This window comes from Brassica rapa, chromosome A09, assembly GCF_000309985.2.
Source record: "Brassica rapa cultivar Chiifu-401-42 chromosome A09, CAAS_Brap_v3.01, whole genome shotgun sequence".
NCBI lineage: Eukaryota > Viridiplantae > Streptophyta > Magnoliopsida > Brassicales > Brassicaceae > Brassica > Brassica rapa.
Genome location: NC_024803.2, coordinates 22,184,346 through 22,328,524, shown reverse-complemented (window position 1 = coordinate 22,328,524; position 144,179 = coordinate 22,184,346). Strand labels below are relative to the sequence as shown.

The 144,179-nt window shown below is 38.8% G+C and overlaps 1 protein-coding gene, 4 long non-coding RNA genes and 1 other non-coding gene across 7 annotated transcripts; 4 read left to right on the top strand and 2 right to left on the bottom strand.

Annotated features, from left to right (window-relative positions):
• Window positions 1-18,688: 18,688 nt before the first annotated feature.
• On the top strand, window positions 18,689-22,749 carry LOC117128162. Its single transcript, XR_004451359.1, has 2 exons — window positions 18,689-20,727; window positions 20,830-22,749. It is a non-coding gene; the product is annotated as an uncharacterized LOC117128162 (long non-coding RNA).
• A 12,199-nt stretch (window positions 22,750-34,948) lies between these two features.
• Window positions 34,949-35,055, bottom strand: LOC117128700. Its single transcript, XR_004452094.1, has one exon. It is a non-coding gene; the product is annotated as a small nucleolar RNA R71 (small nucleolar RNA).
• Window positions 35,056-55,544: 20,489 nt separating this feature from the next.
• On the top strand, window positions 55,545-70,844 carry LOC117128165. The gene is made up of 3 exons (XR_004451363.1): window positions 55,545-56,355; window positions 67,730-67,733; window positions 70,828-70,844. It is a non-coding gene; the product is annotated as an uncharacterized LOC117128165 (long non-coding RNA).
• A 2,919-nt stretch (window positions 70,845-73,763) lies between these two features.
• On the top strand, window positions 73,764-75,974 carry LOC103848721 (annexin D1). 2 transcript variants are annotated; one of them, XM_018655938.2, is made up of 6 exons: window positions 73,764-73,994; window positions 74,489-74,634; window positions 74,717-74,935; window positions 75,028-75,240; window positions 75,326-75,588; window positions 75,652-75,974. In XM_018655938.2, exons 1-5 carry the CDS (start codon window positions 73,919-73,921, stop codon window positions 75,566-75,568), a joined length of 897 nt encoding a protein of 298 aa, XP_018511454.2. In that variant the 5' UTR covers window positions 73,764-73,918; the 3' UTR covers window positions 75,569-75,588; window positions 75,652-75,974. The 2 variants fall into 2 exon arrangements, with proteins under 2 accessions (XP_018511454.2, XP_033135853.1); XM_033279962.1 differs by having other exon boundaries at window positions 75,326-75,563; window positions 75,652-75,917.
• Window positions 75,975-92,535: 16,561 nt separating this feature from the next.
• On the bottom strand, window positions 92,536-108,426 carry LOC117128161. The gene is made up of 2 exons (XR_004451358.1): window positions 94,625-108,426; window positions 92,536-93,987 (listed from the first exon to the last, which is right to left on the bottom strand). It is a non-coding gene; the product is annotated as an uncharacterized LOC117128161 (long non-coding RNA).
• On the top strand, window positions 96,072-113,082 carry LOC117128164. Its single transcript, XR_004451362.1, has 3 exons — window positions 96,072-96,085; window positions 98,348-98,350; window positions 112,368-113,082. It is a non-coding gene; the product is annotated as an uncharacterized LOC117128164 (long non-coding RNA).
• Window positions 113,083-144,179: the final 31,097 nt, after the last annotated feature.

Genomic DNA, 144,179 nt, shown 5'->3' with positions numbered 1-144,179 from the left:
CGGGGTCAAGGCCACGGTCAACCAAAAACTGTGAGTTATAATCAATTGATTGCTGAGTTGTTTTTATGCAGGGTCCCGTTACTTGGAAGTTGGATCATGGCAGGAGGCCAGGTCTAACTGAGTAACGGTTTGAGTAGTTAATAATTGAGGTTATGTTGTTTAAGTTGATAGCATGCTTAGTTATTGCTTGAGAACCGTAGTAGCATGCTAATGGTTAGGTTGATTGGTTAGTTAGCGAATGCAGAATGCTTAGATGATATCGCTAAGTTGTGGATAGTTAGGTATTCTGGAATTAGTCTTTATGCTAGATTCTGGAATGTGGTTGATTGTGTTGTGATTATTACTTGAAACCTTGTGTTATTTTTACCGGGTTTAGTATTAATCGTATATTGGCCGATAGCATTTGTGTAACCCACAATGCTAGGCATATTGGGGTGAGTTAGTGTTCCTTCAGACCTCGTACCCGGCGGGTTCAAGGAAACCCCTTATTCGCTGGATCGGGAAGACTCAGACGAACGGTGTCATGTACTATGGCTGAGTATTACACGACGGTGTAATGGGACAGTGACCCGAAGGACTGTGGGCTGTCGCGCGGTGACCCGAAGGACTGTGGGCCGCGGTCGGTTGAAAGTTCCTTCTTCCGGCCTTTGTGGTAGGGAGATAGGATATTGCCGATAGTGAAGGAGGAACCTAACGTCACCAGGGCCCGAGTTTGTTATATATATTATATCGTTTTTGGGTTGTTAAACCCTGGTTTAAATCGAGTTTGAGTTTGGTGATAAGCTAGTAATTAGCGTAATGCTAGTTATCTTGCTATGGTTTACCGCTGCGTATTTTGAATATTGCTTATGGTTATTAAATTGTGTTGTTAGGTGAACCTCTCGCTTTAGATTGTTTGGGGTGGGATAGCGAGGGGTTGTATTTGTTAGTGGGGGATTGTAACTCGCTGAGTAATGCTAGATTACTCACTCCTCACTCGTTGTTGTTTTCAGGTGACCAGTAGTGAGCTCGTAGAAAGCGCGGGAGGCTAGGCTGGCTGGTGTAGATTTGCATCTTTTTGCTTAAGACGCTTTCAGACTATAAGTATGTACTTTCGCTTTCTTGGCATGCCACCACTTGTATAATATTTTGTGTATTGTAAACCAGATATTATATAAGATAAATAAAGCGAATGTTTTGTGAAACTGCCTTGTTGTTCTGATATTAGCTTGTCCGAGCTAACACAACGTCAGATTGGAGTACGGGTTGAGAAGCCTTAGGCTTTGGTCTGACGGGACGTGTTAGTGGGCGGCCTGGCCTAGTTACAAATTGCACTTTTTGTAACTTTGGCTGGATTGCCCGTTAACCCGTCTTGTAGCGCTCCTGAGCCTTGGTAGACGGTCGGGCCGTCGGTCATGTTCTTGTTTGATTGTTGGCCGGTGGTTTGACCTATGCCTAGAACGGTTCGGGGGGTGTTACACGTGGTACCTGGTTTCGGCATCGACCAACGATCTACTTACATAGTATATCGGTTTTTGTTCTCTGCTTTCTTTGCGGATTAGCACTCCACTCACTGCGTGTTCGGAGGTTGCTACGTATAGAAAGAGGTCATATGACTGGTTTTGACAGTACAGGCGGCTTGCTGATATATGCCTTAAGTTCTTTTAGGGCGGAGTCGCATTCGGTGTTCCACTCGAACCTCTGGTTTCCTTTCAATAGCTTGTAGAAAGGAAGGCATATGTGTAGAAAGGAAGGCATATGTCGGTTGACCTGGAGATAAAACGGTTCAATGCAGCTATTTTGCTGGTGAGGCACTGTACCTCTCGGATTGATCTCGGAGGTAAGGTATCGATGAGTGCCGTGATCTGTTTCGGGTTGGCTTCGATTCCCCTTTCGGTCAGGAGGTATCCAAGGAACTCTCCGGAGGCTACTCGAAAGTGCACTTTGTAAGGTTCAGTTTCATCCTGAACTTGTTGAGAATTTTGAAACGCTCTTAGAGTTGTAGAACGCGGTCATTGGCTTTTGATGATTTAACTAGCATATCGTCTATGTAAACGTCCATCGTTCTTCCGATTTGCGTGGAGAACATCTTATTTACTAATCTTTGATAAGTAGCTCTGGCGTTGTTTAATCCGAACGGCATCACTTTGTAGCAATAGGTTCCCCACTCGGTGATGAAGCTCGTTTTTTCCGTGTCGTCGGGATTCATGAGGATCTGATTGTAACAGGAAAATGCATCCATGAACGAAAGTAGTTCGTGTCCGGCTGTGGCTTCTACCAATCGGTCGATGTGTGTTAACGGGAAGCTATCTGAAATCGATGCACACTTTACATTTTCCATATTTCTTTTTTACTACGACTGGGTTTGCGAGCCAGTCAGGGTATTGGACTTCACGAATGGAACCGATTTTGAGGAGCTTGTCCACTTCGTCGTTTACTTCCTTGGCTCGTTCGGATCCTAGCTTTCTAATAGAAAATCTCCCAAGAAATGCACTCGAAAGTTGGTGAAAGGATAAGCTTTGACCCAAAGATGGATCAAAGGAAAGGTGGATCGATGTATCTTCAGCATAAGGCTGCGGAAGGCCAGATACTTGCTGGGTTGGTCTTAGTCCGTGAGAGGCAGCCCCACTAGTAAACAAGACCGTGCTTACGGAGATCACTCTCGTAGAATTACGATGTTCCAAAGAACCAAGGATTCAACAAATTTAAAAAGTAGATTTTTATTAAAAGGGTTGAATGAATAAAAACAATACAAAGCAAGCCTTTATATAATAGACAATCTGTAGAATTAAATAATCTAGTCAATCCTTGAAACTATAAAGCTCTTAAAACTATGAAGACTTGACTAGGAATATTGACTTGACCAAAAACCGAGACTGTTGACCGAATTCGAGAAATTGTGTTCGCAGAATTCCTTGGCTGGTCGCATCCTTTTGCATGATCGAGGTCTCTGAATTGCCGTCAGATTGATATATTATACGACATTGGCTTGTATTTTCTTGGTGGGCCTTTCTTCTTTGGACTTCTTTTGATTTGATTGTTGCTGAACAAGGTCACATCATCCCCTCTTCCTTCAAAAGGATTTGCCCGCAAATCCGACTTAATGTTTAGAACCTGTGACCGTGAGAGGCAGCCCACTAGTGATCAAAACAGGTTGCTTTCGGAGAAGCAATCTCCTAGAGCCATTACGAGAGATGGAGGAGCAGTCTCGGTTTAACTTCAGATGGAATAATCTCTTGTTTTCTCGTGGATCTTTTTTTTTTTGTAGAAGATGGAAAGACGAGAATGATGAATGACAGAAGTGAACACCGAACCCTCAAGTGTGCTCTGATACCAAATAATAGAAAATCTCCCAAGAAATGCACTCGAAGGTTGGTAAAAAGGATAAGCTGACACAAAGATGGATCAAAGGAAAGGTGGATCGATGGTTCTCCAGTATAAGGCTGCGGAAGGCCAGATACTTGCTGGGTTGGTCTTAGTCCGTGAGAGGCAGCCCCACTAGTGAACAAGACCGTGCTTACGGAGATCACTCTCATAGCATTACAATATTCCAAAGAACAAAGGATTCAACAAATTTAAAAAGTAGATTTTTATTAAAAGGGTTCAATGAATAAAAACAATACAAAGAAAACCTTTATATAATAGGCAATCTGTAGAATTAAATAATCTAGTCAATCCTTGAAACTATAAAGCTCTTAAAACTATGAAGACTTGACTAGGAATATTGACTTGACCAAAGACCAAGACTGTTGACCGAATTTGGGAAATTGTGTTCGCAGAATTCCTTGGCTGGTCGCATCCTTTTGCATGATCGACGGTCTCTGAATTGCCGTCAGATTGATATATTATACGACATTGGCTTGTATTTTCTTGGTGGGCCTTTCTTCTTTTGACTTCTTTTGATTTGCTTGTTGCTGAACAAGGTCACATCACTTTTTTCGTTTCTGTTTGACACGTTTAAACGTAGGGTCGACGTCCAGGTCGTGGGAGGTGATACTGATGTCAATTTCGGGCATGTCTTCTGCGAACAATGCGAATGTTAATATTTTGTTTGAAGAAAGATAAGAGGTCGTTCCTGACTTCAGGAGGGAGGTCATTCCCGATGTTGACACCTTTTTCAAGGGAGCTTTCGTCTAGAGCGACGACGCTCGATAGGTGATACCACTCAAATTACCCTAAGGAGTGATTTATACTATCTCAAATAAGAGGTCGAGTTGTAGTACTTAGAAATCGAATTCACATGGAGCTAGGGAACCTAGGGATTCTAATATGATTTGTTAAGCAAAGATGTTTTAAGAGTTTTAAAAGTAAATTGCAGTTTTATATTGAACAAGTGTTTGTTCAATAGTAGGTTTCTTTGGGTTTTGGTGCTTAAAAAGGAAATAGCTAGACTTAAGGTTTTTATTCAGGAAAGTTAGAATTATAATCCTATAGATGCCTAATGAGTTGCATGCATGATAATGTAAAGCTCAACTCTTTGATCAACAAGTCTTTCGGCTCTTGCGGGCATTGACTTGTTGTCTATTAATTAGATCTATGATCTCAACTCTCGTTATATTGATCTATAGGAAGTGTCTATCGATATTCCAATGGGCGTATCGATCGATACACCTTCTGCACCGTCGATCGATCATTCAAGTGTGATATCGATCGACGCGCTCTAGTGAAGCTTTATGCGCATGTTGAATGAATGCTTACTAAGCTCACTAGACTAGCTCTCGCCTTGCTCACAGCGAGAAACATAGATGTATTAGAATGTTTTCAGGATGAGAATTAAGCTATGGCTTTTATCAATCAAGTCACCAAGTCACTTCTTTTCGACCTATATCGTAGGATTATTTGTGAAGCAAGCCTTAATGGTTGTAGCCACCAAGTCATGTTCGAATTTCTTCCTAATAAATCTCTAATATAATAAAAAATATATATATATATATATTTGTTTTTCGAAAATAGAGAGAGAAAGGGTGATAAATCTATATACACAAGGCTTTACCTTCCAGACTTGTTTGAAGAATCCGATCCCATGTATACCAAGCCCCAAGACAAGCAGTTGTGTCAGGTTTAGTGTTGGAGGTCAGCTTTGGTTCCATCAAAACAATCTTAGCAAGAGTGGATAGTTGACATGTTTGATCCACTTTAGTATCTTCAGTACTATCTGCAATCAGTAAGTCTAGAACGGTGCTAAAGAGTGGTTAGATATCTAGCAAAATCTATAAGTTCATAATCCCTTTCTTGACTTAATAATAACTTTGTTTGAAAACATTTTTTTAAATAAGTCTAATAAGTAAATAAGAATCAGTAAACCTCCCCCCCGACTTAAACTACACTGTCCCTAGTGTAAATTCAGTCGAAAGCCAACGACAAGTGACCAAATATATGCGGAAATCATGAAAAGATAACAAACGAGTTTAGAGAAAACAGTAGATCTTATTTCGAGTCCGCGTAAGAGCGTTGCGATCATTACAAGAGATCATGAAAGCTTTGGCCGCAAAGGCTGTCAGCGAGTTACTTACTTCTAGCGGCCAAATAGCTTAAACCTAGTTGAGTCGCAGCTCGATAACAAAAGACGAAATAGATACAGAAAAGGTTTTTGATTGATTTCGGACTGAACCTTGTTAAAGGCTGCCTACGTACCCCTTTCTAGGATCAAGCCGGACGTAGTTCAATTGATAGAGCTGGACAAGAGATCGAACTGCCTGGACAAGTCCGTCTAGTAATTGAGTGCCAGACATAGAAACCGAACTTTTCGAGAATAAAGCCTAAAGTTTCTAAGTGCAAAGAATTCCGAGTCTAAAAAGTTCTCCCTTATGCCTCTCGCCTAGGACTCTTTATATACTAGCTCCAAGGTTGGTTTACGCTTTTACGCTTTTACTCTTCTGCCCTTAAGCCGTCATAGCATAAAATAAAGATATTCCATTTTTTCCGACCTTCGTAATTATCCTCAAAATTTCGTATTTATCCGCGGAAACTTGACATTTATCCTTCCTTGCGCGCCAAGCGTAAACCGCGCTACGGTTTACGAGCTTTTGGTTAAGGAGTCGTAGGATGGGCCTCGAATCGTGTTTTAGGTCCCTTTGGGCCGTCTTCCGACTCGAAGCGTTTAGTGCGACTTCTTTCGATGAAAAACGAACTTTCCGCGGTTTTATCCGCAAAGTTTGATCGATGATTTAGAATGGCGGAAAACATGAACTGAGTTTGCTACGGTCTTCGGGAGATAGCATCGAAGGATAGACGAGAGTGCATAGACTGGTGTCGAATCGATGTTTCGGAAGAACTCGGTCGTTACGTAGTGACCAAGCTTTGGCTCGAGCTCGGTCGCTACGTAGCGACCGAGCTGTGTGCATGCTTGGTCACCGCGTATCGATCGAGCTTAGCTTGTCTGCGGTCCGATTGCCATACTCGAGCTTGTCCGCGGCCGATTTGGATACATGTCCGTTGCCTTCGGACAATCGTATTTAGTGGTTCGATTGAGATTTGAACAAGATTTTACCGCAAGGCTCTTCGTAAAGATATCTTTACGAGGATTACTTTTCGTAAAAATGTTCATGCTGATTTTTAAGGACTTTCAGACATTGATTTCGTCGTGACCGATTTTGACCCCTACAGTTAGCCCCCCAGCTCGTTAGAACCATGAGCTTCTAGCGTGAGGTTCTAGCGAGTGGCTTGGCAAGTTAGGTAAGTAAGGTGAGTTAGGCGGAATTAATGGTTGAAAAGGTCACTGAAAAGTGGTCTTCTCGCTCTTCTAAAAGTAGAAAGCGATAAGATTGGGGCTGCGCCTTATGATGGCTGCCTACGTACCCTTGTTGAAGGGATCAAGCCTTTCGTAGTTCGTCTTGGAGTTAAAATTCTTATGACTAGTTTTCCAGCGAGACCTTTACAGTCTAGTTTTTATGTAGTGGTTATTAGGAGTGTTGCTGCCGATGGCATTTTGTATGGGTGTAGAAGGAAGACTACGAGTTGTCATCTCGTAGTCTAACTCTGTGTGAACTGCTATATCCGTAATCTGTTTCGAGAGTTTTCCGCAGTGTGTAAACTTGCGGGATTTTCTGAAGACGTTCGAATATTGGCACAGAGATAAATTTTGGGATCTCGTATCAGGGTGTTTGATACTATGCCTAGAGATGTTAGAGACCAGTGCGCTGGGTTTAGGGCAAGACCTAGGTTTACTCCTGGTTTTAGAGGGTGCGATGACTAATTTGACTTACGTATCCCGTTTCAGTTTCATCCTGATTCCATACCGATTTAAAGTCCGCGATAGGTTCTCGGCTTATACGACTTGTATGGTTGGAACCGAGCATCTCTCCAAGGACAATTTTTAAGCCTCCTGGAAGTGCTGACCAAAAATTTTGGGTTTCTTTTATAGCGCTATTATCTTTGTATCGGATGTACGAGAGTCATCTCTACGAGATGGCTAAGCCTGTTTAGGACGTTGAGAGTTTGTTGTGATCAGCAACAAACTTAATGGTAAAAAATACTGTTTCGAGTCTTCGCGAAGGATATGTTTTGAGAAGATGTTAGTGCGTATGACTGTCTGGTCTTCCAAGAAAATGTTTTTATCGAGGAAGGAAATTTCGTCGAAGAACGGATCTTCAGGCGTCTGCGACGTCTCGCGATGCTGAAGATTTGTTACTCTTTCGTATACCGCGTTTCGTGCTTGAAATGTTAGCGGGCTTGAAGATGTTTCGCGATTTTGCAAGGGTTTAGTCTTAGCCCTACATTTGAGAAACGTTCTTGTTTGACTACGGATGTTCGCAGCAAAAATTGTTGTTCCTGTTTGGATGCTAATAATTTGATTTTCGATCGAGGAATTAGGATTGAGGTGTAGCGTAAATTTATCCATGGGAAGAAGCGTTTTCCTTTATAATGTTTTTTGAAGTGTTGGCCTTCCGAGATCTATTTCGCGCATTTTTTAGGATGTTTCGTATAGCTATAGAAGCTTTGTTATGAATTTTTTTTCCTTACATGCCGCGTATTATAGGTAAAACGTTGCGGGCTTAAAGTGAATTGTGGGGCGTATTGAACTTGGTCAATTTTCGAAAAGTTTAGATTTTCCGTTAACCATTTGATTGTTAGGAATTTGTTTCGTTACGAAGAATTTATCATATGCTTTCCGACTGTGGGCTATACGATAATTTATCATATCATATAACCGGTTTTACGAAGGTTGTAAATCAGTGATATGTATACATATGTCAAAGTAGCGTTGTTTCTACGGGTTTTACGAGAAACGTTTCTGCTGTGATTTTGAGAGGATTCTCATGACACATTCGTTTCTTGAACGAATTGGTCAACCAGAGGTGGATCTAGCTAACCATCGGGAGGAAAATGCTCCTTTTAATGTGCACGATGCTACATCTATTCTCGAGTTTGCTTCGTCGGAAATGTTTTCGATGCTTTTCCGTGACTTACTTGGTACAACGGAAACTGAAAGAAATGCTTTGGTGATTGAAAATTTCTCGTAGAAATTTTTAAAACAAAACTGGCTTTCTGAAGCCGGAAAAGGCTTCAATACTTTGGCTAATCGTCGAGTTTCAGTTTGATATTGGTACAAGTTTTCTGTACGCATGATTGCGACAAGAAATGATGTATAGTTTTTGAGATTTTGTTCATGATCGTTTGGATATGTTGCTAGCATTTAGACGAATATTAAGATTGTCGTTTGACTATTCTTGACGATTTGCAGAAGTTTTTGAAGTTTGGGAGTATACGAGTATAGTATACGTACCTACTCCCCCATTTTTTTTACGAAAGAAAACGGTTGAACCGATACTTTGAAGGGTTGTGTACGTTTCTTCTTCTGATGTTTGGAATGATCGATAATTCGGGACGATTTATAGACGACGCTTGGACTGTGATTTGGTTGTTACCACGTTGACGACTTGGGATATGTCGGTTCCGAGAAAATTGCCAGAAACGAATCGGTTTTAAGACAACGTTCATGTCTCTAACTTTTTCTCTCTTTAGGAAGCGAGCTTGATATGTGTGGCGATCGTTTCTCGACTTTCGGAGAGTTTAGATCGGTTTGCAAGATCTGGATGAACAATTATGGGACAATATATCGAGACAGGAAAAATCGCTTAAAACTTAGTTCGCTAGACTATCCGCCTAGGTTTTACGTTCCCTAAAGTTCTATGGCAGCCTCAAAGAAATTTCCTACAAAAATTGCAAGTCTGATTTCAAAATCTAGAGAGAGAAAATGTGATACATGATCTAAACCAGGCGTTACCTTCCAGACTTGTCTGAAAAATCCGATCCCATGTATACCAAGCCCCAAGACAAGCAGTGAAGTCAGGTTAGTATTGGAGGTTAGCTTCGGTTCTTTCTAACAATCTAGCAAGTGTGCATAGTTGACTAGTTGATCCACTTTAGCATCTTTAGTATTATCTGCAGTTAGTAAATCTAGAATGGTGCTAGAAAGTGGTTAGACATTCAAGTGGAAATCATTAGTTCATAATCCCCTTCTTGACTCAATAAAATCATTTTTGAAAAGTTTTTTGACAAAAACTCAAGAAAATGGTGTTAGTAACTACTTCCCCCAGACTTAAATTGCACCGACTCGGTGCAAAATGTCCAAGGGTAGTTTAAAATCAAGTTAGATGTTTGAGAATGTTAGAGTAAGAATGAAGTACCTATCCGTACTACACATCGATCGATGTAATCCTCTCCATATCGATCGATGTAACTCGCCTAGAATCGATCGATGTAATCCTCTTCATATCGATCGATGGCGAAACACATATATGTTCGCATGTGCTTGGAGTCAAACTCGATGTTCCTTGCCTAATGTTAGCTCTGTTTAGACAATCAAGCATAAGAAATAATAAGCATCCTCAAACATAAAATATAAGTTTAAAAACATAAATCCTACAACTTCGGAAAATAAATAAACAAGTTCATAATAAGAGGAGAAGAGATAGAAATGGGAGGACTAATCGGTGTCCTCATCAGTCGCCTCAGCGTCCTCTGGGGGTGGGTCCCTGCGAGCTGTTGGTGCCTGCGCTCCTGTGGCTCTCCTACTCCGACAAGACACTCTAGCCCAGATGGCCTGAAGAGCGTCAACCACGAACCTCTGAAAATCTCCCTGGTCCTGCATAGGGATGTCCGGGATGTTCGGGAAGTCGGGGAGGGGAGGTGCCTGTGCGTCCTGAGGTCTGGTACGGTGAATGCTGGGAGGTCGGCGTGACATGTTCCGCGGGTTGCGGAGGAATGCCTCGTCTGGCATGCATCGAAGCTGCTCCACGTTGTTGCTGAAGTCAGTGATCCTCCTATCCGGTAGGGGTAGAAGGCGATGCTCGTCGCGGATCCTGAGGCGCCAGAGCTTCCCTTCCTCGAGCCATAGCGAGTGCATCAAGTGCTGCTCGTCGAGGAAGGCGTGGTCACGGTCGGCGGTGCGAGAGTCGAGGTGGATGCCGAGATACTGGAAAATCGGGGTCAGGAGGCTCCCAACTGTCTCCTTCTTGTTCTTGCCCTTGCTGGTGAAGGGCTTCTTCTTCAGCTCCACCAAATGCGCGGCAAAGACAGCTCCGAGGTTCGGCGGGCTTACCTCGCCATCCTCGTCCAACTCAACCAAGTCCACTACGCCGTTTACTACGCAGAAAAGTAGTGTGAGCTCCTTTATCCTGACCTTGTTGGGCTACATCTTGCAAACAAGTGTGTTTGCAAGGAGCCGTAGGAAGTAGCGAAGTGCAGGATGGCGGATGTCTGATAGCACGGCCTTGTTCGTGTCCCAAACTCCTATGCCGACGATTTCCCAGAATTCCTCAATGTGTAAGAAAGGTGGGACCGTGTAAGAAGCGATGCTCTCATCGAAAGCGTAGATGCGGCAGAGCTCGGATATCCTGATCCTGTAGCGTGTCCCTCTGGCGAAGAAGGTCAAGGTGCCATCTCCCGCTACTCTCGCAGCTGAAGTCCTGTAGATGACCTCGACAGTGGCCATGAACTGGCGGACGAGATCGGGGTAGAGGTCGTAAGCGCGAGAGGGCATGGTACCGAGTCCTAGCTGTGTAATCATGTCCTTAACATCTCCCTCGATCCCGAGTTTCTTCAGGATGGGTCGGTCAAGGAACTTGGTGGGCTCGATAGAGATTCCTAGCCAGGCATTGTAGAAGAGGCTGTCGTAGTCGTCCCAGTCATCAGACAGAGGAAGCTGACCGCACTCGTTGCTATTGATCGCTGCCTTAGGATCAGCATAGCCCGGGACATCGAATGGTGTGTTTTCGGGGCGAGGCCATGGATAACGCTGTGGGTCGGAGGAACTGCTAGTCTCGTCAAACCTCCTTTTCGACCTGAGTTCTCTGTTTCGTGCGTTTGTCTCTGAACTGCTCATCTGAAACCAAGAAGAAAAGAACGTTAGCATTGTCGATAAAATGTAATATCGATCGATGGGTTATACTGAACATCGATCGATATCGTCGTGTCGGAACAATCGGACAAGCGAGCATTGGTCGATGCGAACAAGTTTATATCGACCGATGTCGAATCGTGAAACCTGCAAAATCACTCAACTCCAAATCGCGTTTATACAAATCTAAATGCATAGAAATCACAAACCGAACTCTAGATAAGCAATATGAACTACAAAAACATCTCTCAATCACACTAAATCAAGTGTTCTAGTCCAACTCAAAATGAAAACCCTAATTTTTCGAAAAATTGAAAATTTCGGGTGCATACCTTGAATGTTGATTTCGGGAGTGGATTTAACAGTTACAGAGTGAAAAATCGAGTGGATTTAGGCGAAGAACGGACGAAATCCGTCGAGAATCGAGAGAGAAAATGGGTGTTTTCGTTTTCGGTTGTGTTTGTGATTTTGGAAGAGGAAGTGGGTTGATATCGATTGAAGTTAATGTTAAAACCGTCCATATGCCCGCATCGATCGATGGCAGTAATGCCGCGTCGATCGATGTCCTTTTATTTGACAGATTCTAATCTCTAATTTTTTTTAAATAATGCTAATATTAAGAAATACGGAAATTACTTTTAATTACTAGTAAATATAATTTATGAATTTATAATTAATGTTTCTAAAAAAAAACAAAATAAATGGGTTGCCTCCCATTCAGCGCTTAATTTTTTAAGTATTTAGCTCGACTTCCTGATTAAACTAATTATCAGGTTCATATAGGACCATGGGCACTTTCGCTGGTGGTTTTGCCCAATAATGCTTAACTCGTTGGCCATTCACCGTAAATTCCTGGCCTTTCTCATTTTGTAAGGTGATAGCTCCGGAGGGTTGAACGTTCGTTACGGTGAAGGGTCCAGACCAATGGGATTTTAGCTTTCCAGGAAATAAAGTCAATCGAGAGTTATAAAGGAGGACTTGATCATATGGCTCGAAGTGCCGGGATATGATCGTTCTATCGTGATAAGCTTTAGTCCTTTCTTTATAGATTTTTGAATTTTCGAAAGCTAAATGACTGATTTCATCAAGCTCGTTAAGCTGGATGAGTCTCCTTTCTGCAGCTGGTTTGATATCAAAATTCAAAAGTTTGGTAGTCCATGCTGCTTTATGTTCCAGTTCGACTGGTAGATGACATGATTTGCCATAAAGGAGGTGGAATGGTGTTGTCCCTAACGGTGTTTTGCAGGCGGTCCTGTAGGCCCAAAGTGCATTATCTAGTTTCCTAGACAAATATTTTCTGGAGGTTCCTACGGTTTTCTCTAAGATTTCTTTAATTTACCGGTTAGAGACTTCTACTTGTCCACTAGTTTGTGGGTGGTAAGGTGTAGCTACTCTATGATGAACACCATTCTTTTTAAGCAATATATCAAAGATTTTGTTAATGAAATGAGTTCCACCGTCACTAATGACTACTCTTGGAACTCCAAATCTTGGAAAGATTATACTCTTGAAGAGTTTAATAACCACAGATGCATCATTGGTAGGGGAAGCTATTGCTTCGACCCATTTGGATAGGTAGTCTACAGCGACTAGTATATATTTGTTTCCATATGAAGACGGGAAAGGTCCCATAAAATCGATACCCCAGCAATCAAAGACTTCAACTTCTAGAATGAACTTTTGTTTCATTTCGTGTCTTTTGCTGATTTTTCCACGTCTTTGGCATCTGTCACATTGGGTTATAAATGCATGGACATCGCGAAAAATGGTTGGCCACCAATATCCTGCTTGGAGAATTTTCGAAACCGTCTTAAAGGTAGCGAAATGTCCTGCATACTCAGCTCCGTGACATTGGTAAATAATGTCTGGAATTTCAGCTTCGGATACGCATCGTCTGTATATGCCATCAGAACAATGCTTATAGAGGTAGGGTTCATCCCAATGATAGCGTCTTACTTCTCTGAAAAATTTCTTCCTCATATATCCCTTGAGTTCGTCTGGCTCGACCTCAGCTGCCAAATAGTTAACTATGTCGGCATACCAGGGTCGGTTATCCGAGTTTCTACCAATCGCATTTACCTCCTGTTGTGATTGTTCCTCAGGTGTGAGATTAATCTCATCACCGGAAACATTTACTTGTAAACCGAAGTTGATCTTGATAAATGGGGGTTCGTGACTTTGGTTATCTGAGAGATGAGAAATTACATCAGTCTCGTTATCGATCGATGTAGCACTACGTGAATCGACCGATATGACATCTCCCTCATCGATCGATAGATCTTCAGATGTGAGAGATATTTGACCGACGAAGGATGTATCTATGTGTGCAACATTCTCTGTGGGAAAGAAATCGTCTATAGGGACATCATCCTCTATCCTTATCCTAGAAAGATGGTCAGCGACTCCATTGTCTACTCCTCTCTTATCCTTAATCTCAATGTCAAACTCTTGGAGTAGTAGAATCCAGCGTATGAGTCGAGGTTTAGCATCTTTCTTTTGCATTACATATTTGATGGCAGCGTGATCAGTGTGAACTATCACTCGAGAGCCAATCAAGTATTGACGGAATTCTTCAAAAGCGTAAACTACAGCTAATAGTTCTTTTTCTGTTGTTGCATAATTCCGTTGTGCTTCATCAAGCGTGCGGCTGGCGTAGTAAATGGCATGTAGCTTTTTATCTTTCCTCTGGCCTAGAACTGCTCCAATTGCGAAATCACTCGCATCGCACATGATTTCGAAAGGAAGATTCCAGTCGGGGGCTTGTACGACAGGGGCAGTGATAAGGGATTTCTTTAAATTTTCAAAAGCTTTCATGCATTCGGGGGTAAAATCGAATTTAATATCCTTGCATATTAGGTTATTTAAAGGTCTAGCGATTTTGCTGAAGTCCAGTATAAATCTCCTGTAAAATCCGGCGTGGCCGAGGAAACTTCGCACGTTCTTAACAGTTTTGGGTGGGGGTAAACTGGTCATTACTTCAATCTTAGCTCTATCGACCTCTATTCCAGCAGCGGAAACCATATCTCCTAACACTATTCCATCGTTTACCATGAAATGGCATTTTTCCCAGTTTAAGACAAGGTTCTTTTCTTCGCATCTTTCCAATACTTTGCATAAATTGTCGAGGCAACTCTTAAAATCTGATCCATAGACTGATAAATCATCCATTAATACTTCCATGAAATCCTCGATCATATCCGTAAAGATTGACATCATACAACGTTGGAAAGTAGCGGGGGCGTTACATAGACCAAATGGCATTCTGCGATATGCGAAAGTTCCATAGGGGCATGTAAACGTTGTCTTTTCTTGATCATCCGGGTGTATGGGAATTTGAAAAAATCTGGAATATCCATAAAGAAAACAGTCATACTGGTGATTAGCTAATCTCTCCAGCATCTGATCAATAAAGGGAAGGGGAAAATGGTCATTCCTAGTAGCGGCATTCAGTTTCCTATAATCAATGCACATCCGATGACCAGTAACGGTACGAGTCGGAATGAGTTCGTCTTTTTCATTCTTCACTACAATGATAACTCCCTTTTTGGGTATAACATGTACAGGGCTTACCCATTTGCTATCCGAAATGGGGTAAATAACTCCAGCATCAAGGAGTTTTATAATTTCCTTCTTAACTACTTCTTTCAGATTCGGATTCAATCTCCTTTGCTGTTCTATTGATGTTTTAGCGTCGTATTCCAAGTTAATCCGATGCATGCAAAGATCAGGAGAGATTCCAGGAATGTCATCGAGAGAATACCCTATTGCTTTCCTGTACTTGCGTAATTTATTCAGCAATAAAGCAAGTTCTCAGCTAGTGAGATTGGCGTTGACGATAACAGGGTAGGATTGGTCATAAAGGTAAGCGTACTTAAGACCGCTGGGTAGAGGTTTTAATTCCACCTTTGGTGCTTTATCTTTAGATCAATTTGATTGTGAGGGAGGTTGTCGATCGACGGTATCTTGAAGGTATCGATCGATGACAACTTCGGAATCGTCATTTTCTTCTATGTTTGCAACGTCGATGCTAGCGTCCATTAGTTGCATGTAATCGTCTGTCCTATCTGATATGATGAACACTTCATTTTCCACGTGGTTAAGGGTGTCTCCTAAGGGGTTGTCTGAACACATGTTTATGAAAGAGTCTCTTTCATCCTCAGAAACCTTTTCCACGTAGAAGGCCTGGTCATCTATTAGGGGTCGCTTAATCAGTTTCTCCATATCAAAGGTCATCGAGATATCCCCTATGTTCAAATTAATTCGTCCTTCTTTGACGTCAATGATTGCTCCAGCTGTAGCTAGGAATGGCCGACCCAGAATGAGGGGGTCTTTTGGTTCTTGTCTGTATTTCAACACAACAAAATGAGTAGGCACGATGCAATCGTTAATCTTTATGGGAACATCATTGAGAATTCCTTCGGGTACCCTAATAGATCTATCAGCTAAAACCAGGGTGATCGGAGTTGGCATAAACTCTTTGTATCCTAACGTCACTGCAACAGAGTAAGACATAAGGTTCACGCTAGAGCCGAGGTCACATAATGATCTAGGGACACGCGTGTTTTCTATTTTACAATCTAGGACGAAACTACCAGGATCTGATTTCTTCATTGGAGTTTCTCCTTTAGTCATAGCACTTACTTCTTCTGAAATCGTCATCACGCTATGTTCTGCGATTGGATAGTTTGGAGATGACATATCCTTTATATACTTCTTAATTGAAGGTGCTTTCTTTATAGCATCACTAAGAGACATTTCGACAGAAATCCTATCTAAGGCTTTCTTGCAGATTGCGTTTTCTAATGATTTCTAAGTTTGCGTTTTAGGAGGAAAAGGGGGTAAAGTTCTATTGACTCTTTCAATTATGGGCGCGGGTTGAGTAGACCGTCGATCGATGGGTTTCTCCGGTTGTCGATCGATGGTGGGTGTTTTGGGTCGATCGACGTCAGTTCCGTACTGTCGATCGATTTCATCCTCAATCTCCGTATCTTCTTCTAGTTCTAAGTCTATTGCCTTTTCCTTAGCCTTTTCAGCAGTATTTTTCCGGTTGTTTTGAGATGGATTTGGGTCAAGTTCGTCAAGAAAAATAGGATGAGAGTTTCTTTTCCCGGTCTTATCGGCATCGTCAGGCTTTCCAACATCTGAATTATTCCTCGTGTCTGCTGCGAGGTTTTTCCCGCTGCGCAGCATTACGGCACTGAATTGACGTCTTGGGTTTAGATCAGTCCTTTCGGGAAGACATCCAGCATCTCTCTTTATTGCAGTTGCAATCTCAGCTACTTGACCTTCTAATTTTCGGATTAGTTCTCCTAAAGAATCTGCTTTCTCCATCAATTCTCCGTAAACCATATTTATCTTTCCGTAAAACTCCGATTTTGTCTTACGGTTGCCAGTAAGAGCTTGTGTGATATTGAACCTTTCCCTTCCGGTACGTGATTTTAAAGCAGTGTCATAAGCTTGGGTAAAGCTCTCGACATGAAACACATAGTAAGGATCAGAGCAGTTTGTTTCTTCATCCGAATAATCATCGGTGTCAGACAAAGCGTTGTCATCGATCTGGGCTATATCAGATCGGTGTTTATTTTGAAGAAAGGAATGAAGGGATTTAAGGGAATTCTTAATTTCTAATAAATCAGAATTGTCCTTTGGATTTATAGTTTTTTCTATTTCTTCATCCATTTTTTCATAGGATCTCCCCGTTGTCATATTCTTGATAAGGTGTAGCTCCTTCGGGATTCCTAGTGATGAAATTTCCATCACTCGCTGTATCGAGTGTGGTTTTATAGCTCAAATTAACAACTCCATAAAAGATGTTAAGAAGTTGTGGTTCTGAATAACCATGATGGGGACACTCAAGTTCATAGCCTCTGAACCTTCCCCAAGCGTTTCTAAATGATTCGCGTGGACCCTGGCGAAATGTAGAAATTTGTTTTCTTACTTCCCAGTAGCGTTCATCAGTGAAAAATTCTCTAAGGAAAGCTCTTCTAATCTCTTCCCAACAAGTGAGTGATCCTGTTGCTAAACAGTTCAACCACCTGAGGGCTTCTCCTTCTAGGGAGAATGAGAATAGTTTACAACGATCATATTCATCTGGTATTAATTCTTCCAAAGTCTCAATATGATCTTGTGGGTGTTCTGGGAGGGATCCACGGAATGGATTTTGACGAACCATACGGTAGTAATCTGCGTTAAACTTCGATTTCTTGGTATCGTCTCCTGGTATTTTAATAGCGGACCTATTGGAATAGGTCCTACCAGGATCAAGGTAGTCTTGTATGGACAATTTTATATCTTCACCTTTAGTTAAGGTGGAATTTTCCTTAACAGGGATTTCAGTCTCCTGTTTAGTTTGGCTAGTTTCATAGCTCGTTTGACCATTTAGTTCAGTTTGGTCTACTTTCTCATTAGCGGGCTTGGTAAGAGAAAACTTACCTGCTTCCGGCTGGGCGGTATCGATCAATGCTGGTGACTCCGTATCGGTCGATTCCTCTGACTCATCGTCGCTCGATGGAAACGTGTTTCCGTCGATCGATGGTTGGTCGCGCTCTATGTTCTCCATTCTTTGTGTCTGAATAACAGATTAAGAAAGAAAACTTTAGCAAGATTTTCGTAACAAGTCTATACTAAATTCCAAATTAAATCTAATGGTAATAAGAAAGAGTCCCCGGCAACGGCGCCATATTTGATATCACTCAAATTACCCTAAAGAGTGTTACTCTCATCAAAAGAGGTTCAGATGTAGTACTTAGGGATCGAATCCACAGAGACTCTAGGATTACTCAATAGGCTTAAATAATTAGAAATGAATATAGACTAAAAGGTTTTAATAGTTTTAAAAGCAGTAAATGATAAATCGAAAACAACAGTGATTCAATAGATTGAATTGAAGTGGTTTCAAGATTGGCAAAGTAGCTAGGTTTAGTTAATTCTCAGGTATAAAATGTATGCACTTAGTTTAGACTAAAGGGTTTAATGGTTCTTGAACTAAACGTTGATTTAACCGGATAGGTTATCTTCACTAGATCTCGGATCTCAACTGTCGTATTTTGATCTCGAGAGAGTGTCGATCGATGCGACTTGATGTACATCGACCGATACACCTTTGTAACGATCGACCGACAGAACGATAGTTGCGTCGATCGACTGTTATTCTAGCGAGCTTTGCGAACGGGTATAACTTGTTCTCTAACCTTCTCAGACCAACTGTCGTTGCGCCTGAGTTAGTTATATCACGCAAATGGGTTCAGGTATTGAGGAGAAACGGTTAGTTGGACTCAATTAATCCTAAGATCTAAAATGAAGGTGATCAATCTCAATTTTAGCATTAAGTCCATAAGCAATGAAAGAACAATCAAAATACCTTTTTAACAGTCATATTAGCAGTACATAATTTCAACCATAATGAGAAACCTAAATCTAACAATTGGTTTACCCAAACATATTCATGAGAGACAAAGTCATGATGGTGTGAAATAAACTCAAATGAAACATAAAACACAAATAGATAGAGTAATAGAAATAAAGGAGTTCAAGATCTTCTCTGTTTTGCAGTGTCAGATCTATCTCTCCAATCCTAAGCTCTCCAAATGGTAGTCAAAATGCTCATTTTCCAGAACTAGGTCTTTTGCAAGTGTCTGCCTAGAAATGATACAAAACCCTAGTACATATAGCCTAACAGGCGGCCAGGGACTTAAGTTGTAAATAATAAATCTTCTGGGAAATGAAATCTTTTAATTTGCGATTTCATCCGTGTGACTGCGTATCGATCGATGCACATATATGTATGTCGATCGATGGTAAGTGATTACGATCGACCGATGTGCTCTTCAAGCGTCGATCGATTTTCCTTGCGCAAAAACATTCCAAAATGTCCCAAAAGTATCATTTCCTTCCATCAGGTGAATAAACCTGTATTTGCTTTGAAAAGACTCTAAAACATGATTAATACATCTTAAAACCTTTATATACCATGTATAAAAACGGGTGAAAATCATGGTATATCAGCTGGTAAGACAACCCCAGCCACCACTGCGCCTATGGCCAACGCATAAGCAAACGCTATAGTGCCTGAAAAAATTAAAAAACCTAGCCGCGACTTTTCGCCACAGGAAGTGCTACTAAACGAGCTCGCGATTTCTTTGTCTAAACATAAAGTAAAACGATAAATTTTATCAAATCCCGTAAGTTTGGCTCAATTTCAAGCTAAAGAAGTCTCCAATCGTAAGGTTTTTACCAAAACACGTTTTCCGAAAACTTTTCGGAAAGGTAAAACTTGTTCTCCTAAAAACCACAGAAAACCCCTAAGTTAATCGCAGAAAAAGAAAGCGCAGCAAATCGATTACACAGCTCGATCGTTACGTAGCCACTGAGCACGCACACGTAGCGACCGAGCACGCACACATAACGACCGAGCTCAAGCCAAGCTCTGTCTCTACGTAGCGGCCGAGCACGCACACAGCTCAGTCGCTACGTAGCCACCGAGCACGCACACGGCTTGGTCGCTACGTAGCGACTAAGCTCAAGCCAAACTCGGTCGCTACTTAGCAACCGAGCTCAAGCCAATTTTGGTCGCTACGTAGCGACCAAGCACGCACACAGCTCGATCGGTACGTAGCGACCTAACACGCACACGGCTCGGTCTACGTAGCGACCGAGCTCAAGCCAACTCTCCACTCGCTACATAGCAACCTGTCAGACCTCCAACTCGCTATGTAGCGACCTGTCAGGCCTCAAAAAGATTCTCCTATGCATTCTCTTTTGAATCCCAATCGAATCACTTTTTCGTTTCGTCTTATTTGGAATTTCCATTGAGATTTTACGACGAAAACAAGTTAGACTCGTCTAAACTTCTTGGCTTGCTCCTACTCGCTACATAGCGACCTGTCAGACCTCCAACTCACTACGTAGCGACCTGTCAGGCCTCAAAAGGGTCCTCCTTTGGGTTCTCTTTTGAATCCTCATCGAAACGCTTTTCGTTTCGTCTCAATTGGAATTTCTGGTGAGATTTTACGACAAAAACAAGTTAGACTCGTCTAAACTCCTTGGCTTGCTCGCCCTTACCTCCATCTTTGCGTTCTCCTACGAATCTAGATCGAAACTAATGTGTCATGAGAATCCTCTGAATAAACCTATGAAAAACGTTTTGCGACTAGATCGTAATGAAATAAACTTCGGTAAAACTCCATGAGTAACTCCAAGCAACTTTCACCTAAGATCGAAATCACAATAGAAAAGTTATTCGTAAAACCCGCAGAAACAACGCTACTTTGACATATATATATACATATCACCGATTTACAACCTTTGTAAAACCGGTACCCATTACTTACGCAAAAAATCCTTCGTACAATTAGACCAAGTCTTACGTAGAAACTTTCTAAAGTTAACATAACAGGCTTTATGAAGAAGTATGTTTTGTATAGCAAACGCAAACCTGTAAGATCTGATTTTTGATGATCAATCTAAACTTTATCTCTTTGCATTACGATCTAATAGATCTCATTTGTTAGCCCTGCGGCTCACTGGCTTCTGCCTTTCTTTTCCCTGGGTCACATCCGAGAAGGCAGTCATCCCGCCGCTGACTCCACACTGGTTATGTAGCAAACCTCTTGGGCTTCGTCTTCCTCAGACAAAAAAGACTCGATTTTCATAAGACTATAGGTCACATTATACGAAATATTCGTCGTATAACTGAAACCTAGAGCGGAGAATCGTTTTCTACGACTATCAGCCATATTAGCATGGATAACCCTGGAAAACTTGGCCTATCAATCTCGACAAGCGCTCTTTGGCCCTCGGTTAATTACGCCTTGCAGTTAAAATCCGAACCAGAATTTGACTTCCCCTTAAGACAATCGTAAACTAACACGACCTTAATGTTAACACGAAAGTACCATGGTCGGATGCATGACCTACAATGTCTTTGGCTATCTGAGTGAAAACATCCTTCACGCCAAGCCAAAGTATTTGAGAAACCTTCGCTCCATCACTTAACGGCTAAACGACTATCCGCGATTTGGCTAAAAAAGTCATGTGACTATCAAGAAAATAATTATCGTATAACCCATAGTCGGAATTCATATGATAAATCCTTCATAACAAAACTCAGTCCTAACAACCAAACAATTAACGGAAAACCAAAACTTGTCGACAATCGACCAAGTTCAATAAGTTCCACCGATAACTTTATAGCCCGCTATGTTTTACCCGTAAAGTGCGGCATGCAAGGAAAACTCGTAACAGAGCTCCTAGAGCTATACGAAACATCCTCAAATGCACGAAATAAAATCTCGGAGGGCCGACTCTTCACAAAGCACAGTAAAGAAAAACGCTTCTTCCCAGGGACAAATCTACGCGACCCCTTGATCCTAATCCCTCAATCATAAATCAGACTACTTAACATCAAAAGTGGAACAGCAATTTTGGCTGCGAACATCCGCAGATAAACCAAGACGTTTCACCAACGCAGGGTTAAGACCAAACCTTTGCAACACCGGAACACCTTCAAGCCCGCAAATATTTCAAGCACGAAACGCGGCGTACAAAATAATAACAAATCTTCAGCAACGCGAGATGTCGCAGATGCCTGAAGATTCGTTCTTCGACGAAATATTCTTCCTCGATAAAAACACCTTCTTGGAAGACCAGAAAGTCATACACACTAACATCTTCTCAAAACGTATCCTTCGCGAAGGATAATAGCGCTATAAAAGAAACCCAAAATTTTTGGTCAGCACTTCCAGGAGGCTTAAAAATTATCCTTGGAGAGATGCTCGGTTCCAACCATACAAGTCGTATAAGCCGAGAACCTATCGCGGACTTTAAATCGGTATGGAATCAGGATGAAACTGAAACGGGATACGTAAGTCGAATTAGTCATTGCAGTTCTAAAACGAGGAGTAAACCTAGGTCTTGCCCTAAACCCAACATGCTGGTCTCTAACATCTCAACGCATGATATCCAAAAGTGATAACGAGATCTTAAATCATGTCCCTTCGTCAATAATCTAATTCTCTCGAAAATATTTGAAACATCAAATTCTTCGAACAATGCCATCTAGAATGAGCAGAAAATACGACGATTCAACAAAAGAGTTAGATACGAGCTGACAACTCGTATTGTTCCCTCTACATTCGCACAAATACAAACTTGATCTTCAAAAAAAAAAACCGCAAAGCGACATGGATTTGAAGCCGCATGGCTCAGTCCTGAAAACGTAAATACGGCCAAACTCGGCCAAAGCAAATAGCCTTCAAGACTAATCTCGTGGCCGACAAAGATCCACTACAAAATGCCATCAACGATGACATAGCTAAACCGTAAATGTCTCACTGGAAAACAGATTGTAAGCATCTTAACTCCAAAACGAACTACGAAAGGCTTGATCCCTTCGACAAGGGTAAGTAGGCAGCCTTCATAAGGCGTAGCCCAATAAAAAAAAACTTTTCTTTCTATGCACAAGTTTTTCTTCGTCAATGTTTGTCTACAAAACTTCGGATACGAACTTCGTCCAACATGCCTATCTTTCCTAACTCGCCTAACCGCACGCTAGAATCTCATCAACGATCCACGGTTTTAACGGGCTGGGGGGGGGGGATTAACTGTTGGGGTCAAAAACGGTCACGACGAAGTTAACATCCAAATCACCGTAAAAATAAGCAAGAACATTTTTACGAAAAATAAATCTTCGAAAAAGATTTGTTTTTACAAAGAATCTTGCGGAGAAAACACGTTCACGAAACATGATATACCTTGGATTTGACCCATTTTTATCCATGGTATACAAGTATTTTACTATATATATTTATATATATATATATATCTATGTTTTCTACTCTTCTAGGTATATTTTCAGGTTCAGGTGCATTTCGGAGTAAAGCTATGACTTTGGAGCATTTTGGAGCTTAAAGGACATTTCACCCGAGCTGACCACTTAGAGGTCGACGAGAGGAAAAACAATCGATCGATGCGTATCAGTGCTGACGATCGATATCAGGAAATGCCTCGACAGATGAAGATTAATATCGATCGATGTACACACGTACCATCGATCGATGTCGAGACACCAGACGCGACATTTTGGATTCAGCAGACTTAAAAACCAAGGCCGAGCCAAATTACCAAAATGCCCTGACGAGTTTTTAACCTAGTAGAATATATACTGCCTAAGTGTTTTGACGGCAGAAGAACAGAGCTTCCTAGTTTTGTTACAAGTTTCATTTGGGAGAGAAGGTCACTTGTGATTGGAACTCCTTGTTTCTATTTCTTTTCATCTATACTATGAGTTTCTATTCCTTTATTGTTATGAATTGCTTTGCTATGTCTGAGTAGTTCAACTGTTAGATCCAGGGTTCAGATAGGTTTGTGGGATTAGCCCCAAACTATAGATCTGCCTTGTTGTGATATTCATGATAGATTTGTATTCATTGCTTGTTTTAGCCTTGCTCACTAGAACTTGATCATAGGATTGCATACTCAAGCACCCTTGTTATCCCATCCTGACATCTATGTATCATATTAGGATTGCTAGAGAGGGCTAATCGCCAATATAGCATCTTAGTAGGGCAATTCATACTCGCGCATAGGCCTGGCTAGAACCCGTCGATCGATGTCCTCAACTGACAATCGATCGACGTTGGCAAAGGTGTATCGGTCGACGTCTTAATAGACAATCGATCGACACTCTCTCGTTGTCTGCATACTAACCGTTGAGACACGAGATCTAGTCTGTTAACCAGTGGTACATGCGACAGCTGATCACTGAGTTAAGCGAATGAGCTCTAATATATCATGCATGCAACAGTTAGGCATGTATAGGTATTATAATCTCCAACACCTGAATAGTGGCCCTGTGATACCACTCAAATTATCCTAAGGAGTGTTACTCTCATCAAAAGAGGTTCAGATGTAGTACTTAAGGATCGAATCCACAAGGCGCTAGAGAACAATTAAATCTAGTGTTTATTAATTCTAAAGGTTGTAATGTTTTAAATAAAATAGCAATAGTAACTAGCGAGTAAATGATAAATGTAACTTAGGTTGGAAACAATATTAGATGCAGGGCCACTATTCAGGTGTTGGAGATTATAATTCCTATAGATGCCTAATTGTTGCATGCATGATATATTAGAGCTCATTCGCTTAACTCGGTGATCAGCTGTCGCATGTACCACTGGTTAACATACTAGATCTTGTGTCTCACCGGTTAGATGCAGACACACGAGAGTGTCGATCGATAGTCTATTAAGACGTCGACCGATACACGTTTGCCAACATCGATCGATTGTCAGTTGAGGACATCGATCGATGGGTTCTAGCCAGGCCTATGCGCGAGTATGAAAATGCTCTACTAAGATTCTAAATTGGCGGTTAGCCCTCTCTAGCAATCCTAATATGATAGATAGATGTCAGGATGAGATAACAAGGGTGCTTGAATATGCAATCCTATGATCATGTTCTAGTTAGCTAGGCTAAAACAAGAAATAAGTACAAATCTATCATGAATATCACAACAAGGCAGATCTATAGTTTGGGGCTAATCCCACAAACCTATCTGAACCCTGGATCTAACAGTTGAACTACTCAGACATAGCAAAGCAATTCATATCAATGGATAAATAGAAACTCATAGAATAAATGATAAAGAAATGAAACAAGGAGTTCCAATCACAAGTGATCTTTTCTCCCCAAATGAAACTTGTAACAAAACTAGGTCTAGAAAAGAAAAGCTTTCCCTGCCGTCAAAAACTTAGGCAGTATATATTCTACTAGGTTAAAAACTCGTCAGGGCATTTTGGTAATTTGGCTTGGCCTTGGTTTTTAAGTCTGCTGAATCCAAAATGTCGCGTCTGGTGTCTCGACATCGATCGACGGTATATGTGTACATCGATCGATATTGATCTTCATCTGTCGAGGCATTTTCTGATATCGATCGTCAGCACTGATGCGTATCGATTGATTATTCTTCCTCTCGTCGACCTCTAAGTGGTCAGCTCAGGTGAAATGTCCTTTATGCTCCAAAGTGCTCCAAAGTCATAGCTTTACTCCAAAATGCACGTGAACCTGAAAACATACCTAGAAGAGTAGAAAACATAGATATATATATAGTAAAATAGTAATATACCATGGATAAAAATGGGTCAAATCCAGGGTATATCAACTCCCCCAGACTTACCCTTTTGCTTGTCCTCAAGCAAAACATACAGGCAGTCTCTCTGAAAGAGGTTTGAAAATATTTGGGAACTTAAGATTTTAAAAACATAGAAATCTTTCCTCAACAATTTTGCAACCACATTTAAACAGTCCTAATCACAGAAGTACACTATGCAATATCCTACCTTAGCAACCATTTCTAACATAACACAACTCATCAATTCACGTCTGACATCCCCTCTACTGATTTCATTTCTTAGCATAAATATAAAGTGAATGCTTTACCTTGGGAGTATCGATCACAGGATGCAAGGATTTCAGACAGGTTTCTGGAGCTGCAGGTAAAAGTTAGTTCCTAGTTTCTCTCTCTCTAAATTTCTCTCTTGAGTCAAAGTCTGCTTCCATTGCAGGATCAGTGACCAAGATTGGACATGCTTCCATGAATCAAAACTTAATGGTGGTTGCCACCAAGTTCTGTTCACTTCATTTTGACCTATATCCAAGAGTTCTTTGCGAAAGCGAGCCTTGAAGATTGTCGCCTCCAAGTCCCGTTTCGAACTCTTTTATTTGAGTCTTTTATTAATCAAGCCTTAATGGTTTTAGCCACCAAGTCATGTTCAGACTCATCCTCAACAATAGATCTTTCTTATATTTTTTTTTTATTTTTATTTATATTTATTTTTTTTATTTTTTTTATTTTTTTTATTTTTTATTTTTTTATTTTTTTATTTTTTTTAAATAACTAATCTAGGGTCGAAATCTAGAGAGAGAAAATGTGATAATAATCTAAAACCAGGCGTTACCTTCCAGACCTATCTGAAGAATCCGATCCCATGTAAACCAAGCCCCAAGCCAAGCAGTTATGTCAGGTTTAGTGTTGGAAATCAGCTTTGGTTACTTCATACGGTTCAAGGCAAGTATGTAGTTGATAGGTTGATCTGCTTTAGCATCTTTAGTGCTATCTACAATCAGTAAATCTAAAATGGTGCTAAAGATTGGTTAGATATTCATGTTTAAACCAGTATAAGAATATAGTCCCTATTTTCGATAGCTAAGCATAATTTTTTTGAAATTCCTTTTTACGTAAGAATAAAATAAATTATATCAGTAAATCTCCCCCCAGACTTAAATTACACTGTCCCAGTGTAACTCAGCCGGAGTTATGATGAAAAGTGTATAATGTACGAAATGTAACAAGTAGGTAGGATACATCTTACTGTGTTAGATATCGATCGATGGGTAAGTGTTACATCGATCGTCGTGTGGTTGCCTATATCGAACGATGTCGACGTCTCGTCGTCGGTCGATATAAAGGTTTTCCTACTTGGGTCTCTTAAATCTGAAAGAAATAAAACGAAAGAAATTAAATGCTAGATAATAAAACCAAAGTAAAATACCTAATAGTGGGTTGCCTCCCACTCAGCGCTTGGTTATAGTCATTTAGCTTGACTGTGGTAGTGATTGGCTATTGGGTGGAGAAGCAGCTGCTTGTTGGAAAACAAGCATCCACGTCATCTCTGCGCATTCTGGAGCAAGATGCAATGAAACTTCTTGTGGCCTCATCATTTCTTGTCCATTTGTCATCCATCTTCCCAAGTACATTGGAGATGTTCTGTAGCCTTTCTTGAATGTTGTCAATGCTGACCTGGTGCCAGCCTATGTTGTCATAGGCGTAAGCTGAAAGATCTGACAGTTCCTTTTGCATTGACTCCACTGTCTTGTGTATCAGCTGCTCGCCGATTGTTGTAGACTCGGCGTCGATCGATGCGATTATGTGCTCGTTGGTCGATCTCAGTGAGTTGCCGTCGATCGACTTTGCCTTTGTCCTGTCGATCGATGCTGATATTTGATGTTGAGCTGCGAGTTGCCTCTGAATGGCTTTGACTTCTTTCTGTAGCCATTCTACGTGGTTGTCTAGTCCACTGATTTTGTTGTCAAATGGAAAGTAGATGTCATCGCAGCGTTTGTCAAGTCGTTCCTCTATGTTGTCTAGAGCAGTGTAGATCTTGGCTGTGATCTTGTCAACTTCTGCTTCTGTGTAAGGAAGTAACTCCACAGGTTTCCTGCCATCGATCCAGGGTCCTCTTAGCCTGTCGATCGATGTTGATTTTTCCTGCAAAAAACTTTGATTAGTAATGTTCTCAATATCCTTTTGGGCATCAAGTAGTTGAGTAGACAATTTGTTTAAATCTATCATGACTGGTGATATAAAACGGTCATGCATATCCTCGTAAGTCCTCAGCCTCTCATTCATTGCTGAGACTTTGGCGTCGAGCGATGTGAAGGTGCACATGCCGATCGATGTGGCTGGATGTTGGTCCTTCTTGCGAATGGTGTCCAGGTCTTGCTGTAGTAGCTCGATTTTGGTGCTTAGCCAGTCCACGTTGTTGTTGAGAGGGCAGTAAACGTTATTTATCCTTGTGTCGATGTATGAGACTTCCCATTCATCCCTGTGTTGTGTTGAGCAATGCGGTTCTGCAAGGGTTTGAGTTGTAGGAAGACTGACGTCGATCGATTTTGCACATGGTGCGTCGATCGATGCTGAGGTCGTAGCTTCCTTCTCAAATTGCTGACGTAAACTATCAATTTCTGTCCTCATTTCTGCCATACATCTGAAAAGCTCATTGTAGCCTCTATCCAAAGGCTGATGTGTTTCATCTACCAGTGTTTTGAGCTCCTCTCCCAGTTTCTCCTGAGCTCCACAAATACCAAACACCATTTCATCGATTTCTTCTTTGGTGTAGAGTTCTGGTGCCAGTCTTGTGAGTGTGAAGGAAGTGGCATGTTCTGGAAGACAGATGTGGCTCTCTTCAAAAAGAGATGCTCTTTTGAGTATTTTCCTGATGTTGTCCTTTGTGACAGGTATCATCTCACCAGCTGCGCTTCGTGCGTGTCCACGCCCATCTCTGTAGACTCCATATTCGTCCCTTTGTTCCCAAGTGAACTTTCTGGCTCCATACATGTCGAAAGCGCGCCTCCCACATTCATAGCGTCTGTCGATCGACGTCGGATTATCCATATCGATCGACGTTGGTGTTACCCTGTCGATCGATGTCTCCATGATACCGTCGATCGATGCTTGCCCTTTTTGTTGGCGTGATAGATCTGGGTTGGTTTCTGTTGTGGTGACTCCTGCGTGGTTGTTGGGATCTGTTAGAATGACGTCTGGAGTGCCACGTTGCTGTGAGAATAGGTTGTCGGGTCCATTGGTTACTTGAAGGATGTCTGCTATGTCCTCTCTGGACACTTGTAAAATCCTTCCATCCATTGCACGTGCGTTGCCATCTGGATCCCTGAAAATACGAAATTCATCAGGTGTTAGAAAACCGTAATCAATGTTTGCATAATTATTCTTTTTAGAAATAGAGAGATTAGGGTTTAGAGTAGTAACGATCGACGTAGATACAGATACATCGATCGATGGCAGAGTAATTTCTGCAGAATTTGTGTTCTTGAGATGATTGCTCTTCATGGATTTTTCTGTTGATGTAGAAGGAAGAGTGTTCATCTTATTTGCTTGTGTGTTTGCTCTAATGTGCGTAGGTGGTTTCGGGGGTGCAAAACGATTTATATAGGTATCTGTAAACCTAGTTAGGGAGGGAATATTCTCCTGCTTCTGAGGTTTCGCTGCGGCGCGAATATCGATCGATGTTCCTTTACTGGTGTCGATCGATGTGAGCGGTTGTTTTGCTGGACGAGGGTGGGGATCGACCGATGTGGATTGCACAGCGTCGAACGATGTTGGAAACGTGTTGGTGAAATTGTGTGTTTCAAGTCTTTCATCCTGCAAAGACATTTCTATTGCACGTTCTTTCCAGTAATCCTCATCGTATTCCTCGGTATGTTCCTCATGAGGTGAAGTAATTACAGTGTCAACTACAAAACTTTCATGGAAACCACTGTCTGCCCAACTGCCTATGGAATAATCATCATGTCCTCTCCTGGTTGGAGGTTGGAAGGCAAAATGTTGGTAGCAATGATTAGGTGAAGCGAAATGGTCAACTGGGTGCATTACGTCGAGTGACGTATTGTTGTGGTCATCGGTCACCATTGACACATTGGAATCGATCGATGGAAAGGTTGTGGTGTCGATCGATTCCGAGTACTCTGTTTCGTACTCCGATTCATACTCTGCTCCACAATGGCATGCGCCAATGAAGCCTAGTTCTTTCCCATAATCCATAGAATTAATTACCTTTCTCTTAGGTCGGATTGGATCGTAGTGGATGTTTGGGTTTATGAGCATTAGACACAATTTGTTTTTGTTCATGTCACATACAGCTCCTACTGTAGCTAGGAAGGATCTTCCAAGCAGAAGTGAAGAATTCCAGTTAAGCTCGATGTCTAAGACATGAAAATCTACAGGGACAAGGGCATTACCAATCAGTACCTCCAGATCTCTTATGATGCCTCCGGATCGTTACTCAGAAAGATCCACGAAGGTGAAGGATTCTGTTGCGGGTTCGATGGTCAAACCAAGCTGGTCTGCCATGATCCGAGGGAGGATACTAACCGATGCTTCTGCACATATTGAATGGGGAAATTCAACACCCTTGACTATGCATGGTATTGCAAACTTCCCAGGATCACTCTTCTTCGTCAATGTGATCCTGTGTTTCATCTTCTCTTTGACTTGATGAAACATTCTCCTAATGTCCTCCTCAGTTACCTTTGTTTCTCTGAAGAACATCCACAACCGGTGTGTGAAGTAAGCTTCATCAAAAGGTTTTTCTATTGGGATTCTGAGGACTCGTTTAGTGAAACCATCCATCTCCTTATCGTTAGCTTTCCTCTTAAGGTTTTTAGGAATCTTCTCCTTCCTTTTCCTTAACCTTCTCCCTTCAGATTCTTATTCCTCTTGAACAGGTTCTGTTGAACTATTTAAAGGGTTGGGTGTTGGTTCGGGTGGGTTTGCTAATGGTTTAGGTGGTGGTCTGAGTGCATTGATGTAATCATTATCGATTGAGGATAACCGCACTCGGTATGTCAGAGGTGCCTGTCGATCGATGGGAGGTGTGTTGTGACGATTGACGTCGGACTCACTCTGTCAATCGATGGTTGAGTAAACCGATCGATCGATTTTTTCATAGAAAGGGGAGGGTGGGTGAGGATGCTTAGCTGCGAATTCTTCATGAGTTAGAATTTGAACCGCATTGCATTCAGTCGAATCGGCAGACAACGTCGATCGATGTCTGGAGTAATCCGTCCATCGATCTTCATCATGGTCTGTCGATCGATGTGAGTTCATCGACATCGGTCGACACCATTGGGATCCGCCGAGACTCATGGAGCTTTCGACTTCGAAATCCCCTTCCTCAAGGTTTTCATTTCTCACCACTTGCCAGAATTCATCATCTACGATGGCATTTACGTGGTTTTTTCCTTTGTCGGCTCCTGCTTCTCTAGCAAAAGCTTCTTGCCTTTTAATAGTCTCGCCCGTCTGAATTACTTGGGGTTTCAAGTTTTCTCACCTAAGTCCCTAAGGTCTTGATTTTGGTGTTCAGATTGTTGTAGGCAGAGTCTATCTTACCGTTGAAATCCACGGTGATTTGTTGTTGTCCCAACAATACTCGATCAAGCATTTCTTCGATCTTGCTTTCCTGAGTTTGGGGTGGTGGATTTTGATAGTAAGAGTTCGAGTAGCTCTTGCTGTTGTTGAAGGGTTTTTGAAATTGTGAACTTTGGTTACTTCTTTGGCCATTTCCAAAGAACTTTATGTTTCCGCCCTAGTTTCCAAATTTTTGAAATCCGGTACCTCCGATGTAGTTCACATCTTCTTCTCCTTCGGTATCTGCTACTTCTCCTTCAGCTGAACATACTTGCTTCCTAAGAAGTTCGTGCACCACATCTAACTTAGCTCTTACTTCATCCATCTGTTCCTTCCCGATAGAGGCTACAGACTTCTTCCGTTCAGAGTCAGTGTTTTTGGTGCTGCTGCTGTTAGCAAGGTTTTCGATAAGTCTCACAGCTTCCAACGGGTTCCGAGTAGTAAAGTTTCCTTCACTCGCCGTATCAATAGCCATTTGATACTGTAAGGCGAGACCTCGGAAGAAAGTGTTTAGCAGATGCACTTCATTAAATCCGTGGTGTGGACAGTCTCGCCGGAAAAACCTAAATCTAATCTACGCATCTTTGAAGGACTCTCCAGCCATCTGCGAGAATGTGAAAATTTTGTTCCGAAGTTCTTCAGCGCGCGCCTCATCGAAGAAGTTTCGTAAGAAAGCATTCTTGATGTCGCTCCAGGATATTAAAGATCCTGTGGGTTGCTGCCTAAGCCAGTGCATCGCTTCTCCATTCAGCGTGTATCTGAAGAGCTTGCACAGTAGGTAATCTTCGGGGACTCCTTCCATTCGAATGGCAGCGATTAGATCCTCGAACCGTTCCAAATGGTCCATAAGATGCTCGTACGGTAACCCAGAGTAGGGTATCTGCGACACGAGAGTGTAGTATTGAGGCTTCAGCTCGAAATTCTGCTTCTGGATCTCCGGAAGTCGAATCGCTGATCTGTTGGAATAGTACTCATCTGGGCGATTATAGTCGGCCAATGGTTTCGATCGAGCCTCCTCATCTACAGGTTGAGCAGCTCCTGTAGCATCAGCATCAGGGATTACAGTTCCCTGAGCATCTATTTTCTTACCTGTTGCATTACGCAGATGACCGGCCTGGTCATACAGGTTTCCGTTCTCATCCTGAGTTAGAATAATAATGTTTACCATTTTTGACGACACGTTATCGATCGACGTACACGGTGTAGTATCGATCGTTGTCGGACGAGTGGGATCGATCGACGATGACGGTCTGGTGTCGGTCGACGGTTGGTTGTGCGTATCGATCGACGACGAATTGGTTGCGTCGAGCGATGTGGAACGTTGACCTCTACGGATGGTGCATTCCAAATGAGCAGGATCGTCTGAGAACATCAAGTCTTTCTCCTTGTTGCTTTTGGTACCGCTGGGCATGCACCTGAAAAGACAAGAAAAGAAAGATTATTAGAAAAGGGGGTAAAGAAAAGAAATAGAACTAATAAAACAAATCTAATGGCGATCAAATCTCCCCGGCAACGACGCCAAATTTGATACCACTCAAATTACCCTAAGGAGTGTTACTCTCATCAAAAGAGGTTCAGATGTAGTACTTAGGGATCGAATCCATAAGGAGCTAGGGAACAATTAAATCTAGTATTTATTAATTCTAAAGGTTGTAATGTTTTAAATAAAATAGCAATTGTAACTAGCGAGTAAATGATAAATGTAACTTAGGTTGGAAATAATATTAGATGCAGGGCCACTATTCAGGTGTTGGAGATTATAATTCCTATAGATGCCTAAATGTTGCATGCATGATATATTAGAGCTCATTCGCTTAACTCAGTGATCAGCTGTCGCATGTACCACTGGTTAACAGACTAGATCTTGTGTCTCACCTGTTAGATGCAGACACAAGAGAGTGTCGATCAATAGTCTATTAAGACGTCGACCGATACACGTTTGCCAACATCGATCGATTGTCAGTTGAGGACATCGATCGATGGGTTCTAGCCAGGCCTATGCGCGAGTATGAAAATGCTCTACTAAGATTCTAAATTGGCGGTTAGCCCTCTCTAGCAATCCTAATATGATAGATAGATGTCAGGATGGGATAACAAGGGTGCTTGAATATGCAATCGTATGATCATGTTCTAGTTAGCTAGGCTAAAACAAGCAATAAGTACAAATCTATCATGAATATCACAACAAGGCAGATCTATAGTTTGGGGTTAATCCCACAAACCTATCTGAACCCTGGATCTAATAGTTGAACTACTCAGACATAGCAAAGCAATTCATATCAATGGATAAATAGAAACTCATAGAATAGATGATAAAGAAATGAAACAAGGAGTTCCAATCACAAGTGATCTTTTCTCCCAAATGAAACTTGTAACAAAACTAGGTTTAGAAAAGAAAAGCTCTCCCTGCCGTCAAAAACTTAGGCAGTATATATTCTACTAGGTTAAAAACTCGTCAGGGCATTTTGATAATTTGGCTTGGCCTTGATTTTTAAGTCTGCTGAATCCAAAATGTCGCGTCTGGTGTCTCGACATCGATCGACGGTATATGTGTACATCGATCGATATTGAACTTCATCTGTCGAGGCATTTCCTGATATCGATCGTCAGCACTGATGCGTATCGATCGATTATTCTTCCTCTCGTCGACCTCTAAGTGGTCAGCTCGGGTGAAATGTCCTTTACGCTCCAAAGTGCTCCAAAGTCATAGCTTTACTCCGACATGCACCTGAACCTGAAAACATACCTAGAAGAGTAGAAAACATAGATATATATATATATTGTAAAATAGTAATATACCATGGATAAAAATGGGTCAAATCCAGGGTATATCACCCTGTATCTAATACAATTTCTAACCAAGTTACATTTATTATTTACTCGCTTGTTACTATTGCTGTTTCATTTAAACATTTACGACCTTTAGAATTAATAAACACTAGATTTAATTGTTCCCTAGCTCCTTGTGGATTCGATCCCTAAGTACTACATCTGAACCTCTTTTGATGAGAGTAACTCTCTTTAGGGTAATTTGAGTGGTATCAAATTTGGCGCCGTTGCCGGGGAGCTTTGATCACCATTAGATTTAGTTTTATTGATTCTTATTCTTTTCTCTACCCCCTTTCTAATAATCTTTTTCTTATCTTTTCAGGTGCATGCCCAGCGGTACCAAAAGCAACAAGGAGAAAGACTTGTTGTTCTCAGACGATCCTGCTCATTTGGAACGCACCATCCGTAGAGGTCAATGTTCCACATCGCTCGACGCAACCACTTCGTCGTCGATCGATACGCACAACCAACCGTCGACCGACACCAGACCATCATCGTCGATCGATCCCAATCGTTCGACAACGATCGATACTACACCGCGTACGTCGATCGATATTGTGTCGTCAAAAATGGTAAACATTATTATTCTAACTCAGGACGAGAACGGAAACCTGTATGACAAGGCCGGTCATCTGCGTAATGCAACAGGTCAGAAAATAGATGCTCAGGGAACTGTAATCTTTGATGCTGATGCTACAGGAGCTGTTCAACCTGTAGATGAGGACGCTCGATCGAAACCACTGGCCGACTACAATCGCCCAGATGAGTACTATCCCAACAGATCAGCTATTCGACTTCCGGAGATCCAGAAGTAGAATTTCGAGCTGAATCCTCAATACTACACTCTCGTGTCGCAGATACCCTACTCTGGGTTACCGCACGAGCATCCTATGGACCATTTGGAACGGTTCGAGGATCTAATCGCTGCTATTCGGATGGAAGGAGTCCCCGAAGATTACCTGCTGTGCAAGCTCTTCAGATACACGCTGAATGGAGAAACGATGCACTGGCTTAGGCAGCAACCCACATGATCTTTAACATCCTGGAGCGACATCAAGAATACTTTCTTACGAAACTTCTTCGATGAGGCGCGCGTTGAAGAACTTCGGAACAAAATTTCCACATTCTCGCAGAAGGTTGGAGAGTCCTTCAAAGATGCGTGGATTAGATTTAGGTTCTTCCAGCGAGACTGTCCACACCACAGATTTAACGAAGTGCAGCTGCTAAGCACTTTCTTCCGAGGTCTCGCCTTACAGTATCAAATGGCCCTTGATACGGCGAGTGAAGGAAACTTCACTACTCGGAATCCGTTGGAAGCTGTGAGACTTATCGAAAATCTTGCTAACAGCAGCAGCACCAAAAAGACTGACTCTGAACGGAATAAGTCTGTAGCCTCTATCGGGAAGGAACAGATGGACGAAGTAAGAGCTAAGTTAGATGTGGTGCACGAGCTTCTTAGGAAGCAAGTCTGTTCAGCTGAAGGAGAAGTAGCAGATACGGAAGGAGAAGAAAATGTGAATTACATCGGAGGTACCGGATTCCAGAAATTTGGAAACCAAGGCGGAAACAGAAACTTCTTTGGAAATGGCCAAAGAAGTAACCAAAATTCACAATTTCAAAAACCCTTCAACAACAACAAAAGCTACTCGAACTCTTACTACCAAAATCCACCACCCCAGACTCAGGAAAGCAAGATCGAAGAAATGCTTGATCGAGTACTGTTGGGACAACAACAAATCACCGTGGATTTCAACGGTAAAATAGACTCCGCCTATAACAATCTGAACACCAAAATCGAGACCTTAGGGACTCAGGTGAGAAAACTTGAAACCCAACTAATTCAGACGGGCGAAACTATAAAGAGGCAAGAAGTTTTCGCTAGAGAGGCAGGAGCCGACAAAGGGAAACACCACGTAAATGCCATCATAGATGATGATTTCTGGCAAGTGGTGAGAAATGAAAAGCTCGAGGAAGGAGACTTCGAAATCGAAAGCTCCATGAGTCTCGGCGGATCCCAATGGTGTCGACCGATGTCGATGAACTCGCATCGATCGACAGACCATGATGAATATCGATGGACGGATTACTCTAGTCATCGATCAACGTCGTCTGCCAAATCGACTGAATGCAATGCGGTTCGAATTCTAACTCATGAAGAATTCGCAGCTAAGCATCCTCACCCACCCTCCTCTTTCTATGATAAAATCGATCGATCGGTTGAGCCAACCATCGATCGACAGAGTGAGTCCAACGTCGATCGTCACAACACTCCTCCCATCGATCGACAGGCACCTCTGACATACCGAGTGCGGTTACCCTCAATCGATAATGATTACATCAACGCACTCAGACCACCACCTAAACCATTAGGAAACCCACCCGAACCAAAACCCAACCCTTTAAATAGTTCACCAGAATCAGTTCAAGAAGAACAAGAATCTGAAGGGAGAAGGTTAAGGAAAAGAAAGGAGAAGATTCCTAAAAACCTTAAGAAGGAAACTAACGATAAGGAGATGGATGGTTTCACTAAAAGAGTCCTCAGAATCCCAATCGAAAAGCCTTTTGATGAAGCTTACTTCACACACCGGTTGTGGATTTTCTTCAGAGAAACAAAGGTAACTGAGGAGGACATTAGGAAAATGTTTCATCAAGTCAGAGAGAAGATGAAACACGGGATCACATTGACGAAGAAGAGTGATCCTGGGGAGCTTGCAATACCATGCGTAGTCAAGGGTGTTGAATTTCCCCATTCAATGTGTGACACAGGAGCATCAGTTAGTATCCTCCCTAGGATCATGGCAGACCAGATTGGTTTGAGCATCGAACCTTCAACGGAATCCTTCACCTTCGTGGATCTTTCAGAGAAACGATCAGGAGGAATCATAAGAGATCTGGAGGTACAGATTGGTAACGCCCTTGTCCCAATAAATTTTCATGTCCTAGACATCGAGCTTAACTGGAACTCTTCACTTCTGCTTGGAAGATCTTTCCTAGCTACAGTAGGATCCGTATGTGACATGAACAAAAACAAATTGTGTCTAACGCTCATAGACCCAAACATCCACTACGACCCCATCCGACCTAAGAGAAAGGTCATTAATTCTGTGGATTACGGGAAAGAACTTGGCTTCATTGGTGCATGCCATTGTGGAGCAGAATATGAATCGGAGTACAAAACAGAGTACTCGAATCGATCGACACCCCAACCTTTCCATCGATCGATTCCAATGAGTCAACGGTGACCGATGACCGCAACAACACGTCACTCGACGTAATGCACCCAGTTGACCATTTCGCTTCACCTAATCATTGTTACCAACACTTTGCCTTCCAACCTCCAAGCAAGAGAGGACATGATGATTATTCCATAGGCAAATTGGGCAGACATTGGTTTCCATTAAAGTTTTGCAGTTGACACTGTAATTACTTCACCTAATGAGGAACATACAGAGGAATACGATGAGGATTATTGGAAAGAACGTGCAATAGAAATGTCTTTGCAAGATGAAAGACTTGAAACACATAAGTTCACCAACACGTTTCCTACATCGTTCGACGCTGTGCACTCCACATCGGTCGATACCCACCCTCGTCCAGCAAAACAATCGCTCACATCGATCGACACACAAACTGGAACATCGATCGATATTCGCCCCGCAGCAAAAATTCAGGAGCAGGAGAATATTTCCTCCGTAACTATGTTTAAAGATACCTATATAAATCGTTTTGCACCCCCGAAACCACCTACACACATCAGAGCAAACACACAAGCAAAAAAGATGAATACTCTTCCTTCTACATCAACAGAAAAATCCATGAAGAGCAATCATCTCAAGAACACAAGTTCTGCAGAAATTACTCTGCCATCGATCGATGTAACTGTATCTGCATCGATCGATGTAACTGTATCTACATCGATTGATGTAACTGTATCTACATCGATCGATATTACTCTAAACCCTAATCCTTCTATTTCTAACACCTGATGAATTTGGTATTTTCAGGGACCCAGATGGCAATGCACGTGCAATGGATGGAAGGATTTTACAAGTGTCCAGAGAGGACATAGCAGTCATCCTTTAAGTAGCCAATGGACCTGACAACCTATTCTCACAGCAACGTGGCACTCCAGACGTCATTCAAACAGATCCTAACAACCACGCAGGAGTCGCCACAACAGAGATCAACCCAGATCTATCACGCCAACCAAAAGGGCAAGCATCGATCGACGGAACAATGGAGACATCGATCGACAGGGTAACACCAACGTCGATCGATAGAGATGACCCGACGTTGATCGACAGACGTTATGAATGTGGGAACCGCGCTTTTGACATATACGGAGCTAGAAAGTTCACTTGGGAACAAAGGGACGAGTATGGAGTCTACAGAGATGAGTGTGGACACGCACGAGGCGTAGCTGGTGAGATGATACCTGTCACAAAGGACAACATCAGGAAATACTGGAAAGAGCATCTTTTTTTGAAGAGAGCCACATCTGTCTTCCAGAACATGCCACTTCCTTCACACTCACACGACTGGCACCAGAACTCTACACCAAAGATGAAATCGATGAGATGGTGTTTGGTATTTGTGGAGCTCAAGAGAAACTGGGAGAGGAGCTCAAAACATTGGCAGAAGATACACATCAGCCTTTGGATAGAGGCTACAATGAGCTTTTCAGATGTATGGCAGAAATGAGGACAGAAATTGAGAGTTTACGTCAGCAACTTGAGAAGGAAGCTACGACCTCAGCATCGATCGACGCGCCACATGCAACATTGATTGATGTCAGTCTTCCTAGTGCTCAGATCCCTGCAGAACCGCAATGTTCAACTCAACACAGGGATGAATGGGAAGTCTCATACATCGACACGAGGATAAACGACGTTTACTGCCATCTCAACAACAACGTGGACTGGCTAAGCACTAAAATCGAGCTACTACAGCAAGATCTGGACACCATTCGCAAGAAGGACCAACAACCAGCCACATCGCTCGACGCTAAAGTCTCAGCCATGAATGAGAGGCTGAGGACTTACGAGGATATGCATGACCGCTTTATATCACCAGTCATGATAGATTTAAACAGATTGTCTAGTCAATTGCTCCATGCCCAAAAGGATATTGAGAACATTACTAATCAAAGTTTTTTGCAGGCAAAATCAGCATCGATCGACAGGCTACTAGGGCCTTGGATCGATGGCAAGAAACATGTGGAGTTACTTCCTTACACAGTAGCAGAGGTTGACAAGATCACATCCAAGATCCACACTGCTCTAGACACCATGGATGAACGATTTGACAAACGCTGCGATGACATCTACTTTCCATTCGACAACAAAATCAGTGGACTAGACAGCCACGCAGAATGGCTACAGAAAGAAGTCAAAGCCATTCAGAGGCAACTTGCAGCTCAACACCAGATATCAGCATCGATCGACAGGACATTAGCAAAATCGATCGATGGCAACTCACCGAGATCGACCAACGAACACCTAATCGCATCGATCGACGCCGAGTCTACACCAATCGGCGAGCAGCTGATACACAAGACGGTAGAGTCAATGCAAAAGGAACTGACAGAACTTTCAGCATACGCCTATGACAACATAGGCTGGCACCAGGTCAGCATTGACAATGTTCAAGAAAGGCTACAGAACATCTCCAAAGTACTTGAGAAGATGGATGACAAATGGACAAGAAATGATGAGGCCACAAGAAGCTTCATTGCATCTTGGTCCAGAATGTGCAGAGATGACGTGGATGCTTGCTTTCCAACAAGCAGCTGTTTCTCCACACAATAGCCAATCACTACCACAGTCAAGCTAAATGACTATAACCAAGCGTTGAGTGGGAGGCAACCCACTATTAGGTATTTTATTTAGGTTTTATTAGCTAGCATTTAATTCCTTTCGTTTTATTTCTTTCAGATTTAGGAGACCCAAGTAGGAGGACCTGAATATCGACCGACGACGAGACGTCGACATCGTTCGACATAGACAACCACACGACGATCGATGTAACACTTTCACATCGATCGATATCTAATCCGGTCAGATGTATCTTCCTTAGTTGTTACGTTTCGTACATCATAAACTATTCATCATAACTCCGGGGGAGATTTACTGATATAGTTTATTTTATTTTTATGTAAAAAGGTATTTTAAATAAATTATGCTTAGCTATTGAAAATAGGGACTATAATCTTATATTGATTTAAACATGAATATCTAACCAATCTTTAGCATCAATTTAGATTTACTCATTGCAGATAGCACTAAAGATGCTAAAGCGGATCAACCTATCAACTACACACTTGCCTTGAACTGTATGAAGTAACCAAAGCTGATTTCCAACACTAAACCTGACATAACCGCTTGTCTTGGGGCTTGGTATACATGGGATCGGATTCTTCAGACAGGTCTGGAAGGTAACGCCTGGTTTAGATTATTTATCACATTTTCTCTCTCTAAATTTTGACCCTAGATTAGTTAGTGAGTATTTTTTTTAGAAAAAGATCTATTGTTTAATTAGGATGAGTCTGAATAGGACTTGGTGGCTAAAACCATTAAGGCTTGATTCATAAAGACTCAAATAAAAGAGTTCGAAACGGGACTTGGAGGTGGCAATCTTCAAGCCTCGCTTTCGCAAAGAACTCTTGGATATAGGTCAAAAAGAAGTGAACAGAACTTGGTGGCAACCACCATTAAGTTTTGATTCATGGAAGCCTGTCCAATCTTGGTCACTGATCCTGCAATGGAAGCAGACTTTGACTGAGAGAGAGAGAAACTAGGAACTAACTTTTACCTGCAGCTCCAGATACCTGTCTGAAATCCTTGCATCCTGTGATCGATACTCCCAAGGTAAAGCATTCACTTTATATTTATGCTAAGAAATAAAATCAGTAGAGGGGATATCAGACGTGAATTGATGAGTTGTGTTATGTTAGAAATTGTTGCTAAGCTAGGATATTGCATAGTGTGCTTTTGTGATTAGGACTTTTTAAATGTGGTTGCAAAATTGTTGAGGAAAGATTTCTATGCTTTAAAATCTTAAGTCTCCAATATTTTCAAACCTCTTTCAGAGAGACTGCATGTATGTTTTGCTTGAGGACAAACAAAAGGGTAAGTCTGGGGGAGTTGATATACCTTGGATTTGACCCATTTTTATCCATGGTATATAAGTATTTTACTATATATATATATATATATATATATATATCTATGTTTTCTACTCTTCTAGGTATGTTTTCTGGTTCAGGTGCATTTCAGAGTAAAGCTATGACTTTGGAGCATTTTGGAGCTTAAAGGACATTTCACCCGAGCTGACCACTTACAGGTCGACGAGAGGAAGAACAATCGATCGATGCGCATCAGTGTTGACGATCGATATCAGGAAATGCCTCGACAGATGAAGATTAATATCGATCGATGTACACAAGTACCATCGATCGATGTCGAGACACCAAACGCGACATTTTGGATTCAGCAGACTTAAAAACCAAGGCCGAGCCAAATTACCAAAATGCCCTGACGAGTTTTTAACCTAGTAGAATATATACTGCCTAAGTGTTTTGACGGCAGAAGAACAGAGCTTTTTCTAGACCTAGTTTTGTTACAAGTTTTATTTGGAAGAGAAAATCACTTGTGATTGGAACTCCTTGTTTCTATTTCTTTTCATCTATACTATGAGTTTCTATTCCTTTATTGTTATGAATTGCTTTGCTATGTCTGAGTGGTTCAACTGTTAGATCATGGGTTCAGATAGGTTTGCGGGAATAGCCCCAAACTATAGATCTGCCTTGTTGTGATATTCATGATAGATTTGTATTCATTGCTTGTTTTAGCCTTGCTAACTAGAACTTGATCATAGGATTGCATACTCCAGCACCCTTGTTATCCCATCCTGACATCTATTTATCATATTAGGATTGCTAGAGAGGGCTAACCGCCAATTTAGCATCTTAGTAGGGCATTTCATACTCGCGCATAGGCCTGGCTAGAACCCATCGATCGATGTCCTCAACTGACAATCGATCGACGTTGGCAAAGGTGTATCGGTCGACGTCTTAATAGACCATCGATCGACACTCTCTCGTTGTCTGCATACTAACCGTTGAGACTTGAGATCTAGTCTGTTAACCAGTGGTACATGCGACAGCTGATCACTGAGTTAAGCGAATGAGCTCTAATATATCATGCATGCAACAGTTAGGCATCTATAGGTATTATAATCTCCAACACCTGAATAGTGGCCCTGCATCTAATACCATTTCCAACCAAGTTACATTTATTATTTACTCGCTTGTTACTATTGCTATTTCATTTAAACATTTACGACCTTTAGAATTAATAAACACTAGATTTAATTGTTCCCTAGCTCTTTGTTGATTCGATCCCTAAGTACTACATCTGAACCTCTTTTGATGAGAGTAACACTCCTTAGGGTAATTTGAGTGGTATCAAAACATCGGAGAAAGATTCAAACAAGATCACCGCATAGCAACCGGCCCGCGCAGGAGCTGGTTGCTACGTAGCGACAAATCTCAGGCCAAGCTCGGTCGCTACGTAGTGACCGAGCTCTCCCAAAACATCGATACGACACAAATCCATGTATTCTCCTCAACTCTTTAATGCTATCTCCCGCAGGCCATGGCTAAGCCATTCTATATTTCTCGTCACTCGAAGTCATCAGTACAACTTTACGATAAAACCGCGGGAAGTTTGTTTTTATCGAAGAAACCGTAATAAATGTTTCGAGTCAAAGACGGCCCAAGGAGGCCTAAAACGCAGCTCGAAGCACACCTACGATTTCTTAACCAAAAGCCCATAAGCCGTATGACGGTTTATGCTTGGTTTGTAAGGAAAGGATAAATGTCAAGTTTCTGCGGATAAATCTGAAGTTTCCAAAGATAATTATGAAAATCGGGAAAATTGGAATATCCCCATTTTGAGCTATGACGGCTTAGGGGCAGGAAGGGAAAAGTGTAAACCGACCTAGGAGCGAGTATATAAGGAGTCCTAGGCGGGAGGAACGGGGGAGAACTTGGACACAACAAACTTAGCACTTAGAGCAATTTTAGACAATTTTCCGTTTTTGTTATTTGAGCTGCGACTCAATTAGGGTTTTGCCGTCTTAGGGTTTTAGAACTAGGAATTTCGCCGACAGCTCTCGTAGCCCAGGCACTTACCTTGTTGTAAACGCTCAAACGCAGATTCGGAATAAGAACTATCTTGCTCTCTTTTTCGATTTCTTATATTTTATCGCTTTTATTTCGTGTTCTGTTTGCTTGGCGTATGGTATTAGAAGATATCTGGGACCTCTGGGAAACTAGGGTTCTCCTATTTTCTTAATTTAAACGGAAATCGACAGTGCGAATTTTGGTTCCCACACACCCACACTTCGACCTTGTTTTCATCGATCTTTAGATTTTTTCTTTTAATGATCTAATTGTAACGTTCTATCTCGTTTTATTCATTGTATTCGATCTCATTCATCAATAAAAGTCCATTTTTGCCTACCGGAAACTGATTACATCGTTGTGTTCTAAAGATTTCGTTGCCTACATCATATATTTTCTCCTGATTAAACTCCCGATCACTATCAAATTCTTAGTGTAGATTTTAGGATCTACACTAATCATTGTAAGATTATCTCCATACATTCAGTTTTGGACTTTTATTCACGCTATTTAGTCCAAGGATCAATGATAATTCATTCAACTCATTTATTCCCCAGCTGTTTATTTTCTCCCCCTAATGTTGGATAGACTAACTTTATGTCTTTAAATAAATCTTATAAAAATTTCTAGATTCTTATCATCAATGGAGATCATATCCAACATATTCATAACCTCTTTTGAGGTCCCATGTTTTAGTTATGTGGTAGAGGAACTACAACTTATCAAAAATTTCTAGATAGGAAACTTTAGTTCCTGGCCCAAAACCAATTTTATGGGGAGAGTTCTTAATTACTCTTTGGCATTATGCGAATCAATACTTATGTGAATCAATGCTGCTGCATCTTAAATATGAACATTAGCTACAAGATGTTTATCATGTATCCACACATACCTAAAATAGTTATCAAAGGATTGAAATTTCACCAGTATTACCAATTAGTCTCTCAAACATTAGGTTGCGGATCTATGACAAGGATACATACGACCTTCTAGTCGATGCATATGGTGGATGATCAAGCCCACAAACAGCCCCTTATATAAATAGAATCCAGATCTATTTGACTGATGAAAACTGTATTCTTACATTGCCTTGTAAGCAAACCGCATATAGAAAATCATTCCTAAGAATATTTTGGTTCTTCAATGAATATTCATATGGTTATCTTTCACATCATTACTAAAACCGGAATGGCATAACCGGTTTGCCAAACATTACACTTTTGGTAAACTTCTGGTTTATTATTATATTTATCTTCATTTCTAATCATTGTGTAGTACAATAAAATAGTGTCTTGGGTAATACTTCTTATTAAAGGTATTTCATATTTCACTTTACTTATTTTCTCAACACTAGTAGATTCTAAATCTCCCGATTTTATTTTGTAAAGGACTCTTTATGTCTATTTCTAGTGTGAACATACTTATGGATGTTCCACATACTAGAGATGTGGGATTCTCTAATTCTCCCGCTCAAGATAATGACACTCCAAGTTCATATATCTGGAATTGAATCCCACTTTAGAATCAACAACATACCCAACTTAAGGTCATGTGTTATAACTTAGATCATTTTTATCTTTGAGACTTGGAAAAATATAACGCATTAATGATTTCAAATTGCGTTCCCATAGGCAAACATGTATCTGCTCCTCTAGAGTTTGAAATAATCTTGTACTCCAAGACATTGTACTCACACTAGTTTCTTTCCATGTAAGATAAGAGAAATATACCTTATTTTCTACAATCCTTATTTTCTAGAAAATATACCTTATTTTCTACAATCCTTACTTCTTGTGAGAATATCTTTCTTGAAAGAAATTCATTGGGCTCTACGTTGACCATATCCATATATATTTACCTCTACAACCACTTTGGTAGCTACTTCCTCGGGCAATAATGTGACTTTTAGAAGAGTTGAAGTAACTTTTAGATGTAAAATTTATAATGAACTTTAGGTAATCACATTCAGGTGATTATATTTTTCTCTAAATTTTTTGGTACAACTTCTGGATCTTTTACGACCAGGTTGTAAACTTAAAAGTCTCATATATAAGATGGTAATGAAATATAACAATAAAATATAATAATAAAATTATTTCAAGACTGGAGAGATATGTATTATCATCAATATTGTTTTGTATTAAATAATACTTTTATTGTAATTTATCTCATTTATAAAATATTAACTATCATGTTATTAAGCATGTCTATATTGACTAGCTTTCAGTTAAGAATTCAAATTATATGCACAGATTAGTTTATCTAATCAAAATTTTAGTTGACTATAATTGATGCTAAGCATGATTGGAAAATAACACTTATCTTGATAAAGAAGAAGTGAAATGGAAATTAGAGAACTGTATTGGAAATAATCTTTAAAAAACTTTATGTTTCTCAGCTCTCTGGAATCTTGTGTAGAATAATATGTATAAACCTGAGATATTCACAATTTTGCTCATGAAACATGGCAATTATGTTTGTAGACAGTAACATTCAATTTCAAAACTTAAATCTATGACATAAGACCAATATTACAACTAACAGAACAATTATTATTAATATGTTTTTTGTCCTGCCATATAATTAAATTCTTATTTAGCTAATTAATTGGTTCATTAAAGTACCAAAATCAAATAAGCAAATATGCTAGTACGATTCATCTTATAATAAATACAGTAAATATGTATTTTTCAATCTTGGTAGAGATAATCTCTACTATATAAAAGGAACTAAATTGAAGGATTTCTAAGCATGACACATCAGCAAAAATATCCAGAACCAATTAAACTGCCATGTCGCCAATCCAATCTCTCTTTTTTTTCTTACGCTTCTTCTCTCTCTCCAACAACAAATCTTCGCCGGTTTATCGGCACCTCTCTATCTTTCCTACTCTCCACAACCTTGTTATATAACAGTGTCTAGGTTCAATACAAATAGAATCTTCACAACCCTAATCTCCATGGCCTCTGATCTCCATTAAGCCATGTTCCACTGGTGCAGCTAAATTTATGCAGCTTTATTTTTTGAGTTTTGAGGAATGAAATTCTGGCTTCAATTTTCTTCTTGCGCTACTCATGGGCCACATGTGAGAGAACCACCAGCTACGCGGCCTCAAACTCGGTCCAAAGCGATGAAGCCTGGATCACCTTTTGAAGGGCTGATAGCCGAAGAGACTTTCCCATAGTATCAATCAGTGGTAGATCGTTTTGTTCGTGTATCTGGTGGATTTGGAGACGAAGATGGAGAATCAAACGCAAAGACTGGTGGCGCTGGGATGGAGAGGTTCTCATACATGTCTTAAAAAGAAGGATGGGCTGCTATTCCATATATATAGTATACATCACTTTCTAAGCGTCTAAAACTATTGTAATTTAAGCGTCTTTCTCTACTTATCTTCTTAAGTGGTGATGATCTCTTCTTATTACAGAGGATATCTGGGATAACAGGTCTGAGTCGATTGATATTCAGTCACTACGGTCCCTCCATCGTTCCTTTGTGTTTTATGGTATGCATTATTTCTCAATGAGATGAGGAGAATAGGTTGGTCCCCTAAAGAAGATACACTTCTGTGTGAGTTAGACATTTTTTATACAAAAGGTTTATAGAGTCTGTATATCTTATTGGTTGACTTTTTTTTTGTTTTGGTTAAAGTTTTGGTTGATTATCATATGTTTAATTCACTGATCCACTTATCTTGGTTCTTTATCTTACAGGCCATTTTTGAATTGGCTTAAAGAGGCAAGGTCTGTGTTACAAAAAAAAGGGAGGCAGAGAAATAAGAAAATATAGTATTTTGTTTGATAACCAGAATAAACACAGTAGTTAATAATATAGCTATTGAATATTTTTGAAAAACAAATCAAAGTAGTAAACTATAACAGTTTATTTATCGGTTTAAGAGGTTTAAGTATATTGGACAAATAAAACTATGTTATTAGTTGTTTATTTTTATATCTGTTATATAAATGTTTTGGATCACAAAAATTCCAAACACATTTATGATAATTTTTTTTCATATCAAAATAGTTAGAAAACTAATAACTAACATCTGACGAAGATAAAAATAATAATAATTGAAAATTATTATTTTAGTTTTTGGAATATATAATTGTTTTGGATCACTAAAATTCTTAAACATTTTTACGACAATACTTTTTGTCATAGCAAAAAAGTAAGAAAATTAATCTTTAACACTCGACAGAGATAAACAAAAAACAAACTGATGAATAAAAGTGTTTTGAATGCTACGTTTTATGTTGTTTCTGAGAAGAGAGGATTTCACTTCCGGCCATCCGGGAGAGGGAGAAGAACAACAGAGTATATTCCAGTTGCACAGTCCTATGTTTCTGATTTTAAGAGATAAACACACCAAACTATCTTCACAAGATGTAAGCTACACTTATGTTTTGAATGCTACGTTTTATGTTGTTTCTGAGAAGAGAGGATTTCACTTCCGGCCATCCGGGAGAGGGAGAAGAACAACAGAGTATATTCCAGTTGCACAGTCCTATGTTTCTGATTTTAAGAGATAAACACACCAAACTATCTTCACAAGATGTAAGCTACACTTATTAATTAATCTTCTAAAACATTATCCAAGTAGCTGCATATAAAATGAGTCAACATTTCATATATTTATTGAGAACTCGTCACGTACTTTCAATGTTTGCCTCAAGTAATTATGCAATGTTTCCCTTTCAACAAAACTGAGTATAGCTCATTTCATTCTTAATTTTCACCGCAAATTCTCCAATGATATATCAATCAGCCCCAAAGAAAGAAAGAAGTGCATTTTCTACTACGACTGTATACTAGACCAAACGGACATACTTTCGGATGTATTACCTTCAACTTAAAAAAAACAAACAAGATGCTCGATCGTTGGGTGTAGTATTAAGCTCAATGGTTTCAAGATTTCTATAACATTATTTCATCTCATAATGAATGTTACTTCTTAAAGTTACACTGCTAACATGCTTTCTTATTATTTTTGTTTTAATAATTCTCCAAATAAAACCATAAACCCCTCAGATTATGTATGGTTTATTTCTTACTCCTTCCAATTAAATTTAAAATGCTTAACTCTAAATATTAATAAGAAGACAACAAAATCACATACATTCTAAGCTCAAATTCTGTAGGTTTTTTCGAACAAAATTGTCAAACGATATCATATATTTATACTAAATCTTAAAAGAAAATTATGTAAACACAAAATCCCGCGCGTAGCGCGGACACGAATCTAGTCATGATAATATGATGATGGTTTACGTTCTACATAAACTATAGTTAGTTCAAATGTCAACTATAAAAATCATGAAATAAATCAATAATTACCTAGACCAATTTAGCCAAACTAAGCTAAACCAGATAATGCATAATTAACCAAATAATATTGGAGAAGCGATTTTCACTAAACAAAACAACAAAATATGATCCAAAATAAAGTTGATTAAACCAAATAGATTTTAAGTCACCATTAAACAGTTACTAGATCTTGATCCGCGCCCCTGTGCGGATGTTGGATTTAACTTGCGTTCAATGTAAATTTATAAACCATTGGTTTTATACAATGTCCATTTATATTTTTATGTTTTGTATAATATATTTAGAGTAGGTTATATTATATTATAATATAGATGTTTGATAATAACTTTTTATCTGTACGTAATATTATATTTATAATTTTATAACTTGATGCAATTTGATTGTAATATTCATATATTAACCTATTGATTTTTTTTGTTTATTTATTTAAAATGATTTAATTTTTACAGTAGGTTTTTATGAATTATTATTAATTTTATGATATTTGGGTTTCTTGAAAATTGTATTGTAGCAGATTAATATATACTATATATTACAGTTTTTGTTTTTATTTTCAGCAAAAAGAAATAACAATTCATTGTTATTAATTAATTTAAAATTTTGATTTTAAGTGAAGTGGCAGATTTGTAAATAAGAAAGAAATGCAATAACTAAATGTGTAAATAAAATGAAATATTTAATATGGTATCCGTGTTTTCAAAAAATTCTCATTTAATCTGCTATCCAAGTTTCCAAACGACAAAATATGTAAATGAGAAAGAAATACAGTGACTAAATATATAATTAAAAAATATTTAATCTCCTATATTTGTTTCCAAACAACTTTCATTTAATCTTCTATTTAAGTTTCCAAACAGTACCAAAAGGTACTTCAGTTTTAATAATATAGATATATTAATAATAGGAAGAATATGATTCTTCAAACAAACTCAAGGTTTTTTTTCTTTTAATAAGTATTCTTATGATAGAATTAAGTCACAGTAATTGGATGACAGAACAAATAATGATTTCATTGTTCAGTACAACAAATAAGGTAAACATGTGCTGGTTAGAGATCTATGAAATGTGATGAACGCATATCGGTAATGCCATGTTCACTCCTCAACTGGTTCAAAATCAATCATGCAAACTGCCAGTTCATCCAGCTATGAGTGTCGATCTATATCAGGTGGGTACTGATTGATGCAGCCGTTGGTGTATCAAGCTTCAATTTTGAGAAATTTTAAAGCTATTAATCATCCTCTATCTCCAAGAAATATTCCATAGTAATTTTTCTATTCAAATCTAAATTTTCCAGCCTGTTTTTCTTTCTCTAGCTCCAAAAAATCTCCCAAAGTAAATCTATGCCAAGATAACATCTTGATATATTGGTGCTCTTAAGTAGTGCCGACCGACATGGGAAGATTGTGTCGTTCGACACTGAGATCGGATCACCAGTACCAGCTTCGTCAACTCCTCTTGGCTCTCCAAATCCATGATTTTTTTTTGATGAAATTTTCAATTTATTGATCAATCAGAAAATGCCATTTACAAAGAATAGCCTAGCTATAAATTGGAACTTAAACCTATAAAAGAAACTTTATACTAGCTAAATTTGTAAATTTCTAATCAAAGACTTCAAACCATCTTCGAAGAAGTCCATTGAACTTGTGACCCGCCTTGTAACCAAGAGAGCTATTCCGATTCTTGATTCCTCTGTTAATTATTTTGATCATTTTCTCAGTTCCCTGATGACCTTGTTGGTGCCTTCGTGTATTCTGTTCTCGCCAAATATGGTACACTACAGCCTGGAACACTAGACGAATGAGAATCATATCCATCTCATCGGACGTGCCTGCTTGAATAAACCTTAGCATATCATGCCAGTCCGGATTTATCCTCCTTCCAACCAATCTGCTAGCAAGGCGATCCCATACTGTATAAGATTATGGACATGCGAAAAACAAATGATCTCGTGTCTCATCTCTTTCACCACATAACACACAGCCATGATTTTCATCTCTCTTTGCCATAATAGGGTCGACAATCTATCTTGGATTCAGTTCTTGTTTCTGCATAACTTCATTTGTGTGTTGAACCTGAATATCTGTCTTCTTGACATGAGTGTTCAGAATTTCAAAATCTTCATTTGGTTCATCATGGATAGAATCCAACTTCTGATTGCAATCAACAACTTTTTTGCCTTCGCAACCTCTATAAATAATATGAGCACACAAATCATACATTTTTTTACATCAAAAAAATATTTTATTACTCAAACTATGGGTGATTTTCATTTTAAAAATTGCAATAAAGATAAAAATATGTGAAAAAAGCTCATCTCCTGATTTTCTCATCACACAGCAGTTCCAAACATGAACAGTTTTGTGTACGAATGTATTACTTCAAAAATATAATTAAATAACTAAGTAAAAGACTGACTAATAATAATTATTTGAAAATATACATATGACAATTTAGTTGATAAATCTTTGGAAGATTTCTAGATCGTATATGCTGAAATATAGTTGAAAGCAGATATTTTTCAGTAGAAACGAATATAAAATCATTAAAATTGCGTTAAGCCATAAACTCATCTAAATTTTATGTGCTGTTTATAAAAATAGTTAAAAATTCATTTATGTGGTAAAGTGACTTTTTTTTGTAATGATGAAAAGAAAATTGTAAACGTCGTTATTTTATGTTGTGAAGAACCGAACTCTTTGCTAGTTATAAAACTTGCGAGTTTGATGGGGCTTATAAGTGGAGATAACTTTAATGGATACTAGATTCTAAACCACCCTTCCAAATGGCATGTATATTGTTTGTTTTCTATTTTTGTAGAAATTTAATTTTATATTTGTGTTTTTCTCTGTAATCATTTTGTGTTTTTCTTTGTATTTAAAAATTATTACTAAGAGGTTTTGATAATTGTATTGAATTTGTGATGTTTCATAATTTCACATACTAATTTTGCATTTTATTCCTAAACAGTTATTTCTGAAACAAATCAAATTTATTTCTGAAAACAAATAAAATTTATTTGATATAAATTTATATTTTGACTATTTATTTACATTTAAATGTTGCAAAGAAAGCATTGTAAATGTGCAGATTATAATATGTTTAATGTTTTTATACAAATAATTTTGATAATAAAATATTTAATCAGGTTTAAATAAAATCATAATATTGTTGCATTTATTAGCATTTTTAGTTATTAACGTAATTAAATATTCGTGCTCGAAAAACCAATGTGGAATCTACCCGTAAGTCTGGGTCCTTAATCCAATTAAATTCTACCTATATTTATAAATATTGATTTATGTTGTGAATCAAGAGAAAAAAAGACTCGGTTGTTCTTATTATTCCATAGGTAATGTTATATATATATACAAAACTAGGGTTTTAGAACCTTCTAGAATATGGGCTTTTGGACCTATGATTGACATCCACATAGCTATTTATAACACTCCCCCCTTGGATGTATATTATACAAAATACTTCCTAAAGCGCATAACATGCTGCCTCATTAAAAACCTTACCATGAAAACCGAGTGGAAAAAGTCATTGTAGAAACCCGTTAAAAAAAAAAAAAAAGAAATGGTCGAGTATCTTTGTGGTGGTCGAGTCGCGGGCAATACAGATCGATCGGGAAATTTGAAGTACGAGAAGGTCGAAGAATGGATCGTGAGTGAAGCATGAGTTGAGATAAGCTGCTCTACCATTGTTAGAAATGTCTTAGATTGATCAGACGGCAGTTTTGGAAGAATCACATTTTTTAAGCACGACGGTTTAGAAGCTCGACGTTTTTGAAGATTGACGTTTCTTCATCGCGAAGTTTTCTCGGAATATCTTCGTATCAGTAAAATATTATTCTGAAGACATTATAAGTCGGAAGCAGGACGGGAATTAAGCAGGACGGGAAGCAAGCACGACGGGATTGAAGCACGACGGGAAAACCCGAAGTTGGGCGAAAACCCTAATTTTGGTATTATCGATTTTTCGAGGAAGCCGGAGGCTCGGGAAATATTTTCCATCAAGGTCAGGATTCACTTGGAGTTTATTAAAAATATTCATCTCATCAGAACGGGCGTAAAAAAATATTCGGGATTGATCGCGGGACGAAAATTCACCAGAAGGGTCGAAATCAGTCGAATGGACCGAGAAGCTCGAGCTGTCCTTATCTATGAGATAAGGACGTGATGTAACCTGCCTGGAATGGTATGTGGCAAGGGAAGCAGGAGGTGTTGAAGCCCAGGAGAGCACAGCATGCTGATTGACACCCAGAAGCACGAGGTGCCGCGAAACCTGCGATCGGAGCATGCTGAGCGACATGTGTGCGCTGAGTGTCAATCTGGATGAGGTCAGGCCGTGGATCAGACATCTGGAGGGCATGGTGTCACTCTGCATGATGTCCTGGTCATGCCATCAGACATGTGGAGCACGAGGTGCCGCGACGCATGCGTCCGGAGCCATGCGAAGCGACACACGGGCTGCCACACGGCTTGTTTCTGATTGGTTGCTGCATCCTATATAAACCCCACGACCCCAGCTCATTTCAAACCATCCAGCACACCTGAAACTCAGAGAAAAACGTGAGAGGGAAAGCTAGAGAAAGAAAGTTCGAGTTTCGATCGTTTTCGAGTCTTTTCGGCAGTTTTCGAGAACAGTTATTCTACTGATTTCAAGTCAGCGCCTAGGGAAGGTTCTGGCCAACTGAAGATCAACCAATTGAATATCAATTCAGATGGGAAGCAAGTCAACGTGGTTAGAGAGAGAGAGAAAGAGAGTGTAGCTGAGTTCCGAAGATCGATACTTCACCAAGAAGCGAAGTTCTGTCCAATCGAAGAATTTCTGCAATTGTTATGCGGAAGCTCTGCCCAAGTCAATCTGTCCACTCTACTCATATTCTTTGATGATCAAGTGGAGGTGCTGTCCAAGATCAGTTCAGTTCCATGGTTTCAGTTCAGTTGAGGTTATGGTTCGATACTCTGTTCAGATTTCGGAAGAATTGTTCATAAGCTAAGGAAGGTGCTGTTCGAGTTGAGTTCAGTCCAGACCAGTATCAGGGGAGGTTCTGTACAAGTCAATATCAGTCCAGTCCAGTCCAGTCAAGGCGTCCCTTGGGTTTTGGCCAAGTCCTCTCCGATCAACCAGCTGCTTCTCGCCTAGAACACTGTGAGTTGGTTTGTTTGAATTCCACTTGGAATTTAGGGTAGATCGAGTCTGCATATAGAGTAGAATGATCACGTTATTGAATGGTAGAGTCCTTAGGGTTATTTTATTTATGGAACCGGACTCAGTTTAGCAAGGGCTAAGCTGAGATGAATGGAATTAAGACTGAGTTAATAACCTGACTAGGACTAGGGCTAGGATGCATCATGTTTTCTATTCTTGCGTGCTGATATGGTTGAGTGCAGGTTCCCGTTATCTTTAAGGATAGTTTCATAGCAGGAGGCTGGACTATCTGGATAACGGTTTGATTTATTTGTTTAGTATTGATATTATTGTTTAGTAGTTAGTACTAAGGGTCTTAGGCCATATAGGCCGGACTACTGGTACTACTGGTTTGTGTTGTAGAGTTGAGTGTCTAGTTAGGATCTGGAACTTTAGCCTTAGGTTAGGTTCTAGATTGAGTTTGTGTTGTGTGAGTGGTGCCGACAGTATGTGCGTAACCCGCCCATACTAGGCTTGTTTGGGGTTGATTAGTGTTTCCTCGGCCTCGTACCCAGCGGGTTCAAGGAAACCCCTTATTCGCTGGATCGGGAAGACTCAGACGAACGGTGTCATGTACTATGGCTGAGTATTACACGACGGTGTAATGTGGCAGTGACCCGAAGGACTGTGGGCTGTCGCGCGGTGACCCGAATGACTGTGGGCCGCGGTCGGTTGAAAGTTCCTTCTTCTGGCCTTTGTGGTAGGAAGATAGGATATTGCCGATAGGGAGGAGGAACACGAAGTCACCAGGGCCCAGGTTAGAGTGTTGTGTTAGTGTGTCGTAGAGGGTTATGGAACCCTCGAGTCAGTGTAGCACTGATATACGGTGTTACAAGTTAGATCGAGTCGTAGTTACTCATAGTCTTATTATTGTGATTGTGTTTGTGGTTCATTGATTTGCTTGCAGGTTCTGACATTAAGTCCTAAGTCTGGCTTAGGTACCGGATTAGGCTTGATGTGTATTTTGTTAGTGTACGCCTGACGTTGGCCTGTATGTGTTTGAGTGATTGCTTGTGAAGGGTGGTGGATATTAAAGCTATGCGGTATCATTGGTTGGCCGATCATGTTCTTGTTTGATTGTTGGTCGATCGGCCAATGGTATTTGTATAGTCTAAGTGTCTAACACTACATGAGTACTGAACTCAAGCGTATATATGGTTAACTAGGGATTGCTTGTTGACTTGTTTTGATGCAGGTTCCCGTTACTTGAAGCTAGATCATGGCAGGAGGCCAAGTCTAACTTAGTAACGGTTTGCTTAGCCTTAGCTTTTATTGCATGCTAGGGCTAGATTGATTGTTATTTTGGGTTGTCCGGGTTAGAGTCTAGGTTGCGGGTAGAGGCCGCCAGCTCACTGAGTAACATTAGGTTACTCATCCAACTCCGTTGTCCTTTTTGCAGGTCGCTTTAGGTAAGGATGATCGGATAGCTTGGTGCTGGACGTTAGGACCGCCGGTGTAGATTTTCATGCCTTTTGTAAACGGTATTGTGGATTTGTGTTTAGTTGACTCGATTTGGCATTAGGCCGGGACCGGTCTCGAATTATATCAATGTATGGATATTTCTCGAATAAATAAAGTAATTGTTTTATATGCGCTTCATGAGTACTCTGATATTTGACTAGTCCGGTCTAACACAACGTTAGGTCGTAGTACGGGTTGAAAAGCCTTAGGCCTCGATCTAACGGAAAACGCTAACTCTAGGTACGGGTTGCAAAGCCTTATGCCTTGACGCAGCGGGACGAGTTAGTGGATGAACTGGTCTAGGTCGTGGAGTAAAAGTTTGTGACTCTGACCGGATCGTCCCTAACCCGTCACGTAGCGCTTCCGGACCATGGTGTTGGGTTGGACGGTCAGTCATGTTCTTGTTTGATTGTTGGCTGGCCGGTTGGCTCATTCATCTCTAACCCTGGGTGTTGGACGGTCGATCGGTCATGTTCTTGTTTGATTGTTGGCCGGTTGATCGACCATATGTCTAGGACGGTTCGGGGGTGTTACAGAGGTGGTATCAGAGCATGGTTTCGTCCATGCTTCCGGAACTCATGATTTAATCGGTTTTAAATATTTATCGAGTCAAATTGAGTCACAAAAGGCATTAGGGAAACCGGTCACGTCCAGCGATAGGATTTGTGGTTTTAGGAATTAGGATTGAGATAGTGGAATCTAGAATTGCTAGGTTGCTTGGGTAGAACTGTTAGGTTGCTGGTTAGCATTGCTAGGTTGTTGTTAGTACACTATTGGGATTAGTTGTCTACTAACTTGTGTGTGAGGTGTTCTTTTGAGTTGCAGCGAGTAAGTGTGTTTGTTGATCGGAACTTTAAGGGATGAAAACCTTAAAGTGGAGGGAGTTCAAGGCCAAACCCAAACCCGAAGCGAAAGAAGAGAAACAGATTCAGAGAACTGGGCTGTGGTATGGACTGGACAGATGGGAAGAAACAAGACTTCATTGGGGAAAGGACTTCACCAGTACTTGGGAAGACGAAGATCGAGAAGGATTTGAGGAATCTGGACAAGGATGATATCTATCAAAATGACAAGATAGTATCATGGGCGATGGGTGTGTTATGACAGAGTAAAAGCAAGAGGACGATTCAGTCATCATACAAGTGAAGATATATAAAGACAGTTGTGGAGGCCTTGAAGAGGACACTGAAGGAACTGTCGTGGACAGAGTAAAGAGGTTATGGAGACGAGTGGAGAATGTTGTGAAGACGAGCAATTGCGCAACTAAGAATTCGAGGACGAATTCTATTAAGGGGAGGAGAATGTAGAAACCCGTTAAAAAAAAAAAAAAAAATGGTCGAGTATCTTTGTGGTGGTCGAGTCGCGGGCAATACAGATCGATCGGGAAATTTGAAGTACGAGAAGGTCGAAGAATGGATCGTGAGTGAAGCATGAGTTGAGATAAGCTGCTCTACCATTGTTAGAAATGTCTTAGATTGATCAGACGGCAGTTTTGGAAGAATCACATTTTTTAAGCACGACGGTTTAGAAGCTCGACGTTTTTGAAGATTGACGTTTCTTCATCGCGAAGTTTTCTCGGAATATCTTCGTATCAGTAAAATATTATTCTGAAGACATTATAAGTCGGAAGCAGGACGGGAATTAAGCAGGACGGGAAGCAAGCACGACGGGATTGAAGCACGACGGGAAAACCCGAAGTTGGGCGAAAACCCTAATTTTGGTATTATCGATTTTTCGAGGAAGCCGGAGGCTCGGGAAATATTTTCCATCAAGGTCAGGATTCACTTGGAGTTTATTAAAAATATTCATCTCATCAGAACGGGCGTAAAAAAATATTCGGTATTGATCGCGGGACGAAAATTCACCGGAAGGGTCGAAATCAGTCGAATGGACCGAGAAGCTCGAGCTGTCCTTATCTATGAGATAAGGACGTGATGTAACCTGCCTGGAATGGTATGTGGCAAGGGAAGCAGGAGGTGTTGAAGCCCAGGAGAGCACAGCATGCTGATTGACACCCAGAAGCACGAGGTGCCGCGAAACCTGCGATCGGAGCATGCTGAGCGACATGTGTGTGCTGAGTGTGAATCTGGATGAGGTCAGGCCGTGGATCAGACATCTGGAGGGCATGGTGTCACTCTGCATGATGTCCTGGTCATGCCATCAGACATGTGGAGCACGAGGTGCCGCGACGCATGCGTCCGGAGCCATGCGAAGCGACACATGGGCTGCCACACGGCTTGTTTCTGATTGGTTGCTGCATCCTATATAAACCCCACGACCCCAGCTCATTTCAAACCATCCAGCACACCTGAAACTCAGAGAAAAACGTGAGAGGGAAAGCTAGAGAAAGAAAGTTCGAGTTTCGATCGTTTTCGAGTCTTTTCGGCAGTTTTCGAGAACAGTTATTCTACTGATTTCAAGTCAGCGCCTAGGGAAGGTTCTGGCCAACTGAAGATCAACCAATTGAATATCAATTCAGATGGGAAGCAAGTCAACGTGGTTAGAGAGAGAGAGAAAGAGAGTGTAGCTGAGTTCCGAAGATCGATACTTCACCAAGAAGCGAAGTTCTGTCCAATCGAAGAATTTCTGCAATTGTTATGCGGAAGCTCTGCCCAAGTCAATCTGTCCACTCTACTCATATTCTTTGATGATCAAGTGGAGGTGCTGTCCAAGATCAGTTCAGTTCCATGGTTTCAGTTCAGTTGAGGTTATGGTTCGATACTCTGTTCAGATTTCGGAAGAATTGTTCATAAGCTAAGGAAGGTGCTGTTCGAGTTGAGTTCAGTCCAGACCAGTATCAGGGGAGGTTCTGTACAAGTCAATATCAGTCCAGTCCAGTCCAGTCAAGGCGTCCCTTGGGTTTTGGCCAAGTCCTCTCCGATCAACCAGCTGCTTCTCGCCTAGAACACTGTGAGTTGGTTTGTTTGAATTCCACTTGGAATTTAGGGTAGATCGAGTCTGCATATAGAGTAGAATGATCACGTTATTGAATGGTAGAGTCCTTAGGGTTATTTTATTTATGGAACCGGACTCAGTTTAGCAAGGGCTAAGCTGAGATGAATGGAATTAAGACTGAGTTAATAACCTGACTAGGACTAGGGCTAGGATGCATCATGTTTTCTATTCTTGCGTGCTGATATGGTTGAGTGCAGGTTCCCGTTATCTTTAAGGATAGTTTCATAGCAGGAGGCTGGACTATCTGGATAACGGTTTGATTTATTTGTTTAGTATTGATATTATTGTTTAGTAGTTAGTACTAAGGGTCTTAGGCCATATAGGCCGGACTACTGGTACTACTGGTTTGTGTTGTAGAGTTGAGTGTCTAGTTAGGATCTGGAACTTTAGCCTTAGGTTAGGTTCTAGATTGAGTTTGTGTTGTGTGAGTGGTGCCGACAGTATGTGCGTAACCCGCCCATACTAGGCTTGTTTGGGGTTGATTAGTGTTTCCTCGGCCTCGTACCCAGCGGGTTCAAGGAAACCCCTTATTCGCTGGATCGGGAAGACTCAGACGAACGGTGTCATGTACTATGGCTGAGTATTACACGACGGTGTAATGTGGCAGTGACCCGAAGGACTGTGGGCTGTCGCGCGGTGACCCGAATGACTGTGGGCCGCGGTCGGTTGAAAGTTCCTTCTTCTGGCCTTTGTGGTAGGAAGATAGGATATTGCCGATAGGGAGGAGGAACACGAAGTCACCAGGGCCCAGGTTAGAGTGTTGTGTTAGTGTGTCGTAGAGGGTTATGGAACCCTCGAGTCAGTGTAGCACTGATATACGGTGTTACAAGTTAGATCGAGTCGTAGTTACTCATAGTCTTATTATTGTGATTGTGTTTGTGGTTCATTGATTTGCTTGCAGGTTCTGACATTAAGTCCTAAGTCTGGCTTAGGTACCGGATTAGGCTTGATGTGTATTTTGTTAGTGTACGCCTGACGTTGGCCTGTATGTGTTTGAGTGATTGCTTGTGAAGGGTGGTGGATATTAAAGCTATGCGGTATCATTGGTTGGCCGATCATGTTCTTGTTTGATTGTTGGTCGATCGGCCAATGGTATTTGTATAGTCTAAGTGTCTAACACTACATGAGTACTGAACTCAAGCGTATATATGGTTAACTAGGGATTGCTTGTTGACTTGTTTTGATGCAGGTTCCCGTTACTTGAAGCTAGATCATGGCAGGAGGCCAAGTCTAACTTAGTAACGGTTTGCTTAGCCTTAGCTTTTATTGCATGCTAGGGCTAGATTGATTGTTATTTTGGGTTGTCCGGGTTAGAGTCTAGGTTGCGGGTAGAGGCCGCCAGCTCACTGAGTAACATTAGGTTACTCATCCAACTCCGTTGTCCTTTTTGCAGGTCGCTTTAGGTAAGGATGATCGGATAGCTTGGTGCTGGACGTTAGGACCGCCGGTGTAGATTTTCATGCCTTTTGTAAACGGTATTGTGGATTTGTGTTTAGTTGACTCGATTTGGCATTAGGCCGGGACCGGTCTCGAATTATATCAATGTATGGATATTTCTCGAATAAATAAAGTAATTGTTTTATATGCGCTTCATGAGTACTCTGATATTTGACTAGTCCGGTCTAACACAACGTTAGGTCGTAGTACGGGTTGAAAAGCCTTAGGCCTCGATCTAACGGAAAACGCTAACTCTAGGTACGGGTTGCAAAGCCTTATGCCTTGACGCAGCGGGACGAGTTAGTGGATGCACTGGTCTAGGTCGTGGAGTAAAAGTTTGTGACTCTGACCGGATCGTCCCTAACCCGTCACGTAGCGCTTCCGGACCATGGTGTTGGGTTGGACGGTCAGTCATGTTCTTGTTTGATTGTTGGCTGGCCGGTTGGCTCATTCATCTCTAACCCTGGGTGTTGGACGGTCGATCGGTCATGTTCTTGTTTGATTGTTGGCCGGTTGATCGACCATATGTCTAGGACGGTTCGGGGGTGTTACAGTCATGGTTAAAGAAAAAAGAATGCAACGTGCATCTACTCCTCCTGATTAGAACGTAACTTGAGATATCTAATAAGACATAATCCAATTTGATGAATTAACTCCTTAGTCTTGGGCTTGGACCAGTTCACTTCTCCTCGCAGATTTGACACTCCTTACTGAAACTTACGTATCTTGATGACCGTAGGACAAAATAACTCCAACCCATTTGGAAATCGAAGCTAGCATCCATTTATAACTTGGCACCAGTCTAGCTCGTAGGATTGAAATATCGAATGATATTTTGAATATCATGCAATATTAGGTATTCTGAGACAGCTTGTACATGTCCCACGAAAACATCCATATCTCGAGTTTTATCATCTGGAATGATTTGATTCAATGGAGATGAAAGCAGACTCAAAGATCTTTCTATGGACACTAAGTTTATATTTTAATTCCATTTAAAAGATCTCCTTTGATTGTAAATCTTTCTACCTTCAATTCTGTTACAACGAATGTAATGTGTTCATCTCTTGATTCTTCTTCAAATATGACTGATCTTGATCATTCCCTTCCTCTTCTCTCAATCTCAAAATACATTGGAAGATTAATATATCTTCAAAACCTAAGTGATAACATTCCTCTTTAGGTATCTGTCATTTGTGTGTTCTTTGTTACCTCGTTAAAACCTTGACATGGAAAACTCAATGGGACAAAACCAATGATAAGGAAAAAGAGTACAACCACGCACATCATCATATTCTCCCCCTGGAAGCATCATCTTCGGGAGATGTATACTCATCATATATATCCTTTTATATGTTGATATAAGCATATCCTTAGTGAATAAATTCGTTTAATTGTCAAATAATCTCTTAACATTACTTTCACACAAAAAGTCATATCTTGGAGATGACAAAAAAAAAGAAGTCATATTGGTCATTTTGGACTCCATGTCCAAATTTACTTTTATAGACAATCTTTTAAATCTACATATTGTACATACTTGTACATACGAGTTATTCTCCGTCTTCTTATAAAATTTACTAGTATGAGCATTCTTCTTCTCATATAAGTCACATCTTTCGATCATGAAAGAGAAGTAAATTTCCAATATTATGGTACTTTGTGACCAATAATTATTTATTTTATCTGCTCAATATACTCGCCCGATAATGTTCTCAAGAACTAGTATTTACTGCTTCTAGCAGTCCAAATCCTTATGGGGTTTACTGGTTCCTGCAGTTTATATTTTTTTGGATCTTTCACATAAATGTCATTTTCCAGTGCCCTCCAATTCATTTTCTTTGTTGCCAGACTAAAGAAACTTGAAAATTGATGCTTCCACCGCATGATGATGTGTTTCATTATAGGTCTTTGTGACAATCCTTGTGCAACTACAATATCACATCTCATGATTTCCTTATCGCTTATATTCTTTCACATAAAGACCCATTATATGCCACTGGTTTTACACCATTAGGTGTACGGACTACTGGTTCGAATACTCTTCTCTTTTAAAGAGATTTTAACTATGCATCTATTGTTTCTTTCCCTTTTCGGCCATTTATCATATTGTGTACACTTTTCAATAGATGGTTCATGATCCTCATTCTTATAAACTTTTACATTGCATACATAAGTATTCACGACGTCAATTTGATATTGGTTCCATATTGTTCCTAACAGGACATAGCTATTTGCGATTTCTTTATTCTCAGGTACCTAAATTTTTTTCTTGTCTTGTTTTCTATCTCTCCTCGAGATCTTTAATGTTTCATTCCTCTATTCTGTCAATCTCATTCATGCTCCTTTTATTTTCCGAGGATTATTATATTTTGAACCGATAAGTCTATCACGCTCAAACGCTCTTTAAACTCATTAGAATTTTGATATTGTCCTTCTGGGACATCCATTTTAAGTGGAGCATTTACATCTGGTCTTGTGACTTAATCACTTCCTTAGAGTCAGTAAATAATTCTGCAAACTCATATATGCTAATCTTTGTCAAGAATTATCTCCATACATTCAATTTTATTCACGCTCTTTAGTCCGAGGATCAATGATAATTCATTCAACTCATTTATTCTCCAGCTGTTTATTTTCTCCCCCTATTGTTGGATTGACTAACTTTGAGCCTCTAAATAAATATTATAAAATTTTCTAGATTTTTATTTTCAATGGAAAACATATCCAACATATCCATAACCTCCTTTGAGGTTCCATCATTTAGTTGTGTGGTGGAGCAACTACAACTTATCAAAAATTTATAGTTAGGGATCTTTAGTTTCTGACCCAAAACCAATTTCATGGGGAGAGTTCTTAATTACTCTTTGGCATTATGCGAATCAATGTTGCTGCATCTTAAATAAGAACATTAGCTACAAGATGTTCATCATGTATCCTCACATGCATAAAATAAGCATCAAAGACTTGTGATTTCACCAGTATACCAATTAATCTTGCAAACATTAGGTTGTGGATCTATGACAAGGGTGCATACGACCTTTTAGACAATGCATATGGTGGATGATCAAGCCCACAAACAGCTCATTGTAAAAATAGAATCCAAATCTATTTGACTGATGGAAAAATGTATTCTTATATTGCCTTGTAAGAAAACTGCATATAGTAGATCATTTGTAAGAGTATTTGGGTTCTTCAATGAATGTGCATATGGTTATCTTTCGCATCATTACTAAACCGGAATGTCATAACCGGTTTGCCAAACATTACACTTTCGGTAAACTTCTGGTTTACTATTACATTTATCTCCATTTCTAATCATTGTGTAGTACAATACAATAGTGTCTTGGGTAATACTGATTGAAGGTATTTAATATTTAGCTTTACTTATTGTCTCAACACTATTAGATTCTAAATCCCCTATTTTATAAATGATTCTTTATGTCTATTTCTAGTGTGAACATAGTTATAGATGTTCCACTTACTAGGGATGTGGGATTCTCTAATTCTCCCGCTCGAGATAATGACACAACAGGTTCATATATCTGGAATTAAATCTCACTTTAGAATCAACAACATACCCAACTTCAGGTCATGTGTTATATCTTAGATCCTTTTGATCTTTGAGACTTGGGAAAATATAACGCATTAATGATTTCAAGTTGCATTCCGATAGGCATTATTGTATTGAATTTGTGATGTTTCATAATTATACACACATGTGCTATAGCCATTTCACACATTAATTTTGTACTTTATTCCTAAACATTTATTATTATTTTTTTAGATAACAAAGTATAGTTATATTTTTGACCCGTGTTTTTAAAATGCAAATTAATTTCTGAAACAAATCAAATTTATTTGATATAAATTTCTATTTCTGAGTATTTATTTACATTTAAATGTTACAAAGAAAGCACTATAAATGTACAGATTATAATATGCTTAACGTTTTAATACAAATAATTTTGATGATGAAATATGTAATCAGGTTTAAATAAAATCATGATATTGTTGCATTTATTAGCATTTTGAATTATTAAGGTAATTAAATATTCGTACTCGAAAAACCAATGTGGAATTTACCCGTAAGTCTATGTCCCCAATCCGATTAAATTCGGCCTATATTCAAAAATATTAATTTATTGTATTTATCTAAATTTTGCTAAATGTAATTTTAATATCATTAGCGATATTTTCATAATTGATCTGAATCCAAGATAAAAATGGTAAATCTAGTGATCTGCATATAATCCAACTAAGATTTTGCATTAAATTATAAAATTTCTATCTAAAAACTCCATAAAATCTGGTTTAAAACCCTAAAATTGGCATGACCTGTAATGGTTGACCCGAAAAAACCTAGATAAATCTAATGATCATTTATTTTGTTTTAATTTAAATTTAATTTCATGATAATTAGTATATTCTTTTTTCTCAGAAACTATTATTTAATTTATTTATAGGCAAAATCCTAATTTTGTAGATAGATTAGTCAAGTAATTTTTATTTCATGAAATGGAAATAAAAATCTAATTATATTTCGTAAATAGAAAATAATTTTTTTTTTAACATTTTCAATGGCAAATAATAGAAAAATTCCATAGGATAGCGTTTTTAAGTTTTTGTCACAAAAATAGCTCTCAATGAAGTAAATGACCAAAATAAGTTTTACCCTAGGGTTAACTAATCTACACTAAGGTTTAGAGTTAGAGTTTTTTACACCTAGAGACACTTTCTCACTTTGCAATTATACTATAGGACACTTAGTGCTTGAGATACACTTTTTCATGTAAAAAATACTCTTATGACCCTAGACTTTATTTTTTCTCTCATTGCCTTTATATTTTTAATATAAAAGGTGTTTTCTTCTCATCATATGAATCTCTCACCTCTTCTTATTCCAATTTATGTTTTCATTTACTTTTATCTCAAATTCTAAAATGTATTAAATACAAATAATTTACATAATATATTATACATAAAATTCTCTATATCTTAAGATCCATTTTAGTATATATATATATATTAACGTGTAAACAAAATTAAGTGTGGACGTGGACACCAAAGCGTGGATAGTAGAGTTATATACTAGTTGTGGACATGGACATCTTAACACGAAAGTCGTTGTCTGATACCTTTAAGAGCTTATTCTTCGCAGTCTATGGCAAGGAAAAACCCACATAACCACGTTTCCACCGTTACTCCCACCGTCACCGGCACCGCCGAAGCCACCAGCACGATCAAGCGGTTCCAAGTCGCTAAAAATCTCATTTTTGGATGCTTAAGATTTACCATGTGACCACATCAATTCCAACACAACTAGCTAGCTCTCGATCTCTGATAAGACAGCTCTGATCGAGCTCCAATGGATAAGACATCTCTGATCGAGCTGTCTTATCGAAAATCGAGAGCTAGTTGCGTTGTATTGGATGTGGTCACGAAAGTCTCCAGCAGATCGATGTACATCGGATCGAAAGATGAGACCTTTAACGAGTTAGAACCAAAACTGGTGATGGTATCGGCGGTGTCGGTGACGGTGGGAGTAACGGTGAAAACATGGTTATCTGGGTTTCTTCTTACCGAAGACTATAGCGAAGAACAAGCTCTTAAAGGTATAAGCCAATGACCTCTGTGTTAAGGTGTCTATATCCACAACTAGTGTATAACTCTACTATCCACGCTTTAGAATCCACGTCTACAATTAATTTTGTTTACAAGTTAACATACATATATGAAAATAGATCTTAAAAGATAGAGAATTTTATATACAATTTATTATGACAATTATTTTTATTTAATATGTTTTAGATTTTAAGATAAAAGCAAATGAAATCATGAAGTACAATAAGAAAAATAATAAAAAAAACTAACCTTCTTCTTCCCTTAAGAGCATAATTGTCCAAAAATCCAGTAGACCCCACAAAAAAATGTGTCACAAGTGAAAATTGTCTATGAGTGTAAGAGAAACTCAAAATGTGTCCTAAAGAGTAATCAACTCTTAGAGTTAAGGGGTGGGGTTATAGGAAGAGTGTTTAAAAAAAATTAAAAAGTTCAAAATAAAAAGAGGTTATTTTGGTCATTTTCTTTCTTGAGTGCTATTTTTGTGAAAAAAACTTAAAAATGGCTATTTGAGAGAACTGCCCTAAATAATATTAGATTAATATATTATCTATTTTATTAAAAGGGCAGGGTTAGTAAATATAAGGCATAAACTTAGATTTTAAATATTAGTAGTCATAATAGTAAGAATAAAGGTTATTAATTCATTGGATTAACTAATGTGTAATGTATAACTAATGTAATATTTGTTTATTAATAACATATATTGACTGTAACAAAATGTGTAAATGTTTTCAAAAAGAAAATTGCTGTTTATTTCACAGATTTTAATCGACACTAGATTTTGACCCGCGCTTTGAAAGTATGAGAATATATTTGTTGACAAAATTTAGTAATATAATTTTTTGTTAACTAATGTGTTTAGCCATAAACAATTGGTTTTCGGTTTTACATTGATTCGTTTGTATTTTTTTTCGATTTTAGTTGGTTGTGGTTTTTTTGGTTTTTCAGATTAATATATATGAATATTTTGGTTATATATGAAGCTGAGTTTGGTTTAAGTGATTGAATATTTTGATATTTTGTGTGATCTCGATATTTAAAATCTTTGGATTTTTCGGTTCTGGTTTCGTTTATGCTTAAGATAATTTAAATAATTTAGGTAAAATAAAAAATCCTCATACGGTATACAACCATGTGAGAAATATTTGGAAAATTTATTTATTTATATAAGGTGTTTTTTTCCTTTCTCGATAAAAACTTTATGCTATCCACCTAGGTTTTAAGTTCCCTAAAGTTCTATAGCAGTATCAAAGGCGTTTTTGTTTCTTAGTAATTTCCTATGAAAATTCCAAGTCTGATTTCAAAAAATTCGAGTCGGAAATACCTTAGTTCTCTCGAAGATTCAGGTTAGCCTCTTCTCCGTTTTGCTTGCTCATTTTCCCTTCTGTTTTTGTGTCTGTGTTCCCACTTCGAATAGCAAGAATATTAATTCTTCCTGGATTTCTCTGCTTTCCTGGCCGCGTTTTTGGCTGCTGCCAATATTGCGGTTTTCGTGATCCATGTTTCAATCTTAGTATCAATGGATTTACGAAAATGAATAAGCATCTCGTCGAATTTTTTTTTATAGTTTAGGAATATCCAGGGACGGTCGAGAGATGCCAAGGATGATCAGGAAGACTCGCCAGGTGATGAGGTTTTGGCCACAGATCAAGGCGCGAGAGGAAGGATGGTGAGACCATGGAGACAGGTGGTTGGGCGAATTTGATTCCCGGATTTTGCTCCATCTCTTTCCTTATTCGAGACTCTTTCTCTACAATCATTGTTAGATTTTCGAAGGTTGTCATATGTTGCCAATTTTAGTTTTACAAAAGTTTTTCCAAAAAAATAATATCGAGTTTAAATTTACGACAGTTATTCCCCAAAATGTTATTGTTTTTAATTTTACGAAAGTTGTTTCGTAAAATGTTGTCGAGCTTAATTTTTGCGAAGGTTATTTCGCAAGATGTTGTCGAGCATAATTTTTACGAGATTTGTTCCGTAAAGAGGTTTTCAAGTTTTGGTTGTACGAGAGCCGTGACGAGGTTAATTATTGCAACCAAACTTAGTCAAAAGTTTTTCTCTTATCCATGGGATTGATCTGTGGAAGTTTCGAATAGTTTTTTCCGAAGTAAGATTTAAGTGACAAACATCGACAACTTGCGGATTTTGTTACTATGAAAGTGATACTTGGATTCTTACGAAATCTTAGGCTTCAGAAAACATTTTAGCGGTGGGGATATGATCTCCCGTTTTGCATTATTTAGTCAGTCGTTTTAGGTTTCGAGTGATTCTATAGAAATCAACTTCGTTTCTCTGAAAGTTCTTTGGAAGCAGTACAGCCACGGGGTTTCGTAACCGATTTGCTGCGCTTCCTTTTATACGAAAGATATTCGGAAGAAGTACAGCGGTGAGTTATGTACCCGATTTTATGTGCTTACTTTTTCCGCGATTAACCTAGGGTTTTTCTGCGGTTTTGGGGAGAACAAGTTTTACGTTTCCAAAAAGTTTTCGGAAAACGTGTTTTGGTAAAACCCTTACGCATTGAGACTTCTTTTAGCTCAGTAATGAGCCAAAATTACGGGGTTTGATAAAATTTATGGTTTTCCTTTATGTTTAAACCGAGAAATCGCGAGCTCGTTTCGTAGCACTCCCCCTCCTTCTAGCGCCAAACTGTGGGAACCGAAATTCGCACTGTCGATTTCTGTTTTTGGAGAAAAGTCAGGAAACCCTAACTTTCCCTGAGGTCCCGGATTCTCTGCGAGAGCCAACGACAAGTGACCAAATAAATGCGGAAAATATGAAAAGATAACAAAAGGAATTTATAAAAAAGGTAGATCTTATTTTGAATCCGCGTAAGAACGTTGCGATCATTACAAGAGATTATAAAAGCTTCGGACGCAAGGGCAACAATATTAACCTCTTGTGATGATCGTAACGCTCTTACGCGAATTCGAAATAAGATTTACCCATTCTATAAATTCTTTTTGTTATTTTTTCATATTTTCCGCATTTATTTGGTCACTTGTCGTTGGCTCTCACAGAGAATCCGGAACCTTAGGGAAAGTTAGGGTTTCTTGACTTTCTCCGAATACAGAAATCGACGGTGCGAATTTTGGTTCCTACAGTGGATAAAATCCATGGTATATCAGTATACTCTCACATTTAAAATATTCGCCCTTGTACTTGAAATGTTACAAAAATATATAATAAAAAATATAAAACACTTTTTTCGATAATAAGACATCGCAATACGACTTCTAAAGGTCTTGCAAAATTTATTTTATCACAGGAATACCTGATCTCACAGATTACTTTACGGCCACCCGGCAATCCACAATTCACCCAAAACACCGAAGTAAGAACAAACAATTATCGTATAACCCGGAAACGAAAAATCATACGAAAGAAAAATCTATATCCTAAACAACCAAACGGTTAACGAAACTTCTAAACACTTTCAAACAAGCTACTTCCAGTCGCACGATCGAACAAGATCTTCGACTAAGACACAAATTTCTCCCTAATAACTTAAAATCACCTTACCCAAAGGAAAAAATATATTTTCAGAAAGAATGAGACGTCAGAGACTTTCGAAATATATTTCCAGAACTTGAATAAACTACTAGAACAGTCCTTAGGTGACTATAAATTAAAACCTAACTCAGGTTAGAAAAGACAATTACTTGCTCTTACATCACGTTCGTCAACTGGCCTCGACGGAAAAATCGACCGTTATCAAAACAAACGTTTAGCCCGACCTGCTACTCTCATAAAATTGGTTCTCCAACATCCGACTCAAGGATAAGCGCGCTATAGAAATCCAAAATTTTGTTCAGTACTTCTGAGACTTTAAAACTATCTGGAAAGATACTCGATTCCCGATCAATGCAAATCACATAAGTTGAGAACTCATCACAGATTTCATTATCGAGACGGAGTCAGGTTAAAATCGGAAACGAGTCAAGTAAGCCAGGATCGACCCCGCATACTCCAGACACGAAAGTAAACTTAGGTCTTACCCTAACTCTACTCTAAACTCTCAAAGGCATAGTATCACTGATACAAGATACAAAAATTTTGTTAATACTTGGACTGTCATAAAAAATTTCAAAATCCTATAAACTCGAAAATCTCCACTTTAACACAACTACAAGTATCACGATCCGCTAGAACGAAGGAAATGAGGAACATACTCACCCTCTCTTGTTCTCGTTGACGCTTTGAGAAAAGCTACTAATCGGAAATATATTAGAAAGCCCTAACGGGCGAGTACGATACAAACTGATAAAACATGACATAAATAGGGAACACATTCCCTTCGAATACAAAACCCATCACGGTTTTAATACATATAATAAACAGGGAACATACTCCCTTCAAATACAAACACCCAACATGGTTATGACAAAAAGTTATCGGACATTGATCCTCCGATCGAGTAATTACTGACACTAAGCGGAGCCGGAAGTTGATCCACCTCGCCATCCTCGAGGAGTTAGAAGGAAATTTGGTAACAAGATTGACCAAGTATGAAAACTAACCCCCATGCATAACTCGACACTTCCATAAACTTCCTCTATCTGGCATACTCGATGCCAGCCAAAGGCTGATCGAACATCAAATGAAGCAAAGCAAAGAAGTTCGACTGGTACCACTTCCGCTGCCGGTAAAAAAGACTTGGCGCCAATCATGCACTTCTCCTCCAGCGGTGGTGCCATCATTTTCATCAACGACAACTTGCTAGTTCTTGGGAGACCTTTCCCTCTCCCTCGCCACAGGAACTTCATACGGAACATACGGAACATATTCTTGCATGGTCGGCTCCGAATCCTCTTCCACTAACCAGTGAGGCTGAGCTCGGATCGATGATGCTCGACCGCTGCGCTAACTCGTCTCGGGGAGAAATAGCTCCAATAGAATGGAGGACCACAAAGAATATCTCGAACGATGAACCCGTCCTCGGGATGTGGAGGAATAGGATTATTAACTGCAAAACAAAGAACACAAATACAATTTTATATGCCGGCAAAACAAAGGATCACCGAAGTATCCAACCGTGATACACTTTCAGCCCCATCTTTTCTTGAAAATGGGAATGCATTCTTCTGCAACGGAGGCACTGTCTATACAGACGAAAAAATAGTAGTGCTGCCAGTCGTGAAAGTTAAAAATAAGCCCCTTGATCATCACCATATGTGGCCTCGGCTTAAAGCAATATGTGAGCGGCAATCCTGTGTCTTGCAGAAACAGAAAAGCCTCAAGGTAATTGGCACTGAGAGTCATCCCTTGCTCAAAACTCAGAACCATGATCCCTATGAGATGCTGCAGGCTGCCAGGGGAGAGCTTACGTATCGATAGTTGGAAACACTCCAAGGCCTGGACTGTGATCTCCGGGATAGGAAACCACAAACGGCAACGCAAAAGATGTGCCCCGTAACACATAAAGTAACCACGAGGAAGAGCGTTAGCGCTTTCTCAACGACTTGGCATCCGAAACTCCACCTCCTCCGAGACATGGCATAAATCGCGGATGGTATCGATGAAGGGGTAAGAAGCCTCTACTTGGTGTAGCGGATTCTCTTCTACCGCGAGGCCTCGGTGGGCACCATTGCTCCGGTGGAGGTGCTTGCAAACCGCAGGTGCCAAACCAATACTCCGCAACTTGTTCACGGTCAATGGAATGCAGTACGAATTCGATCTTCAAAACAATTTCGCCACCTCGAATGCCTAAATTCTTGGGAGCGAAAGAGGAAGGCAAGGCGTCCTCAGATACTCTCTTCCTTGGAGACATAATGGAAACAACAAATGAAGGAAAAGAGAGAGAAAGATTTTTTACCTTAAGGAAAATTTCTTATGGAAGTAAGCAAGTAAATAATTTGAAAACGTACTCCACATACTTATTGAGGAAGAAATCTACTATAGCTCTCGATGAAAATCGGTTTACCCTCGGACTTTCAGCCATTGATTCCGCCTAACTTACTTAACATGCTTAACACCTCGCAAGAACATCAAAACAATTCTAGAGAGCTAGGGGATAACTGTTAGGGTCAAAATCGGTCACAACCGAATCGATGTTTAGAAACTACAGCGGAAAACGTTTTCTACCATTAAAGTAAAAAGAATGTGAGAAGTAAAAACTTGTGTGATTTAAAAAAAAAGTGAAATGACAAGTTCTCACGAAAGGTATACTTGATCTCTTGACATGAGAAGACGACAAACTGCCGCGTTCCGACTTCTTATCGTCTCCGGTCCATCTCTCCAGAAGGCGACTACCCCAAGTCTGCCTCGTCGCCAGCAGGCGACCATGACGACTCCACGCCTTGTCACCAGCAGGCGACCACGCCCTCTCTCGTCGCCAACAGGGCGGCCACGCCCTCTCTTTCCGCCAACAGGACGGCCACGCTCCTTCCATGCCGCCAACGGGCTGCCACACCCTCTTTCGCCGCCAACAGGGCGGCCACACTCTTTCCTCGCCGCCAACGGGCGGCCACACTCCTTCTGTCGCTGCCAACATGGTGGCCACCCTCCTTCCTTTCCGTCAACGGGTGTCCAGGCCCTCTCTAAAAGAGCGGCCACGCCCTCTCTTGTCGCAAACAGGGCGGCCACACCTCCTCCTCGTTGCCAACAGGCGGCCACGACTCTTCCTCGCCGCCAACGGGCGGTCACGTATCATCGCCCTCCTCTTTGTCTCCATGTGGCGACAAGGCCGTACCATCCACGTAGTCTTGATCAAACTGATCCTTGTTTCGTCTTGATTGGAGTTTCCGTTGACAAAGACTTGTTTTCTCATAAAACTTCGAATCAATCATCTAAAACGGTAAATGTTAACTCGACACCATTGTTATCTCGACTATACAATTGGTTTTACTGTTTCGCGGAACCAACGGTATGGACGCCAACACTGTATCAAAAGTGATTTCTCCTAAAGAAATCGTAAAAATGTTAAATTCGAAAAATGGCTCGGGAAGGTCTAAAACTCGGCAAAAGTCCACTTATGATTAAGACCAAAAAAAGGTCCAAACTACAATGACGGTTTACTTGATTTTTGGAGAATTCCAAATTTATTCTACATGTACTTAATTTTAATAATTTCTTATTATTTTAAAAGTATGAATTATATAAGATCAAAACCAGTTTGAAAATACATAATTGTGCTACATATAATCAATTTTATTATTATTAAAAAAATGAATTATTTAAGGCCAAGACTAATATTGGGCTGTACATTAGAGTAATTTTTAATATAATGGTTGTACAATTTAAATGGCTTCTCTATTATATCGGCCAGATCTTCTTTTGCCTCCGCCATCACCTCTGTCTCAAGCTTGTCTCGGGCGTGAGGTTGTCGCTCCTCCCCATCTCCTCATGTCTTTGTCGCCTCTCCTCTTCACTGTAGCGTCCTTCCCATCCGAAACTCGTAGCTCCTCCACCGCTGACATACTCCGTCCTATGCTTCTCATCGACGAAATCTAGTATCCCAGCACTTCAGTATCTGTTCGGCTCTTTCTAGCTTATGCTTTTCCACCTCCTCCTCTACATACGTCTCCTCCTCCTTTGGATAAAGTCAATCCCGAACCGGTTCCGTCATGCTGCATCGCATCTTTATCTCACTAGAGTCTATATCTGACGTCTCGCATCGGCACCGCCTTACCCTCTCCAAGTGAGTGCTGCGGATCCGCCAGCGGTGGCACTACTTCCTCTCCACGCGCCATTTCCAAGCAAAATGAGGTCAAACGTCAAGTCTCCTATACATGAATTTGGGCTGTATTTGAAATGCGCTTTTAGCCCTAACTAGAGATTCAAACATATCCATTTCTTAATGGGTCTTCTACCCATATTCATTATTTCAACAATGATTTTAGTGTCCAATCTAGGCAGAAAAGGCGAGACGTCGTAGCTTCCCTAGAAATCCTCGTCAAACAGCACTTGAGTCGTTGCTCCTCCTCCAAAGCTTTCTACCACGACATCCACGCTAACTTGAGCCATGACCACTAACATCCTAACCATGACCAAATTCTAATCCACAACCATCCTAAAAATAAACTTTCCACTCTAACTCCATCGATGACCACATCCACTCTAACTTGAGTCATAAACACAACCATCCTAACCCAGACCTCATCCATGACCATTTTCACCCTAATCACATCCATGACCCTATCCATCCTCACCCATCCATAACCATACCTCTGTCTCTGGACAACCAATCTACCATTAACCATAACCCCAAGAACGACCTATTTGAGGCTAACAACTCCGTCAACCCCAACTCATGTTGTCAATACCCATGCATTTATCATGCCTGACCACATGTGTCTAACCATCAATCATCTGTGTTAGCTTGCTTAATTTACCGTCAACCACATTTTCTAATTGATTACTAACAATGAGGACACCAAATTAAGTTAAATCTGACCAGAACTCTTTATCCTAGAGCTTCTGTTTTTATCAATGGTAAATTCGTCATAATAAACCAAGAAGATAAGACCAAAATGCAATTCGAGCACAAAATACATTAAAGTGAAAGACTATAAGTCTAAAAATATGTTAAACTGTTAAGTTCTTTTTTTTTTTGCTCACAATCATATGGTATGAATAATCATCATTCTTAACAAAAAGAAGTTTAATAAAAAAAACGGGAAGAAATCAAATATTAATTACAAGTGATTGTGAGCAAAAAAAAAAAGGGGAAGAAATCAAATATTCAGCAGAAAGATTATATAATTCCCTTTGGATATAGTTTATTACAGTAGTATATATATATACGGACACATGGCTCGCAGTGTCCTAAAGCCTTTCACGTTTTCCCCTTTATAAATTGATCATCTATCTGCTTTCAACTCTCGACAAAAAAAAAACGAGAGAGAGAGGTGAAAGAAGTAAAAGAACTTGCAAAGCAAAAATGGCGACCCTTAAGGTTTCTTCTTCTGTTCCTTCTCCCTCTGAAGATGCTGAGCAATTGAAAAGCGCATTTGATGGTATACAATGCTTCTGCCTTTTCTTGTTTTTGCTTGTTTTCTGGACGGTTTTGTATAAACCCGATCAATATTCCCTCACTTTAAAAGATGATGAATATACTGTTTCGATTTGATAATCTGTTTGGTGGTTTGATTTGGATCGAGTTTGTTTTCCTCAGACGACGAGATCGTTGTTGGTGGTAGTGTATTATGATCATGTTTTTTTTATTCTCCACTGATCTGATCGTTTCCGTGTTGGATCTAGAACATTTGTTTGTACTTTTAGTCTTCTGATCTCTCTAGTTTCTCTGATCGGTATTGAGCTTTTGATTATTATCAGTTAGTCATGTTGATACTGACAATGATTCATTAATTGGATCTTGTTTGATTTTATACTTGTAACATGCTACGATTTGAAATATAAATGTAGTTAAGTTTTGGATGATCTGTTTATAATCAAAGTGTGTGACTGTCTTGGATCTGACATTTGACTTTTGTGACTCCGATTTTCGCAGGATGGGGTACCAACGAGGAATTGATCATATCAATCTTGGCTCACAGAAGTGCTGAACAGAGGAAGCTGATCAGGCAAACATACCATGAATCCTTTGGAGAGGATCTTCTTAAGAGTCTTGAGAAGGAACTTACAAGCGACTTCGAGGTACTAAAATTTACCAAATTCCCAAACTTTTTTTGGGAAATATTTACAAGTGTCTTAATATGTTTTCTTCCTTCATGGATAGAGAGCCATCTTGCTCTGGACTCTTGAACCGGGTGAACGTGATGCCTTATTGGTTAATGAAGCTACCAAAAGATGGACTTCAAGCAACCAAGTGCTTATGGAAGTAGCTTGCACTAGGACCTCTACGCAGCTTCTTCACGCTAGGCAAGCTTACCACGCTCGCTTCAAGAAGTCTATTGAAGAGGATGTCGCTCACCACACCACCGGTGACTTCAGAAAGGTCATAATAATCCCATTGAATGTTCATGTTTCTTCTTATGAGACAATGTTACTACTTGAAACAGTTATTTGAGCTGTATGTTTCTTTTGCAGCTTTTGGTTTCTCTTGTTAGCTCATACAGGTACGAAGGGGAAGAGGTAAACATGACATTGGCAAAGCAAGAGGCTAAGCTGATTCATGAGAAAATCAAGGACAAGCATTACAATGATGAAGATTTCATAAGGATTTTGTCCACAAGGAGCAAACCACAGATCAATGCTACCTTCAATCGTTATCAAGATAATCACGGCGAGGAAATCCTCAAGGTGGAAGGCTAAACTGTTCATTTTAAGCTTCTTGTTTTTTTTTTCTATAATAATCCTAAACTCTTGTTGTTTTTTCATCTTACAGAGCCTTGAGGAAGGAGATGAAGACGACAAGTTCCTAGGGCTGTTGAGGTCAACCATTCAATGCTTGACAAGACCTGAGCTTTACTTTGTGGATGTTCTTCGTTCAGCGATCAAAAAAACGGGAACAGACGAAGGAGCTCTCACTAGAATTGTGACCACAAGAGCTGAGATTGACTTGAAAGTCATTGGACAAGAGTACCAAAGAAGGAACAGCATTCCATTGGAGAAAATCGTAAACAGTTAAACCCAAGAACCACATGTCAGGTTGTGTTTTTATAAGCTATTTCTGTATAACTATGTTTAATATTGGACTGACCTTTGTTACAGAGAGAGAAGTTTGGATAACGTAGTTTCCAAAAAGATCCAGCAAGCGATAATTCAAAGTTTGTAACACGAGAAAAGCTCCCGGATAATCGCTAGCTTTGCCATAATGCTTTCTAAACTGGATCGCTGCTGGAATATTTTGCTCTATTAGACTATCTCCAATGTATTTTGCTATTTTCATTTCTAAAATAGAGAAATTCTATAATATAGATGAGATATGCTGCATTGTATTTTTTTTTTTTTTTGGAATTATACAATAGTATCCTAACTCTACAGAAGTGGTCCAAACTAGTCACTGTAAAATCTAAAATCTACAATAAGTATTTGATAGTGTTTGGAGTTTGATCTAAGGAAGATAAATGATGTAGGCAACAATATCTTTAGAACATAACGATGTTAAACAATTTTCAGTACGTAAAAATGGACTTTACTGATGAATAAGATCGAATACAATGAGTTGAATTAGATCGAGTGATACAAATGAGATCCGTAAAGAAAGAATCTAAGATTGGGATGAAAACAAGGTCGATATAAGTGTGTAACTCTCTCTCTAGGGTTTTCAACGTGTCCTTCTTCATGTCCGTTCTTCTTTCTTTATAGTAAGTCGACCTCGTGCCTTTTGTAACTGCTTCGCGATCTCAGTATCTTGTTCCGCGATCTCTGAGACTTCGATAGCCTCATCTTGAGTTCGTATGTTCGCTATGGGCTTCAGTTCCTTACGGCCCATATCCTTGATCGCGGCCCATTAATGTACTGACCAATATTGAGTCCAACATTTTTCCCCCAGTCTCTTTTGATTTGATCGAAAAAGAGGCGGTTAGCTTTTAACATGGGTCTCATCGCTTGGTAACTGATACCGCTCGGACTCGACTTAATGACGATTCATGAAAAACCGTTTGTTGGCGCGTTTTTTATTTTATTATTATTTTCATCCGTAATGGCTATCTTAGACGCCGCTAGGGCGTAGACCAGGTCATCATTATCTTTCTTGAAAACGACGATAGAGCCGTTAAGGTTGCTATATATACGTAAGGGATCTTCTTTGGTCTCAATTTCGTTGCCTCTTTCTTGTTTCTTTCTCCTTTTCTATGAATTTTTTTGTTTGTTGAGCTCGAGATGTCTTCGTCGTTCAATTTCCCTTTTCCGACTACTAAAGACGATGATCTTGAGGACCTTTACAAGACGTACGGGGTCGATCGTGCCGTCGTTCTCGATTTGGCCGGACGAATGAGACTCCTGAGACCGTTCGAGAAGGTTACTATGGAGCCTATCTTTCTTGCTTTCACTCATGTGGTCTTATCTTCCCGATCCAGGAGCCCATACTTGAGATTCTGGCGGAGCTTGGGTTATCGCTTACTCAAATCCTCCCGAACATTCTTAGGTATCTTATTGCCTTCTTGGTTAGGGCTAGGGAGGAAGGTCTTTCTTTCGGCCTTAGTGAGTTCCGACAGCTCGTTCTGGTGAAGCGGAACCAGCACAACCCTAGTACCTTCCTTGTGTCTTCGCGCCCAGGTCGCCACGTCATCGAGGCCATCCCCTATCGCAATGAGAAATAGCGCGAACAATTTTTCATTTTTAAGATGGATCGAGCATCTATGGGTGAATTCGACTTCTCTCGGCTTCCTCGGAGTTGGGCCGAGATTATCGGTTAGTTTTCTTTTGTCTACGTGTCGATTTTTCTCTTTAGGAAATAGGCGACTCAACTTTTTGTTTTCTTTGATCGATTTAGCTCCTTCCGAAAGCTCTTCTATGTTAGACGAGATTTGTGGTTTGATCGGGATTCTTCGGAGAGGTCGTTCAAACTGGTCTTTGTTTGACCAAACTCGGATTCGAACCGTCTTTGCTATGCCGGAGGGGATCAACAGGGCCCCTCTGGTTGGAAGTTTTGAGGACGAGGCTGATAGACCATACATATATTTTACCCATTTTTAATCATGGTCTATAAGTGTTTTAAGATACAATTATTATGTTTTGGAGTCTATTTAGAGTATTATGGTGATTTTGGAGTCTTTTGGAGCCTTTGGAGGTGCAGAGTTGCACAGGCACGTCAGATGTTTAGCTATGGATGTAGACCTTCCTACCGTTAGATTGAGCCCATATGTTTACACAAGATAGAGCTTTGAGTTAGCTTTCAAATGCCACCGGTCTCAGATCAATCAGCATCCTGTAGCAGATGTTATGCCTGTTTTACTGAAGAGTGGTCAGTCTGCCTCGCGAGAGGAAACTGCCGAGAAGAGGAAGCCACGTCGATCGATGCAGCACTCTGCACGTCGATCGATGGAGATCCCAGATCGTGGGCCTTGTATATTTTATGACTGAGTGAAGCTCAAAAGCCAAAAAATACCAGAATACCCTTGGACGACCAGAAACCCTATTTATATTATTTCTAAGCCATTGTTGACGGCTACGCTTTCTACACGCTTTCATTTTCATTGTTTCTCTTAGAGGAGAGAAGAGAGGAACTCCTATCAGAGTCCTCCTGGAACTCAATTGGTTTTATTGTCTATTCTATTTCAGTTTTATATCTATTCATATATGATTTCTGTTTTCATGTTTGAGTAGATCCACATGTTAGATCCAGGGTTCAGATAGGTTTGTGAGATTAGCCCCAAACTATAGATCTCCCTTGTTGTGATATTCATGATAGATCTATACTTATTGCTTGTTCTAAAGTAATTAACTAGAATATTGATCATAGGATTGCATACACAAGCATCCTTGTTATCCCATCCTGACATCTATCTATCATATTAGGATTGCTAGAGAGGGCTAACCGCCAATTTAACATCCTAATAGGGCAAATCATCTCGCGCATAGGCCTGGCTAGAACCCGTCGATCGATGTCCTTAACTGACTATCGGTCGACGTAGGTAAAGGTGTATCGGTCGACGTCCCTATAGGACCATCGATCGACACTCTTTCGTTGTCAACATACTAACGTTGAGACACGAGATCTAGCGAGTTAACCAGTGAAACATGCGACAGCTGATCACTGAGTTAAGCGATTGAGCTTTAACATATCATGCATGCAACAAATATGTACATATATGAATTATAATCTCCAGTACCTGAATAGAAACCCTAGATCTAGCAACCATCCTTCTATCGAACAACCCTTGCCAAGCTGAACAATTGACTTGTTTAACTTGTTTACTGCTTTATAATCTATTAGCCTGGTTTATTATAATTTTTTTAGATCTAATTGGTTTCCTAGCTCCTTGTGGATTCGATCCCTAAGTACTATAATTCGACCTCTTTTGATGAGAGTAACACTCTTTAGGGTAATTTGAGTGATATCAAATTTGGCGCCGTTGCCGGGGAGCTTTGATCGCCATTAGATCTTGTTTAGTTAGATTTAGTCTAGGTTTTGTTACTATTCTAAAAACTCATAAATTTTTTTCTTCTATTTCAGGTACATAACTCTTAGTACCAGAAAACAATAAAGAGAGGATTTCTAGGTCTTTCAAGGAAGGAGCCTGCTGGTTTATGCACGATCCGTAAGTCTACGAGGGATGTATCGATCGACACCTTCCAAGCAGCATCGATTGATAGCGTGAGCCAAGCGTCGAACGACACTATTCATCATATGTCGGAAAACACTATTCATCGCAGTACTATTCATCGCAGTACTATTCATCCGGGTACTGTTCATCATGGTACTGTTCATCCGGGTACTGTTCACCATAATACTATTCATCGAGGTACTATTCATCCCGGTACTGTTCATCATAATACTATTCATCCTAGTACTATTCATCGTGATACTATTCATCGCGACACTATTCATGTCATGTCGATCGATACTGTTCATCCTGTGTCGGTTGACACTATTCATATCCCGTCGATCGACACTGTTCATCCCGTGTCGGTCGACACTATTCATATCCTGTCGATCGACACTGTTCATCACGTGTCGGTCGACACTATTCATATACCGTCGATCGACACTGTTCATCCCATGTTGTTCGACACTATTCATATCCCGTCGATCGATAATGTTCATCCCGTGTCGGTCGACACTATTCATATTCCATCGATCGACACTGTTCATCCCGTGTCGGTCGACACTGTTCATCCCGTGTCGGTCGACACTATTCATCTTCCGTCGATCGACACTGTTCTGTTCATCCCGTGTCGGTCGACACTATTCATCTTCTGTCGATCGACACTGTTCATATTCTGTCGCTCGACACTGTTCACCCGAACACTGTTCACCCGAACACTGTTCATCCGAATACTGTTCATCGCGATACTGTTCATCCGAACACTTACATCGCGATACTGTTCATCCGATCACTGTTCATCGTGACACTGTTCATCGAAACACTATTCATCGCGGCACTGTTCCTCCAATGACGAACACCATTTACGGAGAGACAGAGAATGTCGAAGCGCTCATACTTAAGATCGACAAGAAAGGTATTTGGCGAGACGAAGAAGGTCGCCCTTGCAGCCCCACATGACAATTGATTAATGCAGAGGATAGTGTAATCCCTGACGTAATTGTTGTGGCTGAGACGAATACCTTTAATTTGACAAGTCAATGGTATGATTGGGGAAGTGAGGATCCATTTTACGGTCTTCCTCTTGAGGATCCCAAAGATCTTATCAAGAGACTTGAGGAGTTAGCCTCAGCAAACAAGCACGATGTAATATCTGCAGACCACATTATCTCCAAAATCTTCCGCTATTGTTTATCTAGAGATGATTTTAGCTGGTTCAGTAAGCTGCAACCAAGATCTCTAACCTGCTGGAAAGACATCAAAGAAGCCTTCATAGGCAAATTTTTCAGCGAGGCTGTAGCAACTCGAAGTAAAAGGCTTGATTACATGATTAAAGAACGGGAGAAAAGAATAATGATTAGTATGAGTCAGATTCTTGACTTCATCTACAGCGAGGAGAATTGAGATATTGGAACACCGACAACTCATGTCAAGCAGCCAGACATTCAGGTTCACCATGCAGATGAGAGTAAGCAGAAGGACGAACTGAACAGAGAAAAGCTGGTCAACCATGATACAGTTGAGGATGATGAATATCATGTATCTGGAGAGCAGAGCAAAGTAGAAGAAGCTGATACAAAAGATCCAACTTCAGCATCGATCGACAGTAGTAACTCAGAATCGATCGATATCCGCACTTCAAAAACGATTGATACAGATATTTGTCATCGATCGATACCTTCTACAATCCCTGATGCTACCACTGTGTATGTTAGGACTGGATGACCGAAGGTATTTAGAGACTATAACAGTCCTGAGGATGCCTATGCTAAAAGGTCTGCATTGCATCGTTCAGCACACCAGAATACTGTCCTTGAGCTGCACCCTGCATATATCTCTCTTGTGGGTCAGCATTCTTTCCATGGTTTTCCTCATGAAGATCCCACTAGCCACCTGGAAACATTTGTAGATCTGGCATTGACCATCAAATGCAATGGAGTCTCTGAAGACTACTATTTATGCAAATTATTCTCATACTCTCTTGCTGGAGAAGCAGATTATTGGTTCAGGAAGTTGCCACTAGGATCTCTCACTACCTGGAATGACATCAGATACGCTTTCCTCAGCAAATTTCTCTATGATGCTGCAGCAAATCTAGAGATTGAGATAAGGTCTATGCCGGAATATATGGTGGAGGATGATAAGCAACATGAGTCTGGAAAGCTGAGCACAGTAGAAGTAGTTGATATTAGTGACACGAGCTCATCATCGAACGACACCCTTACGATAACATCGATCGTCACCCCCACCTCATCGTCGATCGACCCCAGTACCTCAGAAATGATCGACACAGACTTTTGTCATCGATCGATTCCACTTAAAATCCCTGAAAGATCAAGTTATCCTCAGGACATTGCAAACTCTACACAGGAGAGCATCGATGAATCAAGCTGTGATCTTACCTCAGATGTCGACAAAGTCACTCTGAAAGACTTTCTCGAGTTGGAAGAATGGCTTCGGCAGAAGCTTGATGATCAGCCCGCTTCGGGAAAAGGTCTGGAAAATTCCTTAAAGGTTGACGACATCGACCGATATAAACCTGATGAGATCGATTGACACCCACCCTACGACATCGATCTACAGTCGCCGTCTAACATCGATCAACATACACCCGACTGTATCGTTCGATACCCACCCGATTGCATCGATCGACACCCATGTTTGGATGAACTATCATGATACATGATTGAACCAGAACTGGTTGGAAGAAAAGAACACACGTCTGGAGCCTCACACCTTGCTGTCCCCGAAAATCTAAGACCACCTCTATGCGAAGAAGAAGCTGTTGGGATTTGCAAAAGAGTGAAGAGGATACATGATCATGTGAAGTTTGTTGTTCCATATGAAGTGTTTGAAGCTGAATCTCCTATCCCACCAGATAAAAGTATGGAGTTAAGTTAATATGGTGGAGTATTTGATGATAATACGTACGTAGAAGCTTCTCAAAGAGGGCTGCGATTTAGAGATGAATTAGATAACTGCCCAGCAGAAGTACCATCGAGCGACATCAACAGAACAAAATCGATTGACACTATCATTTCATCATCGATCAATACCGGTCATATACCATCGATCGACACCCTTCGCGAATCAGAGCAGAAAGAGTTTGAAGTGTGTCAGAATCATTTTGATGGAGGCACCACCATGCGATCAGACAAGTCTGGGGGAAAGAAGAGTCGGAATTGGAAGAAGAGGAAAAGGATCAAGGGAGATCCTCAGTTATCATTGATTCCCCACTTCTCAGATGGTATCAGAAAACTCAGAGTGCACAGCAGATGCTTCTCACAGCCCTTTGCAAAGCTCAAAGCACTCCTTATTGCTGAAATGATAAACAAAGGAGAAGGGTATATGTAGGAGGATTTCACACAAAAATGATAAAGCTTCAGAAGGGTATATGTATAGAGTATACATTGAGACTTGGTTTGGAGCAAGTTCTCATTCTTATGCGGACTTAATCAGATCTCCAGAAGCCAAGCTATAGACTAAAAATAGCGCTGAGTGGGAGGCAACTCACTGTTAGGTAATTTTAAATATGATTTATCTTTCATTTATTACTGATTCTTTGTTTTCTAAAGATTTCAGGTAAAAAAAAATGAACAGTAACGACGGTACTGTAACAGAGACACTGTAGCAGCAACATCGAGCGACACTGTAAAAGGACAAGATCCGAGGAAGACGAGATTGCAGGAGAATCGATGATGGCTACGTAGCATCGATCGACAGAGCATCAAGAGTATTAATCGCCACTTAACTGTGTTGCTCGACACTCACATCCAAGCAGGTATACCGTTTTTCCTTGTTAAATATTGTCCTTATGATTTATTTTCCCACCAATCTTAGATTGGATAGCGCTAGTGATAGTGTTTTTTAAATCTGGGGGAGGAGGTTCTACTAATATTGTGTTTTAGTTAGTTAAAAAAAAAAACCGAGTAGACGATTGCTCAGCACATCGACCGATGACACAAGCTCGATATCGATCGACAGCGCTTCATATCCAACAATCGGTTGTCTCTTCATTGTGTCGAATGATTGCTCTAGCCATCGACCGATGAGACCATGTCACTATCAATCGACAGCACTTCATCAACATCGATCGATTGTCTATTCATTGTGTCGATCGACACTGATGTCGAGCAGGTTATCGTTCTTACTTGTTAAATTGTCTACTTATTATTTATGTTCTAACCATAACTCCGACTAGATATACACTGGGGACAGTGTAATTTAAGTCTGGGGGGATGTTTACTGATATTTGCTTATCTATTGAGTTTTATAAAATGTTTTCAAAACTGTTTTTATTGGATCAAGAAGGGGATAATGAACTTATTAGATCCATGCTTGTTATCTAACTACTCTTTAGCACCATTCTAGACTTACTGATTGCAGATAGTACTAAAGATACTAAAGTGGATCAACCTGTCAACTATGTTCACACTTGCTGAGATTGTTTGAAGGAACCGAAGCTGACCTCCAACCTAATTTGACTTAACTGCTTGTCTTGGGGCTTGGTATACACTGGATCGGATTCCTCCTTCAGGTCTGAAAGGTAAAAGTCTGAGTGATTTTGGTTTCCTTATCTCCTCCCTTTGGCATCCTAATAAAATAAAATAAAAGATTGAGATGATTTCTTGCGGTTTAGAGGGGTAGGTACATTCCCGATGATCTCATTATTCTACTCTAATAGAATGATCACACATTGTTGGAAGCGAGGGGTAAGTACATTACCGATGACCCCACTATTCACCTACACTTTGTCAAGAAAGGAAAAAGAAAAAGAAAAAAAAATAATATAAAAAAATCGAAAAGAAGGTGAATAAGATGGACTGCATCAGCATCTTTGTTAATTGGAATTGAGATAAAAAGGATTCAGAGAAGGGATATATAGAGTAAAAGAAACCAGAACAAGACTACCCGTTTACTCAGATACCTGTTGGGGTAAGAGTCCATGTGTCTTGTGATCGATACTCCCAAGGTAAAGCATACACATTTATTTATGTTAAGAAATGATGTTGGTAGAGGGGAATGTCATACATGATTTGCTAAGATGTTGGCTAGGTGAATTTGGTTGCTGAGCTAGGATATTGTATAATGTGCTTCTGTGATTAGGACTTCTTAGATGTGGATTGCAATATTGTAGAGGTGATGATTCTAAGTTTTAAATCATGTGAGTTCCTGCTGTTTTCAAAACCTCTTTCAGAGAGACTGTCCGTCTGTTTTGCTTGAGGACACGCAAAATGGTAAGTCTGGGGGAGTTGATAGACAATAGATTTTACCCATTTTTAATCATGGTCTATAAGTGTTTTAAAGTGTTTTAAGATACAATTATTATGTTTTGGAGTCTATTTTAGAGTATTTACAGGTTCAGGGACGTTTAGGAAAAATATGGTGATTTTGGAGTCTTTTGGAGCCTTTTGAGGTGCAGAGTTGCACAGATGCGTCAGATGTTTAGCTATGGATGGAGACCTTTCGACCGTTAGATTGAGCCCATATTTTGACACAAGATATAGATTTTAGTTAGCTTTCCAATGTCACCGGTCTCAGGTCAATCATCATCCTGTAGCAGATGTTATGCTCGTTTTACTTAAGAGTGGTCAGTCTGCCTCGCGAGAGGAAGCTGCCGAGAAAAAGAAGCCACGTCGATCGATGCAGCACTCTGCACGTCGATCGATGGAGATCCCAGATCGTGGGCCTTGTATATTTTATGACTGCGTGAAGCCCAGAAGACACAAATTATCAGAATACCCTTGGACGACCATAAACCCTATTTATGTTATTTCGAAGCCATTGTTGACGGCTACGCTTTCTACACGCTTTCATTTTCATTGTTTCTCTTAGAGGAGAGAAGGGAGGAACTCTTATCAGAGTCCTCCTGGAACTCCATTGGTTTTCTTATCTATTCTATTTCAGTTTTATATCTATTCATCTATGATTTTTGTTTTCATGTCTGAGTAGATCCACCTGTTAGATCCAAGGTTCAGATAGGTTTGTGGGATCAGCCCCAAACTATAGATCTGCCTTGTTGTGATATTCATGATAGATCTATATTTATTGTTTGTTCTAGAGTAATTAACTAGAATATTGATCATAGGATTGCATACACAAGCATCATTGTTATCTCATCCTGACATCTATCGATCATATTAGGATTGCTAGAGAGGGCGAACCGCCAATTTAGCATCCTAATAGGGCAAATCATCTCGCACATAGGCCTGGCTAGAACCCGTCGATCGATGTCCTCAACTGACTATCGGTCGACGTAGGTAAAGGTGTATCGGTCGACGTCCCTATAGGACCATCGATCGACACTCTTTCGTTGTCAACATACTAACCATTAAGACACAAGATCTAGCGAGTTAACCAGTGAAACATGCGACAATTGATCAATGAGTTAAGCGGTTGAGCTCTAACATATCATGCATGCAACAAATAGGTATCTATAGGAATTATAATCTCCAGCACCTGAATAGAAACCCTAGATCTAGCAACCATCCTTCCATCGAACAACCCTTGCCAAGCTGAACAATTGACTTGTTCAACTTGTTTACTGCTTTATAATCTATTAGCCTAGTTTATTATAAATTGTTTAGATCTAATTGGTTTCCTAGCTCCTTGTGGATTTGATCCCTAAGTACTATAACTCGACCTCTTTTGATGATAGTAACACTCTTTAGGGTAATTTGAGTGATATCAGAGGCCGGACACTCCCAGGAAGTCATAGCGACTCCTTCCGTTCAGGCCCAGGCTTCAGATCGATTAGCTAGACAGCTCGTGAGGAGGTCGTCATTCCGCACTTCCGGGTCCGCATCGAGGGGCCGAGCTTTTGGAAAAATCTGCCTTGATCTCGATTCACGACTCCGACGATGAAGACGCTAAGAGAGACGATCTACTGTCTCGTTGAGCCCTAGCCCAGAGGACGAGACCGTTGCGGCAACTCGCAAGCGACGCCAGTCGTCGAAGGGTGCCTTGCCCAGCCCGTCTCATCCTAGGTTTGTTCCTGAGGGAGATGGTTCTTTTTTTGCGGCCCAAGGTGATCTAATTTCCCTCGCTGGTTGCAAGAGGTCTACGGGCTGCCGTCTTCCATCTCTTACTTCCTCAGCTGAGAAGGAAGCTTATGCCAAGGTTGCGGTGGCGAGCTCTAAGGTTCGTTTCCCACCTTATTTTCCTTGAAAATTTGCTTCGAGGTTCTTATTTGCTTATCTTGATTTCTTCTCAGGTGATGGAAGCTTTCAATGAATACGTTGTGGTGATGGAAGATCACGTCGTGGCTTGTTGGAACGACAAGGAAATCGAGAAAGCAGGCCATTCATTAGGTGTCGACACCATCTGCACCAGCTGAGAACAATCCGTCGCAAACACTACGTCAAACTCAGCATGCAAAGGTGACAAACTTCTACGAAGATTCATTGCCCCCATCATGACATCGGTCGAGCCACTTTTTTTGCAAAACCATCCTTGTCCCGTAAACATGTATTCCTCTTTCCAAGCGCCGTCAATATAACAAACTCTAGCGCCTTCCAGGGCTAGAGCCGCAGATTGTTGCAAACTCCCACTATAAGAATTTTCAATAGGACCATTAACGGTTAACTGTGCCTCCATCTATATCTTACATTCCACATCGGCCCTCTGCAATATCTCTTGTGGGTTGCCATCCTTATTTGAATAAATCTTGCCATTTCTAACCTTCCAAATATACCATAATATCCATGGATAATAATTGAAATCCTCCTCCTTTGACATTCTCCAAAATAGATAATTCATATTGGTAAAAATGGACGACGAGGGAAAGATCGCTGGAGAGGAGGTAATCCTAGAAAGTGCCCATGTCTGTAAAGCTGGGGGACACTCGAAAAGTACATGATTATTTGATTCCTCTTCTGCCCCACACATACTACACCGTGTATCACAAACAATCCCTCGAGTTGCAAGATTCTTTGAAACTGGTAGAGTACCAGAAAGAAATTACCACACAAAATGTCTCAATTTTGGAGGACACTTCAGTTTCCAAGAAAAAGCTAATAATGGTTTAACATTTGGTCCATAGAAAATACTCCTCTGAACTCTATCTGGATATAAAGATTCACTTCTGAAGCCTGACTTAACCGAATATTTACCTGACTCCGTAAAATTCCATCCCACTGTGTCTGGTTTGTGAGATCTACATACTGTTAAACCTCTAATGCTTTTTACATCATCAGCATGTATATAAGCATTAAGCAAATCAACATTTCATGAGCAGTCAATCGGACTGATGAATTGTTCCATCTTTAATGAAGGGTTTAAAACTTGAGTATTTGTTTTTGGTATTGTTTTCAATCGAGATGTGTATTTAATAATGTCTTTTATTTAATATCAAGATTATTAATGATTGAAAATATAATGTGACCAACTCTAGTAGATAGTTCACTTTATAAAAAATCACACATGAATGAAAAGTCATGACTTTTCTTTTAATAAAATAGATCTTTATAATTTTAAAAGTTAACAGTGACAAATATTTAAATATTTAATATATGGATGTATAATATTACAACATTTTAATTTATACTATCTATAAATCCAATGGATCATCTATTCTTTAAATCCAATTATTGATAGCCCAATAAATACTTCTGATAGGCCCAAAATTAGATCATGTATTCTTTAAATCCAATTATTGATAGCCCAATGAAAATTTCTGGTAGGCCTAAAATTTAAATGATAAGATTAAATATTAAATGTAACATGACTTTCTAGGAATATGTTCATTAGGTCCATTCTTTAAAAAAATCACACATGAATCAAGGTTGTGACTTCTGTTTTAATCCATGTTCAAAAATGCGGGTACTACGGGCGATTAGTCGGCGAGGAGGCGCTCGGCGGTGCTTGGCCGCGGCGAGTTGGCTGTAGTCGGCCAATAAATCTGCAACAACAATTTTTTGTTTTTTTTTTTTGAGTTTTGAATGCTTAAAATCTTGTATATTGTATGAAAACGTGAAAACACACTAAAATCCGATGATATGTGTGATTATAAACGTTTTACGGCCATGGAAAAGCTTTAAAATCAAAAACCCTAAACACAGCTGGGGAAGATGAAGACGAAATGACTCTAATGCCCTTCATTAAAGGCAAACAAAAATTAGAACGAAAAAAAACGCGTGGCTTTAGGGTTGAACCCTGGTTCTTGGGGTGAGCCGAGAATATGTAACCACCAGACTACTTCGAATAATTGTATGTTGTCATGCAAATTAATTAATGATTCATAATATATTTATAAAAAAAAAAATTAAAGCTAGGCCTCGATTAATCCCTGATTACTCTCCGATTAATTGTTAATTCGCTAGGTCCGTATCGTCTGTCCGACTAAAGCCAAGCGTAGTTTCGAACATGGATTTTAATATATAAGATATGAATACAATCGTGGTAGCAGCCTTTTTTGACATTGAAATATAGAGCTTTTTTGACGATGGATATCTCTATTTTCATGCTTATAGAGCTTTTTTTACGAATGATTATAGAGCTTTTTATTGATAGATATTAATAAATTTTTGATCCAATAGATATTTCTATTTAGAGTATCCACATAATCTCCAAATTGCCAATATTTTTCGCAAAAAATGCACCAAATGAACACAGAGATAAAGAGACATTGTTGGTTTTTGTCAATTGAGCTTAGGCTTAAATTATTGTTAGAAAAATTGTAATAATAAATTATACAGAAAAAGTCAATATGGGCTTCTAACTCTGAAACCATCCAACAAACAAAATCACTTGTGAGAATTTACTGATTTTATAAAATATTAATACTTTTAAATCTGGCTATACAATTAAATTTACATGTTTCTATTGGTATATCATATTTTAGTACAAATAAGACAAAATATATTTGCTTGCAAGCATATTTTATACTCACTATAAATAAATAATCCATGAAAGAATATGAAGTTAGATAATTTGATCACACATTTTTGTCGATGAAAAAAATTATCGCAATGTAAATTTGAAGTCTAACTGAATTTTATACACGAAGTAATCTCACGCTTTGAAAGCGCGGGTCAAAATCTAGTATTCTATTAAAGCAGAATACCTAATAAGATTATAGTCTTAGTTATTTGAGTTAGTTACAATGACATGCCACTCATAATGTAAACCTTTCTCTATTCGTTTTTTATTAATAGCCTAAAATATATACACTCCTATAATTATGCCAACTTTTGTATTTTTCAATCAATTATTTAATTCTAGAAAATAGTTTTAGGCAACAATCCATATCATTTAATGTAAGATTGTCCACATATTTATATTTGATATGATTTCCCAAATTATGGTTAAAGGAATTTGTATTTCAAAATTAAAATCTAAAAAATATTCAAACAAGTAAATAAATTCTATATTTTAGGTTCAATAAACCTATCATAGCTTGAATACGATTTGGGCACAATACGCTGAATTCTCTTTTTCTTATTAAACATTGTATATGGGCTATGAGTTTGATTTAAATTTTTCAAAAAATGAATAATTATTTTCACAAAATTATTATTTTTTGGGAAATTGCTACTAATACCATTTTCCTAATACGACATTTCATCTATACCTTAACCAACTTTACCATTAAAATTTTAATAGACAAAATACAATTGTACCCCTGAATAATTAAACCTAAATTACTCTATTTCTCCCCCAATTCCAAACCTGAGAGTTCCCCAGATTAATTTCAAATTCGACAGTGATCAAATCCAACGACGCTGACGAGTTCTCCGGCGGATTTGACGGCGCTAACGAGTTCTCCGACGAAGCTGACAAACTCTACAAGCTCATGCGAACAAGACGATCCCTCACTTTCTCCTCCATTGAGAAATAATGACGGTGGCTACGAGCCTTGATTCGCTTCTAGAGAAGCTCAAAGTGAAGGAGCTTTACCTTCGACCAAGTAATTGGGACTACTTACATTCTCAGAGCCGCCAGTTTCTTCCTCCAACTCGTGCTTCTCCTCCGTCTTCTTCCTCTGTCTTTGTAAGTTCACCATTTACACTTTTCATGTTTGTATGCGTGGAAACATGAGCTTTGCATTTTGCTTGAGTGGCTAGGATCGGAAACCTAAAAGGGAATGATTTGGGGAATAAGAAGTATCAATTTTATTGCTTTGAGTTTAGTACTCGATGTACTGTACTGAGTTATGGCGAAATCATTATCTTAGGGAAGATTACGACGTGATGTTCTCAGATTACTAATAAGAGATTCTCAAATGTTTGGAACGATATGTTGCAGCAATGATCCAGTAGCCTAGTGTGCCTTCTTCCGGGTTGATGCCTGCCAGTGATGTCCTGATTCGTGCCAAAGAGGTTTGTTACTCCATCTGTACACCTTGTATTATGGAAATCTAATTTCAATTGAGATATGTTCATGATGTTTTGCTTATACGTTCATCCCTATGCTTCTCACTTAAGCATTTGGCTCGGAAAATTAACCTTGAGGTGAAGAAAAATTTAGTTTCAACACATCTCTCACATTCCTGGTTGCAATTTCAGGTCATAACAAGCAGGGATATACTTGTGGACTACTATCAAAGCACACTGGGAATGTGAGTGGGAAGCATATCTTTCGCTTCATAACTTTAAAGGAAGAAACTTTCTCGCTGATAAAAATAGTTCTGACTTGTTATTTATTCCGTGGAGACTGTGGCTAACGTGATGAGAAGGCCATATTACATGGATGCACCAAAAGCTAAAGAATTTGGAGTCATTGACAGGGTAAGTTTATGTGCTGTAAAGTTACATGTGGGGATATATTAATCAGAACATTAGTCTTTGATATTAACTCCACTGCTCTCAAATCCAAGGCCCCTGAGAAAATCGTCTTTCATCTTGTCACTAACGAGATCAACTACACTGCAATGAAGTCATAGTTTGCTGTGAACACGGACAACCTCAGAGGAGTCACTGTTGAGGTTCAGAAGTTTGAGGAATTCAAATGTCTTAATGCTTCTTATGTCCCCGTCCTCAAGTAGCTCCAAGACTCTGATACGCAAAGCTACTATTTCTCTGGACACAACGATGATGGACGCACACCGATCAAGTTCAGAAACCCCAAGTATCTCTCAATGCTCAATTATACCTTTTTATAAGGCCTTATAAAAGAAACTGTAAAAGAATGATGTTCTTTAATAAGAAAAAAAAACTAGATTTTGACCCGCGCTTTAAAAGCACGGGATTTGTTCTTTATCAAAATCAGATTCAAAAATAATTATATGATGTTAATTTAAATAGTATTTTGAAATCAAAGCGAAGCCGATTAGCCTGATCGGACCAATCATATCTCTAAATTAACTGAATCCAAGTTGAGCTAATAATCGGTTTTGAATTAAATAAAAATGTTGTGCCACCCCTCAACCATAAATCCTATATAATTTTAGGGTTTATAGTTTATATTTGAACATAATAATCATTCTTTATATTATAGTATATTTGTTACAATATACTGACAATTATTGCTTTTTTAAAACCCTATATTGAAAATCTCTGCTCAAAATAACTTGTTAGGTAAGGAATAATATTTTCTTAATGTTTCTATATTTTTAAAATAACCGAAGGTCAGTTAGTAACTTAGTATAGAGTCCTTCATATTATAGTATATTTTAACATATGTGAAGGTTGATCAGCTTTGTTTGTTTGGCTGTAATGTGATGCAGTCATTAAGGGTCATATATATTTTTATTTAAGGTAAATATGAATCCTACGATTTTGGTAAGTAATAATAATTTTCTTTATTTTCAATTAAAATTTAAATGCAGTGGCATAAAGTTGTAATTATTTAGGAAAACTAAGGGGTATTTCAAACTTGTATTCTTGTTTTAATAGTTTAGATGGTGGAAAGTTGGTTAATTTGGTGATTTATAAACTGTTATAAATATATTTATAAACCTTGTAAATTAATTTATAAAAACTTACAAAGAAATGTATAAACTCTTATAAATAGCTTATAAGTTCTTGTAAATAGTTTTATAAACCCTTTTAAATAGTTTTATAACCCTTTATAATAAATACTTATATAAATATTTATATGTGTTTTACAAGCTTTATAGATGGTTGATACAAGGTTTTATAAGCTCTTATAAAATTTATAAATGGTTCATAAATGATTTTATAAACTCTTAAGAATGAACAGTGTCAAGAACAATGAAGGCGAAGAAGAATCAAATGGGGGGGGGGGGGGGGGGGGGGGGGTGTTGGATCAAAATCAGGGTTTAGGGTTTGTTGCCTACCTTCAACTTCTGACGTTGATACCTTTGCCTCTCTCTATAACCACTCTTAATGCCCCTTCCTTCCTTTCTTCCTTCTCCTCTCTGATAAAATAAAACTTTACTTTGGCATCAAATCTTCTTAATTTTTTTTCTGGAATTGATTTCCAAAAATAGACTTAAAATTTTCATCTAAGATTCTCTCCCGTATGTGTCCAATGTGGTTGGTTTACCTAACTTTCAGAATCAGAGTTTGAGCTTAACTACTTTCATCCTAATCTATATGGTTTTTTTTTTGTTTTTAACACTAGGAAGTAAGTCGACAGCAACTGTGAAATCAAATGAGCAACCAGCTGGCCCTGTTTCTTCTTCTTTTACATTAGCAACAACCACCAATGCTGAAATCTCCTTTTCCACTCCTATGATCAGTGAAGAGCTTAAGATGTATTCTCATGTCAAGCAGTTTCCTTTCCTTGATCTCAAGTTGGCTACAAGAAATTTCAGACCAGAAAGTCTTCTCGGAGAAGGTGGCTTTGGTTGTGTCTTTAAAGGATGGTTGGAGGAGAACGGAACTGCTCCTGTTCAGCCTGGCACTGGCCTTACTGTCGCTGTCAAAACCTTGAATCTTGATGGCCTTGGTCATAAAGAGTGGCTTGTATGATCTATTATAAACACTTCTAAATTGATTTATAAACACTTCTAAATTGATTTATAACCCCTTATAAATTGTGCTATGAAGATTATTAAACTCTTATAATCTTTTGAATAAACCGTTATAAATAGATTTATAAACTCTTATGAATAGATTTATATTTCTCTTATATGTGTTTTATAAAATTTATAGATGGTTGATACAAGGATTTATAAGCTCTTATAAAATTTATAAATGGTTCATAAATGGTTTTATAATCTCTTATAAATGATTTATATACAAAACTATTTCATATATCCATATGATTGGTTTTATAAACCTTTATAAACATACATGAATAGTTTTATTCTGAGAACCAGACTGAAGGTTAATGCACTGAGAGACCAGTAGCTTCGAGATTCCTTCTGTGATTAGAGAGCTTGAGTTTTCTGCAATAATTACCCCTTCTGTGATTATTGCTATTCCTATAGATAGTCTCTCTAGTCTTGTCATTGTTTTTGCTTTCTTTTTGGGCAGATCATACAAGCTTCTCACTGTGTACTTGTCCCCCTTGCTTAGCATCCAAAGATAAGGTTTCTTCACTTGTCTGAACAATGGCTCTTTTTCTGTTTTATCTTGCTCACAAGCTAACCCTGTTGTCAGATTAAATTCTCTCATTGAAAACCTCATTGGTTGATCAGAGAATGAAAACCAAAGACCTGTTCCTTTCGTCACTATTCTTTGCTGCATGAGAAAATGGAACAGATCTCTGAAAACTGAACGCTAATCCTTCTTGCCAGCTTCACAATGCTTCCAATGTGTGAGTTCTCTATCTGCGCAAACTCTTCTTTTCCCAATATATCAGCAACCTAAGAGACATAATCCATGTTTGAATGTTAGATGATCACTTTGTGATTGTCTTGTGGTTCTGTTCCAGCTCCATAAATCCTAGGAGGCAAACTCAAATTTGTGCAAAACTCATTGCTATCCAACTGGAAAACAAAAAACAAAAGAAAAATTATCATGTATATTACTTTATAAAACGATGATATGAACTTCTAATCATGAAATATAGATACTTTATCCAAGGCAAGCACAATGTTCATGTATTTCCACAATATCACAAGTTTTATACACATATACGATGAAACTATTGTTTAGAAACTTCTTTATAGGACCTTATAAATAGTTGAGTTGTATTTATCAATAAGATCATGAGAACCGTATTTATAAGGGGTTATAATTCCTTATAAACCATTGAGTTGTATTTATCAACAATCTCATGAAACCCAGATTTATAAGGGGATATAATTCCTTAATATTTAGTTTTCACTATCGGAAATTATCTCTTCCTTAATATGCAGTTTTCACTATCGGAAAATCTCTTTCTTAGCCGGAACCATTCAGATCAATTTTAATATAAATTCAAAACCAGATTTAAGTTTTCAAATACTCAATGTTTTCACTCTCAATGTTTCACTATCAAATCTATTTCTCTTAGATTGACCTCTTTAAATGAGATATCTAAGAGAACCTTGTTTGATTTTCCGATAAGAAAAAGCACAAAATCAAATCAAACAAAAAATACAAAAACTAGAGAACAAACAAATACAGAAATTAGAGACATACAAGTTGTGAATCATGTATAGGAGTCGACGGTGAGAGAGAGACGCCGGAACTAGACGGTGAGAGAGACGCCGGAACTCGACGGAGAGATAGAGACGATGGTGACTCGACGGTGAGAGAGAGACAACGATGACTCGGGGAGAGGGAGAGAAACCGATGGTGGAGAAGAAGATAAGGTAAGAGTATTATTGTCTTTTGCTCATTAATGAAAGTGGTATTTCTGAAAATGTCCTCAGACTTATGGTAAAGTTGAAAAGTGGTATCCAACAAAGTGTAAAAGTAAAATTTTCCTCTTTTTTTAAGATATTGGTCATCCAAAAAATATAAAACAACTATTAATAATGTTTTTTTTTGCAAATAACTATTAAATAATGTTAAAAATATTATATAAAATTTAAGTACACATTTTATGTTATAAAATTAAATATTAAAAAATGGAAAATCCTGCACTTTTAAAGCGCGGACCAAAATCTAGTTATATATTAATACAAAACACATGAATAAAATAATACATAATATATAAAAAATGTGAACAATGTATTAAAATAATTATTATAAAACCAAGTAAAAATATAAAAATGGAAAAAGTAAGGGAAAATTGCCAATATAGAACAACTAAACTAAGGTATTGTCTCCTTAGAATAAAATCAACGTTTGTCACTTTTGGACATTCACTACCCTTTTTGTATATAAAAATTCATATCAATTTTTTTAAAATGCAAAAAATATGGAAAATAGTATATTTGATGTAGATAAGCAACTGCATATAAAAAAAATATTTGGATTCAAAAGATGTTTGAATAGTAATTTCAGAAATGGGGTAAAGGTGTTAGAAAATCATATCTACCATCCACGGAGGTTTGGAATATATAATCTAACAAAGACATAGTTATCTACCAACCGTAGAATGCGCAATACACCGGAAACATTAATAACTACTAGGGAAGAATATAAAATCCTCATTCCCTCTATCCTCTACATAACTGATAGATTTGATGAACTACAAAAATTAATTAATCTACTAAGGTAGGAAATGCATTATTCGAATTGTCTTTTTATCTACATTGGTGGTATACAATATTCTACCAGACCTTCTAATTTCTAAACAGATAGAATGCAATTTCTACCTAATAAAATTATAAAATCCGAAAATCTAGCCAAAAACGATTATGAAATATTCAGTAAATCTTTTAAATGTTTTTATATCCTTTTTTATTTTTTTTTTCCCTAAAATCTAGTCTTCTTCTTCAACATAGCACGATTTCTGAAATTAAACGTGGAAGTTCTTCTTCATTTTTTAGTTCTTCCAAACTTTTGTCATTCTAAAATATGAAGATTAACATCTATGCTTCATGTGGTTTGTGGAAATCGTCGATGAACAATGGATGGGGATTTCTTGTTGATGAAGAAAAAGGAGGCAAGTTACTTACTTTGGACACAAGTTCAAGCTTTGAAAACCTAAAGGTTATGGTGTGAGAAGACTTTGGAATTGATGTAAACATGGTCAATATAGAGCTGAGTTATTTACCTTCCGATTTGATCAATAGCATCAGCTCGCCACCCGTTATCATCACCAGTGATTGGCAAGTTAAAATTTTTCTTACATATGTAAAGAACAAAGCTTCGACGCAGTTGTGTGTGAGTACTCAAGCCCCTAACATAGCGGAATAAGGTACTGAGTCGCCTAACAGAGAGGAAGAGCCTATGGAGTCTGACGATTCAGGTCATATGGACTCTGACGATGCAGCTGATATGGATTCAGAAGAAGATATTGAGGTACCTGACAGTGAAGATGACAAAAAGTGTGACAAAGAGAAGATCAATGAAGATAGTGTTCGCTTCTCTTTGGTGGATGTTGTGAAAAAGGGTCAATCTTTTAGTTCCAAAACACTTTTGAAGGCAGCATTCGAAATATGTGCAATGAAACATAATTTCGACTACGTGGTTCCCATATCGGATAAAAAAAGTGTGGTACATTCGTTGCTCAGATGATGATTGCAGCTGGCATGTTCGTGTAGAGGGATTAACAGGCTCATCATATTTTATCATCGAAAAGTATGTACCTATCATTCATGTGCTGCATTCAATAGGAAGGGTTATGTTAGGACAGTTTCAGCAAAAACAGTGGTTACCCTGATTATGTATAAGTATGAAACTGCTAAACAAGGGCTGAGATCGAATGATATAATCCAGTATATCCGTATTGTACATGGAGTTGAGATATCCTATTCTTTGTCATGGGATGCACGTGAATATGCAATCAACGCAGTGAAAGGTATTCCAGAGAAAGTTTATGAAAAAATTCCCAAATACTTGCACATGATGAAGGAAGCTAATCCAGGGTCACACACGTTTTATGAAAGGGATACAAAAGGGAGATTCAGATTCCTCTTCATCTCGTTTGGTCAGAGTGTTCACGGTTTCTATGCTGCAATTCGAAAAGTTATTGTGGTGGATGAGACGTTTTTGAAGAGCAAATACAAAGGAGTATTACTAATTGCTACTGCATTAGATGGAAACTCGAGTTTATATCCTATTGCCTTTGAAGTTGTCGACTCAGAGAATGACCTCACATGGAACTGGTTTATGAGACAACTTAATGTGGTCATTGCTGACGACCATAGTTTAGCTTTTGTGTCTGATAAGAATTCCTCAATTGCTAAAGCTATTGCAAAAGTGTACCCGCAAGCTCATCATAGAATTTTCATTCACCACTTGCTGAATAATGTTGTAACATATTTCAGCCAGAAAGGTGTGCCTGGTTTGGTTGCAAAGGCTTCTAAAGCTTATCGAGCTGCGGATTTTTCGTAAGGTGTTCACTGATATTTTCGCTATTAGTCCTAAAATTGGAAATTATCTCATAGATGCCGATGAGAGGAACTGGGCTCGTTGTCAGTTTCCGGGTTCCAAATATGATATTAGGACTACTAACCCTGTGGAGTCAATAAATGATGCTTTGCATATGCCTAGAGAGTTTCCCGTGAGACCTTTGTTGGACAGCATTAGGGAAATGATGACTCAATATTTTTTCAAACGTATAACTTTAAGTTCTAAGCATTCGAAGCCACTGACAATTGCTGTGAAGAAGAAGATTGACAGAAGGATTTAGAAGGGTAAAACGGTTAAGGTCTTTCCAGTTAGCGATCATAGGTTTTTAGTTAAAGGTGACACTTTTGACTGCTCGGTTGACTTGGTCAGACGCACGTGTTCTTGTGGAAAATTTGATCTGATGAAAATCCCATGCAGGCACGCCATAAAAGCAGGCTTCAGTGTTGGAATAAGACCACACATACTATCAGATCACATGTACACTACTGCCTCATGACGCTGGGCTTATGAAGAAAGCATAAATCCTATTAGCATCCCCGAAGATGCATGGAAAGTTCCATCTCATGTGGAGAAGTCGAAAATCCTTCCTCAAGAGAGTAGACGAACTGCAGGTAGGAGAAAAAAATGAAGATACGAGACAGTCGAAGATAAGATCCGTTCGACACAAGGAACTCAAGGCTCTACAGTTCGGAAATGCAGGCGATGTGGGATTGAAGGTCACAACAGGAGAACATGTGATAAGGAAATATAGGATTCTCAATTCATTCTACGCAAGTTATGTTTCAGAGACTATGTGTTTCTTTCTTCTCGTTTTATGCAAGTAATTCAGTTTTTTTCATGTTGAATTCAGTCATTTTATGCATTTTGTTTTTCTCGTTTTTGGAAGTTATGTTTCAGTTTGTTCATGTAAAATGATACAACTGGAAATCGTTTAGGTCTTAACAATATAATTCAATAGATGTTTTATTTTCATATTGGTTCGCTAGATGACGATAAAACTGGAAATCAAATTGGTTCAATCTTTGACAATGTAACTTGAATTAGAGAACAATCAGAACATCAATCACATTTGGAACAGAGACATAAAATACTGAGAATAGACGCTACACAACCTACATCGAGCGAATTCTTATGCTTCATAACTTCATCATGCACTGTCTTCTTCATAGAACTTCTCAGATCTTCTATTTCCTCGGCAATTCTCGCCTGATGCTCATTTTATCCGTTGAATCTCAACAAATAGAGCCTCGTCGACCCACTTAAAAAGATGATTTTCTCTCTTTCTCTGTTTGAAAACACAAAAACAAGTCAATTTTCCATATAGAAGAATGAGACAAATGAAATTTCAGATTTACCTATAAAGATATCTCACATCTGAAGAATCGTCTGTGTGGGTTCTCCTCTGTTTTGGAAACATAAGTGACAATCCGCTTCCCACACCAACATCTGGAAGGGATCCCTTCATTATTATTCATGTTCGCCATTATTTATTGAGAAGAAGAGGTTTTCTAAGAAAAGTTGGAGAAATAAACGATGGAATATGTAGGGTTATCTGGCTATTTTTTGGTCTTATATAAGTTTTTTAGGGAAAAAAATGCTTTTAATCGGGTTGGGTTTTAGGGTCAACTTGTATGTGTTTTTATTATTAAGATTTTTTTCTGATTTATAAGATTTATGTCGATTAATTTGGTTGAAATCATTACTGTCTTACTTAACTGTCATTTAGGGTATAGATAGGGGTTGAAATCGTTACTGTCTTACTTTACTATCATTTATGGTATAGACAAGGGTTGAAATCGTTTAGGTCTTACTTTAGTGTCATTTAGGGTTTCATTAGGGGTTGATATAGTTTAAGTTTTAGTTTAGTATCAATTAGGTTATCTTTAGAGGTTGTTAAAGAAAATGTCTTCGCATACCAGTCATTTAGGGTATAGTTAGGGATTTATATTGTCAAAAAGAGTAACTAAAAAATTCAAATAAAAGATAAAGAGTAGCTAAGAGAGACAAATAAAAGAGTCAAATAACACATTCTTCCTACACAAGTCATAATTGAAAAAACGTCATTCAAGTTCCACGACAGGATTTGTAATTGTCTTTGGAGGAGTGAATTGTGCCATTCTCGAAATAAGCACATGATCATTAGCAGCTTCCCATAAGTCATAAGCAATCTTTTGGCGCGTTTCTCGAATGTTGTTGTCATTCACCAGGGAGAAGTCCAAGTTTTGAAGATGACATTCAATGTGCTTTAAGGCATATACTTCACAATCACTGCTACTCTTGTTTAGTAAGGGCATTGGGCGTAACTTACGGTATATTGCTTAACTTTGAGTTTTGAGTTGTTTGAAGAATTGACAGCTTTGACAATTCTAGGGATGAGAACGACAAATGGCTCCACTGACTTGGTGTGCTTCAATCCGTCACAGTCAAAGACCTCTATTGAACGAGAAACAAAGTTGACGCACATAGAGATCCAGTGTTTACCGACATTAAGGGGCACATACATACGTGTAACATAAACATCCCAATTTAGTCATGTTCGCCCGTGTGCTGGAAGTTCACCAATGTCGTACTGGTGTAGCAGTCTTGTTACTTTGAATTCTTTCTTTTCCTTCCGAAACTCTTCGAAAGAGTTCTTCATTTGATTACTGAACATGCAGATCATGAATGCTACTTTAATTAGTTCCCATCATCGCAAGGAAGTCCTCTCAGTGAATAAGTACATCATAGCATCAATTTCCTGAAAATTTGATAAGAGATTGCAAGTCGATGTGCAGAAAATAAGAATTAACAAATTAAAAACTCACATTATTAAACAGCCACTCTGTAGGTCCCATGACATGTGTTGCTAACTCACTTGTGAACTTAGTAGGTCCAATTTTCAGTTTACTGCAATGCAAAATTCAGTTATAGAAAGATTGAATTATAAGACATGAAGAAACACTATAAAACTTACATGGAAGTTGAGGACCACTTAATCAGTTTGGCCCATGAATCCTCAAGGACAAACACTAGTGAGTAATCGCTGTTATTCACCCGATCTTCATGTAAGTCGATATCTTTGAGAGTAGGTGGTCTCCAATCCGCAGGCTTAAATGAAGTCAGTGGAGTAACGCATTCGGCTGGTTCTTCGCCATTGAGTTTTGTGTTGGATCGAAACCTTTAACATATGATAATTGAGAAAAGTTTCCCATGGTATCTTGTAAGTACTCTTGGGTCTGCATTTCTACTTTGATGTTTGATGATTGTGACAAATTCTTCAAAAAATCCATCATGTCGTCTTCAAAATTTTGAACATCTTGTTAATACAACCAAGCATAACATTAATAGAAAGTTTTTCACTTCATACAAATAAAATTACAATCAAGTCAACCGTTATGCCACATAACAAAATACAACCACATTACAACCGTGTCAAACTACATAGCAATTACAACAAAATACAAAGAACAGAACATTACAAAAGATTCAAACCCAATATGGAACATTACAAAATATTCATTATTTTGTTACCTTTCTTACTGGCCGAGGGCTACGACGAACCGTGGGAGGAGGCAAACTCTCAGCTGCCTTGCCTTTGCCTTTTCCCTTTGCTGCTGAAGGACCCGGACTCTGTGATGATTTGTCTTGGTATTTTCCCTCTGTATGTGAAGGACCCGGACTCTCAGATGCTTTGGTTTCTCCCTCTGTATGTGAAGGACCCGTAACTTGAGACATCGTTTCCTTGAGTTGAGCCATCTCATTATGGACCTTGTCAAAATGCTCTTGGATGTCCTTTTGCACCAGCTCCTTTAAAGAGTTCAAAGAACAGGTGAACAAACCTTTAATGAAGGTCTTCAGATCACCGGAGGCACCACTGTTATGCTCAGCCGCCCGTTGACAAAGCAGTTGTTTCTTTCGAGACTCGACACCTGGATCAATAAGCTTGCGCTTGCCCCTTTTTGCAACAACAACCGGTTCCTCTGTGATGATTTGTCTTGGTATTTTCCCTCTGTATGTGAAGGACCCGGACTCTCAGATGCTTTGGTTTATCCCTCTGTATGTGAAGGACCCGTAACTTGAGACATCGTTTCCTTAAGTTGAGCCATCTCATTATGGACCTTGTCAAAATGCTCTTGGATGTCCTTTTGCACCAGCTCCTTTAAAGAGTTCAAAGAAGAGGTGAACAAACCTTTAATGAAGGTCTTCAGATCACCGGAGGCACCACTGTTATGCTCAGCCGCCCGTTGACAAAGCAGTTGTTTCTTTCGAGACTCGACACCTGGATCAATAAAAGCTTGCGCTTGCCCCTTTTTGCAACAACAACCGGTTCCTCTGCAACAGCAGACGGTTCCTCTGTGACATCTTCGACTTCAACATCATCTTCTGAATCAGAAAGCTCCACATTTTGAGGCCAATCCTCAACTTCCCAAGCGAATTGGTTCCAATCTTGTTTGGCATTCATCAGAGCAAAAATTCGACCAACTCTTTCATCCTTTTTTTCATCTTCCCTAATGAACTCAGCATTATCAACCACATCATGGTTCCCAGTATGATACAAAGGGGAACAGCTCTCCCTGCCAAGAACAAACAAACCATTAAGCATAAATTGTTCAAATTTTAGAATTCAATATTCATAGAAGAAAGATAGTTACCTTATCGAAGTGTGACTCTAGGGTACTGATATCTTGGTAGGATACTTTTCCACTTCCTTTCCAATTTCTACATCTCACTTTGGTGATATTTTTTTTAATCTTTTTACCCACCATAGTACCAATGTCTGGGACTGCCTCCATAATCCATATCTGAAACGCATATGAGAATCCATCCAACACGTAACTGTTCTTCAGATGCAAATCTTCCCTTGCTCTAAATATTGATACAAACAGCTCATCATACACGCGAAGACCCCAAGGATACATCCTCAACTTTTCAAAATCCATCACCAAACGGATGTATTCTTGAGGGATAGACACTTTCCAATCCTTAGCCATGATGAATCCATGTATAATACACAGATATACTAGCCTCACCCTGTCCAGATACGTCCACTCCTTACACTCTTTAAGAAGCTCATCCCTTACACTGAATAAGTTAATCTTTCTATTTTTCTTCAGCACGAGGCTCCAGAACCCCTTATCATCCTTCTAGTTAATGAAGTCTATCTTCGGTTCATCTTTGAACTTCAAACCAGTCACAGCATCAAATTCTTGCATAGAAAACCTGAGAGGCCGCTTTACAAACAGAAACCACAACCCATGGAGCTTGGAAACCTTGAGATGCTTGCATATGAAGCTGTGAATAAACTTCCCAGAGTAAATGAGCTTATTTTCTACGATTGCCAGAATTGGACCGAAGACCGGGTCTTTCAATACTTCTTCATACTCATCCTTGAGAACACCCTTCACCGTTTCAAGAATCGTACGTCTACAGGTGTTGTTAATTTTATCAATCTGAGTCTCAGCTCCTTCTTCAAGAATGCGTTTTGGAAACTGATAAGCCATTCCTATAAAACATGAAATCATAAACTTCAACTCGTTAGCCATTCCTTTAAGGACATACAAACACAATTCCAAAGTAAATATAAATCAATCTCACAATCAAAATATTAGACATTCAAAAACAGCACATAACAATCATAATCAACTAGCATATGTGTTTTTCTCTACACGCATGGTTCAAACACGGCAAAGAAACAGAGCCAAATCAACTGATCACATTAACAATATGTAAAATCGATCTATTTACATGTCAAACTAATTAGCCTTTTCAAGTCTATTAGGAATTGAGAACTATAAATGTGAATCGAATCGAATTGTGTTTAAAAACGTGAATCGAACTCAACAACAAACTACAATCAACTCAACCACAAACTAAAATCAAAACCGTAAACGTGCAAAACCATAAAAACGAACAAAATAAAGAAAAATAATAAAGGGGATTTCCAACCCCTAACCTTCATTTTTTGGGAACGGAGATGAAGCAAGAACAAAAAAAGAACAATGTGAATCTAATCGTGACAACGATTTCAAATGAAAGACGAAGAGATGTGACGAGGAAGGAAGGACGAAGAGATGTGACGACGGCGGTAATAACTGAGGAAAGACGAAGTGATGTGGCAATGAAAGAAGGAGGACGACGGAGAGATGGGATGACGATTTCAACCTCTCCGACAAACTTAGACGGCCAGCTCAAGACGGTGGCGACGGCGAACGAAATCGCATCTTCTTCAATTGAGATAGGAGTCGGAGACGACGACAAGGTTGTATTTTTGTTTAAAACTTTTACTCCTTTTACTTTCTATTTCATTAAAGTAAAATTAATTTTTTATGGTAACTATATGTTAAAGTAAATGACAATTAGGGTATTCACTATTGTTTATTCTATAGGAACAAAGATTTATGATTTAATACTAAGGAGAAAAATCTATAGTTGTTTTGTTCCTTATCCGCAATTTTCCCAAAAAATAACGGCACAAACAAGACAAACTCTAGTAACTTTTTAAAATTATTTAATATAAAAACAAATTTTCAAATAACAAGAACTATTTTAAATTCGAAAAGAGAATATGGTACACCAAACAGTTATATTCTTTCATAACCTTATATATAGACGTAGAAGTTGTTGATCTCCCAGTAAAAAGGTTAAAGAAAATAAATCAAACTGAAAAGAAAAGAGAAGAACAAAAAATAATGAAGCATTTAGTTGTTTTATCTAATGTATTGCTACTTCTATCATGCGATGCCGCTGTATTCATGTCGCCGTCAGAGTCACCTGTGTTCTCTCCATCATCTGAACCATCAAACAATGATTGCTCCACAGTAGTTTACGGCATGTTTGATTGTCTTTCCTTTTTGACAGTTGGATCAACTGATCTAAGTCCTACCAAAACATGTTGCGAAGGGATTAAAATTGTTCTTGAATATAACTCTAGCTGTCTATGCATTGCGTTGGAGAGTAGTCGTGCAATTGGGTTTGATTTGATTAACAATAGAGCTCTTGCAATGCCTTCTACTTGTAACATCCCCATCGATCCTCATTTTGGTATCTTATTTTTTTTTTCCTTATCTAATGATTATGGTTCATTTACTTTAAAAAAAAATTAAATGATTCTTAACTATTACGACTAACAAGTTTTTCACTAGTAAACTGCTCTTGTGGAATAAGAGATATTGTTATTTTTTTGTTAATGATTAAATTTAAATTTGTTGAAATGATATTCGATTAATGGTATCTATGCAGTATCTCCTTCGAAACCACCGACAACTACATTGTCTTCCGGTTCATCCACATCAATAACCACAACATCACCGTCTGTTTCTTCACCTGCAAGTAGCCATTCATCTGCAGCTAAACCCGGTTCATCACCAACGATTATACAATCACCACCAACACTTGCTGCTCAGTCACCTGCTATGTTTGCTCCTTCGCCATCTGAATATGGAATGGAAAATATGTCCCTGTCAAAACTCTTCATAATTATCATGATGATTTCTTCTTTTGTTTATCTTTTAGCGTAGTTCTTTTCCTTCAATTTAATTCAGTTGAAATATTATTCTGTTATTGTTTCATGGATTTGGGGAGAAATAAATTAGGGATGCTTATGGTTTTCATTTCTCGATTTAGTTACCGATTTTGATTTCTTGATTTATCTATTCTATTAAATTAGAATCATGACCTACCGAAATTTGTTTAGTCCAACAATTATTTTTCTCATAAGAATAAGGGTGTTTTTCAAAACCAACCCACTTTTTCAAGTCAAACCCAAAACCAACTTTTTTTTTGTCCATACTATTCAGCAATAAAATTTCCATACTATCCCTATATTTTTGAATTATTCACAAAATTGCCATTTTTATTTAATTTTTTATTAATTTTGAAATTAACAAAAAAACAAATACACCCTAACCATTTCTTCTTATTTACAAAAATGCCATCAACAACAATTTTTTTAACCACCATGAACCACCATTTTTGAGCTCTAAAAGCTCTAGAATTCAATTTTCAACCACTTTTTTTCTCATTCTAACCCAAAAAACTTCATTTCCTCTCATCTCCTCTACATTTCCATCTAAAAATTCTCATAACATTCATTTTCATAATCACAAACTTCATATTTTCGAGTTTTTCATTAGTGAATCGTCAAAGATGCTTCTTTTTGCTCATATTTGGAGTTTGGACAGTTGAAAAGGTGGGAAACGAGCTTTACACAGGAAAAATGTAACTATTTACATGGTTTTCGTTCTTTTTCAGATCTGTGTCGCGACGGTAGACTGTTTTGTATGTATACGCCTCCGTGGAGACTTATGATGCAATCTATTTGTCAACGCACAGGTTAGTTTTGCAATTGACCAAACAATTTTTTTTCTGACGCAGACTTCTCCAGTAGTGTCCGTCTTTACCTTTGACAACAAAAATAAAACTTTCGGTAGACTTACTAAGACGTCTACCTAAAAGAGGTAAGTTTTTCATTTGACCGAACTTTTGACTTTTCAAAATAGACTTCAACGGATGTAGACTGCCAACGAAGTTTATAAAAGGTCAGTTTTGCATTTGACCAAAACTTTGACTTCGTTGAATAGGTTAGTTTTGTGTTTGACCAAAAAGTTTAAAACAATCAAAAATTTATTAAATTGTAGAATTCATATGTAGTCTTCTTATCTTAGAAAAAAAATGTAGACTGCATATAAAGTCTACTTTTTTATTTTGGTCAAATGCAAAACCACCCGTCAGATTTGAGAGTAGACTTCACAAGAAGTCTACACACCCGTAGACGTTCATTTCAGTCTACTGATTGGAAGTCAAACTTGGTCAATTGCAAAACTAACCTCTTTAAAAAAAATTCAAACATGTAGACTGCATGTAAAGTCTAGTTTTGAAAGTCAAATCTTGGATGAATTTTGGTCAATTGCAAAAACTAACATTTTTAAATTGTAGACTGAAATGAAAGTCTACATGTACAAAATCACAATTTTTTTTCAACTATAGAAATCAACCCGTAAAATAGTCAATTGCAAAAACTAACCCAAAGAGTAGACCTATTTGACAGTCTACGTCTGTAAACTTAAAAGAACGTCTACATCTTCAGAGACAGAATATTAAGTCTGCATAGAAAATCTATAAAAATGTGAATTTGTGTATTATTCATTAAGTTTTTTCTAGTTTTTTTTTGTTTGACAGTGTGTGTTAGTTAATCCTAATGGGTTTGAGTGATTTTGAATAGAAATTTTTTTATAATTATGAAGGTATAATTCATTTGATTTTGACAATGTTGTTAGCTAATAATTATAGACGTATTTGTAAGTCTTCGTTTATAGTTTTATGAAACATGAAATATTTCTTTGCTGATTATGTAAACATGTATTTTTTTTGCAGGAAATGGCTCAGATACCTGTTGTATACGGAAAATGGCTGGTGAAAGTCTTTTTGTGGGAGTTTGTGGTCAATAATCGGAAAGGAGGGATAATGTTTCTTGTGCTAGATGTTGTACACATGGTGAACTTCATCAAATGGCACTAGAAGATTATGGTCTGGACAAGAAAATCGAGAAGGTGGTGCTAACATATTCCTTACCAGACGTCATTTTACAGAAAATGGCTCCCGATACTCCTCCTATGCATGTCACGAATGATAGAAAAGTGCGAAACTTGATCGAGTTGGCTAAGACACACTTTGTACGCCTTTGTGTATCAAGCCAGAGCCAAGTAGAAGCTGGAGTTGATGATGATGCGGATGTGTCTGATGGTGATGATAGTAATTTTGCTTATGAAGATACTGGTCAAGATACTGATTCAGAGTGGGATGAAGATAGTACCGATGCTGATGATGTTCAAGAAACTGCTGATAATGTTCAAGCAACTGCTGATGTTGCTGTTGATGTTGACGATGGTGTAAACTACAGTGATTACGGGAAAGTGAAAGATGAGGATTCTAACGAGGATGCAAATGAAACGCTTTATGATGTTTATAAAGCACGATTCTCTGGTGGTGAAGGAAGATCATTGTCCTTAAAGGACAATATATATGTCGGTCAGAATTTTGCTAGTAAGGCTGAGCTTGTTTCAAAGCTGAAGTCGGTGGCTGTGGAATATGAATTTACATTCTCAGCATATAAGACAACGAAAACTCTGTAGGTGGCTAAGTGTCATGTTCAAGGATGTGGTTGGAAGCTTAGAGCGAGTGTGAAGCATGGGCCAAAGACATTTTGGGTGACAAAAAATTCGAAAAAGATGAGGAATCAGAAAGGATGAAGAATGTTTCTTGTGCATGATGGGTGTACACATGGTAAACTTCTTGAAATGGCACAAGAAGATTATGATCTGGACAAGAAAATCGAGAAGATGGTGCTAAACTATTTCTTTCCAGACGTCATTTTACAACAAATGACTCCGAATAGGCAAATACTCCTCTTATGCCTGTCACAAATAATCGACAAGTACGAAACTTGATCGAGTTATATAAGACACACTTTTTACGCCTTTGTGTATCAAGCCTGCGCCAAATACACTAAAATTTTTTGGATTGACTATATGTTACATAATAAGTGTAGACGTTTTTGTAAATCTACAAATATAGACGGCAGTTGAAGTCTACGTCGTAAATTCTATTAAAAGTGCATTTGTGTATTATTCATCATATTTTTTTCATAATTTAATTATTTTACAGTGTATGTTGGTAAAATTTTAATGGTCTTGAATGAATTTCACAAGTTGATGTGTTATAATTATACACTTGAAACTTATTGCAAATTTTTTTGATTATTTTACTCTTGAAAATTTTTGGAAAGATTTTGAATAGATTTTCTTCTTCTCACATGTGTGTTAGTTATTATTTTAGCTTATGGTGGTTTTACTTGTTTGGTTGGTTAAATCTTGTGAAAAAATTGATATCTAACAAAAAATTAATAATATCATACAAGTGAAAAGAACTAAAAATGAATACAATGTTTATAGATTATGCATTAAAAAATTATTTAAATATTAATATTTATTATGAAAATTATTACAGAGCAATATTTAAAAGTATTCTTGAGTATGTTTGATTTTTCATAATCTTGATGCCTCGAATAAAGTCTTGGAAAAAAATACCTGCAAAATAAGAGAGTTATGAGAAAAACATAAGATAAAAAATTAAATCATATTTTAGTAGACTTTTTATCAAGTCTACGTAAAGTTATTGTTTAGTAGACTTTAGTTGAAGTCTACACTAATGGAAAGTTTTCATATCTAAAAGTGTACATTTAGAAAATTTGAAAATACTTTGTTCTGAAAATTATTTCAAAAATAGTTTTTTTTGTCATCTTTGTAACAAAGCAAAAAGATAATGTATGAATCTACAAATTTAGTTCTTTATAAACACAAAATATCTTATAATGAATATATGTAAAGCTTACATTTTTGGGAAGATGATTTGAAAACTTTGGAAGAAAATACCTGCAAAATAAGATAAAATTATGAAAAATGAGATAAAAATTAAAATCATATTTGAGTAAACTTGTAATGAAATATGCTTAAATGTCAAGGCTAGTAGACTTTAAATGAAGTCCACTCTATCAAAAAAAAATAAACCCAAAAATTATATACATTAAAAATATGAAATAAGTTTAAATCTAAAAAATTTTTAAAAATATAATTTAATAGACAAAATAGTAATAAATTAAAGACATGGAATTTTTATATGTAATTTTATTTGAATATAAATACTAGAACACATATTTAAAATCTATAGATGTAAACTTTACATTTCTGGGAGGAGAAGAGAACAACTATGGAAGAAAATACCTGCAAAATAAGATAAAATTATTAAAAAACATAGAAAAAAAATTAAAGTCATATTATTGTAGACTTCCAATGAAATCTGATTAAACTTTGTGATTTAGTAAACTTCATATGAAGTCTGCAAGCTTTAGTAAACTTCTTTAGAAGTCTACACTGTCTAATAATTTTCAGATTTGAAAAAATCTATACATTTTGAAATGTGCAAATAATTTTAAATCTGAAAATACTTTACAAAATAAACTTTATATGATAAACTAGTAGCAAATTAATGCACAGAGCTTGATCTATAAATTTATTTGAATGTAAACATATAAATACATATTTAAAATCTATTAATCAAGAACTTACATTTTCAGAGGAGAAGATGAAATCCATGAGTGATAATACCTACAAAAAAAGCTAATAATGTGAGAAATAAATAACATAAAAATAAACATTTAAAATCTATAGATCTAAAACTTACATTTTTTAAAGGAGAAGATGAAAACCATGAATCATAATATCTAAAATGACAAGATAATATTGTGAGAAAGACTTGAGAAACTTTTAGAGAGAAAGAAGATAAATGAGAGAGTTTTAGAAACAATTGAGAGAATTTTAGAGAGAAGAGAGAGAGTTTTAGAGAGAAGGGAGAGAGTTTTAAAAACTTGTGCAGCCACTTTAGAGAGAGACTGTATAAATTTTGTTTATATTGGGAGACAAAATGTAACTAGGTTAAAATTTACGACACTGTAGACTTCTTTTGAAGTCTACTAAAATTTAAATTTTGGAGTAGATTTTACTATAACATAGTAGACCTTTTTGGAAGTCTACTATAATAATTTCATTATTGTTGTTTATTCTTTATTATTTTGATAATTTTAATATATGATTTATTAAATTTCTTTCCTTATTTTTTAATAGTTATAATATATGATTTCACTTTTTTATTTTTAAGGAACTTAACTTAGTATAAATATAATGTTTGTTTGTAAAAAAAATTGAAAAATATAGACTGAAAAAGACGTCTTCAGATAAATAGACTTTATTGTAGGTCTACGAAACCCTAAACCACAAATTTCAAACCCTAAATGTTTTGCTTGATAATCAAAAAGTCTCAATTATATAAAATATAAACTACTAAACATTAATATGCAGATTTAAGTAAATAAAACAAAAAAAAAATCTAAAATCTAACCCTATGAAATCAACCACTAAAAGACATAACATGTTAGAATATTTTTCTAAACTATGAAAATTGTCTAACACATGATAACTAAATTAGTATATATTTTTCAAAATTATTCGATTATATGAAATTTTAATTTATTTACTTCATATTATCCATTATATTGATGATTAGTTAAAAATATCACAATAATTATTTTTATACATTTTCAAAATTAAATTATTATATCAAATTAGAGTGTAGACTACAAAACAAGTCTATAAGGTAGCCTTCGTAGGAAGTCTATATATGTAGACTTCTTTTATTACGTGTAGACTTCCAAATGATATAGAAAGTAAAATATATTTATGTTTTTTGTTTGGTCATAAAGGTTAAATAATACTTTTACTACCCCTTTAGGTTGGTTTTGCATTTAACTGAAAGTGGGGTATACTTTTAGGTTGGAAAGTATTCTAATTTGCCCCACTTACAAAAAATTTATTCTCACTACCCCATCTGTTTTCTAACTAACCCTCTCTCTTCTTCCTTCCCTTCTTACCCTTTCTTTTTTTATCATTAATATTTTTTTCATGTTGTAGGACCCATACGATTTTTTTTTCAGGTGGATCCCACCTCATTCTTCTGTAACGAGAAAGGCTTTTTCTGTTAGATTTTTTTTTCAAGTTTTTTTTTTAAAAAAATTATTAATGATTAATATAACTAAAAATTATGAAAATAAAATTAAAAAATTTCGATTTATCTTAAAATATTTTTATAAATAACTAAATAACGAAATAATTATTTCAATACTATTTCAATGAATAAACAATTAATTTCAAAATAAATTTAAGAAAATATTTATATAATTATTTTCCTAAACTAAAAATTTTCTCTCTTTTGCTTAAAATTTATCAAATTTAAAATAAGATATTTCACATTTTAATCAACAACTAATTTCAAAATATTTCTATAATTATTTCAATAATATTTCAAAAATACAAATTTACTAAAATATGTATTTTAATAATATGTTAATCAAAAATTTCAAACATAATTTAATAGAATATTTATATTAATTTAGGTTATAAAAATATTTTCAAAAATACATATTTAATAAAATTTGTATTTTAATAATATGTTAATCAAAAATTTCAAACATAATTTAATAAAATATATATATTAATTTAGGTTATAAAAATATTTTTAAAATTACAAATTTAATAGAACATATATTTCCCTAGTATTTTAATCAATAAATAATTTTAAAATTATTTTTAAGAAACTGTGTATATAATTTGTTTCCTTAATTATAGTTTTTATCTAACTTATATAGCCTTTAAATTTAAAATAAGATATTTGATATATTTTATTACTTTATATTTATAATTTAATTTAACAATCTATATAACTTATAAATAATATTCTCTTTGTTTCATAAAAAGTAAGACACTTTTTCTTATGTAAAGATCATCATTTAAGAATCTTAATTTAGTTATTTCAATAATATTTTAGTCAACAGTTAATTTTTTTAAAAAAAATTATAAATTTTTTTATTAAAATTGGTTATATAAAAATAATTCAAAAAACAAAAAAACTATTAAAATACGTATTTCAATTATATTTTAATCGACAATTAATTAAAAAATTAATTTAATAAAATACTTGTATAAATTATTTTTGTTTAAACTAAAATTTATCTCTTTTATATAAAAAATATCAAATTTAAAATAATATATTTCATATTTTAATCAACAATTAATTTCAGAAATATTTATATACATTATTACAATAATATTTCAAAGATACAAATTTAATTAAAATGTATTTCAATAATACTTTAACAAGAAATAATTTCAAAAATAAATTAGATAAAATACTTATATAAATTATTTTATTAAACTAAAATTTTAAGAACAGTGGGATTTGGGGTTGTGTAACACGTTATTGTTATTGATGTATTTCAATAATACAACCTAAATTAGATAAAATACTGTTTTAAGTTAATAAACTGTTTAAGTAAGTGTATTGGTATAAAACAAATACGAAAATGATGTTTAAGGACTATTTTGTATATTTATGCTTATTTGCACTCTTTTGAAACAAAATAATACATTACAATGGTGGGAATAACACCCTCGTGGCCGGTTAAAAAGTTAAATCGATGAAAATGATTTGTTTTAAGAATTACTGGAATTACTAGTGCTATTAATATGAACTACTAGGTACTATTGTGAATTACCTTGAACTACCTTAAAATACCTTGAATTACTATGTATTATGCATGCTTATAAAATTTTTAATTTTGGTCTTATTGTTTATTTTTAAAAGATGTATCTCATATATTACGTGATAATATGTTCATATATGTGTTTATTTGTCAAATTAGATATAAAATACTTTTAATTTCTCTAATTGATAGAAAACTTCTCATTTCCATAGAAAACATCCTTACACTTCCATAGTAATGTCTTGATGAGAATGTCATACTGAGATGAATAACAGAAAATACATATTTTTTGAAACTTTTTTTCTGGTAATGTGTTATATACAATCTAAAACTGTCTAAATACATTAGTATTACTAATAAATTTGATTTTTTGATGTAGTATTACTAAAAAATGTTATATTTTGCAAAAGTATTACTATGAAGAAGAAAATATTACTACTAGCTTGAGTACTACTAAGTGTAAATATTCAAATATGTGTTTATCTCTTTTAACAGGTTTTAGACATGTTGTCTTTTTGTTGAATTTTTTAACACGTTTTAGACAATTTTTTTTGTTTTCTTAGTAAATACCTATCAAACCTAGTAGTTCAAATTTTGTTTTTAGCACACAGTAATACCTAGTATTCTAGTAGTCCAAACCTGCAGCAACACAATCAATAGTCTTACATATCATCCTACATTGATTCAACACAAGCAAGACTTACATATCATCCTACATAAGTTCAAAAGAAAAACCAAAATACATAATAAATACCCAAAATATATTAACCCACAAATCTTCTAAGCCTTTGAATTTGTTTTATGCTTCTTCTTTGCCTCTTTGATCTCATCGGTCTTCATGTGAAAAGAATTTGCACCCAGTGTGATGGATCAAAGATCATACAAATCTTTCTTTTGAGTAGCCAAGCTGAGCAAAAAAAAAAAAAAAGTTGGTTTAACAATTTAGAAACAAAAGAAAGCTCTTATGTTCGTTCCAATAACATAACTCAGGAACATGACCAAATAAATACACAGCTAGAGAGCTCCACCAATAGCGAAGTACGCCAAGTACATGTAAGAATATCTCTTCTCACGATATGTCACTAAACATCACTGAAAACCCACAACAAAAGCTTGGAAATTAAACCTAAAACGAAGATAGTTAATGCCCCCAAAAAGATAATAGACTGAATTTTCATGAGGACACAGCAGCAGATAAAAGTTTTCACTTTTGAAACTCAAAACAACAAATGGCAACAAATGTGTCTAGCTAACGGGAACGCAATAGATGTAATCAATCTTCCATGCTTCCAATTGAGAAACAAACAAGACTAGTTAAACCACACTTACACATAGATGACCACCACACACTGACTTTAGTCACATTACAAGAAAAACAGCAACAAGCATTACCAGTGTTGATCACTGATCTCAATTCTCTTAACTTGTTTAGGTCGAGTAAAGAAATCTGTTATACCAAGACCAATAATCACTCAGTAAACCAACACTAACAATTAATAAAAATGAAAACTTTAGGTCAACAAAGAAGGAGACTACATACTCGGGTGAGAAGAGAAGGAACCAAGACCAAAAGGTCAAGCCAAGCCCTCGAGTTGATAGAAACCCTCTTAGCTGCGGATTGGAATGGATAAGTGAGCTAAAACTCTGATGAGCTTCTAGTTCTTCTACACACCCATCATTTCTCTCGTCGAGGCCCTATGCCTCTTTGCACGAGTGTAGCGATCGCTATCACGGGCAAGAGAAATGAGAGAAGCGGCAGCATCAGAGCGGTTTTCAAGGGATCCAGTTTGGAGAAGAGCAATATGCTCCCAGATAAGGCAGAGGATGGGCTCGTTGGCGGCGATAGGAAATCAGCCTCACCATGATCCTCAGCGGGAGCGGAGACACAGAGGAGTCAAGAAACGTCACTGATAGAGGGGATGATGGTGAAGACGCGCCTCGTGATGCCGTTGACTCGGCACTTGAGGACAAGGGAGAAAGCCTGGTCCAGCATCTGCTCCGTGTCATCGATGATATGGTGAGTGGGACGCTCGTATAGATCGCGAGCAACCTGGCAGAGACTACCAGCAAGCTTCTCAGTCTTCGCCTTGAGTTCCGCGCACTCCTGCTTGCCTCATCAGCCGCTTTCATCACCTAGTCAGACAGTTGGATTGTCTTTGCTAAGATTTGCTTCATGATATCAGCAATCTCAGATAAATGGTTGGTTTTTATCGAGAACCCTAGAAACTGATTGGATCTAAAACGAGAAAGGAGAATACAAGCGAATCAATCAATGTGAATGAGATTGAAGAAGGAATGAATTGGAGAAAGAAATATTATTGATAGACTTCTTCTCTAAACTGGAATTTGAAGAAGGAATTTGAAGAAGGAAGAAGATAACGAAAAAGGGGAAAATATTTTGTTTTTGTGTTGTGGTTTTCAATTTTTTAATAAATTAATTGGATTATGATCCGTTTTGACTGGGTTCGGGTGGGCAATCCGTTTAACTTATGGTTGGGTCTGTAAATTATCAAATTCATTAAACCCTTTTGTGTCTTTTACTTTGTTTTGGTTAAAAAATGAAAATCAAAAATAAAATTGATTTATGAAGGGACAAATTAGAATAAACATAGGAGTTAGTAGGGCAATACAGAGTAAAGTCCTTTTAGGTTTGACTTGAATATTTAAGCTGGTTTTAGCAAATGTCCCTAAAAATAACCATATACTTTTTTTTTTTAACCATATACTTTCTAACTGAATATAAATATATATATTTTGTAACCGCATCTTTTACAATTTTGACCTACTTAAGAAACCCAAAATATTTTATATGGTAACAGTTTTCCTTTGATTCCTATATTCTAAGATCCACAACTACAACATTTATGAGTGTACAAATAAATTATTGATATATCAATACTATTAAAACTCAAGGGTCTTTTTAGAGACCCCATTGGAGTTTTGAAATATTTACAGATTCCTGCCTCTGAAATATTTTTAATTAAATACGAATTAATTAACTAAAATCATTTACTTTCAGAGTCAGAATATATTTCTTTATATTCTTCTTATCCCTTTAAACTAAATCGTGAGTGTTATTTGGGTTTACGTGTTTTTCGACTAAAGACTATCTTTGTTTAACTAATCAATATTATTTCTCTATGTTTTAAAAATATATTTATTAGCTCTATTGACGTAAATCATCATCAGAAAATAGATGGTTTTATGGGTCTTTTTCTAATAACATATTTGATTCAACGTTATAATGTATTCAAATTGACGTGTAATATATATATACACAAAGCCTAATGTATGATATTTTGACAGTATTCCTAATTGAATTCCTAACATATATAATCATAACCTATTATCTTTAGTTCAGCATCTCTATGTTTTAAAAATATATTTATTAGCTCTATTGACGTAAATCATCATCAGAAAATAGATGGTTTTATGGGTCTTTTTCTAATAACATATTTGATTCAACGTTATAATGTATTCAAATTGACGTGTAATATATATATACACAAAGCCTAATGTATGATATTTTGACAGTATTCCTAATTGAATTCCTAACATATATAATCATAACCTATTATCTTTAGTTCAGCAAACCCTAAACACCAAATGTCTTAATTTTATTTTATCACTCATATATTGGAATAAAACCATAAAACTACAAATATATAGATAACTATTAAAGTAAACCCGGTGTGCTTTATTATTATACCGATTTCATTTACAACTATTCCAAAATACTGTTTCAGCAATTGTAGTTGCAACTCTTTTTGAAATCAATAACAAGCAATATAAATTTCAAAAAAAAAAAAATCATAAACTTTGATTTACTAAACACAAAACTAGGGGCCATTCATATATTCCACATTTTCCACATATCAATCTTATATATTAAAACAGAAGTCACAACTTTTTTCATGTGTGATTTTTTAAGTTGGACCTTCAATTAGAAAATTACTTTGATGAAATTTTCAATTTGAATAATGTTGAGAAGAGGTGATAAAGAGTGGATACATTGATAGAGGAAGAGTAATGGGGCAGTCAGTAACTTTGGAGATTTAACACAGTAACTTTAGTTTTACTGTGGTAACTAAGGTAAAACTTTGGGAAGTTACCTTTCACCCATTTGGAGAGTGGAGCACGTCCAAGGAGAGTCTGGATAAGGAAGGAGCAATCTGGATAAGGAAGAGGCATTCTGGATAAGGTCTGGTCATAGCTGGAAAGGTAAAACACCTTTACAGCCTGTCCAAGCATGTGAGAACACCCATTGGCTGCTTTTGGATGGCTCCCCTTGACTCCACACGTTTTTGGTCTCCTCTGACCCTATGATTTCGAATTGTATCATGTATCACTCATATAAAGCCTTGTAAACCTCATTGTTAATAATTAATGGAGTTTTGAGTCTCTCCCTTTATTCTCTCACTAAAATCTCTTAATCTCTCTAATCTTTTCATCTGATTATCTCTGAGTGTTTGAATCATGATCTAAAACACAAAAGTGAATACATAATAATATCATAACAGTTATTGCTGCTGCATTTTAGTATTTTATTTTCATAAACAACTAAGTAAATGTATTGTTAATGAGATCTTTTCCTGATTTCCTTCCTAAACATATGCTCTCTTTTTTATTTTAACGTGTGATATATTCTTTAAATTTAATTGTAGATATTTAATTAAAAAGGAACATTATAAACCGTATCCTTTCATCTAGAGTTCAAAAGAACTACATAATACACATTATTAATATAGCCAGGATTTAATATGTTCATCTTTTTATTTGAAATACAAATAATATTTTTTAAAAAAAGTCTAACAAAATACATTTAAAAAGAATTCAGAATCATTTTAAAATTTACTTACAACAAGTAATTAATTTTAATTTAAATTATAATAAACTATAACTAGAAATTATAATTTAATTTAGTTTTGATTTATAATTATTTTAAGTATAATTATTAACTATATTTTAATGATAATGAAAATTTAAATGATTAATTTTCTAAAATACATTTTACAAAGATTTTTAAAATATTTTGTTAGAAAGATCCATTTCTATTTTAAATTTAAAAAATAAAACTATTTAACCCAAATAGTGTATTTCAAGTATTTCTCAAATAAGATCATTACTACAAAATTATTTTGAAGTATCATATATTATAGCTAATTTAAAAAACAATAATTTTGTTGTTTTTAATAGTATCTCAAAAACAATTACTGAAGTTAAATTATGTAAAATAGTATTGCCCCATAATAATATAATAAAGGATTGTTACATAATAATGTTTTAAAAATAATTTTGTTACATAAATAAAAGAATATATAAAATTTATAGTGATAAAATAAAAGTCACATAAACATAGATATTATAGAAATATAATACTAAATTACATTAAGTTATTGATAAATTTTGTTATATAAATTTAAAATATTTTAGCTTAGAAAGAAAAAACCTGCACGGATATGCGGGTCGAGATGTAGTTTTTAGTGTCGTTTTTAAGTCGTCCTGAATTATCAATCATTCCAAACCTCGGAAGAGGAAACGAACACAACCCTTCAAAGTATCGGTTCAACTGTTTTCTTTCGTAAAGAAAAGGGAGTAGGTACGTATACTATACTCGTATACTCGCAAACTTCAAAAACTTTTGCAAATCGTCAAAAAAACGCTTTCGTTAAAGCAAATCGTCCCAAGTAGGCATAATCTCAAAGACTATACAACATTTCTTGTCGCATTCATGCGTTAAAACCTGTACCAATATCAAACTGAAACCCGACGATTAGCCAAAGTCTTGGAGCCCTTTCTGGCTTTATAAAGTCAGTTTCGTTTAAAAATTTCTACGAGAAATCTTCAAGCACCAAAGCATTTCTTTCAGTTTCCGTTGTACCAAGTGAGTAACGGAAAAGCATCGAAAACATTTGCGACGAAGAAAACTCGAGAATAGATGTAGCATCGTGCACATTAAAAGGAACACTTTCTTCCCGATTGATGGCTAGATCTACCTCTGGTTGACCAATTCGTTCCAGAAACGAATGTGTCTTGAGAATCCTCTAAAAAAACCTATGAAAAACGTTCTGCGACTTTCTAAGATCGAAATCACAGCAGAAACGTTTCTCGTAAAACCCGCAGAAACAACACTACTTTGACATATGTATACATATCACCGATTTACAACCTTCGTAAAACCGGTCCCCATTACTTACGCAAAAAATCTTTCGTACAATCAGACCAAGTCTTACGAAGAAATTTTCGAAAGTTAACATAACATGTTTTATGAAGAAGTATGTTTTGTATAGCAAAACGCAAACCTGTAAGATCTGATTTTCCATGATCAATCTAAACTTTATATCTTCGCACTACGATCTAATAGATCTCATTTTTAGCCTTACGGCTCGCTGGCTTCTGCCTTTCTTTTCCCTCGGTCACATCCGAGAAGGAAGTCATCCCGTCGCTGACTCCACACTGGTTATGTAGTAAACCTCTTGGGCTTCTTCTTCCTCAGACAAAAACGACTCGTTTTTCATAAGACTATAGGTCACATTATATAAAATATTCATCGTATAACTGCAACCTAGAGCGGAGAATCGTTTTCTATGATTATCGGCTATAGTAACACGGATAACCCCGAGAAACTTAGCCTATCAATCTCGACAAGTGCTCTTTGGCCCTTGGTCAATTACGCCTTCCAGTAAAAATCCAAACCAGAATTCGACATCCCCTTTATAGACAATCATAAACTAACATGACCTTAATGTTAAAACAAAAATACCACGGTCTGATGCATGAGCTACAACGTCCTTGGCTATCTGAGTGAAAACATCCTTCACGCCAAGCCAAAGTATTCGAGAAACCATCGCTACATCACTTAACGGCTAAACGACTATCCGCGATTTGTCTAAAAAAGTCATGTGACTATCAAGAAAATAATTATCGTATAACCCATAGTCGGAAATCATATGATAAATTCTTCATAAAAAAACTCAGTCCTAACAACCAAACGGTTAACGGAAAACCTAAACTTGTCGACAATCGACCAAGTTCAATACGTTCCACCGATAAATTTATAGCCCGTTATGTTTTACCCGTAAAATGGGGCATGTAAGGAAAACTCATAACATAGCTCCTAGAGCTATACGAAACATCCACAAATCTACAAGAAATATATCTCGGAAAGCCAACACCACACAAAGCACTACGAAGGAAAACACTTCTTCCCAGGAACAAATTTACGGGACCCCTCGGTCCTAATACCTCGATCGCAAATCAAATTATTAGCATCCAAACAGGAACAACAATTTTGGCTGCGAACATCTGTAAACAAACCTGAATGTTTCTCAAATGCATGGTTAAGACTAAAACCTTGCAATACCGCAAAACTTTTTCAAGCCCGCGAACATTTCGAGCACGAAATACGGCATACGAAAGAAAAATCAATCTTCCGCATTGCGAGACGTCGCAGACGCCTGAAGAACCATTTTTCGACAAAATTACCTTCCTCGATAAAGGCACCTTCTTGGCAGACCAAACAGTCATACATACTAACATCTTTTCAAACACGTATTCTTCGTCAAGACTCAAAAATGGTAATATCTATCGATAAGTTTGTTACTGATCACAACAAACTCTTAACCCCTAAACAAACTTAGCCATCTCGTAGAGATAGCTCTCGTACACCCGACACAAGGGTAATAGCGCTATATTTTGACAAATCTGAAATTTTGGTCAGCACTTTCGGGAGACTTAAAAATTATTCTCGAAGAGATGCTCGATTCCTACCATACAAGTCAGGAAAGCCGAGAATATATCACAGACTTTAAAGCGGGATGTAATCAGGTCGAAAACGATACAGGAAACGTAAGCCGAAGTAGTCATCGCACCCACTAAAGCCGTGATTAGACCTAGGTCTTACCCTAAACCCAGCACACTGGTCTCTAACATCTCTAGGCATAGTATCAAACACCCTGGTACGAGATCCCAAAATTTGTCTCTTGGCTAATATTCGAGCATCTTCCGAAATCCCTCAAGTTTATGCACTGCAGAAAACTCTCGAAACAGATCGCGAATATAGCAGTTCACACAGAGTTAGATTACGAGATGACAACTCGTAGTCTTCCCTCTACACCAATATAAAATGCCATCGGCAGCAATATGCCTGATAACCTCTACATGACATATAAACTGGACCGTAAGGGTCTCACTGGAAAACAGGTCTTAAGAATCTCAACTCCAGGGCGAACTACGAAAGACTTGATCCCTTCGACAAGGGTACGTAGGCAGCCTTCACCAGGCGCAGCCCCAATCTTATCGCATTCCACTCTCAGAAGAACGAGAAGACCACTTATGACGGACCTTTTCAACCATTAATTCCGCCTAACTATCCTAACTTGCCTAACTGGCCAAGCCACTCGCTAGAACCTCATGCTAAACGCTCACAATTCTAACAAGCTGGGGGCTAAATGTTGGAGTCAAAATCGGTCACGACGGAATCATTGTCTAAAACTCCACGAAAAATATATCTCGATTTGTGAATTTCGTATAATTTTTATTGAAAATATTATATTGTTGGGGTTAAAAACAGACACGGCGAAGTTAACATCTAAATCAGCATGAACATTTTTTACGAAAAGTAATCTTCGTAAAGAAATCTTTACGAAGAACTTTGCGGTGAAATTTTGCACTAATCTCGGTTGATTAATCGAAACTAAACACCCATAGTCCAAGAACATGTTCATAAAACGTCAGAAAAGGATCCAAACAAGGTCGCGACGTAGCGACCGACCAAGCCATTTGGTCGGTCGCTATGTAGTGGCCGACCCGCAAACGAGTTGCTCGCTACGTAGTGACAGACCCGCGAACGAGTCGGTCGCTACGTAGTGACAGACCCGCGAACGAGTCGGTCGCTACGTAGTGACAGACCAAGCCATTCGGTCGATCGCTACGTAGCGCCCGACCAAGCCACTCGGTCGGTCGCTACGTAGCGACCGACTCGCGAACGAGTCGGCAGCGACCGACCAAGCCACTCGGTCAGTCCCTACGTTGTGACTGACCCGCAAACGAGTCGGTCGCTACGTAGTGACCGTCCAAGCCATTCGGTCGGTCACTATGTAGCGACTTACCCGCGAACGAATCGGTCGCTCCGTTGCAACCGACCAAGCCACTCGGTCGGTCGCTACATAGTGACAGACCCGCGAACGAGTCGGTCGCTACATAGTGACAGACCAAGCCATTCGGTCGATCGCTACTTAGCGACCAACCAAGCCACTTGGTCGGTCGCTACGTAGCGACCGACCCACGACGAGTCGGTAGCGACCGACTAAGCCACTCAGTCGGTCGCTATGTTGTGTGACTGACCCGCAAACGAGTCGGTCGCTACGTAGTGACCGACCAAGCCATTCGGTCGGTCACTACGTAGCAACTTACCCGCGAACGAGTGGGTCGCTCTAGAGCAACCGACCAAGCCACTCGGTTAGTCGCTACGTAGCGACCGACCCGCGAACGAGTCGGTCGCTACGTAGTGACCGACCAAGCCATTCGATCGGTAGCTACGTAGCGACCGACCAAACCACTCTATCGGTCGCTACGTAACGACCGACCCGTGAAACAGTCGGTCGCTACGTAGCGACCAAACCAGCGCGGACCAGGTCGCTACGTAGCGACCGAACTGTCTCGAACGTTGATCAACGGGTACGACCCAAATCCGTGCATTCTCGTATGTTCCTTAATGCTAGCTCTTATGTACCGCAGCCATATCATTTCTCACTTCCATCGATTGGAGGTATCACTTAAACTTTACGATAAAAATCACGGAAAATTTATTTTTATCGATAAAAATCGTAATAAACGTTTCGAGTCGAAAGACGGCCCAAATAGGTCTAAAACGTGATCAGAAACCTACTTATTATTTTTTGAGGAAAAGCCCATAGATACTATGGCGGTTTATACTCAGTCCGAAAGAAAAGAGAAATGTCAAATTTCCGACGATAAATGTTAAGTTTCCGCGGTTAATCATGAAAATCGAGAAAAATGAAATATCTCTATTTCGAGTTATGACGGCTTAAAGGTAGAAGAGGAAAGCTCAAACCGACCTTGGAGGAAGTATATTAGGAGTCCTAGGCGAGAGGCATAAGAGGAGAACTCGGCACTTAGAAACTTTGAGGCTTTATTCTTGACATGCTCTGTATCTGTGACTGGCACCCGATTACCAGACGAACGCGCACAATCAGTTCGATCTCTTGGTTCAATCTTGAACTACGTTCGGCTTGATCATCGAAAGGGGTACGTAGGCACCCTTTCATAAGGTTCAGTCCGAAATCAATCAAAACCATTTTCATATCTTTTCTGTCTTCTGTTATCGAGCTGCGACTCAACTAGGTTTACGGTTTTAGGTTGCTAGAACTAGGTAATTCGCTGACAGCTCTTGCGGCCAAAGCTGTTATAATCTCTTGTAATGATCGCAACACTCTTACGCAAATTCGAAATAAGATCTACCTTTTCTATAAATTCCTTTTGTTATCTTTTCATATTTTTCGCATTTATTTGGTCACTTGTCGTTGGTTCTCACAGAGAATCTGGGACCTCAGGGAAAGTTAGGGTTTCCTGACTTTCCTCCGAAAACGGAAATCGACAGTGCAAATTTTGGTTCCCACAAACCTTATGAAAGGCTGCCTACGTACCCTTTTCGAGGATCAAGCCGAACATAGTTCGATTGAAAGAGTAGATCAAGAGATCGAACCGCCTTTGCGAGTTTTTCTAGTAATCGAGTGCCACTCATATAAACAAAATATGTTGAGAATAATGCCTAACATTTCCAAGTGCTAAGAGTTCTAAGAGTAAAAAGAATTGTCCCTTTGCCTCCTCAATCGCGACATCCTTATATACTCCTCCTAGAGGCGGTTTGCTCTTTCCCTTTTTGCCCTTGGTCGAGTTTATCGCTTTGCGGAAATATTCCACTTTCCTTCGATCTTCGTGTTTATCTTTGGAAACTTCACATTTATCCTCAGAACTGTACATTTATCTTCTCCTACAAAACAAAAGACAAACTGTCATAACGATTGGGCTCGATTTCGTATAAAATCGTGAGTGGGTTTTTAGCGTGTTTTGGACCCTTTCGGGCAATTTTTTTACTTAGCGTTCTTACGATTTATCTAAAGAGCGCTTCCGAAACGACGTCGATTCCGAAGAAAGTTCAAATTTCTCGTATAGTGGAGGAAGTTCAAGGTGTTTAGTTGACCTCTGCCATTTTATACGATTAATTCGAATTTCATATGAGATAACGAGTTCTTGCGGTTTTAAATCGTAAAGTTCCAATGATGACTCCGATCGAGATAAAACAAGAGCAGGCTTGTCAAAGAGGACATTTTCTGGGAAGTTTCTGACATTGATTCCATCTTGACCGATTTTGACCACAACAGTTAGCCCCCTAGCTTACTAGAAGTTTTGCGATTTTCTGCGAGCCGTCAGGCAGGTCATGCGAGTTAGGCGGAATTAATGGTTGGAAGTGGTCCGTTCACTCTACTAAAAGTGGAGTGCGATAAGATTAGGGATGTGCCTTTTGAAGGCTGCCTACGTACCCTTGTCGAAGGGATCAAGCCTTTCGTACTTCGTCCTAGAGTTGTGATTCTTACAACTTGTTTTCCAGTCAGACCTTTACCGTCTAGTTATGTGTCGTGTAGAGGTAATCAGACATGTTGCTGCCGATGGCATTTTATATTGGTGTAGACGGAAGACTATGAGTTGTCATCTCGTAATCTAACTTTGGGTGAACTGTTATATCCATTATCTGTTTCGAGAGTTTTCTGAAGTGTGTAAACTTGCGGCACTGATAAGAGACAAATTTTGGGATCTCGTATCATGGTGTTTGATACTATGCCTAGAGATGTTGGAGACCAGTGTGATGGGTTTAGGGCAAGACCTAGGTCTAATCACAGCTTTAGGGGGTGCGATGACTACTTAGACTTAGTTTCCCGTATCATTTTTGACCTGATTCCGTCCCGATTTAAAGTCCGCGATATGTTCTCGGCTTACGTGACTTGTATGGTAGGTGTTAGGGGATTTTTGTGTAGGATCTTTGTGAGTACTACGGAACGATGGACAAAGCTGGTATTTGTGTTGATTTAGAGAGATACAGTAGAGATAAACACTTGAAGAGACGTTTTATTGAGTAGACAAACTAGGATTACAATGATTTGAGTAAGAACCCTAATTCTAGTCATCTAGCCCTAGTCTCTAAGTCTCGAAGTATCGATCCCTTGCTTTAGGATTTAGGTTCCCTTTATATAATCTTGCTAAGGTGAGCCTTAGTCGGTTGGAGTAGGTTAAACTCTTCCATATTCGGAAATATGGAAGGTTCTCCTTATCGGAAGTTTTTTATTTCCCGGAGGAAGGGGAGATCCTGGGAGCAGACCCGGAAAACTCCATAGCGGGGAACCGGTGTTCCTTCGAGCGGGGATCCTGGGAACCGGGGTTCCTTCCAGAGGGAATCCAGAGGCCGATGTCCTGCCTGGGGTCTAGAGGAATTCAATACCTGAGTATTTTTCCCCAAAAGTTTGCCCCTTATTGCTCGATTTCTTCATCGAACTCGGGGAATAACCTGTGCACTCAAGTAAACTGGAGTTGCTCATTCTTAGCAGGCTTCCGTTAGGCAGGACATCGATCCAGTAACCCTCCGATCCCGGGTTCCACTCAGGTCGGAACCGTACTCTGAACTCGGGGGATGATCAGTTTCCCCTATATCTGACCGGGGTCTGTTGCTACTTGGACCGCTGATTCTTATCGAAGAGGGGAAGCTCTGGGCTTCTGATGATGTTTTGTGGACGGTGGAGCCTGGAGCTCTGATGTTCCCTGAGGAGGAGCTACATGCACTGATATGCAGAGGATAGACCGGGGGCTGGGGCCTGTACGGTTGATGATACTAGATGCTCTTTTTATTCTTCCAAAAGCGTGTACTTTCCTTTTTATAGGGAATATTTTCCCTTTTTCTGCAGAGATCGGATTTCCTTTTCGCCGTTTTATTCTTTATATCAGGGATTCTTCAGGATATTTGGAAACATCCTTATTTCCTTTTCGGATCCCGCGGAAAAGGGAAAGCTCTGGATATAAATTGAGATTCACGATAGTTCCTAGCTGGCCTCAACCCAACTCTAGCGCTGATTCTTAGCTGAGAAAGATGAATCCCGAGCCGCTCTCGTTTCTGTCCTCGCTCATGCGTGATCGTGCAAGGCCACGTCGTCCTTTTACCGATCCTTTCTCATCCCCTTTCCATCTTGGGGAATGTTTTGGAGGCTGATAGTGAAGCGGTTCCGATGGCGCCCCTAAGAAGGCTCCATTCTTGTTTCTTTGATGATGGTCCCCGTTCTGAGATCCGAGAGGGGGAACTGGCTGACATAAGAAGGAAGTACTTGATTCATCCTTCAGTGGGGATGAAGAGTCTGACCGAGTTCGAACGCGCTCCGGATGGCGGAGCGGGTGAGGTGACTATCAATGAAGCGTACCTGGAAGCAGGCTTCCGGGTATTATTCCTTCTCTTATAGACAAAGTGTCATCTTTCTTTGGTTTCTGTCCTTCTCAACTTACTCCCCTAACCTGGAGGACTTTAATGGCTATCCAAGTACTTGGAGAACTCCATGGATTTTCCATCGGGGTGCATGAGATTTTATACTCTTATTACTTTGCTCCTTTGGCGAACAAAGATGGGTTCTATCATCTTCGATCCCGTGACGGCGCCCCTTTGGTCGAGGAACCATCGAGGGGTGTCAGAGGTAATTACCCCTTTGGGGATGGTTTTAACAGCCGGTACGTGTTCGTAAATATCCTGGAGCCAGTGGGTTACCCTACGTCTTGGCGTACCGTGGGTATGTTTTTCTTCTGAGTTTTGAATTTTATCGTCCTTTCGGGAGCTTGATCCTGATGTTTCAGCTCTTGCTTTGTCAGATGTGTCTCCTCCGGTTTTCTTCGCTGGAGAAGCAGTGGTGAAGCATATAATGGGAATTCCTCGGGATTCCACTGGTGACCTTTCTGGTGAGCAGGGAGGCCTTGCGTCATAGTCACGTTTGGGGGTAAGCCTTCCCTTTCTATCTGATAAGACTTTGTCTTTGTTTGCTTCTCATGATATATATATATTTCTGTTTAGGGAACGTGACAAGGTCTCCGGCATCGGTTGTCTTTGACGAGTATCAGAAGGTTAAAGCGCGGAAGAGGCGTCTCTCTTATACTACTCCACCAAGACTAGCGAGGGCCGCTTTATCGGCTGGGGGTCTATCTTCTATCTTGTCAACAAGCGCCGAGATTATGCCTAACTGGGACCTTCTGGCAGATGCTCTTCGGAGATTAACTAGCGAGGCACCCCTTCTCCGTGGCCATGTACAAGATATGATGGCTTGCCGGGACCTACTAATTCAACAAGTGAGAGCTTCGGCTAGGTGGGAGCTTATGAAGGAATGGCTGGAGAAGCATGTGGATCATTGGAATCTGGAAGAAGAATATCGGCGTCACCTGTTTTTATCTGGAGGGTTTAACCATCGATCGGAGGATCTCTCCCAGGCTGCAACTCCAAGATCTGTTATAGGGTCGCGAATGTCGAAGGGACCTTTTTTCTGATTTATCTTTTGAGACTTTGGTTTTTGTCACGTTCCTTTGAATAAAGGCTCTTTATAGCCCGCTCTTTGACTTTATGAATAATGATGCTTCATGTTTTATCCTTTTATTTACTCCTTGCTGTTACTTCACTCCTGCATGCCTTTTCTTTCGAAAAATATTTTTTCGCCTGTTTCTGGATCGAGGTGGGACCTTGTGGTCTGTGATCCCTCTTTTTTCGTATGTTGAATGATAGGATCTGGGGAGATAGGCTAATAATCAGGAGGTTCCCGAGCTAGAATGTGGACTGTTTGGAGTCTGGAGAATGATCTCGTAACCCGGAGGTTGCATGTGGAGATGGAGTCACAAAGGCTCTTCTTGGATCCTCAGCTGGAGATTGGGACCCGGAGTTCCCTGTCAGACCACGAGGTCTTTTATCTGGGACCCGGAGGTCTTTTCTCTAGGTCATGGGACCGAGACTGGGGCCCGGAGGCGATATAGGAATCCGGAGATTCTCTGATCATATCCGGAGATCGTGGTTGGAACCCAAAGATTTCTGTGACTGGACCCGGAGGTCGTATCGGGACCTTGGTGTATTTGGACCCTGAGGTCGTGTGGGAACCCAGAGGTCCTTTAGGGATGTCACGACCACGATACGCCCTAGGCTACACATGGGTTCTATCCTTTTTTGTAGAATCGTATTAGGCATTTGAGGCCGTGTTGGAACCCGGAGGTTTGGATCAGGAGATCGCTGGTTGGAACCCGGAGGATTTTTGAAGTTGTAATGACCCCAATGCGCCCTAGGCTGCACAGAGGTTCTAACTTCTTTTTATCTTTGGAACCCTGAGGCCACATAGGAACCCGAAGGTTCTTCCTTAGATTCTGAGATCTTTGATTGGAACCCAGAGGCTATGGGGAACCCGGAGGTTCTTCCTTAGATTTTATACGTAGGACCCGAAATCGTTTGGGGAACCTTGGGTTTTCTTTTTAGATCGGGGGATCGTATAAGGACCTGGAGTTCCTTGGAAACTCGGAATGTTTTGTTTTTCGCAGGTACCGTTGTAACACCCCCGATCCGGATTAAGTAAAAGTTAATTAGTTTGCCATGCACCAATCAAACAAGAACATGCACGACGAACTAAAGAACTCTAACCAGATCGAAGATACTACCCAAACATTTGATCCGAGGTTCCCAGATCAGATCCGAAATCCTAAGATCATATGTTCAAGAACGGGTTTCCTAGCGATTCCAAGTTAAGGCTTTGCAACCCGAGTTTGAAACCGTTAGTTAGTTCGTCCCGGACTAGGACTAGTATCATATGGAATCCAAGCATTTCACAAACCCCTTTTTTTATTCATATATACTTTAAGTTCAACCACATCAAACATTTATACATGCTCGACCGATGTTCAAAACCATATCTTACATATTACAAAACGTACATGTTTGCAAAAGGTAGCAAATCTACACCAACAGCTTTGTGCTCCTCCGATCCCAAATGGAACCTACTACTACGGGTTACCTGCAAAACAAAGAGTCTAATGAGTAACTATTTTGCTCAGTGAGTCGGGTTTCCTAACAATTATTTATCTCCCCATTATGCATCAAACATTAAGCAACAAGGATCAATTATATTAAGAAATACGCAATGCAAAAATAAAGCAATCATGTAAACAAGCATCCACTCTTCGCGAGTGGTTAGATCATTATCGATCATCAAGGACTGGCTCTCGCCATTGGTTCCTATCTCGATACGAAGTCCATAACACATCCCTTCTTGCGCCCATTGACTCTCAACATAAAGTCTAAAAAGCCGATGGCCCGGATAACACACTTGCCGCATCGTCATGCAGCTACACGGTCGAGGGTAGCTAACCCTATCACACGTGTCTTCCCGTCCTGCCGGAACTAATTTTGGTAAGGCCCCGGACAAGGCACGGGCCTCGAGTGGACACCAATGACTCTCACGGCACTCCACCCGAGTGTCGGACTCTCCCGGATCAAGTCTGTGGATTTACGGGTTTCCCCGTTAAGATATGATCAAACATGTTATATTATCATAGCCGAGGCCCAAACAATATAATGCAATGACATAAGTATATGCAACAAAACATCAATGTATCACAATAATGTTATACCTCTCGAGCCGAGGCCCGACGATATAACTAAATATCTTTCACAAACATTAATCATTATCATATCATTATATATCTAAACGCACAACCTAGTAATGCATCAACCAATACTCTTGTTTTGCAGGCGCTAGTCGCACACACAACAATCATAACCCATAACCGAGACTCACCTCAATACTTAGATGAAAGTTTTGGACTGGAAACGCTTCTATCTCGCGGTCGGCTTCTCTTTATACTTTGATCGGAAAACTCTAGAGCTTTAGAAATCTAAATACAGGAAGGATAGGGTAAGGAAGGCTATCCAAGTTCTAACTAAAAAAAAAAAAACAAAATCTAAATAAAAAGAAAGCTAAAAACAAAAACATTTTACCTTAGGGTTTCGACTTTTTCGAGCTGCTATGGTTAGGGTTCTAAGCATGAGAAATGACTAAGGGGGTGGTCTGCTATTTATAGGCTGGAGAATTAGCTCAGGAGAAGGTATAGGTCGTGGGTTACAAGCAGGAGCTGTCCTGAGTGCCCCATGCAACCAATTGGAGAGAGATTGATGTGCAGCCACAAATCTGTCCAATTAAAACAAGTTTTGTTGCCAGCCACCAATTCAACCAATAGGACATAAGCAAGAGCTGCTTGGAGGATTCTCCAGTAAAAGAGTAACACATGTCTAGCTGCTTAAGGAGGTAGACAAGCAGCTGCATCCTCCAGAAGATTCCGGATATGCTTAACACATCGTAGATGGGCCCGAATGGGCCGTATTTAAATCCCGAACGTGTTATAAGCTGATCCAAGCTGGCGGAAATGTTTCTCCTTGACAAAAACCTAGATTTCTTAGACCGAAATATTTCTAAAATAAGGTCATTCCTATCTTAAGGCCTTATAATAAATTTTGATTAATTCTCTCGTCCGACTAGGACGTTCTAGACCGAACCGCGAGCATTTTCAATCCACTAAACTTCCTGAAGAATTTATTTTTTAAGATGGAAAACTATTCTAAGACTTTGAAAATTTTTCTTATGTACCTTGGGATCCACAAACATCCACAGGAAAAGATCAATCCGACTTCCACTTACTTGAGTAATTTTCTCGGCTGTTACAAGATTTTTTCTTGTCTGCGTTTTACTCTTTAAAGAGGGTTATTACATTCTCCCCCTCTTAATAGAATTCGTCCCGAATTCTTAGTGGTTTGATGCTCCACCCATCTGATCTTCATCATCTTCCAAAAACAGTTCAGGATGATTTGCTCTAAACCTCTCTTCATCTTCCCATGTCACAATTACTCGACATTGTTTTCCCCAAAATACTTGCACTTGATGAATCTCTCGATTCTTCAGTTTTCTTATTCGTCTTTCTCCGATTCAAAGTGGTCCTTCAGGGTAAGTGATGTTGGAACGAAGGTTTTCAACTCGTTGCGGCTCTACTTCGGTAGGATCTCGTATATGCCTTCTTAACATTGAGACATGAAAAACTGGGTGAAGTGCCATATCTGATGGTAAGTCTAATTGATAGGCTACTTCTCCAACCCGTTGCATCACTCGGTATGGTCCTATATATCGAGTGGCTAACTTTCTCACTTTTCCGAATCTATCTCTCCCTTTCTGTGCAGCCACCTTCAAATATACCCAATCACCAACTTGAAATATTACTTCACGTCTATTCTGTTCGGCATACTTCTTCTGTCTGTCTTGAGCTTTCTTCATATTCTCCCGGACAATCTTTATCTTTTCTGTTGTTTCATCTACTACATCTGATCCTAACATATGTCTTTCTCCAACTTCAGCCCAACACAGTGGTGTGCGGCAAGGTCGTCCATATAATGCCTCATATGGGGACGTTCCAATACTTGCATGGTAACTGTTGTTATAAGAGAACTCTACCAAAGGTAAGTATTGTTCCCATGTACCTGACCAGTCTAAAACACACATCCTTAGCAAATCTTCCAAGGTTCTGATTGTTCGCTCCGTCTGCCCGTCAGTTTCAGGATGAAACGCTGTACTCATATGAAGATCAGTCCCCAATACTTGCTGGAAAGCTCTCCAGAATTGAGCCGTAAATCTTGGATCATGATCAGATACTATGTTGGCAGGAACTCCGTGTAATCGTACTATCTCCTTAAAGTAAACTTCTGCCAGTACTTCTACCTTGTCAACAACTCTAATGGGTAGAAAAGGAGCAGTCTTAGTTAGTCGGTCTACCACCACCCATATAGTATCATTCCCTCTTCCTGGTGCTAGAGGTAGTCCCGTTACAAAATCCATAGCCACTGACTCCCACTTCCATTCTGGGATTGGTAGGCTTTGCAATAATCCTCCCGGCACTTGATGGTCAGCCTTAATTTGTTGGCAGGTCTGGCACTGAGCTACCCACTTAGCAACTGATCGTTTGATTCCTGGCCAGTGATAGTATCGACGTATATCCTGGTACATCTTGGTGCTTCCAGGATGAATACTTAGTATTGAGTGGTGTGCGATTCTCAAAATCTCTTCTCGTAACTCCTTTCCTACAGGTACGGTTATCCTTCCGTTCAGTAGGAGTGTTCTGTCATCAGCCAAATGATAACCACTATCATTTCTTCCGCCTGATTCTTCAAGTTCTTTTATAATCTTCTTTAGCTTCACATCTTCCTTCTGCTCTTCTCAATTCTTTGCAGGAAGTTTGCTTGATTCACTGCTCGCAATCCCAATGGCTCGCTGCCCTTGCCTTCTATGGCTGAAAGACTAATCATCTTGAATTCTGCGTTTAAGGCTTCTAAGTCTTTCTCAATAGTTGTATCACTTCTCCTCCGACTCAGTGCATCTGCTACCACATTCGCCTTTCCTGGGTGATATTGGATTTGTAAGTCATAATCCGTGATAAACTCCATGCACCTCCTTTGTCTCAAATTCAAATCTGACTGAGTAAAGAGATACTTGAGACTTTTGTGATCAGTAAAGATTTGAATCGTCTCGCCATAAAGATAGGATCTCCATATTTTTAAAGCAAATACCACTGCGGCCATCTCTAGATCGCGGGTGGGGTAATTCTCCTCGTGCTTCCTTAACTGTCTTGAACCATAGGTGATGACCTTTTCATCCTGCATCAGTACACAACCCAGTCCTACTCGAGAAGCATCAGTGTATACTGTGTAAGGTCTTCCTGGAGTAGGTAATGCAAGAATAGGTGCTGTCGTCAAATCTTCCTTTAATTGTGTAAAAGCCTTTTCCTCTTTCTTATCCCATTCAAATGATATATCTTTCCCAGTCAGCCTCGTCAAGGGTTTGGCCATGATGGAAAAGTTCCTCACAAACTTTCGATAATACCCAGCCAATCCAAGAAAGCTTCGAACCTCGGTAGCGCTGGTAGGGCGTGGCCAGTCCTTAACTACTTAAACCTTTTCAGGATCTACTGCAACTCCCTTCTCTGACACTAGATGACCAAGGAATCCAATCTCCCTTTTCCAGAAACTACATTTACTAAACTTGGCGAACAACTTATGGCTTCTTAATCGCTCTAACTACCTTTTGGAGGTGCTCTGCATGATCTTTACTCTTGGAATAAATAAGTATATCATCAATAAAGATAATTACAAATTTATCCAAGTAATCATGAAATATATCATTCATCAAGCGCATGAAAGCAGCCGGCACATTAGTAAGACCAAAAGGTATTAGCACAAATTCATAGTGCCCATACCGGGTCCTAAAAGCCGTCTTCATGATATCGGACTCTGATATTGGGATTTGATGATATCCCGATGCCAAATCTATCTTTGAGAACCAGCTTGCCCCATGAAGCTGATCCAACAATTCATCGATCCTTGGCAAGGGATACTTGTCCTTTACTGTAACATTGTTCCCTCTATAATCGATGCATAACCGCATGGTACCGTCTTTCTTCTTTACAAATAAGACAGGTGCTCCCCATGGTGAAGAACTCGGTTTGATAAATCCTTTTTCTATCAAATTTTCCAACTGCTTCTTTAATTCAGCAAGCTCAGCTGGAGCCATTCGATAAAGTGCCTTAGCTATTGGGGCTGCTCCCGGCTCAAATGTAATGGTGAAAGGATCACTTCGTGGTGGGGGCAATCCTTCCAATGGCTGGAATACATCCTGGTATTCCCTTACTACTGCTATCTCTTCCAACTTTGTCCCTTCATTCAATTCTCCTCCAAGGGTAGTTAGAGTTACAAGATATACCTCGCCCTCGATCAAATCTTTCTCAACTCTTAAGGCAGATACAAGTGACACTCCAGCACTTGGACATATTCCATAGTATGTCTGATACCACTCAAATTATCCTAAGGAGTGTTACTCTCATCAAAAGAGGTTCAAATATTGTACTTAGGGATCGAATACACAAGGAGCTAGGAAATAATTAAATCTAGTGTTTATTAATTCTAAGAGTTGTAAAAGTTTAAATGAAATAGCAATGGTAACAAGCGAAGTAAATAGTAAATGTAACTTGGTTGGAAATGATATTAGACGCAGGGCCACTATTCAGGAGTTGGAGATTATAATATCTATAGATGCTCATTTGTTGCATGCATGATATGTTAGAGCTCAACCGCTTAAATCAGTGATCAGCTGTCGCATGTTTCACTGGTTAACAAACTAGATCTCGTGTCTCAACGGTTAGTATGTTGACAACGAAAGAGTGTCGATCGATGGTCCTATAGGGACGTCGACCGATACACCTTTACCTACGTCGACCGATAGTCAGTTGAGAACATCGATCGACGGGTTCTAGCCAGGCCTATGCGCGAGTATGACATGCCATATTAAGATACTAAATTGGCGGGTAGCCCTCTCTAGCAGTCCTAATATGATAGATAGATGTAAGGATGGGATAACAAGGGTGCTTGAGTATGCAATTCTATGATCATGTTCTAGTTAGCAAAGCTAAAACAAGCAACGAATACAAATCTATAATGAATATCACAACAAGGCAGATCTATAGTTTGGGGATAATCCCACAAACCTATCTGAACCCTGGATCTAATAATTGAACTACTCAGACATAGCAAAGCAATTCATGACAATGAAGAAATGGAAATTTATAGTATAGATGAAAAAAAATGAAAACAAGGAGTTCCAATCACAAGTGATCTTCTCTCCAAAACTCTCTCTCTCTCTCTCTCAAAGTAAAACTGTAACAAAAAGCTCTCCTCTGCCGTCAAAACACTTAGGCAGTATATAATCTACTAGGTTAAAAACTCGTCAGGGTATTTTTGTAATTTAGCTTGGACTTGGGCTTCAAGTCCGCTGGATCCAAAATGTCGCATGTCCAATGTCTCGACATCGATCGATGGTACTTGTGTACATCGATCGATATTAATCTTCATTTGTCGAGGCATCTCATGGTGTCGATCGACAGCACTGGATGTGCATCGATCGATTGTTCTTCCTCTCGTCGACCTGTACATGGTCAGCTCGGATGAAATGTCCTTTAAGCTCCGAAATGCTCTAAAGTCATAGCTTTACTCCGAAATGCACCTGAACCTGAAAACATACCTAGAAGAGTAGAAAACATAGATATATATATATATATAGTAAAACACCTATATACCATGGATGAAAACGGGTCAAATCCAAGGTATATCAACTCCCCCAGACTTACCCTTTTGCTTGTCCTCAAGCAAAACATACATGCAGTCTCTCTGAAAGAGGCTTGAAAATATTAGGGACTCACAGATTTTAAAGCATATAAATCTTTTCCTCAACAATTTTACAACCACATCTAAAAAGTCCTAATCATAGAAGCACACTATGCAATATCCTAGCTTAGCAACTATTTCTAACATAACACAACTCAGTAATTCACGTCTGACATCCCCTCTACTGACTTCATTTCTTAGCATAAATAAAAAGTGAATGCTTTACCTTGGGAGTTTTGATCATAGGATGCAAGGATTTCAGACAAGTATCTGGAACTACATGTAAAAGTTAGTTCCTAATTTCTCTCTCTCTAATTTTCTCTCTTGTGTCAAAGTCTGCTTCCATTGCAGTATCAGTGACCAAGATTGGACAGGCTTCCATGAATCAAAACTTAATGATAGTAGCCACGAAGCTCTGTTCACTTCTTTTTGACCGATATCGAAGAATTCTTTGTGAAAGCGAGCCTTGAAGATTGCCGCCTCAAAGTCCCGTTTCGAACTCTTTTATTGGAGTCTTTATGAATCAAGCCTTAACGGTTTTAGCCACTAAGTCCTGTTCAGACTCATCCTAAGTAAACATTAGATCTTATTTTTTTATTTTTTTTAATTTTTTTATTTTTTTTAATTTATAAATAGATAGAACTGAAATATAAATCACTAACTATTCTAGGGTCAAAATTTAGAGAGAGAAAATGTGATAAATAATCTACACAAGGCGTTACCTTCCAGACCTGTCTGAAGAATCCGATCCCATGTATACCAAGCCCCAAGACAAGCGATTATGTCAGGTTTAGTGTTGGAAATCAGCTTTGGTTACTTCATACGGTCAAGGCAAGTGTGTAGTTGATAGGTTGATCTGCTTTAGCATCTATAGTGCTATCTACAATCAGTAAATCTAAAATGGTGCTAAAGATTGGTTAGATATTCAAGTTTAAATCAATATAAGATTATAGTCTCATTTCCAATAGCTAAGCATAATTTATTAAAATTCCTTTATATAAGAATAAAATAAATTATACCAGTAAATCTCCTCTCAGACTTAAATTACACTGTCCCAGTGTAACTCAGTCGGAGTTATGATGGAATAATTCATAAGTATGAAATGTAACAAGTAAGGAAGATACATCTGACTGGATTAGATATCGATCGATGTGAAAATGTTGCATTGATCATCGTGTGTTTGTCTATGTCGAGCGATGTCGACGTCTCGTCGGCGGTCAATATTCAGGTCCTCTTACTTGGGTCTCCTAAATCTGAAAGAAATAAAACGAAAGTAAATAAATGCTAGCTAATAAAACCAAAATAAAATACCTAATAGTGGGTTGCCTCCCACTCAGCGCTTGGTTATAGTCATTTAGCTTGATTGTGGTAGTGATTGGCTATTTGGTGGATAAACAGCTGCTTGTTGGAAGACAAGCATCCACGTCATCTCTGCACATTCTGGACCAAGATGCAATGAAACTTCTTGTGGCCTCATCATTTCTTGTCCATTTGTCATCCATCTTCTTAAGTACATTGGAGATGTTCTATAGCCTATCTTGAACGTTGTCAATGCTGACCTGGTGCCAGCTTATGTTGTCATAGGCGTATGCTGAAAGTTATGTCAGTTTCTCATGCATTGACTCTATTCTTTTGTGTATCAGCTGCTCGTCGGCTGGTGTAGACTCGGCGTCGATCGATGCGATTAAGTGTTCGTCGGTCGATCTCGGTGACTTACCATCGAGCGATTTCGCTCGCTTCCTGTCGATCGATGCTAATATCTGCTGTTGAGCTGCGAGTTGCCTCTGAATGGCTTTGACTTCTTTCTGTAGCCATTCTGCGTGGCTGAGTCCACTGATTCTGTTGTCGAATGGAAAGTAGATGTCATCGCAGGGTTTGTCAAGTCGTTCCTCCATAGTGTCTATAGCAGTGTAGATCTTGGATGTGATCTTGTCAACCTCTGCTGCTGTGTAGGGAAGTAACTCCACAGGATTCTTGCCATCAATCCATGGCCCTCGTAGCCTGTCGATCGAAAATGAGTTTGCCTGCAAAAAATTTTGATTAGTAATTTTATCAATATCCCTTTGGGCATGAAGTATTTGACTAGACAATTTATTTAATATAGCATGACTGGTGATACGAAGCGGTCATGCTTGTCCTCGTAAGTCTGCAGCCTGTCATCCATGGCTGAGATCTTAGCGTCGAGCGATGTGATGGTACACACATCGACCGATGTGGCTGGTTGTTGGTCCTTCTTGCGAATGGTGTCCAGATCTTGCTGTAGTAGCTCGATTTTAGTGCTCAGCCAGTCCACGTTGTTGTTGAGAGGGTAGTACACGTCGTTTATCCTCGTGTTGATGTATGAGACTTCCCATTCATCCTTGTGTTCTGGTGAACATTACGGTTCTGCAGGGATCTGGGCTGTCGGAAGACTGACGTTGATCGATGGACCATGTGGTGCGTCGATCGATGCTGAGGTCGTGGCTTCCTTCTCAAGTTGATGTCGTAAACTCTCAATTTATGTCCTCATTTCTACCATACTTCTGAAAAGCTCATTGTAGCCTCTATCCAAAGGTTGATGTGTATCTTCTACCAATGATTTGAGCTCCTCTCCCAGTTTTTCCTGAGCTCCCCAAATACCAGTCCCCATCTCGTTGATTTCATCTTTGGTGTAGAGTTCTTGTGCCGGTCTTGTGATTGTGAAGGAAGTGGCTTGTTCTGAAAGACAGATGTGGCTCTCTTCAAAAAGAGATGCTCTTTCCAGTAATTTCCTGATGTCGTCCTTTGTGACAGGTATCATCTCACCAGCTACGCCTTGTGCGTGTCCACACTCATCTCTGTAGACTCCATACTCGTCCCTTCGTTCCCAAGTGAACTTTCTGGCTCCGTACATGTCAAAAGCGCGGTATCCAAATTCATAACGTCTATCGATCGACGTCGGGTCATCCTTACCGGTCGACGTTGGTGTTATCCTGTCGATCGATGTCTGACTTGTCCCGTCGATTGATGCTTGGCCTTTTGGTTGGCATGATAGATCTGGATTGATTTCTGTTGCGGCGACTCCTACGTGTTTTTTTGGATCGCTTTGAATGACGTCTGGAGTGCCACGTTGCTGTGAGAATAGGTTGTCAGGTCCATTGGCCACTTGAAGGATATATGCTATGTCCTCTTTGGACACTTGTATGATCCTTCCATCTATTGCACATGCGTTGCCATCTGGGTCCTTGAAAATACCAAATTCATCAGGTGTTAGAAAACCGTAATCAATGTTTGCATTATCATTCAATTTAGAAATAGAAAGATTTGGTTTAAGCGTAGGATTGATCGATGTTGATACAGATGCATCGATCGATGGCAGAATAATTTCTGCAGAACTTGTGTTCTTGAGATGATTGCTTTTCATGGATTTTCCTGTTGATGTAGACGGAAGAGTGTTCATCTTTTCTGCTTGTGTGTCTGCTCTGATGTGTGGAGGTGGTTTCAGGGGTGCAAAACGTTTTAAATAGGTATCTATAAACCTAGTTGGAGAGGGAATATTCTCCGGCTCCTGGATTTTCGCTGCGGCGCGAATATGGATCGATGTTCCTGTATGGGTGTCGATCGATGTGAGCGGTTGTTTTGCTGGACGAGGGTGGGTATCGACCGATGTGGAGTGCACTTCGTCGAACGATGTTGGAAACGTGTTGGTGAACTTATGTGTTTCAAATCTTTCATCCTGCAAAGACATTTCTATTGCATGTTCCTTCCAATAATCCTCATAGTATTCCTATGTATGTTCCTCGTTAGGTGAAGTAATTACAGTGTCAACTGCAAAACTTTCATGGAAACCACTGTCTGCCCAACTGCCTATGGAATAATCATCACGTCCTCTCTTGCTTGGAGGTTAGAAGGAAAAGTGTGGGTAACAATGATTAGGTAGAGCGAAATGGTCAATCGGCTGATCAACGTCGAGCAACGTGTTGTTGCGGTCATCAGTCACCGTTGACTCATTGGAATCGATCGATGGAAAGGTGTGGGTGTCGATCGATTCCGAGTACTCTGTTTCGTACTCTGTTTCGTACTCTGCTCCACAATGGCATGCGCCAATGAAGCCAAGTTCTTTCCCGTAATCCACAGAATTAATAATTTTTCTCTTAGGTCGGATAGGGTCGTAGTGGATGTTGGGGTCTATCAGCGTCAGACACAATTTGTTTTTGTTCATGTTACATACAGCTCCAACTGTAGCTAGGAAAGATCTTCCAAGCACAAGTGAAGAGTTCCAATTAAGCTTGATGTCCAGGAGATGAAAATCTACCGGGACAAGGGCATTACCAATCTCTACCTCCAGATCTCTTATGATACCTCCTGATCGTTTTTCTGAAAGATCCACGAAGGTGAATGATTCTGTTGAAGGTTCGATGGTCAAACCAAGATGGTCTGCCATGATCCTAGGGAGGATACTAATTGATGCTTCTGTGTCACATATTGAATGGGGAAATTCAACACCCTTGACTACGCATGGTATTGCAAACTTCCCAGGATCATTCTTCTTCGACAATATGATCATGTGTCTCATCTTCTCTCTTACTTGATGAAACATTATCCTAATGTCCTCCTCAGTTACCTTTGTTTCTCTGAAGAACATCCACAACCGGTGTTTGAAGTAAGCTTCATCAAAAGGTTTTTCGATTGGGATTCTGAGGATTCTTTTATTGAAACAATTCATCTCCTTATCGTTAGCTTCCCTCTTAAGGTTTTTAGGAATTTTCTCCTTTCTTTTCCTTAACCTTCTCCCTTCAGTTTCCTGATCTTCTTGAACTGGTTCTGGTGAACTATTTAAAGGGTTGGGTTTTGGTTCAGGTGGGCTAGCTAATAGTTTAGGTGGTTTGAGTGTGTTGATATAGTCATTATCGATTGAGGGTAACCGCACTCAGTATGTTACAGGTGCATGTCGATCGATGGGAGGTGTGTTGTGACGATCGACGTCGGACTCACTCTGTCGATCGATGATTGGGTCAACCAATCGATCGATTTTATCATAGAAAGGGGAGGGTGGGTGAGGATGCTTGGCTGCGAATTCCTCATGAGTTAGAATTCGAACTGCATTGCATTCAGTCGATTTAGCGGACGACATCGATCGATGACTAGAGTAATCCGTCCATCGATCTTTGTCATGGTCTGTCGATCGATGCGAGTTCATCGACATCGGTCGACATCATTGGGATCCGCCGAGACTCATGGAGCTTTCGATTTCGAAGTCTCCTTCCTCAAGTTTTTCATGTCTCACCACTTGCCAGAAATCATCATCTATGATGGCATTTACGTAGTATTTTCCTTTGTCAGCTCCTGCCTCTCTAGCGAAAGCTTCTTGTCTCTTTATAGTTTCGCCAGTCTGAATCACTTGCGTCTCAAGTTTTCTCACCTGAGTCCCTAAGGTCTCGATTTTGGTGTTCAGATTGTTGTAGGCGAAGTCTATTTTACCGTTGAAATCCACGGTGATTTGTTGTTGTCCCAACAGTACTCGATCAAGCATTTCTTCGATCTTGCTTTCCTGAGTATGGGGTGGTGATTCTGGTAGTAGAAGTTCGAGTAGCTTTTGCTGTTGTTGAAGGGTTTTTGAAATTGTGAACTCTGGTTACTTCTTTGACCATTTCCAAAGAAGTTTTTGTTTCCGCCATGGTTTCCAAATTTCTGGAATCCGGTACCTCCGATGTAGTTCACATTTTCTTCTCCTTCCGTTTCTGCTACTTCTCCTTCAGCTAAACAGACTTGCTTCCTAAGAAGCTCGTGCACCACATCTAACTTAGCTCTTACTTCGTCCATCTGTTCCTTCCCGATAGAGGCTACAGACTTCTTCCGTTCAGAGTCAGTGTTTTTGGTGCTGCTGCTGTTAGCAAGGTTTTCGATAATTCTCACAGCTTCTAACGGATTCTGAGTAGTGAAGTTTCCTTCACTCGCCGTATCAAGAGCCATTTGATACTGTAAGGCGAGACCTCAGAAGAAAGTGCTTAGCAGATGCACTTCGTTAAATCCGTGGTGTGGACAGTCTCGCTGGAAGAACATAAATCTAATCCACACATCTTTGAAGGACTCTCCAGCCTCCTGCGAGAATGTGAAAATTTTGTTTTGAAGTTCTCCAGCGCGCGCCTCATCGAAGAAATTTTGAAAGAAAGCATTCTTGATGTCGGCCCAGAATGTTAAGGATCCTGTGGGTAGCTGCCTAAGCCAGTGCATCGCTTCTCCATTCAGCGTGTATCTGAAGAACTTGCACAGCAGGAAATCTTTGGGGACTCCTTCCAACCGGATAGCAGCGATTAAATCCTCGAACCGTTCTAGATGGTCCATAGGATGCTCGTGCGCTAACCCAGAGTAGGGTATCTGCGACACGAGAGTGTCGTATTGAGGCTCCAGCTCGAAATTATGCTTCTGGATCTTCGGAAGTCGAATAGCTGATCTGTTGGAATAATACTCATCTGGGCGATTGTAGTCGGCCAGTGGTTTCGATCGAGTGTCCTCGTCTACAGGTTGAGCAGCTCATGTAGCATCAGCATCAGGGATTACAGTCCCCTGAGCGTCTATTTTCTGACTTGTTGCATTACGCATATGACTGTCCTGGTCATACAGGTTTCCTTTCTCGTCCTGTGTTTGAATAACAACGTTTACCTTTTTTGACGACACGGTATCTATCGACGTACGCGGTATAATATCGATCGTTGTCGAACCATTAGGATCGATCAACGATGAAGGTCTGGTGTCGGTCAACGATTGGTTGTTAGTATAGATCGACGACGAAGTTGTTGTGTCGAGCGATGTGGAACGTTGACCTCTACAGATGGTACGTTCCAAGTGAGCAGGATCGTATGAGAACATCAAGTCTTTCTCCTTGTTGCTTCTGGTACGACTGGGCATGCACCTGAAAAGACAAGAAAAAGATTATGTTAGAAAGGGGGTAGAGAAGAGAATAAGAATCAATAAAACTAAATCTAATGGCGATCAAAGCTCCCCGATAATGGCGCCAAATTTAGTACCACTCAAATTACCCTAAGGACTGTTACTCTCATCAAAAGTGGTTCAGATGTAGTACTTAGGGATCGAATCCACAAGGAGCTAGGGAACAATTAAATCTACTGTTTATTAATCTTAGAGTTGTAAATGTTTAAATGAAATAGCAATAGTAACAAGCGAAGTAAATAGTAAATGTAACTTGGTTGGAAATGATATTAGACGCAGGGCCACTATTCAGGTGTTGGAGATTATAATATCTATAGATGCCTATTTGTTGCATGCATGATATGTTAGAGCTCAACCGCTTAACTCAGTGATCAGCTGTCGCATGTTTCACTGGTTAACAAACTAGATGTCGTGTCTCAACGGTTAGTATGTTGACAACGAAAGAGTGTTGATCGATGGTCCTATAGGGACGTCGACCGATACACCTTTACCTACGTCGACCGATAATCAGTTGAGGACATCGATTGACGGGTTCTAGCCAGGCCTATGCGCGAGTATGACATGCCCTATTAAGATACTAAATTGGCGGTTAGCCTTCTCTACCAGTCCTAATATGATAGATATATGTCATGACGGGATAACAAGGGTGCTTGAGTATGCAATCCTATGATCATGTTCTAGTTAGCAAAGCTAAAACAAGCAATGAATACAAATCTATCATGAATATCACAACAAGGCAGATCTATAGTTTGGGGCTAATCCCACAAACCTATCTGAACCCTGGATCTAATAATTGAACTACTCAGACATAGCAAAACAATTCATGACAATGAAGAAATGGAAATTCATAGTATAGATGAAAAGAAATGAAAACAAAGAGTTCCAATCACAAGTGATATTCTCTCCAAAACTCTCTCTCTCTCTCTCAAAGTAAAACTGTAACAAAAAGCTCTCCTCTGCCGTCAAAACACTTAGGCAGTATATAATCTACTAAGTTAAAAACTCGTCAGAGCATTTCCGTAATTTAGCTTGGACTTGGGCTTCAAGTTCGCTGGATCCAAAAGTCGCATGTCCAATGTCTCGACATCGATCGATGGTACTTGTGTACATAGATCGATATTAATCTTCATTTGTCGAGGCATCTCATGGTGTCGATCGACAGCACCGGATGTGCATCGATCTATTGTTCTTCCTCTCGTCGACCTGTACATGGTCAGCTCGGATGAAATGTCTTTAAGCTCCAAAATGCTCCAAAGTCATAGCTTTACTCCGAAATGCACCTGAACCTGAAAACATACCTAGAAGAGTAGAAAACATAGATATATGTATAGTAAAACACCTATATACCATGGATGAAAACGGGTCAAATCCAAGGTATATCAATGTCATTGATGGTTGTCCTCTTTCTTAAAGTGTAATTCTTCCTCGACCACAATCCAACTGTGCGTAGTATCTCGACAGACAGTCCATGCCCAAAATCACTTCGTTTTGTCCTAAAGGAAAAACTAGCAGGTCTGCCGGATATACCGTTGATCCCACATAGATTGGAATCCCAAGTACACAACTATCGGCACGACGGTTATGGTTCCCAGGGTTTCTAACTGAAACACCTACCCTTACTCTAGTAAAGGTTCCCTTAAAACTCGACACTACCTCAGGTATCACAAAGCTATGTGTGGCACCCGAGTCGAAGAGAACATGCTCATAAACTCCACCAACACACAATGTTCCTAAACAATATTTATTTCACATTTTATATTTCATGCATTAAATTCACACAAACAAGCAATGAGTTAAAACCCTACTTACCTGTGATCGGTCCCTGATGGGGCTGTTGTGGTTCGGGTTTTCCTAACTCTAAAGCACTCACTTGCTTTCCAACTGCCTGGCGCTTCGGGGCTGGTTCAATCGCTAGTCTAGTGGGTGGTGCTGGAAGCGTAACTTGTCTCTTATGGGGACAACTGTTCGCATAATGCCCTTTCTCACCACACGAGAAGAACTTACACAGCAGGAAATCTTTGGGGACTCCTTCCAACCGGATAGCAGCGATTAAATCCTCGAACCGTTCTAGATGGTCCATAGGATGCTCGTGCGCTAACCCAGAGTAGGGTATCTGCGACACGAGAGTGTCGTATTGAGGCTCCAGCTCGAAATTATTCTTCTGGATCTTCGGAAGTCGAATAGCTGATCTGTTGGAATAATACTCATCTGGGCGATTGTAGTCGGCCAGTGGTTCTCTGACTATAAGGACAACTGCTAGAAAAATGTCCTGTACCACCACAAGGTGTAACACACATCTGGGTCATTCGTAAACCGTCTGTCATTAACTTGACCATCTTCAGGTAATCAGGAGGGGAGGATGGTCT

Excerpts from the sequence above, each read along its gene's own strand:
- LOC103848721 (XM_033279962.1), top strand. The coding sequence starts at position 73,919 with ATGGCGACCCTTAAGGTTTCTTCTTCTGTTCCTTCTCCCTCTGAAGAT. Across the intron at positions 73,995-74,488 it reads ATTGAAAAGCGCATTTGATG|GATGGGGTACCAACGAGGAA; the intron begins GTATACAATGCT and ends CGATTTTCGCAG. Across the intron at positions 74,936-75,027 it reads CCACCGGTGACTTCAGAAAG|CTTTTGGTTTCTCTTGTTAG; the intron begins GTCATAATAATC and ends TTTCTTTTGCAG.